The sequence below is a fragment of the Budorcas taxicolor genome, chromosome 25, assembly GCF_023091745.1.
Source record: "Budorcas taxicolor isolate Tak-1 chromosome 25, Takin1.1, whole genome shotgun sequence".
Classification (NCBI taxonomy): Eukaryota; Metazoa; Chordata; class Mammalia; order Artiodactyla; family Bovidae; genus Budorcas; species Budorcas taxicolor.
This window is the reverse complement of record NC_068934.1, coordinates 26808348-26952526: the sequence shown is the minus strand read 5'-3', so window position 1 is coordinate 26952526 and position 144179 is coordinate 26808348. Positions and strand designations below refer to the sequence as shown.

Genomic DNA, 144179 nt, shown 5'->3' with positions numbered 1-144179 from the left:
AATGAGATCCTTGCTGGGTACAGTAATCTGGGCTGTAGGTTATTTTCTTTCATCACTTTAAGTATGTCTTGCCATTCCCTCCTGCTCTGAAGAGTTTCTATTGAAAGATCTGCAGTTATCCTTATGGGAATCCCCTTGTGTGTTATTTGTTGTTTTTCCCTTGCTGCTTTTAATATTTGTTCTTTGTGTTTGATCTTTGTTAATTTGATTAATATGTGTCTTGGGGTGTTTCACTTTGGGTTTATCCTATTTGGAGCTCTCTGGGTCTCTTGGACTTGGGTGATTATTTCCTTTCCCATTTTAGGGATGTTTTCAACTATTATCTCCTCAAGTATTTTCTCATGGTCTTTCTTTTTGTCTTCTTCTTCTGGGACTCCTATAATTTGAATGTTGGATCATTTCATATTATCCTGGAGTCTGAGATTGTCCTCATTTCTTTTAATTCATTTTTCTTTTTTCCTCTCTGATTCATTTATTTCTACCATTCTATCTTCTATTTCACTAATCCTATCTCCTGCCTCCGTTATTCTACTATTTGTTGCCTCCAGAGTGTTTTTGATCTCATTTATTGCATTATTCATTATACATTGACCCTTTTTTATTTCTTCTGGGTCCTTGTTAAACCTTTCTTGCATCTTCTCAATCCTTGTCTCTAGGCTATTTATCTGTGATTCCATTTTGATTTCAAGATTTTGGATCATTTTCACTATCAATATTCGTAATTCTTTCTCAGGTAGATTCCCTATCTCTTCCTCTTTGGTTTGGTTTGGTGGGCATTTCTCTTGTTCCTTTACCTGCTGGGTATTCCTCTGTCTCTTCATCTTGGTTATATTGCTGCATTTGGGGTGGCCTTTCTGTATTCTGGGAATTTGTGGAGTTCTCTTTATTATGGAGTTTCCTCAGTGTGGGTGGGGTTGTATCAGTGGCTTGTCAAGGTTTCTTGATTAAGGAAGCTTGTGTCAGTGTCCTGGTGGGTAGAGCTGGATTTCTTCTCTCTGGAGTTCAATGAAGTGTCCAGTAATGAGTTATGAGATGTCAATGGTTTTGGAGTAACTTTGAGCTGCCTGTATATTGGAGCTCAGGGGTGTGTTCCTGTGTTGCTGGAGAATTTGCATGGTATGTCTTGCTCTGTAACTTGTTGGCCTTTGGGTGGTGCTTGGTTTCAGTGTAGGTATGGAGGCGTTTGATGAGCTCCTATCGATTAATATTCCCTGGAGTCAGGAGTTCTCTGATGTTCTCAGGATTTGGACTTAAGCCTCCTGCTTCTGGTTTTCAGTTTTATTTTTACAGTAGCCTCAAGACTTCTCCATCTATACAGCACTGATGATAAAAACATCTAGGTTAAAGATGAAAAGTTTCTCCACATTGAGGGACACCCAGAGAGGTTCACTGAGTTACATGGAGAAGAGAAGAGGGAGGGGGGAGTTAGAGGTGACTGGAATGATATGAGGTGGGATCAAAAGAGGAGAGAGCAAGCTAGCTAGTAATCACTTCCTTATGTGCGCTCCACAGTCTAGACCGCTCAGAGATGTTCACGGAGTTATACAGGGAAGAGGAGAGGGAGGAAGTAGACAGAGGTGGCCAGGAGGATAAAAGAGGAAAATGAAAAGGAGAGAGACAGATCCAGCCAGTAACCAGTTCCCTAAGTGTTCTCCACCATCTGGAACACACAGAGATTCACAGAGTTGGGTAGAGAAGAGAAGGGGGAGGGAAGAGAGAAAGGCCACCTGGTGGAGAAAAAGGAGAGTCCAAAGGAGGAGAGAGTGGTCAAGCCAGTAATCTCGCTCTCAGGTAAAATTGGGTACTGAAGATTGGGTTTTTAAATGTACAAAATTGACAACAACTACCAAAAAGCAAAGATTAAAAACCTAAAGTAGAGGTTGGATTTTCAAAAAATACAATATTACAGAAAAGAAGAAGAAGAAGAAAAAAAACACAAGAATTATTTAAAAAAAAAAAAAAGAAAACCACAAAAATATATATACAGCATTTGCTTTAAAAATAGGGTCTTTTTTTTGAAAAGTAATAGTAGGTTATAAAAATAAAAATTATAGGAGAAATAGAGGACTTTAAAAGAAATTTAAGTTAAAAAAAAGAAAAGAAGAAAAAGCAATCACACAACAACATCAACAACAACAAAAAAGGAATGATCATAAAAATAGTAAAGATATATCTGGGACTTTCTCTGGTGGTGTGGGCAGTGTGGGGTCACTTCCAAGGTGATACCCTCTCTTTAGCTTCTTCTGTTTGCTGGTCTCTTCAGTGTCTGATTTCTGCCCTGACACAACGGGGGCAGTGGTGGACACTTTTTTTTTTAGGCTCACTTGTTCAGTCGCGCTCTGGGAAGGGAGGGATGCTGCAAACAAATAACACTGGTGTGTGCTTGCAGTGTCTCAGCCATGCTGGGCTTGCCCCTGCTCATGGCGCACACCACTCAGGCTCTATGTTGCTCCACCAGGAACCGTCTGAGACCAGCCCTAGGCTGCATGCACCTCCCCGGTCTAAGCCGCTCAGGCTTGGCACTCAGGTAGCCCTCAGAGGCATTTGGCTGGGCCTGCGTTTTGTGCCCTTCCCAGGTCCGAGTAACTCAGGTGTTTGGTGAGCACGGTCACTGCGACTTATCACCTTTCCCATCCCTGCTGCTCAGTTTTCTGGGTGTACCACTGGCATCTCTTCTCAGGCAGATGATGACTGTCCAGAACCCCAAGAAGTGTTAGTTAGCAAAGAAGCCTGCTTGCAGTTTGGTAGGTAATGTCTTTCTTGGGCTGCAATTGCCCCCATCCAACCCTTACAGCTCTGGCTGCCTGTCACCGGAGGGGGATGGTCTGCAGCCGGCTATTTCTGTTCTGTCCTTTGTTCTGTGCACAGTCCTGGCGGTGCCTTATGTTAGAGCTTTTTGCGTGATAGCTATCCCACAGTCTGGTTTGCTAGCCCAAGTTAGTTCACTCTGGTTATGCTCGGGGCGTTCCGGCCCAATTCTTAAAAGGCACTGCAGCCAGTGCCTCCCTGCCCAGCCCCCACTTGCTAGTGGCGGATGCAGGTGTCTGCACTGCTTCTCCACTGGGGTAGTTACTGTTGGGCTCGTAATCTGTTGGTTTTAATTATTTATATATTTTTCCTCCCTGTTATGTTGCCCTCTGTGCTTCCAAGGCTCACCACAGACTCGGCAGCGAGAGTGTTTCCTGGTTTTGGAAACTTCTCTCTTCTTAAGACTCCCTTCCCAAGATGGAGCTCCCTCCCTACCTCCTTTGTCTCTTTTTTTGTCTTTTATATTTTTTCCTACCTGTTTTTGAAGACAATGTTCTGCTTTTCTGGATGCCTGATGTCCTCTGCCAGCATTCAGAAGTTGTTTTGTGGAATTTACTCAGCGTTGAAATGTTCTTTTGATGAATTTGTGAGGGAGAAAGTGGTCTCCCTATCCTATTCCTCTGCCATCTTAGGACCCCCCCCCCCCCGAAAGAATTTTAAGAAAAAAAAAATGAGCTTCAAATATCTTGGAGTAGAAACAAATTTATGTAATATTTGAATTATTCTTATACCTTTTAAATTTGGGAGAATGGCATTGAAACATGTATATTATCATATGTGAAATGTATCACCAGTCCAGGTTCAACACATGATACAGGATGCTCAGGGCTGGTGCACTGGGATGACCCAGAGGGATAGTACGGGGAGGGAGGAGGGAGGGGGGGTTCAGGATGAGGAACACGTGTATACCTGTGGCGGTTTCATGTTGCTGTATGGCAGAACCAATACAATATTGTAAAGTAATTAGCCTCCAATTAAAATAAATTTTAAAAATAATTTTTAAAAAAAAGAAATTAAAATTTTATCCGTGTCTTTAAAAAATATGACTGGAAATCTATCACTACAGTTTAAAATACTTCTTATGAGAGTATTACATTCTTTTCCTCATACATTCTATTTCTTCATTATGTGCCCTAAATATATTTCTGATTTAGGGCTACACTAATTACAATGAATGGGAAATGTGATATTACACGGCTAGGTTTCCTTATGTAAAAAGAATATGATAGGATATATTCTTACAAATATACCAGCCACCAAACCCCAGAGATCAGAATCCCCTGGGGGATGCTTGCTTTTTATATCTCTAGGCATAAAATAATTGAACTGAGAACAGAAGTCACATTCACTTAAACCTGCTTCTTCTTCATGCCAAGATGAAAAGATACAACTGACTCATTTTTATTCTTAAAGTGATGAGAACAAGGAGGAAGGTGAGTTTCACAATTACAATGCTCATGTTGTATAGGTATTAAAATAAACAGGTTTTAAATTAACTCCTGGTTTTCCCACAAGCGGAAGGTTCAGGCCACCAAGACACAGGAAGGAAGCGAAGAGCCTGTGGACACCTATCTCAGACTCAGATTCCTTATCTGACTAGCCTAGGGTCTAATGTGTGAATTAACCTCTGAAGTCATCAGCCTCTAAAGTAGGATTTACAATACTAGAAATATTTTTACACACAATGGACAATGCAAAAAATGTCTTATTTAATTTGCATGGCCATCTTTATAAGTATTTATTATTTTTTATAGATTAAAACATGAAACTCGGAGATTCTCTGCTGAGTCAAACGTTACACTGTGTTAGAGGTAGTATTGAAACAAAATATATTTGACTCATGATTCATTGTTCTTTCTGCCACTCTGTGTTAATGGTTTCCTTCTTTAAAGGGAGGCAATTTTTAAAAATCAAATCCAATTTTTTTAAATTATATTCTAGACCTGAGCTGTTCAATGCTATAGCCACTAGCTGCATGTGGCCACTGAGCACTTGAAATGTAGTGTGATTTGAGGTGTATTGTTAAGTCAATCAGTGTTAGTCACTCATGGACTTTGCGACCCCATGGACTATAGCCTACCAGGCTCCTCTGTCCAGGCAAGAATGCTGGAGTGAATTGCCATTCCCATCTCCAGGGGATCTTGCCAACTCAGAAATCAAACCCAGGTCTGCTGCATTGCAGGTAGATTCCTTAGCATCTGAGCCACATTATAAATTTCAAAGATTTATACAAAAAATATTAAATACCTCATAAGAATTTTTATATCATTGCATTAAATGTAATTTTCTGTATATATTAAATTAAATATAGTAGTAAATTGACTTTAGCTATTTGTTTTTGCTTTGTAAAAAAAAGGGGGGGGGCTTCTAGGACATTATATTAAGAAGTCACCCTTGTGACTGCATTATCTTTCTATCGAGCAATGCTGATCTAGACTTTACCTTTGAAAAAATACTATCAATTGTCATAGCTTTAATAGCACAGTATGGTACATGGAAATGTTTATAAACTTACCTTTTGATTTGCTAAACTGAAAAAAAAATTGCTAAATTGCTTTGAATCCAAAATTTACATAAGACCTGAATCAGCTGAGTCAGTGTAGATCATTTCAAGGGGGGTCAAACATACAACATAAAAAACTTCAACCCAGGCCTAGTAGAATTTACTGCTTCAGTTCAGTTCAGCCGCTCAGTCGTGTCCGACTCTTTGCGACCCCATGAATCGCAGCACGCCAGGCCTCCCTGTCCATCACCAACTCCCGGAGTTCACTCAGACTCACGTCCATCAAGTCAGTGATGCCATCCAGCCATCTCATCCTTTGTCGTCCCTGTCTCCTCCTCTCCCCAATCCCTCCCAGCATCAGAGTCTTTTCCAATAAGTCAACTCTTCATATGAGTAGTAATGATTAAATAAAGCCAATGCCGGTTAGCATTATTCATTTTTATGTAGATTAAGATGTAATCTGTATAAAAATTCTTCCTACAAACAAAACATCCCAATTCTATGTGTTGTAATAAGCCATTGGAATGCTTATTACACTGCCATGGAATCTCTGAGACTATGTAAAGGTGAAAAAACACTGAAATGTAAAATGGTGCAGCTCTATCCTCCATCCCAAAGGCCCTTCTTGAAAGGATGTTTTCAAGAATGTGCTTTAAATGATCCTATAATGCTTTCTGGCACAGAAGAGAAGCAGAGAGAGGTTTGGAGGAGAAAATATGAACAAAGTGAAATGGTTCCAGCTCTAGGAGACAGGAACCTAGAATAGCACCCCTCCAACTTTAATGTGCTCACACATCATGTGGGGATCTTGCTAAAATGCAGATCCTGACTCAGTTGGTATGACTTAGGACCTGAGACCGTGCAACAGATCCCCAGTGGTATTAGTGATGTTCCATGTTGAGTAATAAGGACCCACAGCACAGAAATGTTTGGGAAGAACAGAGCAAGGAACACGGGCAGAATGGCAGGCATTTCACTGTGATCGAGAGCCCAGTAAAAATCAGAGGGCATGCGGGAGAATTAGACACATGAGAAGAGAGGTTAGTGAGTTTGTGACACTCAGGGCATTCTGAAGGCATGCTTGAAAAGACCTTATAGGCAAAAAGCTGAGCACTGGGTCTTCTTGAACATTCCTTTTCTATTTCTGTTAGGCTACACCTGTGTGTTAGTTGGCAAGAATTGAAGGGAAAGGAGGACTCACGGGTGTTTTAGCATCAGACTCAGGGCAACTGGACAATCTCTCTTCTGCACACAGTTCACCTGTCTCCATCCCTCAGGACAGGAAAAGAAGAGCAGATGCAAAAGTCACGTGTCCTATAAAATCTGGCCACCTTGCTCAGAGGACAGCTGTTCAGTGTTAGGAAGCTCCTTTGTTTTAAACAGATTTGGGGATGCCTGTGACCAAAGGAAGTGTGCTCTGTCCTAATATGGCAGGAATGGATGGAGGTAAGAGACATAAGAGTCTCTTTAAGAGCCAGAGCAGATCTGTGCCTGGCAGGTTGAGAAGATGATAGACCGATGTCTGAGCATTGCACTGTATGACCTCTAGGTGGACAGAAGACTGCTGACTGTAAGCAGCCCAACACCAAAAGGAAACTGGTCTGATTTTTCAGAGATAAGGACTTTGTTGACCCCAGGACAGGCATCTCCAAGTCGAGTGCCCTCTTTGCCTCTTTCTGGGGGAAGTGTGAGTGAAAGACAGGAAGCAAACTGAAATCCCCAAGTGGCAGCACTAGCAGTGGTGTGTTGTCTTATTCAGTAACCTTGGTGATACAGGTAGGCTTAGCTCAGAGGATTGACAGAGGTTCACAAGGCAGAAACATTTGCAAGAGTGCTGCCATTCCACCATCATCAAGCTTTACTGAAGTATTAGAAGAATATGCTTTCTACCTGGAAATCAGCTTGTGATTAGATTACCATAGAATAGCAGGAATGAAAATACAGTTTCCTGAAACATGTTCTGAGCCACACTGGAGCTACAATATGATTGTTTTAAAGTGGAAAGGGGTTCTATTATCAATTTAGTTTGGAAAAAATTGCTTGTTGTAGAGCTATCCCGGAGAATCTGAAGTAGTCTTAGTTACAAAACGTGTTTAACTTTATGTAATTCTGCATGTCTGAAACCATTATGATTCTAACACACTTATTTCATGAACACCCTGGAATTAATACTCTTAAACATCCTTGAAAACCTTGATGTGGACATTATAATTAATTTTAACAATAAATACCTTCTCTATAAGAAATCCTGGAGGGAGTTTCAGCCCTAGGCAACTATATTATTAGCAGAAGTATTTTCTAAGCACATAGCTCTTCTTTATGTGCCTTTTCAACTGATGTGCTTTAGAAAAACTCTCCAATGTTCTTTAGCATTAGACTTATTTTTAATGCTGAAGTTAAGGGTTCTATACTTTGCTAAAAGAATTTGAGACAGTAAGGAGGATGTGAAAATTTATGTATGGTTCCTAAAATCTATGGGGGCTTCCTCAGTGATTCAGCAGGTATAGAACCCGCCTGCAATGCAGAAGACGCAGGTTTGATCCTTGGGTCAGGAACATCCCCCGGAGGAGAGCATGGCAACCCACTCCAGTATTCTTGTTGGCAAAATCATACGGACAGAGGAGCATGGGAGGCTACGGTCCATGGGGTCGCAGAGAGTCAGACACAACTGAAGCTCCTGAGCACACAAAATCTACAGGGAGAGGATACTTACTCTGTTTTATCTGAGACCTGACTTTTGATGGGTCGCTACCCATCAGTGGAAGCACAGGCTTAGTGCCAAAGGGTAAGAAAACTGAGGTTCAGTGTTTTCACAGAGAGAATATCTGGATTGTGAAGAACTGGAGAGGGACTGGGACTGCCTGTCTAATTTGACTCTTATCGCCTCTCTAATTTGACTCTTCTCCTTATCTCCACAGAGTTCTCAGGGGAGAATGGGTGTAAGAAATCAATCCACAGTGACTGAGTTTCTTTTTGCAGGATTAACTGACCAACTAGAGCTTCAGCTGCCTCTCTTCTGCCTCTTCTTAGGGATTTATGTGGTCACAGCAATGGGAAACCTCGGCATGATCTCGATAATCAGGTTGAGTTCTCAACTCCACAAGCCCATGTACTATTTCCTTAGTAGTTTGTCTTTTATAGATTTCTGCTATTCTTCTGTCATTACCCCCAAAATGTTGGCAGGGTTTTTAGGCAGAGATAAAGCTATATCCTATTCTGGATGTATGACCCAGCTGTTTTTCTTCTGTATTTTCATCATTTCTGAGTGCTACATGCTGGCAGCAATGGCCTATGACCGCTATGTCGCCATTTGCAACCCCCTGTTCTACAATGTTATCATGTCCCCCGGGGTCTGTTCTCTGCTGGTGGCTGCTGTCTTCTCAGTAGGTTTTACTGATGCTATGATTCATGGTGGCTTTATGTTAAGGTTGACTTTCTGTGAATCAAACATCATTAAACATTATTTCTGTGACATCGTTCCTCTCATTAAACTCTCCTGTTCCAGCACTTATATTGATGAGCTGTTGATTTTTGTCATTGGAGGATTTAACATGATAGCCACCAGCATGACCATCATCACGTCATATGCTTTTATCCTCTCCAGCATCTTCCGCATCCATTCTAAAGAAGGTCGGTCCAAAGCCTTCAGCACCTGCAGCTCCCACTTGACAGCTGTTCTTGTATTTTATGGATCTCTCATGTCCATGTATCTCAAACCTACTTCCAGCAGTTCACTCACCCAGGAGAAAGTGTCCTCAGTATTTTATACCAATGTGATTCCCATGTTGAATCCCCTGATATATAGTCTGAGGAACAAGGAAGTAAAAAACTCATTGATGAAACTCTTAAGAAGAAAAATATCTTCATAATGAAAATATTTCTAAAAAATTTATTGGGGTATAGTTGTTTTACCATAATGTATTGATTTTGGCTGCACAAAGAGAATGAGCTGTATGTTTACATATATCCCCTCCCTCTCACTCCCCATCCCACCCATATTAAGATTTATTTATGTATTCATAATCATATGTGCTTGCTTGTATTTATGTCCTGAGTCTTTAAAAATAATTTGAAAGGAAGTAAAGTGGTTTTTACAGTAGTCATGTATAGATATGAGATTTGGACCATAAAGAAGTTCAGTTCAGTTCAGTTCAGTCGCTCAGTCATGTCCGACCCTTTGCAACCCCATGAACTGCAGCACACCAGGCCTCCCTGTCCATCACCAACTCCTGGAGTTTACTCAAACTCATGTCCATTGAGTTAGTGGTGCCATTCAACCGTCTCATCCTCTGTCATCCCCTTCTCCTCCCACCTTCAATCTTTCCCAACATCAGGGTCTTTTCAAATGAGTCAGTTCTTCACATCAGGTGGCCAGAGTATCAGAGTTTCAGCTTCAACATCAGTCCTTCCAATGAATATTCAGGACTGATTTCCTTTAGGATGGACTGGTTGGATCTCCTTGCAGTCCAAGGGACTCTCAAGAGTCTTCTCTAACACCACAGTTCAAAAGCATCAATTCTTCAGCAGCTGGAGGGGCCGAGAGGAGATACCCCACATCCACGGTCAAAGAAACCCCAGTAAGATGGTAGGCACTGGAGCAGCTGTGAGGAGATACCCCACGACCAACGGCAAAGGAGAAGCCCCAGCAAGATGGTAGGAGGGGTGAATTCGAGTTTAGAATCAAGCCCCATTCCCGCCAGAGATGCTCAGAGGGCTCAAACAAACCTTGTGTGCACCAGGACCCAGGGACCCCATAGAGACTGAGACAGACTGTGTTTGAGCATCTCCTATGGAGATACAGGTCGGTGGTGGTCTGCTGCAGGGACAGGGGCTCTGGGTGCAGCAAACTTGGGTATGACATAAGCTGTTATGGAGGAGGTCACCATTAATCCCACTATACAGCTGCTAGAATTTACATAGAACTGGGAAATAGACTCTTGGAGGGCACAACAGAACCTTGTGCACCAGGACCCAGGAGAAAAGAGCAGTGACCCCACAGGATACTGTCCCGGACCGTAAAGAAGGCTGAATGCCAAAGAATTGATGCTTTTGAACTGTGGTGTTGGAGAAGACTTTTGAGAAGAGTCCCTTGGACAGCAAGGAGATCAGTCCTAAAAAAAATCAGTCCTGAATATTCATTGGAAGGACTGATGGTGAAGATGAAGCTCCTGGGAAAGATTGCAGGCAGGAGGACAAGGGGATGACAGAGAATGAGATGGTTGGATGGCATCACCAATTCAATTGACATGAGACTGAGCAACCTTTGGGAGACTGTGAAGGACAGGGAAGCCTGGTGTGCTGCAGTTCATGGGGTTGAAAAGAGTCGGTCACAGCTTAGTGACTGAACAACAAAGATTGTATGTATATATTTGGTATTTTATACATTCAGATTACTAAATATATTTACACACAAGACTAATAAAAGGTAAAATCAGTATAAGAGTAAGAAGTAGCAAATATTTTCAACTTAAAGTTTAATATCATTCCTGTGATTTAAACTCAATTCCTATCCTTTAGAAATTCAGTTCCTTGAATCTAAGCAGAAAGAAACAAAATCTTGAAATATTGTATAGTTATATCAGAAACAAAAACACACTCAATTCTTTTAGTATGACAAACTCTTTCCTCTTATTTATTTTATTCAAAAGAGATTTTTTTTAATAGAAATCTGCACAGGAAACATTGAACAGTATGGTACAAATCATTACAACAACTTTGTAATAAATGAGGAAGAACTTTAATTTTAATAACTGGCTTATAAAAGGCCAGTATTAAATCAAAATGCAATTTAATGAAGAAGACTGAGCAAAAGGCAAAACTAATACAGTCCCAGTATTTGGTCTCTGGTGATCAAAGGAGAAAACTTAGGATCTAGATTAGGAGATTATACCTTTACAGACTTACCTAAACATCCTGCTTTTTCCTGTGTGACCAGTACATATGCAATATTTTACAACTTTATTTGAGTTGTTTTTTTCTTTCTAGGCTGTAAACCAGATGCCTCTAATTTCTTCCTTAGAAAATATTTGAATTAAACATAATGAAAAAGTTTATGGTTTTCACTAATAAACTCTTATATAGTAAACCAAGATAATGCACTCTATGGGGGAAAACGTGTAGAATTTCTGATCTTTTAAACTTGTTAAGGTGTGTTTTATGGTCCAGAATGTAGTCTATCTTGAAGAAAGTTCTATGTGAGCCTCAGAAGAATGTGTATTTTTCTGTTTGGGGTTGAAATAGTCTGTAGATGTAAATTATACCTGGTTGATTAGTGGTGCTATTGAGTTCAACTATATACTTTTTCTGGCTTGTTGGATTTCTTCATTTCTCATAGAGGGTTTTTTAATTCTTCAACTAAAATAGTGGACTCATCTATATCTCCTTGCAGTCCTATTGGTTTCTGCCTCACATATTTTGACACTCTGCTGTTGTAGATAGGCCCATACACAATAACAATTGTTATGTATTCTTTAGGTTTGACCCCTTTATCATTATGCAAATCTCCTCTTTATCTTGTCACTCTTGGTTGAAATATCCTGTATATTAGTTGAATCAAACTATTAATTGTATTATTCAAATCTTATTCATTGTTACTATTTGCTTGGTCTGCTTTTTATTGCTTAAGAAGCCATCTTATCTCTTAAGTATTATTAAACTTCCCTCTACAAATATGAATTTGTCAATTTCTCCTACAAGCACTGTCAGCATTTGCTTTGTATATTCTGATGTCATAGTTTTGGTAGGTACAGATTTAGAATTCTTATATTTCAGAATATTCCAGTATAGCTCTTGTCATAAAGTCTAGTTTAACATTAACATAGCTACACTTGCTTTTTTTCTTAGAGTTTGCATTATATATCTTTTTCAGTTCTTTCACTTTCAACAAGCCTGTGCCTCATATTTAAGGTCTCTTGTAGCTGTGTATAGTTGGGATTTGTATCCAATCTGAAAATTTAAATTTTTAATTGGAAAATCAAACATATTTACATGTAATATCATCACATATTGACATATGTATGTCCTTAATTCCATTTCACATTATTATTATGATGAGTTCTTATTATATATTTAAAACTTTATGAAAACACTATAATTATTTTGTAAATTCTAAATTCACATTGTTCATATATTTAATTTCTATGTTGTTCTTAATTTCTTTCTGCATATCTAAACTTCTATTGTTCAATGTTAATAATAATCTTTAGTTTTTTATGCAGATGTGCTGAAAATAAACATGTTCAGGTTACTTTTTATTTGAAAATATTAATATCTCTATTTCATTTTTTTGATGAATTTTTGGGGGGGGCTTGGCCTCTAAGTTGGCAGTTGCTTTTCAATAGCATAGGAGTCAATTTGATTATGTTATGATACATTAATAAACAACCCCCCAGATTTCATTGGCTAACAAAAAATAAGATTTAGAGACTTCCCTCGCCCAGTGGTTAAGGCTCCAAGCTTCCAATTTTGGGGGCATGGGTTCCATTTTCAACTGGGGAGTAAGATCCCACATGCCACACAGTGCAGCCAAAAGATAGACAAAGAAAGAAAGAAGATGTGTTTCTCGACCACACTGCATGTTACTGTCTCCCTATGTGCTTTGTCTCTGCCCCACATATGCCCTTATTCTGGATTCAGGAGAAAGCAGGAGCCCCTTCTTGGGACATGCCAATCTGTGACAGAGGGAACAGAGCAATAGCTCAAACTTTAGCTCAAGCCTTGAGCACTGCAGGTCCATTCATCTGCCATTTTCTAAAGCGTGTCACAAGGCCAGCGTGAGAATGGGATGTGTAAGTGGAGACATGCAATCATTTTATAAAGAAAAGGGGTGCAAAGTGATTGAGAACAATAATGCAATTACCAAAGCTGGTTTGTGTTGCCTTGTGTATCCCTTTTCTTTCCCTTTATTTTTCAATCACAATTTCTATTTTAGATGTGTATCCAGTAATTAAAATGTAGTTGGATATTTTTTTTAACTAATCCAACAATTTCTGACTTTTAATAGGTAGAAATGTCAAAGTGTCTAGGCTTTGACAGAGGGATGAGTCCCAGAAACTAAGCATTTGATGTGAGCTAAATGGAGTAGACAAGAGATACAATACAAAAAATAAAAACACATGCAAGAGTCTACTGGCTGAGAGTAATGCCACATGGACACCTCTCTATTCCAAGTCTGGCCTCTTTGGAGGGTTTCTACCCACTTTTAGAGATTACATTTGATCAATCTAGAAAATGCCTATTCTCACTTAAAGGCACCTAAACTTACTCCAAATCACAACCTAAGGATTTTTAGGCTAATTTAAGGATGAGGTATACACAAAGATGCTTCACAGGTGGCTCAGTGGTAAAGAATCAGCCTGCTAATGCAGGAGATGCAAGAGACACATGTTCAATCCCTGGGTTGGGAAGATCCCCTGGAGTAGGAAATGATAACACACTCAAGCATCCTTGCCTAGAATATTCCATGAACAGGAAAACCTGTAGGGTTACAGTTCATGAGGTCACAAAGAATTAAGCATGACTGAATATGTATGCATAGTCGAAAATGATAAATGAAGACAAAGTCACCCTTTACAGGTCTTGGCAAGAACGAAAAAGTTTTCTTCCATTTTAACAGAGAAAGAAGGGCACACTTATCATTTTCATTTTCAGAGCATTGGAAGTACCATTATCGCCCCATTCCTGGGAAAGGAAAATCTGGCATAATTTTGTCAAGTATTTGAAAACATCACAAATTACTCAGCCTTTAAAGAGAATGAAATAATGCCATTTGCAGCAACATGGATGGACCCAGAAATTGTCGTACTGAGTGAAATAAGCCAGAGAGAGATGGAGAAATACCGTATGTCATCCCTTTTAAGTAGAATCTAAAAAGAAAGGACACAAATGAACTTACCAAACAGAAAGAGACTCACAGACTTAGAGAGGGAGCTTATGGTTGCCAAGGGGAGGGGAAGGAACACTTAGGGAGTTTGGGATGGACATGTACACACTGCTATATTTAAAGTGGACTACCAACAAGGACCTCCTGTATAGCACAAAGAACTCTGCTCAGCAGTTATGTGGCAACCTGGATGGGAGGAGAGTTCGGGGGAGAATGGATACATGTATATGTATGGCTGAGGCCTTTCCCTGTTCGCTTAAAACTATCAAAACATTGTTAATTGGGATTACCCCAATACAAAATGGAAAGTTTAAAAAAAAATTTTTTTAACATCTCTGTGTGGCTTACAGGGTCTCAGTTCCCTGACAAGGGACTGAATCCAGGCCATGGCAGTGAAAATTTGGAATCCTCACCACTAAGCCACTAGGGGACTCCCTCAAAAGTTTTCTGGGTTTCAGTTTCTCTGAAACTCTAAAGCAGGCCACCAAACTTTTATTAACTGAATAAAGCAAAAACATGGTGTAATTCCCCTAGAGTCCTCAACATGTGTATTTGGCATCTCCAACTAAATTTGTAATTGTGATTAATTTTCAGGGTTAAAAGTCTTTGATTATCCTAATAGTAATTAACCTCTTTTACCTCATATTCCCAAGAGTCATTCTCAATTAAATTCTTAAGAGCAAGCAAGAGTTTCAAATATCACAGCTTATTCATGGCCTATTTTCATAGAGAAAAGGACACATCACATCTTAGATGCAAGAAAAAAATTTTCAAAGTTCCATTTATCTTATAAAGGATTCGGAGTTTCAGAATAAACACATGAAAACAACTGGTAAGCACATTTAAAGTCAAAGTAATGATGGATTTTGTGACAGAGCTTAACAAAGCTATAAAAGGCAATCCACAGTAGGTCTCAGGCTAGAAAAATAGTTGAAAAGAATGTTTATATTTAGCCCTTGGTAGAACTGTGTGTGTGTGCTCAGTCATGTCCAACTTTTTGTAACTCCATGGACTACAGCCCACCAGGCTCCCCTCTCCATGGAATTCTCCAGGCAAGAACTGAAGTGGGTAGCCATTCCTTTCTCCAAGGCATCTTCTTGATCCAGGGATCGAACCCAGGTCACCTGCACTGCAGGCAGATTCTTTATCATCTGAGCCACCAGAGGTTGCTTTGGTAGAACTATCTCATCCTAAATATCCCTTCCAATGCTAAGACTTTTCTGAACCTAAAATGTTCCAGTTACTCAATTATTCAAAGTAGTAACGAAAGAGGAAACAGACAAAACTGGCTCCATCCTGAAAGCAGGACTCCATCTTGGGCTAGACTGTGGACTTTGAGCTATAGGCCCAAAATCTATGGAAATGACATACCAACTGGAAAACCAGGTCCCAGGAAGGAAGAGCCCCACGGCTCGTACCTAGACTCTCCATTGCCTAAAAGAATACCCTGATTATCTGTGTAACAGAATAGAATCATCATTCTATAATGCTTATTGGGGTATGACCACAGGCCTATTGATAATTGTCCGGTGTTAACTACCTAGGCTTAAGGCATATGAATCACGGGTTAGCTTTGATTATATCGTCCTTTTCCTTTGTTCAGACTGGTTTCAGGGAATTTGGGAAGGTGGCTTTGGCCACGTACACTTAGGGTATATAAGGTTTTCACAAAAACTGGTTGGGGTCCTTGGCTAAGAGGAGACTCTTCCTTGGACCTACCGGTGTAATAACCTGCACTCCGCTATCTGCATTGTCCATCTGAGTGAGTTTGTTTCCCGGAATGCATGGCTACAACAGTAAGAACAACATTCCCAAATATGGAACATAGCAATGAGAGTAACATTTTTGCATTAACTAAACTAGGGAAGTGAGTCTTGATCCAGGCTTATGTAACATATCATTTCGACCATAACTAGGGCTTCTCTGACTTCTTTTCCCTCTCTACAAAAGTGGGAATAAGAATCCAGATTGTGACTTTTACTAAAGAATGCATCTTTGGATCAGACAGAACTGGAACTGAATCTGGCTTTGTCACACAGTGGCTATGTGACAGGAAAATTATTTAAATTTTGTAAATTTTAAGTTTTTCATGTGCAAAATGTGAATCACAATATCTACTCCCTACTTCAACAGATTGCCAAACATACATGTATAAAATAGCAAAACCTTGAAACAGATTAAAACAAACAAATGCAAGAAAAATATGACACATTCAACATCAATTATAGGGATGATTTAATAGTCACCTATCAGAAATTAATAGATCAAAACAAAAGATGATATGGAAACAAACACTGCAAACCTAAAAATCAGCAAGAAAATTTTGTATCTAAGTAGGCGATACAGTTTTTGTTTTGTTGCTGTTGTGGTTGTTCAGTCAGGTCCAACTCCAGCAGACCCAAGGGTTGCAGCACACAGGCTCCTCTGTCCTCTGCTGTCTCCCAGAGTTTGCTCAAGTTCATGTCTATTGAGTCAAGTGATGCTATCTAACCATCTCATCCCCTGCCACTCCCTTCTCACATTCTTTTTTAATAGTATCTAAATTTTTAAAGCACTTAGCATATAATGACCAGGAACTCAGTGTATGTTAGGTAGTATCACAGCTACCCCTCGTGGCTCAGTGGCAAAGAATCCACCTGCACTGCAGATGAGGGTTCGATCCCTGGATCAGGAAGATCCCCTGGGAAAGGAAATTGCAACCCACTCCAGTATTCTTGCCTGAGAACTCCCTTGGACAGAGGAGTCTGGTGGGCTACAGCCCATGGGATCGCAAAGAGTCAGACACAACCTAGCGACTAAACAACAAAAATCACAGCTATTACCTAAAATTTAAAAATAGAAATGAAGGACTTTTGAGAAGAGTGACTTCATCTCTATAACACTCATTATACAGTACTGAGACCAACTGGTGAAAGTTCCTGGGGAAAAGGTTTTACCTCAAGTTAATAAAGAATTTCTAAGAGTTGGAGATGATCAAATATGAAACAAGATACATGAATAAGCAACTTGCGTGCTTTCCACAAATGAAGGATTCTAAGCATAGATAGTTTGACTTTTTGGAGAGGAAGATATGGCAGGTTTGGACAAGTAGCCCCTGGACTGTGAAGCTTTCCAAGAAACTCAAAGCAAGAAAATAGTGCATCATACAGCACTGAGAAGGAATCAAATAAATACAATTCTGAAAAGTTAAGGTTCTTCCTATGTCTAAATATACAAAACACATACCGAGAATTATGGGGTCAGTTTTGAATTGCCCACAGGGTATATGAATGTGTGTGTTTATCTTCCATTTTATTATGTGGTAGAAGCATATGCTGGAAAAAACATGACTCACAAGGTTAAACAGCTTTAGGGTCTTTACACTATCAAAAATTTTATTATAGACAGAAGTCAGGCAGATGCAGTACAAATCTGAGTTTTCACATCTCCGCTTCATATCAATATTTTCCCATTTTTATTACTCATGGAAGGGCTTCCCTGGTGGCTCAGTCAGTAAAAAAAAAAAAACAAAAACAAAAACATCTGTCAATGCAGGAGACGTGGGTTCGATCCCAGGGTCAGGAAGATCCCCTGGAGAAGGAAATGGCAATCCACTCCAGTATTCTTGTCTGGGAAATTCCATGAACATGAACAGAGGAGCCTGCCAGGCTACAGTTCATGGGGGTCACAAAAGAGTTGGACATGACTTAGCAATTAAACAGCAACAATATATTGTGCCAGGTTTTAGTTGTGATGTGTGGGATTTAGTTCTCTGAACAGAGATGAACCTGGACCCCTTCCAATGGGAGCAAGGGAGTCTCAGCCACTGGACCACCAGGGAAGTCCCTATTTTTTTATTCTTGAATTGTATGATCAAAATAAGTTGAGTGATTTTCAGTTAGTTATATATTTCAGCTAGTTTGAATAAATTTGGGTTTAAGGAAGGAAATAAGGAGAAAAGAAATATATCAAATAAAAATCAAAGAGTTAAAGAATTCACAGAGTTGCTGTTTTGGGGGGCTTTTTTCCCTAGCCCATCAATTACATAGATGAAAACTGAGGCCAAGGGATTTCCCCAGAGCCACATGATAGAGTCACAGACAGGACTAGAACCCACTCCCTCTTGAACATTCTCTTTTACATCTAGCAAAATCATAAAACATTTGAAAGACATCTTAAACTGTTCTAACCTCCTTTGTTTCTTCTCCTTCCACACAGAAATGGCCACAAGAAACCAGACCACCATCACTGAATTTATGCTTATCTCTTTCCCTGCTGTCCAGGGGCTTCAGACATTGCTTTTTGTCATTCTCCTGCTAGTTTATACGCTCACCATAACAGGAAACATTGTCATCATTTCCTTAATATGGACTGATAATCGTCTCCAAACACCAATGTACTTCTTCCTCAGTAATCTGTCATTTTTGGACATTTTATTCACAACTACTATTACCCCAAAGTTGCTAGCTTGCCTCTTAGAGGAGGAGAAAACCATATCTCTTGCAGGCTGCATCAGCCAAACATATTTCTACTTCTTCCTGGGAACCGTGGAGTTCATCCTGCTGGTGGTGATGTCCTTTGACCGCTATGTGGCCATCTGTAACCCGTTGCGCTACACCATCATCATGAACAGCAGGCTGTGTCTCCTGCTGGTTCTGGGCTGCTGGGTGGGGGCCTTCCTGTCGGTGCTCTGCCCAACTATTGTGGTGTCCAGGCTGCCATACTGCACTGCAGAAATTAGTCATTTCTTCTGTGACATCGCCCCTTTGCTGCAGGCAGCCTGCACAGACACTCATTTCATTGAAAAGGTAAGCTTCCTCTTGTCTTCTCTCATCCTCCTGACCTCGCTGGTGCTCACCACTGTGTCCTATACCTACATCATCTCTACCATCCTGCACATCCCCTCGGCCCAAGGATGTCAGAAAGCTTTCTCCACCTGTGCTTCTCACATCACTGTCGTCTCCATTGCCTACGGGAGCAACATCTTTGTGTATGTGAGACCTAATCAGAACCACTCCCTGGAATTTGACAAGATAGCCACTGTCCTCATTACCATAGTGACTCCTCTTCTGAACCCCTTCATTTACAGCTTGAGGAACGAAAAGGTAAAGGAAGTCTTGAGAGAGTCAGTTAGCAGGATAGTTCAACCACATTCCAAAGGAACATGACACCCAGCAGTCTCAGGACATCTAAGACATGCTTCCTCTATATGTCACTTTGCTCTGCGTGAAGAATGACACAGAATCATGACTGAAGTCTCGAATATATAGGCAAGATGAGAAAGCATCGCACATCACCAAGAGTCAAGCGTTATGATCTTGCTATGGAAAATCGGGAATAAATGAGGACTCTTTGGCTCCTTAGTCCTTGGAGTATTTTGCATAAATTAATGTAGAAAGGTAGAAACATTCCAGACTCTGAGTTCTAAGAACTGATGTCTAACATTTGTTCAGGCACTTATTTCAATGGACTTCAGTAAGTTACTTCTTTAAGCTGCCAGTTGCTCATCTGTAAAATGGAGGCAAGAACTTCTGCTCTGTTTATCTTACCAGGCACTTGTGGCTACAAAATGAGATGAGTTCCCTAAAAGTAAAATTGCTTACACATGGAGAGATTGTTGATATAGAAAAGGAAGCTTTCATCAGCCCTGAGATGCTAGAAGTTCTGACCCTGTTGCTGAATATCTTAGAAGATAAGAAGCCCAAGGGGCTCAACAAATACATGTAATCTTATGAATCGAAGTCAGATTTGTCCTAGGGAAGGGAGCCTCACACTGCCACTATAAGGAGGATTATATGAATAATAACATTTAAGAAAAAAAATCAATCCTTGACCCAGAACTCATCTGACGTTCACAAATAGGTCTCAGTGTTACTGCAAACTTATACAATGCTTACATATCATCATGCTTTTCATTTGTTGGACAAAAGTTGACAAAACATCTATTTCGCACAAGGTCACTGTGCAATACAAAATACTAAACATCCTCCTTTGTTGCCAAATGAAATGACTGCTACCTCTTTACCAATTACATCTTTTACATACCAATTACATACCAATTACATCTCACTCTGTCTACCTTCATTGCAGAAAAGATTTACTGAGCTACCCAATCCTAGAATTGCCACATCTTTCTGATAACACCCAATCCAGAACAAGCCCCCACTTCCCTAGGTTCATTGTTTCACTGAGACATTCCACATTCTCCGAAGTGTGAGTTCTCTCTCATACAGTGAATAATAAACCCAAATTTTTCAACTATCGATGGTGCCTGGCAGTCTTTCTTTCATTTTTATTGGAGTAGAGTTGATTTACAACGTGTTAGTTTCAGGTGTACAGCAAAATGACTTCGTTATATGTATGCATATTGTTATTGTTTAGTCACTCAGTTGTGTCCAACTCTCTACAGCCCCACAGACTGTAGCCCACCAGGATCCCTTGTCCATGGGATTTTCCAGGCAAGAATACTAGAGTGGGTTGCCATGCTGTCCTCCAGGGGATCTACCAGACCCAGGAATCAAACCCTCCTCTCCTGCATTGGCAGGGGGATTCTTTACCACTGAGCCACAAGGGAAGTCACATATATACATATCCACTCTTTTTTAGATTCTTTCTCCGTATAGGCCATCACAGACTATTGGCTATAGGCCATTTAAGGCATCATAATATGCAGATTGTACTAATTATGTTTTTGTATACCTCAATAAAAGGAATATAAAACTGGGTTTTGTTTACACATAAAATTAGTTTTATTCTCTGTTATCAATAATACCTATGTTATTAAATCCCTGGCTTAAAGAATCCATTTAGGTACTGTTCACTCAGAGCGTGTAAACAGAAGTGAGCAGAGTCATTATCTGCTTATGAGTTTGATGCCAAAGGTCTGTGAGAGCACCAGTTACCAGAACACTTTTAACCCATCTGGTATGAAAAGATAATAGATCTAATAGGAAACTGCAGATAAATTTGTGCAATATACTGAATACTGAATACTCTATCATCAGAAAAGCCCTATTTTTATTTTTATTACTTCTTCCTCAAATCCTATTTAGATTTTTATTTCTGCTTTGGAGCTGCCCACTTTTTAAATCCTATTATATTTTGCTGGTACTCTACACCCAAAGAGATCTGGTGGAATTCATTACGAATTTACTAAACAGCTCCTATTTACTAGATTTTCTCATGCAATTTTGTGATAATTGGAAATATAAAGTTATCTAAGGCCTTGCCAGTTATAAAAGCAATCATTTTTAAATATCCTTTCTTTCTATGTTTCCCTCTATATTTTCAACATTTCATCATTGTTCTAAGAGAGCTATTAGACAATTACCCCATATCTCTTAGAGATCACTTCTCGAAACACAAGCTTTTATCCTGTACACTAAAAGTCTGAGTTGAAATTATTTAGTTGTTGCTGTTGTTGTTGTTCAGTAGCTAAGTCATGTCCAACTCTTTACGTCCCCATGGACTGCAGCACACCAGGCTTCCCTGTCCTTCACCATCTCCCAGAGTTTGCTCAAACTCATGTCCATTGAGTCAGTGACAACAACCAACCATCTCATCCTCTGTCATCCCCTTCTCCTCCTGCCCTCAATCTTTCCCAGCATCAGGGTCTTTTCCAATGAGTCAGCTCTTCACATCAGGTTGCCAAAATATTGGAGCTTCAGCTTCAGCATTAGTCCTTCCAGTGAATATGCAGGGTAGATTTCCTTTAGGATTGACTGGTTTAATCTCCTTGCAGACCAAGGGACTCTCAAGAGTCTTCCCAAGCACCACAGTTCAAAAGCATCAATTTTTTGGCTCTCAGCCTTCTTTATGGTCCGACTCTCACATCCATATATGACTACTGAAAAAAAAAAAAAAAATAGCTTTGACTACATGGATTTTGTCAGCAAAGTAATGTCTCTGCTTTGTAATACACTGTCTAGGTCTGTCATACCTTTTCTTCCAAGGAGCTAACATCTTTTCGTTTGGTGGTTGCAGACACCATCCACAATGATTTTGGAGCCCAAGAAAATAAAATACTGCCACTGCTTCCACTTCTTCCCCATCTATTTGCCATAAAGTGATAGGACCAGTTGTCATGATCTTTGCTTTTTGAGTGTTGAGTTTTAAGCCAGCTTTTTCACTCTCCTCTTTCACCCTCATCAAGAGGCTCTTTATTTATGGTGACAGGTTTTTTTTCCTATTTACGGTTTTGACATCCTGGTAATAATTGGATTCATGTAGCAGTATCTAGTTTCACTCATGCATTTAAAAATGTCCAGGATGGTCTTCCTTACTTTAAGAAGACTTACACCCCATTTAGTTTATACAGTGGAAGCCTGGAGGAGGGGCTATGTTCAAATGGAAAGAGGAAGCTGCTTACACTTTCACTAGAGAAAGCCTATGAGTAAATATGAAACTAAATAGAATAGGAAGTTTCAAAACTCTTTTATTCATTCATAGTTATCTCACACATGAAAATTTCTTAAAGACTGAAAGAAAATATTCCAAATAATCAATGCTGATTAATTTGAGTGATGCTTTTGGTGACATTTTTTAACACTCTAATGTTTTACATTTTCTATGCCTGGAATGCATATGTTTTAATTTTTAAATATTGGAATGGGAATTTTTCTGAAGAGACTGAAGTTATCTCTATACTAATGCACTGGAACCTAAGAAGTGAATCCCATATTTGGTATTTGGTATATAAATAGGAAATTATTTTATTCAATCTGTTAAACTCAGGTCATATTCTTAAAATTGATGTCCATTTTAGAAGAAGGAGCAAAAATACCTAAAACTTTCTCTTAAAATCCCAATTATTTTCTGTCTTATTATTTTAGTTAAACACTCTAAGGAATTCCTTTTTTTTCCCTTAAATTTGAAAATGAATCCTGAGGGAAATGTATTAAGACAAACCAAACTCATTGCAACATTTACTATTTTCAGACTATCTCCAACTGAAGTTAGCAATGAAGTTCTGAAACGACCATAGTAACTAAAAATGAAGCTTGCTCAATTGTGTCCAATCCTTTGGGACCCCATGGATTATACAGTCCATGGAATTCTCCAGGCCAGAATACTGGAGTGGGTAGCTGTTCCCTTCTCCAGGGGATCTTCCCAACCCAGGGATCGAACACAGATGTCACAGATTGCAGGCAGATTCTTTACCAGCTGAGCCATCAGGGAAGCCCAAGAATACTGGAGTGGGTAGCCTATCCCTTCTCCAGCAGATCTTCCTGACCCAGGAATCAAACCAGAGCCTCCTGCATTGCAGGCAGATTCTTTACCAGCTGAGCTACTAAAGAATACAGTAATTAATCCAGTACTCTAGACCTCACATCTAATATTAATAAATTGTAGGTACAAAGTAGAATTGAAATTAATATAAAAGCCATCAACAAAGAATGATTATCATGATATGCAGAGTTCTACCTCAAGTGGCAATTCTGTAAACTTTTGAAAGTATGGTATTTTTTGTGATTATTTATGAAGCACAATCTGATATACTGGAGTTCAATGTGCAAAGCAGCACACCAAGAGAGAATCTAAAGGGACTTCCCTGGTGGTTCAGTGGTTAAGAATCCACCTGCCAATGCAGGAGACATGAGTTCAATCCCTTGTCTGGGAAGATGGAGTAACTAAGCCCATGCGCCACATCTACTGAGCCCGTGCACCCTAGAGCACATGCTCTGCAACAAGAGAAGCCACTGCAACCAGACGTCTGGCACACAGCAACTGGAAAGCAGCCCCTGCTTGCTGCAACTGAGAAAACCCAAGCACAGCAGCAGAGACCCAGCACAGCCAAAAATAAAAATAAATGAAAGAATACACCTGAAGATAGCCTCCGGTGATTTCATGGTCCAAATTATCTCTATGTGATGTCACAGGACTTTATAAACATTTAGTCTGCCTAAGTGTGCCCTGCTGAAGTCACTAATATCATTTGAGAATCAGAGCATACAGTGCCTTGACAAGGATGTGGAAAAAAGGGAAGATTTGTGCATTGGTGGTGGGAATGTAAATGGATACACGTACTATAGAAAACAATGTGAAGTTTCCTGAAAAAAATTAAAAATAGAACAATCATAAGATCAGCAATTTCACTCCTGGGTATATACACTATGGAAATAAATCAGCATCTCGAAGAGATATCTGGACTCCCATATCCATGGTATCAATATTCAAAATAGTAAAGATATGGAAACAGCTAAGAGTCCAATGATGAATGAACAGAGAAAGAAGATTAAACATATGTGTATGCAATGGTATATTATTTATTCACCCTTAAAAAAGAAAATCCTGACATTTGCTACAACATAGATGAAACTAGAGGACATGCTAAGTACTAAGTGAAATTTGCCAGAAAGAGAAAAATTTTTAAACTGCATGATCTCAGTTTTATACAGAATTTTAAAAAATCTAGCTCATGTAAACAAACAGTAGAATGGTGGTGAACAGTACCTGAGGGAAACAGGTAGATGGAGAGACACTGGTCAAAGGCTAGAAACCTTCAGTTACAAGACAAATAAGCTCCAGTTATCTAATGCACAGCATGGTGACTATAGTTAATAACACTGTATTGCATGCTTGAAATTTACTAAGGGAGATCTTAAGCACTCTCACCAAAAAAATAATAATAGTAATAACGGTAACTATGTAAGGTGAAGGAGGTATCTTTCCAGGTGGCACTAGTGGTAAAGAACCCGCCTGCCAACGCAGGAGACTTAAGAGACATGATTCGATCCCTGGGTCAGAAGATCCCCTGAAGGAGGGCATGGCAACCCACTCCAGTATTCTTGCCTGGAGAATCCCATGGGCAGAGGAGCCTGGTGGGCTATGGTCCTTGGGGTCACACGGAGTCAGACAAGAGTGAAGCAATAACGCACACACTCAAGGTGAAGGATGTGTTAATACTTAACCTCTTTGATGGTCTTTTCACAAATACACATATGTCATACCATCACATAGCACACTTTACATACAATTTTGTCAAGTATTCTTCAATAAAGCTAAAGCAAAAATTAATTGGATGATTCCACTATATATGATCTAATGGCTAAAAATAAAGATTTACAACACCAAGTATTAGCAAGGATGTGGAACTATGGTACTCACACACATGGCTAGTAGAAAGGAAAATAGTACATCAACTCTGGAAAATACTTTGTCAGCTTCTGGTACAGTTAAACATATGCTTACCAAACAATAGAGTAATTCTACTCCTAGGAACATGTCCAAGAGAAATGAAAACAAATATTCACCAAAAGCATGAACTCAAATGTTCAGAGAAGCTTAATTCATAATAGCAAATAATTGAAGACAATTCAGGTGTCTATCACATGGTGAATATATAAGCTCATATAGCTACACAATCTGTAGAGTAGATAAATCTTCAAATACCACAAAGGAAGAAACTACTCATGCCTAAAACACTCAAATTAATTTCAAAGCATCAGATTAAGTGGAACAAATCAAAGCTATATGTTGTAATATAGAATTTATACATTAGCCTAGAAAGTCAAACTTTACACTGACAAAAAGCAAATCCATGATTGTCAGGGGATAAGCAGGGGAGAGGACAGCAGTTTACTTCAAAAAGACATAAACGTTTAAGGTAATGGCAAATACCTCACACCATTGATCCACTGGTGGTGGTGGCTACATGAATGCATACATTTGTCAAAACTCAAAAAGTTATATGTTTAAGTTTATCCATTGTCTATAAATAATAGCTCAATAAAATATTTTCCCCAATGGATATTGTTTTTTATTGAAGTATAGTCAATCTACAGGTTTTTTAAAATATGTACATAGACATGTAAATAGTTTCAGTTTGAAAAACAGTTTAATATATGATGAACTTTTTTTTAATTTAATTTATCCAAATTTTTAGTTTCCAGAGTCTTTAAGCAGAGCTATAAGTTTTTCTTTAAATAAAATAAACACCCAGGAGAGTCTTCCAGGGGACCTTAACTTTCTGTGACTAGTTACTTCACTTCTAACATCCTGGGACTGCACTACTTATAATTAAACTTTTTTATGCTAGAATCCCTAGAGCCATTCTAAAGCAAACTTTCAAAAGTGAATTAAAGAATCATTAAATATCACATTCATCCAGTCATAACAACATTAATATGCACAAGGAGAAAGTAAATTAAGTAGATATATCTGAAGTCAAGTTACAATACAGGTAAAGAATGAACAGGAGGGACAAAAATAAAAGATGAAAGTTCAGAGAGATAGTTAAGTCAATACAATTATGAAATTTTCTAACAATCAGGACCAGTAAAGTAGAATGAGATCCTTTAAGAAACAGTAAGTTTCACTTAATTAGACAACAGAGACATTACAGATTATTTTAGCACCAGACTATCTCATATGCCCTTTAGTTTTCATCTAATCTGATAGTCTATGATTCTGAATAGCTCCAAGTTTCTGAATGGATGCACAGAAGACATAGAAATTATCAGAACAAACATAAACTTACATGTCTATAAGTGAAAAAAAGGACCTGAAACTTGGAAAGATTTCAGTCAGAAAGTCTTTCAGTCTTCTTGCCAGAGATCTAAACTAGAAGTTGGAGGACCTGCTCTTAATTCATTGGGTTTGATTTCTTGAGTCATCACCAAACTCACCATTCTGACTTTTTTTTTTTTTGGAAAATGTGATCCAAAATATATACTACTTAAAACCTAGGGGAAAATTCTAAGATTAAGATTATTGAATGTATAAAATATAAGATTAAATGATAATATAACACTTGGAATTAATCTTAGTGTAAGTTGAGACAGATTTTTTTCTGCATGAATAAGAAAAAGAATTGGGAAAAGTAATCGGAGTTTATAAAAAGACAGGTTATGTTTTCTTGGTTCGTTTCTATTTTTCATTCAAGTGAAGAAGATGAAGTACTTCAGCAAAAACTGAAAAACCATTTGATGTAGTTTCGTAAAAGGGGATGTGTTATCACACAGGAAAGAGTCTCAGACTAAAACTAAGAGTTACATGGAATTCAAATAGAAGCAGTAAGAGAATTTAAAGAAAATGGACAGAAAGCAGTAGGAATAGCCAAAGTTCATGGTTCTTAACGTATTTGAGTGAAGAAAATACCAACTGTTCTACAATCAATATGATGTAAGTAAATCTATTGCACAGTCATCTATGCGTGAGTGCATGCTCCGTAACTTCAGTCGTGTCGGGCTTATTGCAGCCTCCTGGACTGTAGCCCATCAGGCCCATCTGTCCATAGATTTCCCAGGCAAGAATACTGGAGTGGGTTGCCATTTCCTCCTCCAGAGGATCTTCCCGACCCAGAGATCAAATCCATGTCTCTCGTGTTTCCTTCATTGGCAGGCGGATTCTTTTACCACTGAGCCACTATAAAGTACCCAGGGCTGGTTTATATTTGCTTTGCTTTAACTTAAAACTAAAGGATTAGCCACTAAATTATACACCAAAGGAATGAGTCAACTGTATTTTATAGACATGCTATAAATGCTCAGCAAAGCTGAACAGTATCCAAAGATTAAGTTGAGGGCTTCAAACACCATCTATCTGCATCCACTTTTTCCACTACTATTAATAACCTGATCTTCAAATGGCTGAGAAGAATATATGGTATCAGAGTCCTCTCTGAGAGAACCTACAAGAATTAGTTGGGAAATGGGAGGTGGAAGTTACTCTACTGGATGCTGCCATAGATGTAGAATTGCAAAGATAAAAAGACACACATTGATCATGTTCAAGAAAACATGCTTCAAAATATATAAAATGTTTTGCAAATAATGGAATATGTATAACTGACCTCCTTGTTCTATAAGAGTGTAGACATAAAACTTTCTATCATTATAGAAAAAACAAAGAAAAATTATACACCTTGATGGAGAACTCAGCTACTATTATATCAAAAAAACTTGGGTACCATCAGATAGTCAATATCAATAACAAAAGTGAAAACAGACGTTGCAGATTTCCTTTCATTTGACTGTCCTGGTTAGTTTCGATTTTTCTGCTCTTTGATTTAGATAACACCTGAAAATTTGAAATAACTTTGAGAAAAATAACTCAACTTTTATTAACATTCTCTCCATTTTCCAAACTGACTGAAATCTCAGTGAGGTAGATTTCTCTTTAAAGGCACAGAACTTAGCTAAGAAAATAGAAGTTTAGGAGGAGGAAATAGAAAAGGGAAGGACTGTCGTATAAAAAACAACAAAAGCATTAAGACTAGAGTTTTATGGAACCATGGAGACAACTTAATACAAAGAAAAAATTTAAATGCAAGAATACTGAGCTTAGAAGAAGTCATGTAATTTATCTAAGATGCTACACTTACAAGGGTAAGAGGCAGAATGAAAATAAATCACTCAATTCTATTCAGATGTTTTTCTACTGCATTTTATGAATGGTATTTCGTGCGTGCTAAGTCACTTCAGCTGTGTCTGACTCTTTGTGACCCCATGGACTGTAGCCCGCCAGGCTCCTCTGTTCACGGGATTCTCCAGGCAAGAATGCCAGTGTGTTGCCACACCCTTCTCCAGAGGATCTTCCCGACCCAGGGATCAAACCACGTCTTCTGTGGCTCTTACACCACTGGGCCACCAGGGAAGTCTTATCAATGATATTGACAGTTGAAAGTTTAAGTTGAATTTGATCTTTATATTTTATTATTTTCTCAGAGACATGCTGCCCAGCTTGCACTGCACTCAATGGATGTGCAGAATCAGACCACAGTGACTGAATTTATCCTGACTGCCTTTCCTGCTCTCCAGAAACTTCAGATTTTCCTCTTCGTGATCCTCTTGTTTACTTACTTGCTCACTCTAACTGGAAATGGCGTCATCATTTCCCTAATATGGGCTGATTATCGCCTCCAAACCCCAATGTACTTCTTCCTTAGTAACTTAGCCTTTTTGGACATTTTATATACTACATCGGTTACCCCAAAACTGTTAGCCTGTCTCCTAGAAAACAGGAAAATCATATCTTTTGCAGGCTGCATCAGCCAAACATACTTCTTCTTCTTCCTGGGGACCGCGGAGTTCATCCTGCTCGTGGTGATGTCCTTTGACCGCTATGTGGCCATCTGTAACCCCTTGCGCTACACCATCATCATGAACAGTAGGCTGTGTCTCCTGCTGGTTCTGGGCTGCTGGGTGGGGGCCTTCCTGTCGGTGCTCTGCCCAACTATTGTGGTGTCCAGGCTGCCCTTCTGCCATAAGGAGATTAATCACTTCTTCTGTGACATCGCCCCTCTGCTGCAGGTGGCCTGCATAGACACTCATTTTATTGAGATGATAAACTTCCTCTTGTCTTCTCTCATCCTCCTCACCTCGCTGGTGATCACCACCGTGTCCTACACCTACATCATCTCGACCATCCTGCGCATCCCCTCGGCCCAAGGGCGTCAGAAAGCCTTTTCCACCTGCGCTTCTCACATCACTGTCGTTTCTATTGCCTACGGGAGCAACATCTTCATGTATGTGAGACCCAGCCAGAGTCATTCCCTGGAATTTGACAAAGTGACTGCTGTCCTCACCACAATGATGATCCCTCTTCTGAACCCCTTCATTTATAGTCTAAGGAATGAAAAGGTAAAGGACGTTTTGAGAGATGCAGTCAACAAAATTATATCCTTATTGCCCAGGAAAGCTTGAAACATAATCCCACAGGAATCCTTGAAAGTTTGTTTGCTAAGAATGGCATTTTCACATCTTAGACACAATGTGGAGTAAAGCATGCTTGAAGACCATAAAATCAAAGGTGTGTGCAAAGAGATGGAAGAACTATGTGCCACACCAGCTACAAAGTATTATGGCCAGAGTCCAGAGGAGACAGAGAAAATAACATGCTCTGAACTCTATTACTGGACCTTCCCACACACAGAATTTCATGGATTAATGAAAAACACTGAAGTCAGAGATTTTAAGCCCTCTCTATCACTTTTTTATTGGGTGACACTTAGCCTATCTGAACCTAACATATTATCTGTAAAGTGGGGAATATAGTCTGTGGTTCTTCTTTTTCTTTCTGTTAATGTAGGCTCAACCACGATGGTCTAAGAAATGAAACCACATGTAATTAAAAATAAGTACTTTTTATGGGTCTTTGCAAACTATTCAAGATGATTAGCTCCATTCCTGACAGCCAGATACTGTAGATAATAATAATATCCCAGTGTTTGTACAGTATATTCTAATATGTACATATATATATCATTTAGCCCTCTTAACCTTGAGAATGTGATATTTTTCCCATTTTACAGATGAGAAAACTCAGATTCATTGAGTATATATATACGCAGATACATGTGAACTCTAGCCTACTCAAGCATGTCACTGTATCATGAAGTGTGGAATGAGAAGAAACTTAGGGAAACAGAGTTAACATGAAAAGTTATCCATGTTTTCTGAGATAAGAGCATTGCCTGCCAGTTCTAATTATCCAGAAAACCTACAGACCAAGGCGTATCAGATGAGTGAGAACAGACTGTGAGAGGCAATGTGTCGAAAGGAAAACAAGTTATTCAGAGGCAGTAACTGACAATGAGTCCAGACTGATCCTCTGTGGCAACTGGCCAAAGTGATCATCATCTACAGAAGAATAAATGTCCTAGGAGGCATTTGGTTGGGGAAAATAAAAGCCTGTTACTAATCAAGCTAGCTTAAGTAACATTGGTATTTATCATAATAATAATCAAGAATACCACATAAAACCTCAGAAGGTAAAAAACTGCAAGACCTGCTAAGGACAAATATTAGTAGCTAGAACTCCTTAAAAATCCAAGGCAGACACCCACTTCCCTCAGAATCTCTGATCTCTCTCTAGCTTTCTCAGGAGTCATTTGGTCTCTATGTTACTGTTTTTTTCCAAATATCTTGTAGCAGGCTGAATGATGGCCCTGAAAGATATCCAGACCTAATCGCTGATCCTGTGAATCTAAGTAACATATAAAATTTATATGGCAAAGGGATTCTGCAGGGCGGATTCAAATTAAAGATCTTGAGATAGGGCAACGATCTTGAATTACACAGGTGGGTACTAACTGTCATCACAAGTGTCATTATATGAGAGGGGAGAGGGGAGATTTTATCACACAGAAAGAGGTAATGTGATCATAGAAGCAGAGATTTGAAGTTGCTGTGCTGCTAGCTTTGAAGATGGGGGAAGGAGCCACAGGCCAAGGAATGTACATCTCAAAGCTGAAAAAGCAAAACAAAGGATTCTTTCTTCCATAGGGCCCTTGGCATGGCCCAGCCAACACCCAGGTTTAGGCCCAGTGAAACTGACTTTGGGTTTCTGTCTCCAGAGCTGTAACAGAACACATTAGCGTTGTTGAAGCCACCATGTAGTAACTGGCTGAAGCATCACAGCAAACCAGTACATACCAGTTTCATGTTTCTCTCTCTGCAGACTATTTATTTCCATTTCTCTGTGCATATGGAAGATTATGGCCGCTTCAGTCATTTGCAAATACATATTTCAGGGAATTCCCTGGTAGTCCAGTGGCGAGGACTCCATACTTCCACTGCAAGTGGGCACGGGTTTGATCCCTAGTCAGGGAACTAAGATCCCACATGCTGTTTGGCAGGGCCAAAAAAAAAAATCCATCGTAGGTATATTCAATATATATGCATGTATACCGAATACATTGAAATATATTGAGAGATACATACAATTTACATGCATTTTTTTGACTGTGCTGCACAACCTGCAGGATCTTAGTTTCTGGATCGGGGATTGAACCTGGGCCTACGACAATGAAAGTGCCAAATCTTAACAACTGGACGGCCAAGGAATTCTCTATTCTATTTTAGGATATGTATTTTTAATTACCTGTATTCTAAATCCAAATTCCTTGAAAGGTTCATTGAAGTGAATGGTCTGATTGGTCTCACTGAAGTGAGATGATGCCTTCCCCAATTCTCTTTTGTAAGAGGAAGGGTATGGCAAGAGGTAAATTGCCTTCTGTCCACACAGCCACTGAGCAAGTGCAATGGGGACAAGCATCTAAAAAGGGAGCTTGGGAACAGGGAGAAAACAAGAGGCATCTCAAAGATCAAAATAGGTCACTGCCAGTTTGGGTCATCTAGCTTCATAGACAAAGATGAAGACCTTAAGAATTGGCAGGAAACCCTCATGGGAGAGCAAGCGGAGAAAGTGCTATCTTCAGAATGGATTCAAATACTATAATATATTATAAAATAACATAGGCCATCAAAAAATAAAGCAGTAGACAAATGTTTAAAGATCAAAAGAAAGTAAAATAATATCACCAGGAATGAAGCATCCATATAATTTTCTGCTCTGTACTCATAATCAGACATTCATTAAGAAGAATTTTGAAAGTTACTTCGTGTCCAAATACTTCCATAACAAAATTAGCAGTTCAAAAGAATGCAAATTTATTTTCTTATAGTTCTGAAGTCAGAAGCCCAACACAAGTCATTACCATGGCTATCATCCCAGAATTATACACCTGATCCTTCCCTCAAGTGGAAACCAGCTATTCTTATCTAAATTTCAGGAGGAAGCTACAAAGAGAAAAACAATAGAACTAACTGGGCCCAAGCTGGTGGAAATTTTGATCTTGAGCCTCATCATATGGCCATTATAATTCATTAGCATGCTAAATAACACTCCCACCAACACAATGACAGTTAACAATTGCTAAGACAACAACCGGAAAAGCTCATGGGAGGACCAACAATCAACAAAATGAAAGGCAATCTCTGCAACAGGAGAAATATTTATGAACCATGTATCTTAATAAGATGTTAACATCCAAAACTCATGAGGAACTTATAGCAAATATATATATAGTTATTTATTTAGCAAATAATATATATAAATAATATATTATTTATTTAGCAAATAATACATATATATAAATAATATTTATTAACAAATATATATATATTTGCTGTTGCAATATATAAGTTCCTCATGTGTTTGGGGTATTAACATCTTATCAAGATATATGGTTCATAAACAATATAAGATTGCATTTATATAATATTCTAGAAAATTCAAATTATGCTGACAGAAAACATCAGTGGTTGTCATGTCCTGAGGTATGGAGGTAAAGCATTTACTTGCAAAAGGTCACGAAAAATGTTTAAGGTAATGTTAAACCAATGTTGTACTGGTAATGGTAGCTACATAACTGTGCACATTTGCCAAAGTTCAACAAATTATATACTTAAACATGTTTACTGTCTATAAATCTTATCTCAATAAATTGTTTAAATATGTACATATACCTTCATCTATATAAGTAATCTCATTTTGACAAGCATCTTAAAACTTAATAAACACATTATAAATATTTTTTAAGTTTTCCAAGTGTCTAGTTCACTGAAACTTTAAATCAGATGTCTAAGTTTTTCTTTAGATCAATAAAATAAGCACCCAAGAGAGTCTCTCAAGAGACTTTAACTTTCTGTGATTAGTAACTTCAGTTATAATATCCCAAGATTGCAATAATAATAATTAACTTTTTTAATGCCAGAATCCCAAGAGCCATTCTAAGCCAAACTTCTAATGGTAAATTTTTAAAAAATCTTTAAATATCACAGTTCTTCTAGTTGTAATCACTTCAAATCACAAGACATCATTTCCTAAAGAAAGCAAATAAGGTGGATATGTCTAAAATCAAGTCTCAATATGCCAGCTGAATGAACAGGAGTGACTAAACAAAGTGATGAAAATTTAGAAAGATAGTTCAGTGAATGCAATTATAAGTTTTTTCTAACAACCAAAACCAGTAAAGCAGAATGAGATGCCTCCGGAAATAGAGAGCTTCACATCACTAGACAACAGAAGCAGGGAGGGATGTTTTAGCCCCAGACTATCTCATATGCCCTTTAGTTCTCTTCTAACCTGACAGTCTGTGGTTTTTAATAATTCCAAATTTCTGAATAGATCCACAGAAGATACAGAAATTAACCAAATTGCCAGGTTATTACCTTTCTATATTGAAAAATAAGATCTGAAATTTGGGAGATTTGGGAAGAAAGTCTTTCAATCTTTTTGTCAGAAGTATAAACCAGAAGTCAGAAGACCTGCTCTTAATTCACTGGGTCTAACTTTCTGAGTCATCATCAAAGTCATCGTTTTGCCATTTTGGCAAAAATGTGATACCAAATATGTGAATTAAAAAGAGATTAAGTGAAAAGATAATGCTTGGACTTAGTACAAGTCAAAACTTAGACTTTTCTGTAAGAATAAAAAAAACTGAAGAAAGTAATCAGAGCTTATAAAAAGACACTTTTTCATTCAAATGAAGCAAATGATGTAGTTTAGCAAAAACTGAATAACCATTTGGTGTGTTTTTGAGAAAAGGGATGTGTATTATATGGGGAAGCATTTCCAAGTAAGACAGAGAGATTTATATGGAATTCAAAATCAAAGCAATAAAAAAATTTAAAGAATAATGGATGGAAGGCATAAGAAGAAAGACAAAATTTTTGATAATTGAATGAAGAAAATGCCACAAGTTCTACACTCAAGAAGATGTAAGTATATTTTATTATGCATTTATCCATATTTGTATTTTAAGCATCTAGGTCTTAGTAAATTTGTTTATATATATATTTTTATGAGTTAAATTCCAAGTACTACTTTGCCAAAAAAATTACTTATGACAGAAGTCAAAGGTGATAGCTTTCCCATGATTATGTAAATTCATGTGTTTAATGTCCCTCAGCTACAAATAAACTTTTTCATGTTTTCCTGAGCAGCACAGATCTCCCCATCCCCCCCCCCCCCCCACATCTTAGTCCTTTTCTGTTCATGCTTCCCCAACACTGTCTTCTTAAATATCTGTTGAACACAATGTATGTATAAATCGCTGCTATATATCCTGTGTTAGGACTATCAATCTGCCATTAGGACTATAACTCATTCTAGAGAGGAGGAAAATAAGACTAGGGTTGCTTATGAAAGAGTCTTATGAAATATCTCGAAGCTCTCCATGGCCAAATAAAAAATATAACACAGGTTCTCCAATTTTGATACCTACTAGGCTTTTTCTGTCATTCCACAAGTTTCTGACTGAATTGGATTCTTGAAATGTGCAATTCTATGCAGTTTTGCAACAATCCACAGAAATGGTAATGACAAAAATGGTTCCCCCCAAAAAATCTTCATTTGGCAAGGTTGTAACTAAATTGTTATACACAGGTTGTCATGGTCCAGAATCTTTCCTCCTGGACATGATGGGATCCTAAGGGCAGAGAGATCATCAAGACAAAGCTAACACAAACCCGGGTTTTCTTCACTATCATGAACTTGAGAGATTCCAAAAATGAGAGCAATGCTATATCTTTAGTTTTTCTCACAGAAGTTTATTTGACCAAAATACAACAGAATATAAAGATCTATTTTTCCATAGTTATGTAATCCTATGGCAATCATGGCAAATATCAACTCTGTGTTTGAACGTCTCATATTTTTATTGTTGAAGAATGGCATAATGCTTTAAAGATACCAAGTTATTCACATTTTACAATAAAAGGGAATTCAAGCCCATATCAGGGTCATCAAAGACTATATAGGCAATTGGAAAACATTATGGCAGTGGTGAAATAGACAAATGGAAGAAACAGTAGAATAGATGACAGGCAACTTCATGAGAACCCACAGTATTCTGCTATGAGGCTTATCAATATCCAGTGTTGTTGGTGATAAAGATGGTGACCTAGAAATGAAAGGTACTATCAAAGCATGTCTACTTCTCTACAAAGTGTGCTCAATTCTACTACTGTACTAAACCTCAATAACATTAACACTGATTCAGTTCAGTTCAGTTCAGTTCAGTTCAGTCGCTCAGTCGTATCCGACTCTTTGCGACCCCATGAATCACAGCACGCCAGGCCTCCCTGTCCATCACCAACTCCCGGAGTTCACTCAAACTCACATCCATTGATTCGGTGATGCCATCCAGCCATCTCATCTTCTGTTGTCCCCTTCTCCTCCTGCCCTCCATCCCTCCCAGCATCAGGGTCTTTGAGTCAACTCTTCACATGAGGTGGCCAAACTATTGGAGTTTCAGCTTCAGCATCAGTCCTTCCAATGAACACCCAGGACTGATCTCCTTTAGGATGGACTGGTTGGATCTCCTTGCAGTCCAAGGGACTCTCAAGAGTCTTCTCCAACACCACAGTTCAAAAGCATCAATTCTTTGACACTCAGCTTTCTTCACAGTCCAACTCTCACATCCATACATGACCACTGGAAAAACCATAGCCTTGACTAGACGGACCTTTGTTGGCAAAGTAATGTCTCTGCTTTTCAATATGCCATCTAGGTTGGTCATAACTTTCCTTCCAAGGGGTAAGTGTCTTTTAATTTCATGGCTGCAATCACCATCTGCAGTGATTTTGGAGACCAAAAAAATTAAGTCTGACACTGTTTCCACTGTTTCCCCATCTATTTCCCATGAAGTGATGGGACACTGGTTCACCCAGAAACTATTTCTCGCTTTAGTAAATAGTTCGGAAACTTATCATCTGGATGCAGGAGCAGTAGGGGAGGAGTGAATATTAGAATATTTTGCGGTAGAAAGAGTTCCTTCTGGTACCAAGACCCTGTTTCAATGGGTGAGACCCTTTGAAGACTTCTGATAGCCTAAAAGAAGGTGAAACAAACTGCCTTATAACAATTTGGAAGGTTATTCGAAGAAATGGAATAACGGACTTTGCAATTGTAAACTGCTCTCTTTTATCCTAGGCTGTTACCTACTCGCGATGCTCCCTGCCTCTAAACCCTGAAAGATCAGATCTATCAGACTCATTGATTTTGGGTCCCTTCCCCACATCCAGCATTAATGTGGCAGCAATCAGTTTTCTAGAACTACAAGGATCCCACACTTACAACTAGAGAAAAGGTGATACACATCAGGAAGGTATGCCACTGCTGCTAAGTCACCTCAGCCGTGTCCGACTCTGTGCGACCCCACAGACGGCAGCCCACCAAAGGCTCCCCTGTCTCTGGGACTCTCCAGGCAAGAACACTGGAGTGGGCTGCCATTTCCTTCCCCAGTGCATGAAAGTGAAACGTGAAAGTGAAGTCGCTCAGTAGTGTCCGACCCTTATCAACCCCATGGACTGCAGCCTTCCAGGCTCCTCCATCCATGGGATTTTCCAGGCAAGAGTACTGGAGTGGGGTGCCATTGCCTTCTCCGTCAGAAAAGTATAGATTATGGTAAAATCTGTATTTGGTACATGAAAATGCAGACTCCTGAGTTTAATCTCAAACAGCTGCACTCTCGTGCTTAAGCAGGGAGCTCCACCAAGCTTTTTTATTTATTTAATAAATAAATGAATGGGGCTTGTACCCAAAGAACGGGGGCTTAAATAGAGACTGTGACTGCCTTTATGGAAAACAAAAGTTGTTATTTAGACTGGAAGGAAAATGTAGATGATCAATATTCTTTTTTATAGATGTGGAAATTGGAGCCCAGGATTAAGAGAAAGTAAATGAGCTCTCCTATTAGTTCAACAGCAAGTCAAGTTGTTCAAATCCTATTACGTCCAAAAATTAATCTGAGATTAACAGAAACAAGTATGCATTTGTAAAGGAGTTTATTCACCAACCTAGAAAAGATAAAAATTCTAAGAAACCAATATTTCCTAGCTAGAACAGAGACGGTGAAGACAAAACACTTGCTATTAAAATAAGAAGGATGCATAGAAGGGAGGGATAAAGGAGAGGTGAATAGAATAGTTTCCTACAGGACCACAGAGTCACAGCCAACTTTTCAAATGGAAATTTGTCCACCAAAAAAAAAAAAAAAAAAACTGTCTTTAAGTCAAAAGGCAGTTACTAGAAGTTACTTACCCCAGATAGAGTCCGAGGAAAGTGACCTCCTTTAAAGAGGAACCAGGTGGGTTCCAAACCCAGAAAGAATCCAGCCCAGGGTTCATGAGTATCTTGTTTTAACTTGATACTTAAGGAATATTCACAAAATAATACAACAAATGACAGTAGGTAACTGCATTCTATACAGTAGATATTCAACAAAGTTGAGCAGTCTCCAGAGATAAAAGTGAGTGATTCAAATACCATCTGTATTCGTACTTGAACTACTATTAATAACAAACATGATCTTCAAATGGCTGAAAAGAATATGAGATGAGTGAGAGAACCTATAACATAAAACAGAAGAAAAAATTTTAAATCTCAAAAAAAAAAGTTATATTGAGAAACCTTGTAAAAAAAAAAAAAAAGTATCAGTTGGAGGCAAGGGGGCTTCCCTGGTGGCTCAGTGGTAAAGAATCCACCTGCCAACGCAGGACACGTGGATTCAATCCCTGGGATTGAACTGCAGATCAACACAGATCTCGCTGCAGAGCAATGAGCCCCTGCAGCACAATTGCTGAAGCCCACACACCCCAGAGCCTGTGCTCCACAACAAGAGAAGTCACCACACACCACACTAGAGAGCAGCCCCCACTCGCTGCAAGTAGGGAAAAACCCACACACCAACGAGGACCCCGCACAGCCAAAGAACGAATAAATAAATATTAATTTTAAAAAATGAATCAGTTGGGAAATGGGAGGGGAAATTTTGTTATTCTTCTGGATGTTCTCATGGATATAACATTGCAGGGAACAAAAAAGAACCACATTGACCATTTTCCCAAAAACAATTTTTCAAAATATATGAAATCACTTGCAAGTTATGAAACACAGACCATTGACCTACTTGTTGTATAACAGCGTAAACATAAAAATTTATATTATTATAGCAAATAAAAATGAAGAAAACCTATGCAGCCTGATGGAGAGATCAACTAGTATCACAGCAAAGTAACTTGGGTACAACTTGATACCCAACAAAATATTGATAATGAAAAAAAGGAGAGACAGAAATAAGTCCGCTTTCATTTGACTGTCTAGTTTTCACTGTCTCTGCTCTGATTTAAACAATGCCTGAAACATTGAAATAACTTTGAAAAAAGCAACTCAGTTTTATTAACACTTCTTTTTTCCATTTTTCAAGTTGATTCATTGGATTCTCAGCTAAGGAGTCACAGAATTTAGCTGGGAAAATAGCATTAGGAAAAATGAAAATGAAAAATGGAAGATTTGTATAAAACAAGAATAAAGTCATGAAGACTAAATTTTTATGGAATCACAAAGAAAATTCTATTCAACAAAAATTTTTACTATGAGAATACTGAGTTTAGGGAACTCAAGGCATTGATCCAAGGTCCTCCCTTTAATGGGGTTACAAAGAGAAGGAAAACAAATCACCCTCAACTCTTCGTTCAGATCTTCTTCTACTGCATCTTAGCAATGATATTGACAGTTGACAGTTTAAGTTGAATTTCATCTTTGTATTTTATTATTTTTTCAGAGACATGCTGCCCATCTTGCTCTGCACTCAATGGATGTGCAGAATCAGACCACAGTGACCGAGTTCATCCTGACTGCCTTCCCTGCTCTCCAGAAGCTTCAGATCTTCCTCTTCGTGGTCCTGTTGTTTACGTACATGCTCATTCTAACTGGAAATGGTGTCATCATTTCCCTAATATGGGCTGATAGTCGCCTCCAAACCCCAATGTACTTCTTCCTCAGTAATTTGTCACTGCTAGACATCTCATACACTAGCTCAGTTACCCCAAAACTGTTATCTTTTCTCCTCAAGGACAGGAAGACCATATCTCTTGCAGGTTGCATCAGCCAAACATACTTCTTCTTCTTCCTGGGGACCGTGGAGTTCATCCTGCTCGTGGTGATGTCCTTTGACCGCTATGTGGCCATCTGTAACCCCCTGCGCTACACCATCGTCATGAACAGCAGGCTGTGTCTCCTGCTGGTTCTGGGCTGCTGGGTGGGGGCCTTCCTGTCGGTGCTCTGCCCGGTCATTCTGCTGTCCAGGCTGCCCTTCTGCCATGAGGAGATTAATCACTTCTTCTGTGACATCGCCCCTCTCCTGCAGGTGGCCTGCATAGACACTCATTTCCTTGAGATGATAAACTTCCTCTTGTCTTCTCTCATCCTCCTCACCTCGCTGGTGATCACCACCGTGTCCTATACCTACATCATCTCGACCATCCTGCGCATCCCCTCGGCCCAAGGGCGTCAGAAAGCCTTTTCCACCTGCGCTTCTCACATCACTGTCGTTTCTATTGCCTACGGGAGCAACATCTTCATGTATGTGAGACCCAGCCAGAGTCATTCCCTGGAATTTGATAAAGTGACTGCTGTCTTCACTATAATGGTGACCCCTCTTCTGAACCCCTTCATTTATAGTCTAAGGAATGAAACTGTAAAAGATGTTTTCAGAGATGCAGTCAACAAAATTATATCCTCATTGCAAAGGAAACCTTGAAAGTTTGTTTCCTAAAAATGACACTTTCAGGACTTGCCTGGTGGTCCAGTGGCTAAGACTCTGTGCTCCCAATGCAGGGGGCCTGGTTGGATCTCTGGTCAGAGAACTAGATCCCACATGCTGTAACTAAAGATCCTACATGCCTAATGCCTAATAAATAAATAAATATTTTTTAAAAAAAGGCAAAATGACACTTTTAAAATCTTGGACACAATGTGGAGTAAAGTATTCTTGAAGACCGTAAAATCAAAGGTGTGTAAGAAGAAATGAAAAACGTCCAGCCACATCGGATGCAAAGTCAAGGTCTAAAGGAGGTAATTCAGCCACAGAGAAAAATAAACATGCTCTGAACTCTATTACTGGACTGTCTCATACACAGAATATCATTGATTAAAGAAAAATACTAACCAGGGTCAGAAAACCTGAATTTTAAGCCTGATCCTAACATGTTTTTTTTAAGCAGGTGACACAGCTTCTCTGAGCTTCATTTCCTTCTGTAAAGTGGGGAATACAGTTTGTGCTTTTCCTTTTTGTTAAAATAAGCTTAACTGAAATAGTCTAAGACATGAAACCACATGTAATTAAAAGTGAACTCTTATAACTGGGCATTTCATCATTTGCAAGACTACTGGCTTCATCCCTCTCAGCCAAATACTGCAGATAATTGTGAAAAACAATAACAAAACAAGGAAGAAGAATAACATATCTCAGTGTTGTACAGTGTACTTAAATGTGTGTGTGTGTATATATATATATCATTTAATCCTTTTAACCTTGAAAATCAGATATTCTTATCTCCATTTTACGGATGAGAAAACTGAAATTCACTGAGCATCTTGCCCCAAACTACATCACAGGTTTTGACTATGTGTGTGCAGATATTTGTGAACTCCAGCCTACTTCAGCACTTCCTTACATCATGAAATATTAAATGGGAAGACAGTTAAGATGGGAAACAAGTTAACATGGAGGTTATCCACTTTTCTGAAATAAGAGCATTCCCTGCCAGTCCTTATTATCTAGAAAACCTGCAGACCAAGAAGCATCAGGATGAGTGAGAACAGATTTTGAGAAGCGACGGACTGAAAGGAAAACCAATTATTCAGGGGCAGTAACTGACACTCTAGACTGATCGTCTGTGGCAACTGTCCAATGTGGTCATCATCTACAGAAGAATTAATATCCTAGAATTCACCTGGTTGGGGGAAAACAAATGGGGAAAAGTGACCAAGTGAGCTTAAGTAAAATGGGTATTTATTATAATAAGAATACCTAATAAAACCCTAGGAGGTAAAAAATAGCAAGGTCTGCAAAGCAGCTAGAATCAGGATCTAGAAATCCTTTAAAAAACACAAGGCGGATACTCTCTTCCGTTTAAATATCTCTCCAGCTTGGGGGCAGGGAGGGGGGGCTTAATTGATCTCTGTATTATCAGATTTTTTTCCAAATATCTTGTGGTAGGCTAAATGAATGATGAACCCCAAAGAACCCCTAATACCTGATACCTGCAAATGTAACACACAGAGCACATAAGTAAAAGGGATTTTGCACTTTGTAAAAGTGAATAAAGAACTTGAAATAGGGAGAGGATGCCGGATTGCCCAGATGGGTACTAACTGGAATCACAAGCATCATTATATGAGAGAGCAGAGAGGAGATTTTACCACACAAAAGAAGGTTATGTGATCGTGAAAGCAGAGATTTGAAGATGCTGTGCTGATGGCTTTGAAGATGGAGGAAAGAGCCATAAGTCAAGGAATGCACCTTCAAAAGCTGGAAAAAAGCCAGGAAATGAATTCTTTCTCCCCTAAAGCCTCTGGTATGGCATAACTGACAACCAGGTTTAGGTCCAGTGGAACTGACTTTGGATTTCTGTCCTCCAGAACTGTAGCAGAACACATTAGTGCTGTTTTAAGCCACCAAGTCTGTGGTAATTTGTTATGGCATCACAGCATACTAGTACATACCTGATTCGTGCTTCCTTCTCTGCAGACTATTTACTTCCATTTCTCTCTGCACAGAGAAAGTAATGGCTGCTTCAACTGTTCACAAATATATGTATATTTCAATCATAAATATATTCAACAAATATATAACTATATATATATATATATAGGGTACATTCAAACATTTGAGATACACATTATTTATTTGTTGTTGCTGTTGTTTTTTACTCACTAAGTCGTGTCAGACTCTGTGCAACCCCATAGACTGTAGCCCACAGGCTCCTCTGTCCGTGGGATTTTCCAGGCCAGAAAACTGGAGTGGGTTGCCATTTCCTTCTCCAGGGGATTTTCCCCACCCAGGGATCAAACCTGCATCTGCTCCATTGGCAGGCGGATTCTTTACCACTGAGCCACCTGGGAAGCCCCATACATTATTTATTTTGACATTTACTTTAAATTACCTGAGTTCTAAATCAAAAGTTCTGAAAAAAGGATCATATTGGTCTAATTGAGGTTCACGATGTCCTCACCTGATTCACTTATTTGTAAGAGGAAGGGGTTGGCAAGAGGTAAACTGTCCTCTGTCCACACAGTCACTGAGCAGGTGCAATGGGTACAAGCATCCAAAAGACAGCTTAGGAACAGGGAGAAAGCAAGAGGCATCAGAAGACAAAATAGGTCACTACCAGTGTGGTCCTGGGTCATCTAGCTTCATAGACAAAGATGAAGACCTCAAGAATTAGCAGGAAATCTGTCATGGGAGAGCAGGTAGAGAAAGTGCTGTCTTCAGAACGGATTCAGAATATTATAAAAGAACATTGTCCATCAAAAGGTGGAGCAGTGGACAAATCTGTAAAAATCAAGAGAAGGTAAAAAGGATCACCAGGAATGAAGCATTCAGATAATTTTCTGATCCATACTCATAATCAAACACTAATTAAGATGGAATTTTGAACAATATTATCTTAATGTCCTAAGCTACCATAACAAAATTAGTAGCTTAAAACAATACAGATTCATTATCTTATATTCTGTAGGTCAAGAGTCTAATACAGATCTCACCCAGCTAACATCCACAGGCTGTATTCCTTTCTAGGGGCTTTAGGGGAAAATCCATTTTCTTCTCATTTTGGTTGTTGACAGAATTCATTTTCTGGAAGTTTAGGAGCAAGGCCCTATTATGTTGCTGGCTATCAGCCAAGGACCAGTCCCAGCTTCTAGAAGGTGCTGCCGTCCTTGGCTCATTCCCCCACCTTCCTCCGCCTTCAAAGTGGCAAGGCTCTCTCTGGTGTGTCAGATCTCTGCTCCTTCTTCTTCCATCTCCTCTCTAACTCAGCTGGAAAAAGTTCTTCCTTTTTAAGGATTCATTTAATTGGACTGAGCCCACACAAATAATCCACAGTAACATCACCAACTCAAGGTCCACATTCTGAGTTACTTCTGTAGAGTCCCTTTTGCAACTAAAGTAGTATAGAGCTGACCCTCCATATCCTTGAGTTCCATAGGAACTGATTCAATCAACTGTCAATCAAAAGCATTGGGAAAATTAAATTCCAGAAATTCCCAGAAAGCAAAATTTAAATTTGCCTCACGCTGACAACTATTTGCATTACATTTACATTATTAGGTTTTATAGGTAATTTAGAAATGATGCAAAGTTTCAAGAGTATTGTGCACAGGTTTAGAAGCAAATTTAAAAAAAAAAAAAACTGAAAGCTGCTCAGCCATGTCCCACTCTGTGAATTTTCAGGCCAGGATACTGGAGTGGGTAGCTGTTTCCTTCTTTAGGGGATCTTTCCAACCCAGGTATCAAACCCAGGTCTTCTGCTTTGCAGGGGGATTTCTTTACCAGCTGAGCCACAAGGGAAGCCCAAGAATACTAGAGTGGGTAGCCTATCCCTTCTCCAGCAGATATTCCCAATCCAGGAATCAAACCAGGGCCTCCTGCATTGCAGGGAGATTGTTTACCAACTGAGCTATCAGGGAAGCCCTTACTATGCCATTTTATATGAGGGTCTAGAGCATCAAGAAATTTTAGTATGGGGATCCTGGACCTAATCCCCTTCGGATACCAAAGGGCTGAGTGTATTCACAGTTCATGGGTATATTATATTCACAGGACAAGGATAACTTTAGGTGCCATTATTCTGCTTACCAGCATTAAGTTGCTAGTAGTAATGATGCAGGATGTAAGAGAAAACAGAGGACGCAGTATGTTGGTTTTTTTTTTTTTAAGCAAATACTGAACCTTAAACTGTCTTTCATCACTTGCAACCAGAAGAATTTACAAGCCCCAGAGGATGAAGAAAGACTGAAAAGCAGCAAAATTATTGGGAAGTTCCTATTTTAATGAAGTGTTTGCTTTTACTTAAATTATTGTCAAGTAAAGATAACTATAGTTGGCTGTTTGTGCTATTTTAACTTTTCATTCATTCCATTAATTCCAAAAACCCATTCTGGTATCATTTAAACAAAAAAAGAAAATCCTGACCAAATGAGGTCATTTAAATATGATGTAGGTACCCAAATAGAGCGAGTCTCCGGTTGGACCAGTCTTGAAACTGAAAGCACAAGAAGACTTCATAAGCTCTGAGAAATCATATAAATATACTGTTTTTTATGTTGTTTGATATTATTCTTAAGATCAATACTTATAATACCAGGTAATGATATTTATTTCTACAGTGATTCTAATTAGATTAACTTGGGAAATGAAACTGCTTGTCCCAAATTTTAAGACAACTAGAAAATTCTTCCCTCTTTCTATACTCACCTGTGGCTAAATGCTTCAAACTATTGTTTTTCAATATGGGAAATGGAGGCAGAAAATATACCAAACTAACTTGTAGACATTTTAGACAGTATCCACCTGCTAGAAAATGTATATCCCTTTAACTATGGAGAGGGGCTTCCCAGGTGGCATTAGTGGTAACGAACCCGCCTGCCAACACAGGAGATGCAAGAGAGGCTAGTTCCATCCCTGGATCGGGAAGATTCCCTGGAGAAGGAATTGACAATCCACTCCAGTATTCTTGCCTGGAGAATTCCATGGACCAGACGTCAGAGGAGCCTGGAAGGCTAGTCCATGGGGTCTCAAAGTGTCCGATAGGACCAAGTGTGCAAACACAGGCAACTATGGATAAAGGCCATCTTAACCAGAGAACCACTGTGTTATGTAAGGAACTCATCTATCCATTTATCAGCTAATTCTTACGCATTCTTTCCTCCAGACTCAGCTGTGACAGATTTCTCAGTAAGAAGAACTGTGAACATGCATCCCAATCAAATCACAAAATTTCTCAAAGGAGTCAGTGAACTATACCAAGGCACTTATTTGGGGTGTGTCCAAAGTTTAGCTAAGCAGCAGGCCCTCTGGGCATGCATGACTCTGACTTCTACAGACCTGCCCTGCAGACCCGTGCCCCAGAAGATGCGCTGCGCAGGGAGCCCCACCTAATCCGCCTGCCTCCCTGGAGCAACTGGGCTCCTCCCTGCCGGCCACCCATCCTCTTCCTCAGAGACCTGCTCCTGTACCTGGATGAGCAGTTACCAGGCCGCATGATGCTGAAGCTGAAGGCAGCCATCCTCCCAGAGATAGAGAACTTCAGAGCCATGTTTACTGGGCAGAAGAGCTTCAGTTACAAATGCTCAGCCTTCCCAAGAGCAATTCCATCCTTCCTGCACCAGGCTGGCGACCTCATCCACAACAAGGGCACAGGCAAGAGACATCCATGCTTGGAAGCCACTTTTCTGCAGAAAGCTGCAAACTGAAGCACCTGGGTTCAGGTGTCCTGTCCACGGTGCCTGGAGGCCCCACCACCAGTGGGCTCCCAGGTCTTCATTTGTACCCTAAAGGTAAACTGACTGGAAGGCAAACTTTGTGTTGTCAAAGAGGACGTGAAGAAGATAGAATCTCAGCTCCAACAATGGGAATGAGGTAGGAGACAGACGGGCTTCTGGGCCAGACACTTGGTGTTTGTCAAGTGGAGTAAAATTCAAACTTTGTTCTCACCCAGACAGTCCAAGGACAAGCTAGTGGCAAAAGCTGAGCTCAGTTAAGGTAAAGAGATAAGATATCTGCCCCCAGAGGTCAAGGAAGACTTCCCTGTCTGCACATGCGCAGGAAGACTTCTGGTGCATCAAAAAGGGAAGGGGCCCCACCCCATAATAAGTGTGGACAGGAACCCACAGGCCTCTGCAGTGGGATCCATCTTAGAGAAAAGTTGCTCACATATATTGAGGAGGGTTCACTGATCAGTCAGGTGATGAAAGAAACAAGATAATTGGTCAAATGTAAACGAAGACCCAGAAGGACTGTCGTATGTAGGTGATTTAAGTCACCTTACTTGGATTCTCATTCAGGTTCCCCACACTCCATCACAGACTGCAGCCACTTGAGCTAATCCACCACCTCTGGAAAGGGCTCTCAGAATCACTGGACCTCACAAGACATGTTATAGCCAAGAAGAAAATCTGACTGCAGGTAGGATTTTTTGTTGTTGTTGTTTTACTTTAACATTTGCTTCCCGTTGGTTTTGTTTATCAAAAGGATACTGTCCATATGTAATGGCCTGCCCGGAGAAACCCTATCTCTCTGCCTGAAGGTTAAACCAAAGTGCCTTTGTTCAGGACCCTGTCCACCTGTAGGTGGCTGCAAGAGAGAAGAAATTAACCACTCACCCCCAACCCTAGCCTCAAAGCTGACCATTCCAGGAGATATTTGCAAGATTAATAGTCCTTTTACTTGACTTCCTCACCTCCTCCTGCTCTGTGTTCAATAAAAGAAACTGGCATCCAGACCCCAGTAAGGTGGCTAATTTGAGACACTAGTCAACTATCTTCTAGGTCAGCTGGCTTTCCAAACAAAGTCTCATTCCTTTCCTCAACACCTCATCTCCTGACTTACTGGACTGTTGTGCCACCAGCTGACAGAGTGAGCTTGGACTCAGTAACAGACCTACCAGGCTGCTTTCCCAGGACCCCACTTCTGGACACCCTTCTTGGACACTGTCACCACTCTTGTCAGGCACCACCTATGATCACCTGGCCCAAGTTTATCTGTGCCTTGGATGCCGGGTGGTGGTGGGTTAACTTAGAAGGCAATTTCTAACTTTTCTTTGGAGGGGGGAAGGCCAGTTGCTGCAAAGGACTGTAATATCTGTTTAGTGTTGTCTTCCTAAATTAGAGTAATTTAACAAGACTGCCAGGAGGACTTCCCTGGTGGTCCAATGGTTAACACTGTGCTTCTCAGTTCAGTTCAGTTGCTCAGACGTGTCTGACTCTTTGCAACCCCATGAATCACAGCACTCCAGGCTTCCCTGTCCATTGCCAACTCCCGGAGTTCACTCAGACTCACGTCCATCGAGTCAGTGATGCCTTCCAGCCATCTCATCCTCTGTCATCCCCTTCTCCTCCTGCCCACAATCCCTCCCAGCATCAGAGTCTTTTCCAATGAGTCAACTCTTTGCATGAGGTGGCCAAAGTACTGGAGTTTCAGCTTCAGCATCATTCCTTCCAAAGAAATCCCAGGGCTGATCTCCTTCAGAATGGACTGGTTGGATCTCCTTGCAGTCCAAGGGACTCTCAAGAGTCTTCTCCAACACCACAGTTCAAAAGCATCAATTCTTCAGCTACTGCAGGACATATGAATTCTACCCCTGCTCTAGGAACTAAGATCCTACATGCCATGCAATATGGCAAAAAAAAAAAAAAAAAAAAAGTTAACTGAAGATGTGGCATTAACTGCTCCATGCTTTGGTCTGACCTGAGTTGATGAAATAGAACAGATGCCCAAAACTTGGCCTTCAGAGCACAATTCAGGCTGTTTAATCACATAGAAAGTGAAGTCACTCAGTCGTGTCTGACTCTTTGCAACCCCATAGACTGTAGCCTACCAGGCTCCTCTGTCCATGGAATTTTCCAGGCAAGAGTACTGGAGTGGGTTGCCATTTCCTTCCCCAGGGGATTCTCCCAACCCAGGGATTGAACCCAGGACTCCCGCATTGCAGGCAGATGCTTTACTGTTTGAACCCCAGGGAAGCCCTTTGGGTCACATGGCTGAATCCTTTTATCCCACCACCATGAATCCTGGTGTTTTGGAGTGAGTCCTTGGCGGTAGAAGTAGCTGGAACCTGGGAACAGACCCACTGCAAGCTGTGCATGGTCAACATGAGTTCCCAAGTTGAGAACAGAAATGGCCTGTAAGTGCCTGGTACTTCGGAAGACAGTAAAGAACCTGCCTGCAATGCAGGCGACCTGGATTCAATCCCTGGATTGGGACGATCCCCTGGGGAAAGGAATGGCTACCCACTTCAGTATTCTTGTCTGGAGAATCCCCATGGACAGAGGAGCCTGACAGGCTACAATCCATGGGATCACAGAGAGTCAGACACAACTCAGCGGCTTTCACTTTTCACTTTCACTCTGGAAGGAACTCAGTGTATATTTTCTGGTGGGCTTTGATTTTGTGTGTGTGTGTTTAACACATTAAATCTACTGATTATATACATAATATACTTAATTTAGTTTTTCTCTGAACACCTCTCTCAGGTTCCATTTTCAAATTCATAACTAAGTTAAGTATTCTTTGACTTTTTAAAATTTTATTGAAGTACACTTGATGTACAATATGAGTTCCACATATACAACATAGTGATTCACAATTTTTACAGCTTATAGTTAACTTATATTTTTATAAAATGTTGGCTATATTTCTTGTGTTGTACAATACATTCTCATAGCTTATTCATTTTGCATATAATAATTTGTACTTCTGAATTCTCTACCCCAATATTCCTTCTCTCCCAATCCCTCTCCCCACTGATAACCACTAGGTTGATTTCTGTATCTATGAGTACATTGCTTTTTTCTTAAATTCACTTTGTTATATTTTTTAGATTTCACACATAAGTGAAATCATACAATGTTTGTCTCTGTCTGACTTATCTCACTTAGCATAATGTCCTCCAGGTTCTTCCATGGTGTTGCAAATGGTAAAATTCTCTTTCTTTTTTAAGGCTGAGTAGTATTCCAGTGTGTGTGTGTGTGTGTGTGTGTGTGTGTGTGTGTGTGTGTGTGTGTGCATGTGTGCATATCACATCTCCCACCTGTTGATGGACACTTAGGGTGATTCCATATCTTGGCAACTGTAAATAAGGCTACTATGAACTGTGAACATGGAGTGCATGAGGTTTCCTCAAACATCACAGTGAGAGCTATTCACTCTTATAAGGAAGGCTGAGAGTGACCTAGGGATTCAAGATTGTCAGTTTCATCTAGATTCACCAGATGTTTCCACATCAAATTGCCATAAAGGAAAAATTCTTTACGATCCTGATCCACTATCACAGATCAGATGATAACAGGTAGAGATGGAGCCCAGTTCAGTTCAGCCGCTCAGTCGGGTCCAACTCTTTGCGACCCCATGGACTACAGCACGCCAGGCTTCCCTGTCCGTCACCAACTTCCAGAGCTTACTCAAACGCATGTCCATCAAGTTGGTGATGCCATCCAACCACCTTATCCTCTGTCATCCCCTTCTCCTTCCATCTTCAATCTTTCCAACATCAAGGTCTTCTCCATGAAGTCAGTTCTTTGCATCAGATGGCCAAAGTATTGGAGTTTCAGTTTCAGCATCAGTCCTTCCAATGAATATTCAGGATTGATTTCCTTTAGAAGTGACTGGTTGGATCTCCTTGCAGTCCAAGGGACACTCAAGAGTTTTCTCCAACACCACAGTTCAAAAGCATCAGTTCTTTGGTGCTCAGCTTCCTTTATAGTCCAACTCTCACATCCATACATGACCACTGGAAAAACCGTAGCTTTGACTAGACAGACCTCTGTTGGCAAAGTAATGTCTCTGCTTTTTAATATGCTGTCTAGGTTGGTCATAGCTTTTCTTCCAAGGAGCAAGTGTCTTTTAATTTCATGGCTGCAATCACCATCTGCAGTGATTCTGGAGCCCAAGAAAATAGCTGAGAAGTATAAATAGATAACTAGCAGACATGTAATTAGAAATTCACAAAGAGAGGTGATGGAAGGGAAAAAAAAAAAAAAGGTAAGTGCAATACTTTAAAGTGATAATGGCAAAGAACTGAAACTGCTCCAAAGAGGTAGGGGTAGAGTCCAGTATGTACATGATTTTGGCTACATACAATCCAGCATATATTATAGCAGAAGGTGGCTAGTGACTTAATCCTTGTAGAACTGGATGAAAAGTGACACTTCTTGCTTTACTTAAATAGCCAAGGAAGGCATACAAACAATCAACAAGTACATGAGAAGGTGCTTGACATCACTAACCAACAGGGAAAGCAAGTCAAAGCCACAGTGAAATAACACCTAATACCTCTTCAGATGGCTATTATCAAGAAAGACAACAGATAACAAATACTGACAAGCATGAGGAAAAAAGGGAACCCTTGTTTATCGTTGGTGGGAATGTAAATTGGAGTACGTCAAGGCTGTATATTGTCACCCTGCTTATTTAACTTATATTTTGAGTAAATCATGAGAAATGCTGGGCTGAAAGAAGCACCAGCTGGAATCAAGATTGCTGGGAAAAATATCAATAACCTCATATATGCAGATGACACCACCCTTATGGCAGAAAGTGAAGAGGAAAAAAAAAGCCTCTTGATGAAAGTGAAAGAGGAGACTGAAAAAGTTGGCTTAAAGCTCAACATTCAGAAAACTAAGATCATGGCATCTGGTCCTAACACTTCATGGGAAATAGATGGGGAAACAGTGGAAACAGTGTGAGACTTTATTTTTGGGGGCTCCAAAATTGCTGCAGGTGGTGATTGCAGCCATGAAATTAAAAGACACTTACTCCTTGGAAGAAAAATTATGACCAACCTAGATAGCATATTCAAAAACAGAGACATTACTTTGCCAACAGAGGTCCGTCTAGTCAAGGCTATGGTTTTCTCCAGTGGTCATGAATGGTTGTGAGAGTTGGACTGTGAAGAAAGCAGAGCGCTGAAAAATTGGTGCTTTTGAACTGTGGTGTTGGAGAAGACTCTTGAGAGTCCCTTGGACTGCAAGGAGATCTAACCAGTCCATTCTAAAGGAGATCAGTCCTGGGTGTTCATTGGAAGGACTGACGCTAAAGCTGAAACTCCAGTACTTTGGGCACCTCATGCAAAGAGTTGACTCATTGGAAAAGACCCTGATGCTGGGAGGGACTGGGGGCTGGAGGAGAAGGGGACGACAGAGGATGAGATGGCTGGAAGGCATCACCAACTTGATGGACATGAGTTTGAGTGAACTCCGGGAGTTGGTGATGGACAGGGAGGCCTGGCGTGCTGTGAGTCATGGGGTCGCAAAGAGTCGGACACGACTGAGTGACTGAAATGAACTGAACTGAACTGAACTATAGAAAATAATACGGAGGGTCCTCAAATTTTTTAATAGAATAATCATAAGATCCAGTAATTCAATTCCTGAGTATATATTCAGAGGACAAAATCAGTATTTCAAAGAGATAGCTGTAATTTCATATTCACTGGCCAAGATATGTAAACAACATAAGAGTCCACTTATGGATGAATGGATAAAGAAGATGAAATAGATGATATATAGATAGATAATATTATTTATTATTTATTCAAAATTTCAAAGAAGAAAATCCTGACTTTTGCCATGCAGGGATGAAACTAGAGGACATTATGCTAAATGAAATTAGCCAGAAAGAGGGATGAAACTAGAGGATATTATGCTAAGTGAAATTAGCCAGAAAAAGAAAGAGAAAAACTGTATGATCTCACTTCCTACATGAAATAAAAATAAATCAAGTTCATAAAAACAAGAGAGTAGAATAGTGGTTACTAGTGCCTGGGAGATGGGGAGATAAGAAGATGCTGGTCAAAAGGCATAAACTTTCCATTATACGATGAAGAACCTCCGGGCATTCATAGATCATAGTGACAGTAGTTAATAATACTGTATTGTGTGCTTGATACATGGAAAGATGGTAGACTTTAAGATCTCACACACAAAACAGTCATAACTATGTGAGGGGAAGGATCTGTTCAATAACCCGACTGTGATATTCATTTCACAGAAAATGTGTATGTTAAATCATCACATTGTACACTGTAAACATGTACAATTTACTGCCAAATATACCTCAACAAAGATGAAAAATGAAGATAAATTAGGTGATCCCACCGTCTATGCACTTAAATAGAACTAACTGAAAAGACCAACTATTTGCAATGGTGTGGAACTATGGGACTCACACGGTGGCTGATACAAAGAAAAATAACAGAACGACTCTGGAAAACACCTTGACAGTTTCTTACAGTGTTAAACATATTTACCATGTGAGTCGGTAATTAAACTCCTAGGAATGAGTCCAAAAGAAAGGAAAGCAAATATTCATATAGAAGCAAGAACTCAAATGTTCACAGAAGCTAAATTCATAATAAACAAAAATTGAAAATAACTCAGGTGCCCATGTTCTGGTGAACAAATAAGAAAACTTATTTGTGTGATGAAGAAGCTACTGACGCCTGAAATGCTCAGATTAATCCCAAAGCCCCAGATTAAATGAAAACTATATTCTGCAGGTTGGATTTATGTTCAAAGAGCTGGAAGAATCAAAATTACACGTACAGCAAACACATCAGTGGTTGTCAGGTGCTGAGGTAGGGACGTGACCGCATTGACCTACGAAAGGCCACATGAAATATTGGAGGTAAAACAGATATTTTAAACCATTCCTGTAATGGTGGCAGTGGCTATGTGACTATAAATTTGTCAAAAATCCACAAATTATATCCTTAAATGTGCCTGTTGTGTATAGATCACATCTCAATAAAATACTTTCTAAAAATATGTATATAGACATATAGCATATAAAAAATCTCAGTTTGAAAAGCATCTTAATATGTTTTCAATACATTGTGAACATTTCTTATGTAAGTGTTCTAAGTTTTTAGCTCATTAAGGCTTTAAGCATATCTCTAAGTTTTACTTTAAATAAACACCCAAGAGAGTCACTCAGGAGACCTTAACTTTCTAACTGTGATTAGTAACTTCAGTTCTAACATCCCAGGATTACAATAATAATAATTACCTTTTTTTTAATCCCAGAATCCCAAGAGCCATTCTAGACCAAATCTCTAAATATGACTGTAAAATCTTTAATACTGGAATCACTTCAATATCCAGAAACTAATATTATTTCCAGGGGAAAGAAAATAAAGTAGATATGTCTAAAATCAAGTCATAATACGCCTGATGAATGAACAGGAGTGACTAAACAAAATGAAGGAAGTTTTTAGATATTTTAAATGCAAATATGAGTTTTTTGACAAGTGAAATGATGTGCTTTTAAAACTAGTTTCACCTCACTAGACACCAGAGACAGTACAGAATATTTTAGCACCAGACTATCTCATATGCCCTTTGGTTCCCTTCTAACCTAAGAGTCTGTAGTTTTGAAGAGTTCCAAGTTTCTGGATGGAGCCACAGAAGATATAAAATTAACTGAGTAGACAGGTAATTACACCCATACAAGTGAGAGAAAAGAAATCTAAGATTTAGGAAGATTTCAGTCAGAAAGCCTTTCAGTCTTTTTGCCAGAGATAGAAACTGGACGTCAGGGAACCTACTCTCAATGCACTGGGTCTGACTTTATGACTAAACTCACCATTCTGCTTTGTTGGCAAAAATGTGATCCAGACAGCATACTGCTTGAAACTCAGGAAAATATTCTGGATTAAGATTCACCGAATGTGTAAAATAGATGATTAAATGATAAAAGAACACTTGGAATTTAGCATTAGTCAAAACTTAGACTGTTTTCCTGGGAATAAGAAAAAACTGAGAAAAATCATCAGAGGTTATAGAAGGACAGCTTTTCATTCAATGGAGGTGGATGAAGTACTTCAGCAAAAACTGAATAACCGTTGGGTGGGATTTTGAAGAAAGAGATGTATATTATATGGGGAAGAGTCTCAGAGTAAGACTGAGAGAAATCTATACGGAATTCAAAGTTGAAGCAATAAAAGAATGTAAAGAATAATGGATGGAAGGCTTGAGAAGAAAATACCACAGCTTTGAGGTTCTTACATATTTGAATGAAGACAATATGAGCTGTTCTACAATCAGTATAATGTAAGTACATTTTAGTTTGCATGTGTCCATACTCATATTTTACACAGTCTGAGTCTTCATACGTGGGTTTGCATGTGCATTTTGTAAGTTAAAGTCCAGTTACTGCCCTGACAAAAAAATGAGTGAGGGCAAAGTCAAATGTAATGCCTTTACTATAACTATGTCAATTCATGTGTTTAATGTACCTCAATTACAGTTGGCCTTTTTCACATTTTCCTGATAGCATCTCAGATCTACCCATCTCCACATCTTAGTCCTTCTCTCTTCATCCTTCTTCAACCCTATGTTTTTAAAGACATGTTGAACATCAAGGTTAGGACCATCAATCTGACATGACAGCCATCCTCATTTTAGAGATGAGGAAGACAAGACCCAGGCTGCTTTCGAGTCTTATTAAAGATCCTGAACTTCTAAACGGCCAAACAAGAAATACAACACAGGTTCTCTGATTCCAGGACCTGCTATATGCTCCGTCTTTTTCCTGAGGCCAAATTCTTGAAATGTGCAATTTTACGCAAATTTTCAGGATCCACAAAAAAAATGGTAGTGAGGAAAATGACCAGAAAAAGAAAGCCTACGTTTGTCAAGGTTATAATTAAATTGTGATACACAGGTTGTCATGATCCAGAACCTTTCCTCCTGGACATGATGGGATCCTGAGATCTAATACAGACCATTTGTAATAGAAAAGGCTAACACAAACTTGGGGTGTTTTTTTTTTCACTATCACGAATTTGAGAGACTCTACAGAGGAGAGCATTTTTAATGTTTCTCAAAGAAGTGTATTTTACCTAAATAAAGCAAAATAGAAAGTTCCCAATGCCATTTTTTCCCAACGGTATATGATCGTGTGACCATGGCAAAGAGCAACTCTGAGTTCAAACAGCCCATGTTTTTATTGTTAAAAAATGGCATAATGCTTTGAAGATATCAAATTATTCAAATTTTACAATATCAGAGGGAAATTAGGTTCCTATCAGGGCCATCAAACACTATATAGGCAAGAAGAAGAATAGAGGATATTATAGAGGAGGTGGGATGGTTTACTAGGTAAATGGAAGAATAAATAGAATAGATGAGATGTAAATTCATGAATATCTACAGTATTCTGTTAAGATACCTGTCAGTCTCCAGTTCAGCGATGAAGGTGTGGAGGGCTAAAGAAAGGGAAGGTTAAAATATTTCTACCTCTCTATAAAGTATGCTCTATGTTATTATTAGACTAAACCTCAATACAAACGACTTCCCTATAGCTCAAATGGTAAAGAATCTACCTGCAATGAAGGGTTTGATCCCTGGGTCAGGAAGATCCTCTGGAGAAGGGAACGGCAATCCACTCCAGTATTCTTGCCTGGAGAATCCCGTGGACAGAGAAGCCTGGCGGGCTACAGTCCGCGGAGTCACAAACAGTCAGACTCAACTGAGTGACTAACATACACACACACACACACACAAACCTCAATAACATTAATATTTTTTCACCGATACGATTATGACTTTCTTGCAGTAGTAAACAGCTGAGAGGTCTATTATCTGGGTGCAGGAGCAGTAGGGGAGGAGTGAATATTAGAATATTTGTGTTGGAAAGAGTTCCTACTGGTATCAAGACCTTATTTCAGTAGGTGAGACTCTTCGGAGAACTTTGATAACATGAAAATGAAACAAATTGCCTTAAAACAATTTGGAAGATTATGAGAGAAATGGAATAATGCATCTTGCAATTGTAAACTATTCTCTTTCATACTAGAGTTTTTCCTTCCTGAGACCCTATCTCTAAACCCTGAAAGATCAGATCTATTAGGCACCTTGGTGTTTGGGTTCCTTTCTCATGCCTAGCTTTAACATATTAGCAATCAGTTACTTATTAATAGAACTAGATGGATGCCACATTAACAGCAAAAGAAAAGATGACACTCACCAGGAGGGTACAGTTATAATATAATCTGTATTTGATACATGAAAATGCAGGCTCCTGAGTTTACCTTTGCTGAGCAGCTGCAACTTTTTGCATGGGGGGAGTGCATCAATTCTGATCTATTTATTTAATAAAATATGAGTGCTGTTTTTGCCCAAAGAAATAGTCGCTTGAGTCTAAATTCAATTACTACTACTTTCACTGGAAGTAAAAGATATATTCAGACTGGAAAGAAATATGTAGGTGATCAATATTCATTTACAGATGTAGGGGCAAGGATTAAAAAGAACATAAAAAGAGCTCGTCTACAAATTCACCAGCAAGTCAAGTTGTTCAGATCCAATTATATTCAAAATTTATTCTTTTTTTTACATTTATTGTGCACTTTATTTCTTTTTTTAAATGTGTACTAATTTTACTTATTTTTTTTTTACTCTTAAATGGATGGAAGCTATTATGCATTTTGTAAAAGAATTTACTTAGAAATGTCAAATAATTCTACAAAACCAATATTTCCTAATTTAAAACAGGGAAGGTGAGTACTGAACTCTTACTATTAAAAAAATACAGATTGTTTGATTTGTACAATAAATAAGTATTGAACAGAAATGAAGAAGCAAATGAAGGAGCAGAAAAAGTCAAAAAGCCAAATTTTCAGATGGAAATTTGCTCAAAAGAGCATGTCTTTAAAGATTTTAAAATTAAAAAAAAAAAAGAGAGAGAGAGGAAAAAAAAAATTTCCAATTTAACCTTTCAAAATTAAAATTTTATGAACTTGTAAAATTAAAAAAAATAAAAAGAGAAAAAAATAAATAAATAAATAAAGCAAAAACAGCAGCTAGGAGTTACATATCCCAACTAGAGCCTGAGGAAAATGCTTTTCTTTAAAGAGGAACCAGGTGGGCTCTAAGCTTAGAAAGAACCCAGCTCAGGGTTCATAATTTTCTTCTTTTAACTTGAAACTGAAAGATTACTCACAAAATATTACAACAAAGGACAGTGGGTCGACTGCATTCTGTAGGCATGCAGTAGATATTCAGCACACTTGAGCAGTGTCCAGAGATTAAGCTGAATGTATCTAGCACACTTGAGCAGTGTCCAGAGATTAAGCTGAATGTATTCAGCACACTTGAGCAGTGCCCAGAGATTAAGCTGAATGTATTCAGCACACTTGAGCAGTGCCCAGAGATTAAGCTGAATGCTTCAGACACTATTTGCATCCTTTTTACTTATTTTTTATTTTCTGGCTGCAACGTGAAGCCATGTGGGATCTTAGTTCCCAGGCCACTAGACCATCAGGGAAGGCTCTCTCTGCCCATTTTTGAACTGCTATTAGTAATGTGATCATCCAGTGGCTGAAAAGAATATATAGTATAGAAGTCTTATGTGCAGAAACCTGTTAAGAGTCATTTGGAGAACGGGAGGGTAGAGTCTATTTTGTAGCCATAGACATAACATTGCAAAGAGCAAAAGAGAAGAACATGGACCATTTGCCCAAATATGTTTTTCAAAATATATAAAATTGGTTTCAAAAATTATGATACATATTATTGACCTTGTATATTATATTATACAATTGTATAATATAATATATTATAATTGTATAATATAATATTATATATATTATAATATACAATATTATTGTATTATTATTATATTATATTATCATACATATGATACATATATTATTAGTTCCATAACAGTGTAGAAATTTTAAAACATATATGATTATAGCAAATTTTTTAAAAATAAAAACCATGGGGAATTCCCCAGCAGTCCAGTGGTTAGGACCCGGCGCTCTCACTGCCAAGGTTCAGTCCCTGGTTGGGGAACTAAGATATTGCAACGCTCGAAGCAAGGCCCCCCAAAAATTAAATATATAAATACCACAGGACTTTATGGAGAATTAAATTACTACTAAATTAAAATAATATATGTCCAACCTGATATTATATTAACTCAACACATAATACCAATAACAAATGTAAGTATCAATAGAAACAAATACACGTTCCCTCTCATTTGACTGTACAATTTTCATTTCTCTGCTCTTTGATTTAAGCAATACTTGAAAACATGAAAAAGATACCTCAAGGAAACTAACTCGGCTTTATTAGCTTTCCATTTTCTCTGTTTTCCAAGTTGATTGACTGGATTCTCAGGTAGGTTTCTCCTCTTATACTCAGAACTCAGCTTGGAAAACAGAAGTCAGAAAGAGGGAAGTAGAAAAGAAGCATTGTATAAAAAAAAATTTTCAAAGTCACCAAGCTTTATGGAACTATGAAGATAGTTTCCATCAACCAAAAATTTTAAATATGGGAAGACTGGAGAACGGGTGTCATTTATCCAAGATCCTACATTTATTAGGGTCAGAGACAGGATGGAAACAATTCACTCGACTCTCCATTCAGAGCTCTTTCTACTATATCTTCTCGATGCTACTGGAAGTTTAAAGCCTATTTATTCTGACTTTCATCTTTATTTTCAGGTTTTTTTTTTTTGTTTTTAGAGACATGCTGCCCATCTTGCTCTGCACTCAATGGATGTGCAGAATCAGACCACGGTGACCGAGTTCACCCTGACTGCCTTCCCTGCTCTCCAGAAGCTTCAGATCTTCCTCTTCGTGGTCCTGTTGTTTACGTACATGCTCACTCTAACTGGAAATGGTGTCATCATTTCCCTAATATGGGCTGATAGTCGCCTCCAAACCCCAATGTACTTCTTCCTCAGTAATTTGTCGTTTTTGGACATTTTATTCACTAGCTCAGTCACCCCAAAACTATTATCCTTTCTCCTCAAGGACAGGAAGACCATATCTCTTGCAGGTTGCATCAGCCAAACATACTTCTTCTTCTTCCTGGGCACCGTGGAGTTCATCCTGCTCGTGGTGATGTCCTTTGACCGCTATGTGGCCATCTGTAACCCCCTGCGCTACACCATCGTCATGAACAGCAGGCTGTGTCTCCTGCTGGTTCTGGGCTGCTGGGTGGGGGCCTTCCTGTCGGTGCTCTGCCCGGTCATTCTGCTGTCCAGGCTGCCCTTCTGCCATGAGGAGATTAATCACTTCTTCTGTGACATCGCCCCTCTGCTGCAGGTGGCCTGCACAGACACTCATTTCCTGGAGATGATAAGCTTCCTCTTGTCTTCTCTCATCCTCCTCACCTCGCTGGTGATCACCACCGTGTCCTACACCTACATCATCTCGACCATCCTGCGCATCCCCTCGGCCCAAGGGCGTCAGAAAGCCTTTTCCACCTGCGCTTCTCACATCACTGTCGTTTCTATTGCCTACGGGAGCAACATCTTCATGTATGTGAGACCCAGCCAGAGTCATTCCCTGGAATTTGATAAAGTGACTGCTGTCCTCACCATAATGGGGACCCCTCTCCTGAACCCCTTCATTTATAGTCTAAGGAATGAAAAGGTAAAGGACGTTTTGAGAGATGCAATCAACAAAATTGTGTTCTTATTGCACAGGAAACCTTGAAAGGTTGCTTGCTAAGAATGGCTTTTCCAACTCTTGGACACAATATGGAGTAAGGCATGCTTGAAGACCATAAAATCAAAATATGTAAGAAGAAATGAAAAAGTTTTGCACCTAATCTGATGCCAAGTATTATAGTCAAGGTCCAGAGCAGACAAGTCAGACATCAACAAAATAACATGAACCTTAATTAGACCATCTCATTCACAGAACTGAATGAATTAAAGAAAAATACTGAACTGGAGTCAGAAAACCTGAATTTTAAGCCTGACTCTATCACTTTTTTATCGGGTAACAAGTAACCTCTCTGATCTTAGTTTCTCATCTGTGGAATGGGGAATATGGTTTGTGCTTTTCCTTTTTTTTTTTTTTTTAGTTAAAGTAGGATTAACAGAGATAATCTAAGTCATGCAACTACATGTAACTTAAAGTGAATCTTCTGAGTGTTTTAAGAATTTACAGGATGATGGGAATCATCCCTAACAGCCAAATACTGTAAATAATAATAACACAAAAACAGGGAAGAGGAGTAACATACACTCGTGTTTGTACATGTAATTAAGTATGCACATTTAACCCTCTTAACAACCTTGAGAAGCAGGTTTGTTTTTTTTTTTCGGCCACGCACCACCTCAGCTTGAGGGCTCTTGGTTCCACAACCAGGGACTGAACTCTTGACAGTGAAAGCACCAAGTCCCAACTACTGCACTGCCAGGGAATTCCTAAGAAGCTGATGTTTTTATCTCCATTTTACAGAGGAGAAAACTGAGGTTCACTGAGATTAAGTGTCTTTCCCCAACTACATCACTAGTTGTTAAAATATATATACTTATATGTATATATACAGGTACAGTGGGGACAAGCATCTAAAAAGAGAGCCTAACATTCTATCATGCATACTATCATGTAAGAATCGAATCGCCAGTCTATGTCTGACGCAGGATACAGCATGCTTGGGGCTGGTGCGTGGGGATGACCCAGAGAGATGTTATGGGGAGGGAGGTGGGAGGGGGGTTCATGTCTGGGAATGCATGTAAGAATTAAAGATTTTAAAATTAAAAATATATATATATATATTCCAGTTCAGTTAAAAAAAAAAAAAGAAAGAAAAGAGCAGGGAGATTTCTCTAAAGAGCTGTGACCTCAAGAGGAAAAAAAATAAAAAATAAAAATAAAAAGAGAGCCTAAGGGACTTTCTGAGCAGTCCAGTGGTTAAAACTCTGTGCTCCCAAAGCAGGGGACAAGGGTTCAATCCCTGGTCAGGGAACTAAGATCCTACATCCTGCATGGGATGGCCAAAAAGATAAAAAAATAAATTTAAAAAGAGAGAGAGTTTAGGAAGAGGGAGACGACAAGAGGCATCTCAGAGATCCAAATTAAGTCATTACCAGTGTGGTCGTGAATCTTCCAGCTACATAGACAGAGATAAAGACCTTAAGAATTGGCAGAGAATCTGTCATGGTAGAGCAGGAAGAGAAAGTACTGTCTTCAAAATGGATTCAGAATATTATAAAAGAACAATATCCAAAAAGAAAGAATATTGTCTGTCAAAAGGTAGAGCAGTGGACAAATGTTTACAGATCACAAGAAGATAGAAGGGGACATTTCCTGGTGGTCCAGTGGTTAGGACTCTGCACTTTCACTGCCAAGAGTCTGGGTTCAGTCCCGCAAAAGTAGAACAGAATCATCAGGAATGAAGCATTCACACAATTTTCTGCTCTGTATTCATACTCAGACATTAATTAAGATGGGGTTTTGAAAGCTACTACATTTGTGTCCTATTGATGCCATAACAAAATTAGCAGCTAAAAAAGTACAAATTGACTATCTCAGAGTTCTACAGTTCAGAAGTCCAATACAGGTCTCACCAAACTAACATCTGCAGACTGCATTCCTATCTAGGAAAGGAAAATCCATTTCCTTCTTAGTTTTGGTTGGTCTTGAAGTTTGGGACCAAGGTCTTAGTATGCTGCTGCTGCCAGCTATCAGCCAAGGACCAGTCCCAGTTTCTAGAAGGTACTACAGTCCTTGACTCATGGTCCCCTCTTCCTCCAGCTTCAAAGCTAACAACAGGAGGGGCAAGCCTCTCTCTGATGGGTCAGGTCTCTGCTCCTTCCTCTTCCATCTCCTCTCTGACTCAGCTGGAAAAGGTTCTTCCTTTTTAAGGACTCATTTGACTGGACTGAGCCCGGGCAAATGATCCACAATAATGTCACCAACACAAAGTCCACATGCTGAGTTACTTCTGTAAAGTAGTAACTTTTGCAACTAAAGTAGCATACAGGTGACCCTCCACATCCATGGGTTCCACATCTACTGATTCAACCCACCATCAATCAAAAGTATTCTAAAGAAAATTAAATTCCAGAAATTACCAAAAAGCGAAATTTAAACTTACCACGTCCTAGCAACTATTCGAATACCATTTACATTATTAGATTTTATAGGTAATCTAGAGATGATGGAAAGCTTCAGGAGGACGTGCACAGGTTTTTTTAGGCAAATACTAAACCGTTTTCTATATGGTGGCTTCCCTGTAGGCTCAGCAGTAGAGAATCTGCCTGCCAATGCAGGAGACAAAAGAGACACAGGTTCGATTCCTGGGTGGGGAAGATCCCCTGGAGAGGAAAATGGCAACCCGCTCCAGTATTCTTGACTGAGACACCCCATGGACAGAGAGCCTGGCGGGCTACAGTCAATGAGGGTCACAAAAGAGTCAGAAGACAATAAAAACAACTATGCTATTTTATACGAGGGTCCTGGACCCGACCCCCTTCGACTACCAAGGGACAAGTGTACTCATAGATTCTGGAGATTGAACAAGGATTACCTTTAGGTGCCAATATTCTACTTACCAGGGCTCCCCTGGTGGCTCAGATGGTAAAGAATCTGCCTGCAACGCAGTAGACACCGATTCAGTCCCTTGATCGGGAAGATTCCCTGGAGAACGGAATGGCCACCCACTCCACCAAAGTTAAATTGCTAGTGCTAATAATGCAAGGATGTAAAAGTAAAGAATAGGATGCTTTTTTAAAGCCAATACTAACTTCTAAACTCTGTCTTTCATCACTCGAAACCAGAAGAATTTACAAGCCCCAGGATATGAAAGATTAGTGAAAAGCAGCAAAATATCTGGAAAATTCTTATTGTAATGGTCATGTTGTTTCTACTTTAATCATGGTTAGGTAAAATTTTATAAATTCATATTTACTAATATTTGAGAGAAACTTTATCTGTAAATTTTTGATCACCCTCTAATTGATTCATCATTTCCAATGGCCTATATTTATGCTTTTGAAAAAATTAATTTATATGCAAAATGAAAATTAATTCTATATAATGCTATTTTAACTGAAGTGTTAAATCAGAAAAACCAAAGGTAAATACAGGTAAAAGATAGCTGAATGAAGGTTGGAGACCAATTCTTGTAACTCTGCTTATATCCTAATTCACTAGTAAATCCATTGCCATTATTAACCTGAGTTGTTATTAAAATGCAATGATTTTGCAACAACAAAAAAAATCATTGTTAAGTGACAATAAATATAGTTGGCACTTCTCGCTGTTTTAACTTTTTAATGAATTCCCATGTTACTCAAAAGTCCCATACTGAGCTCATTAACATAGCAAAGAAAGTCTTCAACAAATAAGGTAATTTAAACCTAATTCAGTGGGGCTGGCCCGAGTTGGACCAGCCTTGAAACTGAAAGTACAAAGACTTCATAAACTCTTAAAAATACTGAAAATATACTGTTGCACTTTTATGTTGATTATGATCATTACCAACACTGTTATAATTGCAGTAATGATATTTGTTTAATCAGTGTGATGATACATTGATTCTAATTAGTTAAGTTACTTGGAAAATGGGAACTACTTGTCACAAATTTGGGGATAGCTAGAAAATTCTTCACTCTTCTTATACTCGCTTGTAAATAGATGTTTCAAATTATTGTTTTTCAGTATCAGAGATGGAAGGGAAAAATATACCAAAATAACCTGACCTGTAGAGATTTTAAACAGTATTCACTTGCTAGATAAATTATATCCCTCCGACTATGGATGAAGAGCATTCGACCAGAGAACCACTGTGTTATGTAATGAATTCATAGATCCTTCCACTTACCAGCTAATTCCCACATATTCCTTCCTCCTAACTCAGTTGTGAAAAATATGATCATCTGTCCCATAAGATCACAAGGATTCTCAAGGACTGTAGCCAAATGTGCCAAATAATTTATGTGGGGTTTGTCAAGAGTAACACAGTCTTCTCCATCAGTCTTCTCGTGCCCTTGGAATGGGATTTATGCTATTGGCTCTCAGATCCTCAGGTCTTCAGACTTGGTCTAGAATTACAGCACCAACTTTCCTGGGTCTCCAGCTTGCAAATGGCAGAATTGAAACTTAACCTCCATAATCATATGAGCCAATTCTTCATAACAAATATATGTGTGTGTATAACAAATCTCTCTATATATAAAACAAATCATCATATAATAAATATATACATAAACACACATGTGCACACCCCATTGGTTCTGCTACTCTGAAGAACATTGTCTAATACAGTAATTTTCCTATTTTTAGAGCTTTTAAATTTTTGGAGCTTTCAAAATTTTGGAATCTTGTGTTAATTAATAGTATAGAAAAAATAATAAACATAATTTTCACACAACATAAAATATATATTAGAAGGACAATCAAATTCAGGTATTCCCTGGAACAGGAGTTACATTTAATAACTTTTATTTACAATTCAAGAGAAAAAATTATGAAAAAAAAATTATTATTGAGACCCCTTCATAATTACCGATTACAAATCCTTGAAGATTTCTGCATCTTAGGAGCCCAGTTATTTTAAAATTATTAATGTGATTAAATGTTCAAGGAATTGCATGTTTTTATTCTTGAAATTATGAATAAGAAAACAGAACTTGAGGAAGGTGTTCTGAAAAAACCTAAGTGGAATATTCTTTAGTGGCCATTTCCCCTTTCTTGCATTGCAGAAAATATGTGACAGTTATTGTGTTGATACCTAGTTCAAACTTTTTACAGTAATCTAGGACTGCATTATTTCCAATAATATTTCCAATAATACAGCCTGCAAAAGTATCACCATTGGGAAGAAGTTAGCCTCACAAATGAAAGGCTGAAATTAGACATCCATCATGAGAAGACTGTCTAGGTCTTGGTTACTTTAAAATGTACCACCCTGGAGGTACAGTGGTTGGAAGTCCACCTGCCAAAGCAGGCAACCCAGGTTGATCCCTTGTCCAGAAAGATTCCACATGCCTTGGGGCAACTAAGCCCTTGCACCACAACTACTGAAGTCTGAGAGCCTAAAGCCTGTGCTCTGCAGCAAGAGAAGCCACTGCAATGAGAAGCCCAAGCGTGGCAAAGAAGAGGAGCCCCCACCTGCGGCAACTAGAGAAAGCCTGAGAGCAGCCTTGGAGACCCCGCAGAGTCAAAAATAAATAAACTTTGTAAATGGCATGAAAAGGGTGACAATAGATGGAATGTTTACTATTTATCACTGTAAGATGTTAGGTAACCACGATGTTCTACCAACTCCTCAAACTTGTAAAAGAACCACGATAGATTCACTCAATTTATATTAACGTCGGTAAGATTTTACAAGGGAGGAAATGTATAATACCTTCAGTACTGCTGCTGCTAAGTCGCTTCAGTCGTGTCCGACTCTGTGCAACCCCATAGACGGCAGCCCACCAGGCTCCACCGTCCCTGGGATTCTCCAGGCAAGAACACTGAAGTGGGTTGCCATTGCCTTCTCCAATGCATGAAAGTGAAAAGTGAAAGGGAAGCCGCTCAGTCGTATCCAACTCTCAGCGACCCCATGAACTGCAGCCCACCAGGCTCCTCCGTCCATGGGATTTTCCAGGCAAGAGGACTGGAGTGGGGTGCCATTGCCTTCTCCAGCCTTCAGTACTAGTGCTGATTAACACGGTATGAGGCAAAGGGAAAGGGAAGTCACTCAGTCGTGTCCGACTCTGTGCGACCCCGTAGACGGAAGCCCACCAGGCTCCTCCATCCATGGGATTCTCCAGGCAAGAGTACTGGAGTGGGGTGCCATTGCCTTCTCCCGAGGCAAAGGAGATGATACAAATCTGAGTGACAGGAGAACCAAGGTCTCTTGGCACAAAATCCAGCAGAAGGCTGGAGTCAGTTTGCACCAGCCCAAGTGAAACAGCCTGGTGAGGATTTGCTGGGACTGTGAACACTGATACAATGTGCTGTCAGACTTTGATCTAATGCTGCAAAGGGAAAGGATAGTCCCATTCTGACCAATGGAACTTAACAGAGAGCACGGAGTTAGGGCCACATGTGCAGGATGCTAGTGTGGGATTAAGGAGACATCACAAACCATTGAAGACAGGATGGTTTGTTTATTAGCTTTGGAAAGAGAAAAACTGGATCTTTACCTAATTTACATATAAATATCAACTCTATTATAGAAGTGTTAAATATGTAAATGTGAGGGTAAAACTGTAAAGTTCGTAGAAAAGGGTATCCACGTATATATTTGTGATCCAGAGATGGGGGAAAATTCTTAAGTAAAACTTCAAAAGCACAAAACATAAAGCAGAAAATGGCGAATTTTGTGAAAATTAGGAATTTATTTTCAGATAGAGAACGGCAAAAGACAATGTCTAAAATATAGTAAGGAATTAATATCTCAAATATACAAGGAGTACATGAGTCATTAAGGAAAAGACAATAACTGCAATAGAAAAATGGGTGGAGGGATAAAAAAAAATTGGTTTACAGACAGCACACAACAAGTAACAAGCTTACGAAGAAATGCACAAATCATTAGCAACCAGAAAAATGCAAATAAGCAGTTACGTTGTATGCATTCGACCAGAAAAATATGATGCCTGCATCATGCCGTGTCTATAAAGGAGGGACAGTGCTGGTGTGGCCTCTCTGAGTTTCCCAGTGAAGCATCACTCTACTGTGCAGGAGCGCCGCCCAGCCCACTTCCGTGCCCTTGCCTTGGCATGACCCCGCTCTCTGTTTTTCCAGTCTACTGTCCTTGCTGTTGTTGCCATTTAGTCGCTCAGTTGTGCCTGACTCTTTCACAATCCCATGGACTGTAGCTCGCCAGGCTCCTCTGTCCACCAGATTTCCCAGGTAAGAATCCTAGAGCGGGTTGCCATTTCCTTCTCAAGGGGATCTTCCTGACCCAGGGATCGAACCCATGTCTCCTGCATTGGCAGGCGGGTTCTTTACCACTGAGTTACTTAGGAACCCTTTTCCAGTCTAATAACTTTCATCAAAAAATAATTTTGCTTCAAGTACACAGATTAACGTCTTAAGAAAATGAAATATTTTATTGCAGGGTTGCTCTCACAGGACATAGTGACAATCTCTGATATCTCTTTTGTTGGTGTTGTTATAAAAAAAGAAACCTCCCTACTTAGAAATAGCTTTTGTAGATACAGTTTTTGTTCTATCTGCTATTCTTGCAGCTGCAGGAGAGATGGGATATTTCTATTTCTTATTTTGAGGAAACTTCTTTCTCCAGAGATTAGTAGGGCCTATAGTCTTCAAGGCTAAGTGCTAGGAACACACTGTTCAACCCTGAAAGAGGTGCAGTCCTGAGAGAAAAAGAAATCATATGGAACAGAAAAGGTCAGAATAAGATTATTAACCGATGGAATATGGAACACTTACAGACGGAAAATGGAATGTCCTTAGGACAGCAGATCAAACTCCTTTAATCAATCCTTTGATCAAAGGAGATCAAACCATTCAATCCTAAAGGAAATCAACCCTGAATATTCATTGGAAAGACTGATGCTGAAGCTCCATACTTTAGCCCCCTGCTGCGAACAGCTGACTCACTGGAAAAGACCCTGACACTGCGAAAGACTGAGGGCAGGAGGACAAGGGGGCCACAGAGGATGAGATGGTTGAATGGCATCACAGACTCAATGGACACGAGTTTGAGCAAACTCCAGGTGATCGTGAAGGACAGTGCAACTTGGCGTGCTGCAGCCCATGGGGTCCCTACGAGTCGACAAGACTGAGTGACTGAACAACGCAACGACAGATGGAATACGGAACACGAAGATTACTGACATCCATTGTGACTGTATTCATAATACACCCTTTTATTCTCCATTATGAATTTCTGCTTGTGATTCTGATGCATTTACCAATTTTATTTTATCATAATCTCTATTATTCATGTGCATCATTTATGTGTATGTATGTGTTTACATATTTAGCATTGTTATGATTCACAGAGTCACTCATAAATTCCTGTGCTCTAACAGACCCAACTCCCTTTCGTTAGAGACACTGTTTTCCTCAGTAAGAGGTAACTGCTGCTGGCTTCCCCAGGTTGAGAAAGGACCAGGAGGGGAAAAAGACTTCCTCTCAAGGACATGAATCATATCCAACGCAAACAAAGGCGCCTGGCTCTGAATTTTGATGTTGTCACTATTCCTCCACTTCTTGACACGTTTGTTGCTGGGAACGTGTAGAAGGCAAGGAAATAGAGGGAAGGGAGCAGCCCTGGAGGCGGTTCCGGAGGCACAGATAGAGAGTGGCTCGTGGTTGGACTTGTAGGTGCTGCTGAGAAATGAACAGGGATCAAGGTGGCAGTCTCTGGAGCAGGATTCCACCCTCCGTCCTCCTGGGCCGTGTCCACGCCCCACACAGAGAGCTCCGAGGACAGGCTAGGGGACTAGACCCCGCGACAGCGGGGGGACAAGACACGACTGCAGGGAGTGAGAAGGCCTGACAGCGAAGGGCCTGGAAAGGGCCCCAGTGTCCCCAGAGGGGCCAGGAGAGGGAGCGGGTCTGATTAGGGGAGGCTGGAGAGGGGTCTGTCCTGAATGATGCTGAGATTGTGTCCAGAACCAAACACACAGGCACAGGCTCAGCCTTCACGTTGGTGTCCAGCCATCACTCCTGGAACTAACAGGCTGTCCTTATACCAAGAATGACACACAGTCTCAGGATTCCATCTCTTAAGCATTTATTAGATCTGCTGCTTTCTGAGGACACAGAACTCTCTAGGTCAGTGTCCCTGCCCCTGGGGACTCACAGCCCTGTCTCCTGAGCAGAGAGAGAGGCAGCTCAGTACTTGCCAGGCAGGCCAGCAGGTCTGAAGTGGTTGGGGTCTTTGCCGCTCCGGCCCCATTCGTTGGCAAACTGGTCGGCCTTCGAATCCTTCCGTACCTCGTCTCTGGTCATACCCTTGAGCAGAGGGTCTGTGATCCCCTGAATAGTCTCTCTGGCATTACTGCAAAGGAGGGCAGGGAGGGGATTAATCCAGGACTATGAGCCACAGCCCCACCCTCCCCAACTTCCCTCTTTCCAAGAGATCAATGCCTCTGAGAGGAGCCAAGGAAAGAGGGGCTACAACCCTGAGGCTCCCTGGGCTCTGCCCACCTCAGCCCTGTGCTGGGTGAACAGCACCCATAGGGGGAGGGTGGAGAGTCGCCTGTCCCACCAAGTTGCTCTGCTCTTCAGCCACTCAGACCTCACACTGGGCACAGAGCAGGAGGGTGCGTAAGAGGAGGAGGGCCCACAGCCTACAGGAAAGTTCTTCAGGGCTTGGCCCCTCCAGGTTGTCCTAGGCAGCCAAGCTCTGCTCACGCATCCCTGCATCCCCAGGGGCCCTGGTACCTGATCACTTTAGCAGCCCAGACACCCCCCGGTCCCCTCTGGGCAGCATCATAGTTTCCGCGGGCGTGGAAGTATTTGTCTGCACCCTTGTAGTTGGCTTCTTTCATGTCTCTGTAGGCTCTCCACATGTCTTTAGCCCCTGGGAGGAAAAGAAAATGATGAGATGCATGTGATCATGTTTTGGTGAAAGAGAGAAATAAATCATTTCCTCCCACTGATTCTAGGTTTCAGCCTTCGACTAAGCCCTTGGAGATTATTATATTGGCTTGAAATGAATACTTCTTTACTTCTCACTTACTTCCCTGATCTGAAGTTGTGAGTATCACACTTGGTGCAAGGTTTATTCTGTTTAATTTCATTCTAAGTCTGTTGGAACTTTGTTTCTGGAGGTGTGTGATGTGTTTGAAGAAGAGGTCAATGCTCTTTCTTTAAAGGATATTTGCTTATACAATGAACCTCCACCTGGAAAGAAGCAGGAAAGGCTCTGACCAGAGCTTGAGAAGGACGATACTGAGAAAGGCTGTGGATATAGGATACTCCCAGCCTGGTCAAGGGGAGAAATCCAGCCCTGGAGACTAACTCAGGCCTGAGTACATCTGAATACTCAGGGCATGTTTGCACATGGGCAACTGTCAGAATTAAATCAGCAGGTGATAAAGGTGAGCTCCCTAAGAGGGCTTTGAAGAAACAGGGTAATCAGATGCAGAAAAAGGGCAACTGAACCACCAGCTCTAAAGTTCAGTGTCCCTCCAGTAAAATGGAGGAGTAATGCCTCCCTCAGGGTGGTTATGCAGAAGAACTGAGGAAATACAGGTTGAATTTATAGAACATTGTAGGTGCTCACTATAATATCACCTCTCTGGTCCGCAGAAGAGTAGGGCAAAAATAAATAAATAAATAAAGGAACTAAAGTAGGATGAAGATCAGGGAGGATGGGCAGAAAATCCAACCTAGATAGAATAAAATGGCAAAGGTTTAAAAGATTAGCTTATTAGGGAAAAGGGGAAAATATAATATGGATTATAACCATAGTTTATGTAATATCTCTGTGAGATAACTTATCTTTATTTTAGGTATTAGCTATTTCAGGTGTTCATAAAAATAGTTTTGTTGAAAGAAAGTGAAGTCGCTCAGTCGTGTCCGATTCTTTGCGATCCCATGGACTGTAGCCCACCAGGCTCCTCCATTCATGGGATTTTCCAGGTATAAGTACTGGAGTGGGTTGCCATTTCCTTCTCCAGGGGATCTTCCCAACCCAGGGATCAAACCTGGGTCTCCCAGATTGTAGGCAGATGCTTTACCGTCTGAGCCACCAGGGAAGTTTGTAGTTTTGTTGAGGGCTATGATATTCTTACTATAGCTATTCACCCTGAGTTGCAGATTTAAATAGTTCCCTGGAGTCTAGAGTTGCTTAATAAGTGCTTCCAAATGCACAACATATTTGTCCCTTGGGTGCAAAACCAGGTAGTGTTCTTAGTATTTCCTGTGCACAAAATCAAGTGGGGTGCTCAATAATGGACAGATTTACAGAGAGCCCCAGGGACTGTGGTTCAGGGAAGGGGCCATGTGTGGATCCAGCCACCTGCATTCCACAAAGCCCCCCAGACCATGGGTTATTCTCATGCAAGTCATCCTTGAACAACACTGACCTAAGAGATGGAAGATACTTTTATCTGCGTCTGTGTGAATTTAGATGGAATTAAGAACAAACTCTTAAAACAATTATTCAGTAATTATCACAGAAAAATAATAACAACAAGTAGTTTTGGGAAATAAATAATGGCCAGTTTGCTCTGGCTAGTGAGGTCTACGTCTCTTGCTGTAGGATTCTCACCAGGTCTCTGCCTCAGCAGAACTGTCATTGTGGAAACTCATGCTGCCATTTACTCTGGGGAGGGGAACTCTGTAGGGTTTCCTTCCAAAGGCAGCAACCCCCACTCTCTGCCATCTCCTCAGATAAAGAGCAGGACGCATGTTCACAGACCCCTCACCCTCCACGTGTACTCTTATCTGGGAGGCAGTAGAAGGGCCGAAGTTAACAGCAAGGTCTCAGGATACTGGGTTCAATCCTGCTCTACTGGAGGACGTTGGAAGCTATCTTAATGTCTTGGGGCAGCAGGTTCTCTGATAAAGGGTAATGGTCCCTACATTGCAGGACTCAATGATTAAACCCTGAGGGAGAAAACGAGTCGATTCCTGCACATATAGCTCTTAGTCCTGAGCAGCTACTAAAAAATCAGGTATTTTAGTTATAAGTATCAGTGGTTGCATCCACTTCTTTGCTACAGACTTGGAAATGAGCCATCTCTAGTTGCCCACGAGGGGGCAGCAGAGCCTTACTGGCATTTTGGGAACATGTACCCCGCCCTCCAGATATCTTCCTCACTCCAGCTGAAGGTACAGACTCAAACTTTATATGACCTCGGGCTTGGGGATGCCCAGAAAGAGTGCAAATCTGGCCAGAAAAGCTTCGGGAAGTGCTACCATGAAAACTAAACTCCTTTTCTGCCCACCTGTGGCCTTTGCCCTGTGGGGATGTGTCCTCTGCTCAGGTGAATCCTGAGGAAGCAGACACAGCCTCCCCTGGCCCATCCTTTGGTCCTTACCTTGACCAGCTTCCCTAAGGAATGTCCCCAATCCCTGGCTGCTGACACCCAGGATCAGGAAGCAGAAAATGATGCCCGTGGAAAGGTTCATCCTGCAACAGAGAGATGAGTGGACTCAACCAAGAATGACAGGGCTTGGGGCTGAGTTGTAATGTGGATACACTCTTACATTCCAAACATAAACCCCTCTGAATTTTATCTCGATAGATAGATAGAGGATAGGTTGTAACACAGAGGATCCAGCTCTCATTTCCACTGAATCCTGGGAATCCTAGTTATTTCCTGCATGAAGGATTGCAACGTGATTTTAGCATAAGCCACTTTCCAGTCCAGTCATCCTCTATCAGCCAGAAACCCAGCTGCACTGCAAGTTTCCCAAAGGCAAGAGGAGTCTGTTCATGCCGCCTCTCTGTGATACGAGACGAGGTGAACGAGGCACAGGTGTCTGTGGCCCACGTGCCCACCCCATCACTGCCTGTACAGGAGACGCAGACAAGGAGAGCCCTACTCCCTGAAGTGCTCGATCTGCTGGATACTAATGGTCAGAACAGTGGATTCAGGAAGGAAGCAGAGAGCTGGGCTGCAGCACAAGAATGCTGCTGAAGAGAAAGTCTCCGAAGAGGAAAAGTGTTGGAGAGTTCTAGCTCCTCACCTTTGGCTGTGACCTGCTGCTGAGGCTCCTGGTGAAGCTGAGCTGCCTGTGCTGCCTGCCTGGGAGACGGGGCCGGTGCTTTATATACTGACACTTGGCCAGTGGAGCAAATGAGAAATGGGGTGGAAGCAAAAAAAAAAAAAGAGAAGGAAAGAAAATTTGGGAAATCCCTCCTGACCAGAACACAGCATTCAAAACAGCAGTGTTATTCTTCACTCAAGTCTAATTTTCCTAGATTGTGCAATCTGGCAACTTTCAGAATGTAGCATGTTGGACCTTTTCTTTCCATTTCAAGTCTCACTCCAGTGGCAAATGTGTTTTAATCCCCCACAGTAGTGTATTGATATTTGCTGTGAAGGGTGTGTGTGCTTAGGTAGTCAGTTGTATCCCACTCTTTTGGACCCCATGGACTGTAACCCACCAGGCTCCTCTCTCCATGGGACTCTCCAGGCAAGAATATTGGAATGGGAAGCCATTGCCTTCTCCAGAGGAGCTTCCTGTCCCAGGGATCGAACCAACCTGGGTATGTTGTACTGCAAGTGGATTCTTTACCATCTGAGTCACCTGGAAATTTGAAAGATTAACATTAAATAAAGAGAGTTGAGTAAAGAATGTGAGCCACAGGGCAAATGAAACAGCAGAACGGGTCCCTTATAAGGGACAGCTCAGGATGAAGCTGGGACCTCAAGCTATAGCAGCAGGAAAGGAAGGAGATAGAAACTCAGGAATATCAAACTTCTAGTGCCCACACGGTGTAGATTCAGCCCTGGAAAAGGGAGTCTTCCAGCTTCAAGTGTATTCATGATCAGATGCTGTTGATGGTCATAACAGTAGGTCTTATTGAGAGGTTATTATAATCCCGGGAAGGATGAACTATAGTGTAGAAATCTGCTGTGATACTGCATAGAAATGACACCATAAAAATGAACAGGAAAAGTCCAGATGTCTGTTAAATTATCAGGATAGAATATTCAGGAAGGATACAGAGAAAGCTGATTTATCACAAGAATGCTGGAGTGTATGATGTCAGAAAATAGCTGTATCAATCAGAAAAGCAGGACTGGGCTTTATTCTGTGAGTTCAGGAGGATAATCTTGGGAGGAAATTTCATGCAGGTGCTCTCTTGGGGATGGCGTCTCTGATGAACTCCATGCCCCATCTCTGCCTCTTCATCCTAAAGGGAAATTTCAAAGATCACTGGATTTCCCAGAGGAGGAGGGAAGATGCATGTGTAATATGTCAGAGATGGTGGGGACCCAGAGGACATGGAACTGCTCTTCCTCCCTGGGCTGGAAGCCTGAGGACGGCAGGAGGGCAAGTAAGGCCCAGCCCAGGAGCACCACCTCAGGATTCTTGCCTGGAGTGTTCACAGGAGAGAAGGAACATGAGCCGTGCATTGGAGACACAGGGACGCCATCTCCAAGACAGATGCAAGTAAATCATGGAGACCTGTGAACTGAGACAAGGGGAGATGGTAAATTAGAGTCTGGAAGGATGTGGGACTTGTGCTCAAGTAGTAATCCCGAGAAGAAGGAGGGTGAAGCATTTCCAATTTGTTACAAGACTCGGGGAAATGTGAGCAGGACGTTAGAAAGAAGAGCACTGCCCCAGGAGGAAGCACGCCGGCTGAGGATGACACTGTGGCCCAGGAACCGCGGTCTTGGATTTGTTGTTGTTTAGTCACCAAGTTCACATCCGACTCTTCAGTGACTCCATGGGCTGTAGCCCCTCAGGCTCCTCTGTGGGACTCTCCAGGGAACAGTACTGGAGTGCGTGGACATTTCCTTCTCCAGGGGATCTTCCTGACCCAGGGATAGAACCCACGTCTCCTGCACTGCAGGCGGATTCTTTACCACGGAGCCACCTGAGAAGCCCTGTCTTAGAGTATGAACCTCTCAGAAATAGGATGATGCCTCTTTCTGGGTCTGGGACATATTTATTTCCTGTAGGTGTAATGAGATGAACACATAGGGCGGATAACTGTCTAAAGGATTGCTCTGTTTGCTTTTTATCCAAGGCAAAGCTAAGCAGTATTTAAATATTCTCAACATTCTCAACCCCTTGGGAAAGCTGGGGTTCCCTGAGGTTGGTGTAGTGTAGGTCCCTGAGGTGGCTTAGCTGACTTGGTCCCAGGAGTAGACATGGTGGGGAGAGGGGATGTTGTCACCATCTAGTCATCGGCCCTGAACATGCCCTGGGGCAGCTCCTCAGAGTGGGGCTGTGATGTCCACATCTCTTCTTCTGCCTTCCTTGGGGCAGAAATCAGGGGCCAGTGATCACATTCTTTTGCAACTCTTTGACTGTTTGGAGCCATTCGATACTGGAATTCCACTTCCCACTTTCTTGCATCATTCCAGTCATTTCTTGTTTGATAGAATCATTAGAGACAAAGCAAACAATTTCTAGACACCAAGTCAAGCATTGCAAGTTCTCTTCCTTGTTACTTACGGCACTCAGTCTTACTGGAAGGAACACCCAGGTCCTTGCAGGGCCATGCTTAGAACAATAGAAGACAGTAGTAGTCAGCTCTTTTTACTTGTTTGTCCTGCAAAAGAAAACCATCCTGTCATGGCGATTTCAGGATCTTCAGGCCTTAAAGGGATTTCCCAGGAGTCTCCATATGAAGTTGTGTCCTGGTTTGCAAGATGGTCTCTGTTAGTGTCTGTTGTCTCTGATTAATAGTTAATAGTGAGTGACAATTAGCAAATTGTTTTATTTTTGAAAGAGACCTGGTTTATATAATAAATTAGAAGGTACCCATCCCCTAATAGCCATATGTAATAAGACTACTGAGGGGTTTAAGAGACCTTCATTTTCTGTTATAATTAAGAGAAGAGAAGGACACCAAAGCTTTGCTACAAAAAACAAAACCCCACAGGATACACTCTGACTATTAATAACACTTAGGGCCTAGGTCCCAAAGTTTATAATATAGAAAAAACACCTGTATTTGTTGCAGCTGCAGAAGAGAGAATAGTCTCTCCTCACACTGGCAGTTGGGAGGACGTGTAGCTTCTCTGAAGCCAAACCCTGGAATTCTACTAGATAGCACCCAGAGAGAGAGAGAGAGAGAGAGACACCTGTGAAGTTCACAGTTTACCAAAGGAAAAGAACCACAGCTTTAGCACCAGAAAGGCTGGCTTCCCTGCTCTTCATCCTACAGTACACAGGGGAGATTAAAAGAAAATAGCACTGAAGAAATTATTAATGTCGTGTACATTGTTGAATATGTGGCTGCATTTTTTTTTCTCAAAAACAGAAAAGACATGTGTGGGTTGGAATTGACACATCAGAAAAGGAAACACTGCACAGCTGCTCTGAGCTTCCTGAGGATCTCTGTTTATCTGGTAGAGGGCAGCAGCCCCCTGATTCTGAGGTGACCTGCTAGGAGGGGGTCATCTCTGCTCAAGGAGGCTCCTCACTCTGCCCCTGGTCCAAGAGTGTAGGAAAACAGCCTCCACAGACTGCTGGTGTCATAAGGAAAGACCGACTTCCTAGCATCGCACACAAATCTGACGCCAGTCACTCCAAACCTGGAAACAACCACCTAAGAGACCAGATCCACCGCGTTTCTCCTCTCAGCAAACTGCTGGCAACTCGCAGGTAAGACAACACCTACAGTTCATGCGTGTACACCCAGTGACTTCTGGTAGAAGCCACAACAGTCAACGCCAACAACAGCTACAACACAGCACAACATGACACCCTCTGCAATGACTGTAGCGTCTCTCAGCATAAAAGGTCTTCAGCAGCACTATTCTGAGCTGGTTAGACCCAGTTCACAGAGGTAGACTCTCCACACAGACCCAAGTGAGTGAGATTAATCTGAATTCCTCTTTCCTGGTTCAAAGTTAAACTTAACATGGAGCCTCAGATCTCCATTTAATCAACTCACGGTGGCACATCATTTGCTAATTTAGATGAAGGAACAGCCTCAAACTTTGTAAGTAAGCACCTTTTTGTTGTTGTTATTGCAAAGAGACATAGATGTCTTTAGGAATTTAGTTAAGTATTAAATAAGCAAAAGTGGCTATCACAGCTCTCTTCTTTCCAGTATCCCCTACTAAGGCCAGTGGCTTTCCAGGAGAGTCTGCTAAAATCTCAGGGGACAGTTAATAGTATGTTACACAGGTTGGTGTAGAAAACTAATCAAGATAGAGATGTACAGCTCATTTTAAAGAAGCAGAGTAATTGATTCCAAAGTAAGACATGGGCAATACAAGAAAACAACAGTCCCATTTCACCTCTAAAGGTGCAAACAATTCAAACAGAGACCATAGTGTTACCAAACCAAATATGAGCATTAAAAATCCCTCATAAGCGAGTGAGGTTTCCTCTTGGAATGCAAGAATTGGTCAACATTATGACTACAATTAATGTAATTCCTCACATTATTAGCTAAAGGAGAAAAATAATATTATCTTGATTGATCAAAAAAGGAGGGTTTGATAAAGCTGAAGTTATGTTTCTTTTAAAAAATCCTTTAAGATAGAATCACAGATGTAGAGAAAAAACCTTGTAGTATCCAGGGGATAAAGCAGGGGGTGAGGAGAAATAAATTAGGAGACTGAGATTGACAAACACATAATACAATATATAGAATAGATAACTATGGACCTACCGTATAGCAGAAGGAACACTTCTTAATACTCTGCAATGACCTATATGGGGAAAGAATGTAAAAAATAGTGGACATATATCTAATTGATATACTTTGCTGTATACAGAAACTAACATGACATAATAAATCAACAATAAGAAGGATGTTTTAAAAGAAAGTGAAAAATCCTTTAGAAAATTACATTTTAAAGGAAATCTTAATTTTATAAAATTAAGATGAAATAAAGTTAAATTAATTTCATAACATTAACAGATTTTATAATGGAAAAACTTTTAGCCCATCATTTGAAGAATTAGGAATGAGCAAAGAATGCCCACTATCACCACTATTGTCTAACACAGTTCTGAAAGCCCTGGCCAAGGCACAGAAAATAAAAAGAAAGAGATATAAGGATTGGAAAGGCAGAGATTAAAAACTGTCATCATTTCCATCACTATAATCATCAACACCTGAACCTCAAAATCAACAAATTACTCCAATTAATAGGTAAGTTTAATAAGATGGCCCACACTTGATCCAAAAACCAACAGGTTTTTCCATAGTAGAAATACCCAAATAGAAAACATGACCAAAACAATAAACTATTCATAGTAACAGCAAAACTATAAAACTCCTAGCAATTACTTCCACCAGTAATTCACAGAACTGCAATGAAGAAGGTGTCAAACCGCTAACACCTTAAAAGATGATTCAAACATGGAGAGAAGTTTCTAGCTCACTGATGGGATGACTTAACATTAAGGATGTTAATTCGACCCCAGATTAATCCACACATGTAATACTGAAAATTTCAGTAGGATTTTTCTGGAACAGAAGATGATTACTCCAAAATTCACATACAGAAATAAAAGTCGATGCATTAAAAAGTCAGCCTCAAAAAAGGAAGGTATTAAGAAGACGAACTTACCATACCAGGCGTTAAGATAAACAGCAAAATACAGGAATAAAAATAGTATTTGCTCAACTAAAGACACATTGACCAATGGGACAGAACAGAGAGTGAGAGCTAGGGTCACATGTATAATATATGTTCAAGAAGACATCACAAATCATTGAAAATAGGATGGCTTGATAGTTTTGGAAAGAGAAAAATAAAGCTGGGCCCTTACCTAATAGGGCTTCCCTGATGGCTCAGACAGTAAAGAATCTGCCTGCAACGCAGGAAACCCAGATTTGATCCCTGGGTTGGGAAGATCCCCAGGAGCAGGGAATGGCAACCCACTCCAGTATTCTTGCCTAGAAAATTAGACCCTTACCTAATACACATACATAAGTTGACTTCAGAATGTTAAATATGTAAATATAAGATAAACTGTAAAGTTAATAAAAAATAATATCAAAGAATATATTTGTGATCTAGAGATGGTGTAGAAATTCTTAAATTTCAAAGGCACAAACCCCAAATCAGGAAGGGGTGAATTTGATTACATCAAAAATAAGAACATAATTATAGATAGAGAATGGGAAAAGATGATATTTAAAATATGGCAAGGGATTAATATTTCAAAAATACAAGGAACTTCTATGAGTCAGTAAGGAAAAGATGGCAGCCCCAATAGAAAAATGGATGAAGTGTTAGGAAAAAAATAGTTTACAGACAACATGCAATAAGAAATAAGCTCACAAAGAGATGTAAAAATCATTAGTAACCAGAAAAATAAACTGACAAGCAGTCGTATTTTAAGTGTCAGATCAATACAAATGATACCTGCGTTGTGCCATGTGTATCAAAATAGGGACAGAGCTGGTGTGCATACCCTTAGTTTCACAGTGAAGTGTCACTCTGCTGTCCAGGGGGGCAGCCCAGCTCACACACCCTACAGCAATGGGGAGGATGTCTATAGCTCTGCGCTCTTGCCTTGGCATGAACCAGCTATCCGCTTTTCCAGTCTAACAGCTTCCATCAGAAAAGAATTCTGATTCAAAGACATAAATTAATATCTAAAGTATAAATAAAATATTAGAGGGTTGCTGTCACAGTGACTATCTCTGACGTCTCTTTTGTTGTCATTAAAAAAAAAAACTCCTTTGTTAGAAATAACCTTTGTAGATACAGGTTTTGTTCTTCTATTTGCTATTCTTGCAGTTTCAGAAGAAATGGAACATTTTCTATTTCTTATCTTGGGGAAAATTCTTTCTCCAGAGATTAGTAGGGCCTGTAGTTTCCCAGGCCAACTGCTAAAACCACAGTGTTTAACCCTAAAAGAAGTACAGTCCTGAGAGAAAAAGAAATGATATGGAAAACAAAAAGTCACAATAGGATTATTAACAGATAGAATATGGAACATGAAATTACTGACGTCCTTTCCCTATTATTTTCCATTATGAATTTTTACTTGTACTCTGACACATTTATCCACTTTTATCTTATCATAATCTTTATGAATTCATGTGCATTATTTCTGTGTGTTTACACATTTAGTGACGTTGTGGGTGTGTGTGTGTGTGTGTGTAGACAGAGAAGCATATATATGTAAACTACAGTGTAAATGGACACTTGCTGTTTTTCCTTATCTCACCCCCATGAGGACAGGTAGTAAGTTGCTGGTTTTCTTCACCACCATACTCAGTGCCTAGGAAAAGCCTCAACACAGCCAGGCTTAATGAATCTCACTGAATGAACATCTTCAGCGAGGAAACTTCAACAGTATAAATTAAGCATAAAGACAAAAATAAAAGCCATACTAATTTCCTGAGTCTGGACAAGACGGGGAGGGGCAGGAAGAACCTCTGTAGAAAATGTTTCCAGTCTATTATCTAAGTGTATGTAGACATATGAACACGTAAACGAAACAGGGTGGTACAATACTATCATTTTATGCTCTGCTTTTTCGTTGCACAACTTACTATGATAATGTTTGCATGTTACTACCCTTCCCTGTCACAGTGGCAAAGCTGAAATTCAGATCTAGTCTGTGAGGATGGAGCCTTGGGATTCTTAGCCTCAGGTCATAGAGCTCACACTGCGTGTTGTGGCACATAAATAAATGTACGATATATTTTAATTCAGTTCTCTTAAATGCTGATTCGCTTAGTCATAACTCTCCAGTGGAATGTTCCTCACGTGGGAGCACTGGCCTGGTCTGTCTCAGGTCCCCCGGGCCTGGCCCAGCCCCTGCCGCGTGCCGGGGGAGCATGAAGAGGGAGTTGGAGAGTGAACAGAAGGATTAAGGAGCTCTGGAGGCGTCTTTACTAAAGGGTGACGTGAGGTTTTGCAGACGCCACGTGAGACTGTTCTGGATGGTCTAAGTCCACCCTGCAGAGAGTAAAGGGAGGTCTCAGTGCACTGGCTCCTCCCAGGTCGGATGGTTCAGGAGCGAGGCACCCTGGCCAGCCTGAGTTCTTGTCCATTTGCCCAATTCTTTCAGGAAACATACGAGTGAGTCACTCACAGGAGATTTTGTAAATATGTTTTACACAGTGTGGTTTGACAGGACTCCATAGGTAATAAATGTGTGTGTAAACCGAACACACCGTTCTTGGAGAGGACCTGGCTCTTCTTTCCCATAATTAGAGATTTCGAAAAGTGACCCCGGGAAACTAGAGGATTGTGCAAGAGCTCCCTTGGCAGCTGGGTGTGAAAACAGGCTGCTGAGTGCTGCTGCTTTTCCATCACCCACAGCTGAGGACAGGGCTCCGAGGACCCCACCCCTAGAGAGGGCATCCGGCAAGCAGCGCCAGACCTCGTGAGCTCCCAAAGCCGGGGAAGAGGCAGCAGCGCTGGCTCCACAGTCAACACCGCCCCCTCCCCCAGCCCACCCCTGGTCCGCGGAGGAGATGCCCGAGGAGGGGAGGGAAGACCGCAGGGCGGTCAGTCTCCCGGGGAGTGCAGCATTTGTGGAGGCAGGCGATTTCTGGCAATTGATTCAGGGTGCCAAGAAGGCAATGGCACCCTACTCCAGTACTCTTGCCTGGAAAATCCCATGGATGGAGGAGTCTGGTAGGCTGCAGTCCATGAGGTCGCTAAGAGTCGGACACGACTGAGCGACTTCACTTTCACTTTTCACTTTCATGCATTGGAGAAGGAGATGGCAACCCACTCCAGTGTTCTTGCCTGGAGAATCCCAGGGACGGGGAGCCTGGTGGGCTGCCGTCTATGGGGTCGCACAGAGTTGGACACGACTGAAGCGACTCAGCAGCAGCAGCAGCAGCCAAGAAGAAAACAAAAATGCCTGTTCATCTCTCAGCCGGGTGCATGCTTGCTGCAGACACTGCCAGCTCATTTGATGCCCCTATCCAAGCAGAGGGCAGTGTGGTGAGTTCTTGAGAGAGTTTACATGTGTAGGAGCTGTGAATATTCTGGAAGTTTCTAAAGATAGAGCACCCGTGCCAGTAAAATTGTGGTGGAGTGTAACTAGGAAGGAGATGGGGTGAGTCTTTTCCCATCTGCCATCTCTGCAGGAAGAGAAGAGGCTCCCAGTCATTCTGGGGGGTCCACTGGAACCCACTGGCAAGACCAGTGAGGTTAGAGAAAAGGCAGTGCTGGGCCAGGTGAGGTGACACCTCAGCTAGGGAGGGGCCTTGGACTGTGCAGCATCGTCAGAGCCCTTTGTGGATAACCTGCTCCTCTCTGGGAAGGTCCTCCATGGCTGAGAAGTGGTATGAAGCTGGACTTCACCTCAGGAGCACCACCATGCCCACCACCTCCTGGAGACCCTCACCTGGACAGAGAATATCAGCATCAGAAGCACACCTAACCAGAATGAGGCCAAATGGCTCTTCCCACCCTTACGAATCTCCCAATGCAAGATCTGGGAGGTGTGGTAGGAAGACACCTCAGAACTGGCCTTCTCTGCACGCCTCCACATTGCTGGAACAGGAGGAATAGGGAAAGAGCTGTCTATACCCTCACCCTCCAAGTGCCTCCAGCTACCAATCTAGCCAACAACGAGGTTGGTAGTAGGGGAGGGATGGAAAACATTAAAGCAGATAGAATACTGAAGCTTGAAACTGTGCCGCAGTGACTTATAATAAAAATGACCCAGATGATAAGGATCAAGATGAACGTTTGAAAAATCACAGTGGAAAGCAGAGTTTGGAAAATAAATCCACTTGTTGTTGAAAGTCCCCTAAATTGAGAATCCTCTATAAACTGGGTATATTAAGATAATATGTACTCTTGAAGAACCAGAGTGTTTTGAATCTGTACATAGTAAGAGTTAGTCTTAGTGGCAATGCTGTCCAGACAGCAGCCACTCTTTTCCATGTCCTCCCACCTTGCCCTCTGACTGCACTGCAACTCTGGGAACATTTGTCAGCATTGGACTTTGAACCTAGGAGGGGAGGCTAGGCAGGCAGTCCTCACATCACTATGACACTGCAAGAGAGTCTTGGACACAAGTTCATTACCCTAAATCCTCCAGTTATGAGATTAGCTTTTTCAGCTGTGTGGGTATTTCTTGTTTGCCCCACCAGTCACTCACTCACCATTCCGCTTTCTACCCTGGCCTGTCCAGGCTATATCAACTGAGCCCGTTGCTCTGGCCCTGGCTGGATTTGGACAATAGGGAACCTAGCCAGGAGCTGGGGAGAGAGGGGAGGGTGTTTTTTTGATTCAGTTCTACAGCTTCTTCAGGGAGGGATCGCCACAGACTGGCTGCGCCCCTCAATCAAAGGCACAACTCCTGTCAAGCGCCCCTCTCCACACACTTCTCTGTGTCCCTGTCTCTGCCTCTCTCCTCCTACTCCCCCCTACCCACAGAATCTGTAATCACTCCCTCGTCTAGCCCTTCAGGACTAAGGGAGATTCCACCAACCCCACCCCACTCCCGCAGGTAATTTCTGTGCTGTGCTTAGTCGCTCAGCCGTGTCCTACTCTTTGCAACCCCATGGACTGTAGCCCGCCAGGGTCCTCTGTCCATAGAATTCTCCAGGCAGGAATACTGGAGTGGGTAGCCTTTCCCTTCTCCAGGGGATCTTCCCAGCCCAGAGACTGAACCCAGGTCTCCCCCATTGCAGGCAGGTTCTGTACCAGCTGAGCCACAAGGGAAGCCCCAGTTACCAGGAAGCACTCATGAAAAGCTTGTCATTGCTTTAGGATTATTTTTTGTGTATTCTTTCCTTTCTGCTTATACACAAGAGTGAAGTAACATTAAAATCTAAGTCCAAAAGAACCCTTTCAAAAAGTAGAGTATAAATTCACAGTGATAGGAAAACATTATGTCTGAATTTAAATGGTAGCATTTTTCTTGGTGGTATGTAGATAGTAACACATCTTTCAGTCTAAGGGTCTCAGTATCAGAGAACCAGTGTGTGCTTTTGCCTTTCTTGAGTCTCACAGTGTTCTCTGCTAACTTGCCCCTCGATAGTCGGCACAGAACTTCAGACATTCGAAATATTTATTCCTTCTTCAAGACTTCTCATCAGCTACCACAATGACTAATAATTTCTTGCACATAGGATTCCTAATTTTCATATCTGTGAGGGATTATGCAAAGTATCACTAGAGAAAAATATTTTTCAGTTCAGTTCAGTTCAGTTGCTCAGTCATGTCCAACTCTTTGCAACCCCATGGACTGCAGCACACCAGGCTTCCCTGCCCATCACCAACTCCCAGAGTTTATTCGAACTCATGTCCATTGAGTCGGTGATGCCATCCAACCATCTCATCCTCTGTCGTCCCCTTCCCCTCCCACCTTCAATCTTTCCAGGCATCAAGGTCTTTTCAAATGAGTCAGTTCTTTGCATCAGGTGGCCAAAGTATTGGAGTTTCAGCTTCAGCATCAGTCTTTCCAATGAATATTCAGGACTGATTTCCTTTAGTATGGACTGGTTGGATCTCCTTGCAGTCCAAGGGACTCTCAAGAGTCTTCTCCAACACCACAGTACAAAAGCATCAATTCTTCAGCGCTCAGCTTTCTTCACAGTCCAACTCTCACATCCATACATGACTATTTTTATGATGAAGTAAAATTATATCATTTTGGCTGATATTTAGTATGTTATCAGTACAGATTTAACTGTCACTTCTAAGTGACTCATTACCACGTTCTGCACATCCAAATTTGTATCCAACATCCATACTTTCTACAACTCTCAAACCCCTCCACCAGTTCTGACCTCTTTTGAACATTACCTTTTCTCAGACTTCATTCATTCAACATATATTCATAAAGCAACTACTATCTGTGAGGCACTGTGACAGGCACTATGGATGCAAGGATGGCACACAATAGGAGACATGTGCCTTTAGCCTTGAGTTTTCTACTTACTTGCTTTAGAGACAGACAAAAAACAGGCAAATACCCTGGAGTGTGACGAATCTCGGGGACAGTCACCTACATCGAGAGGAGCTACAATCGAATTCCCGCAGGTCCCATGTCCTGCAATCTCAAATATGCTGCTTCCCCAGCCCTACACTCCACCTTCCTTCCTTCCGCAGAGCAAGAGAGGTTTCTGCTCCCTTCGGGTCCACCATCCCTTGTGGCTTGACCCCCTGCCTCCTGTTTCCCCTGATTCTACTGTCTCTTCTTTAGTTTCTCCCTCTTTCTTAGTTCCTTCCTGTTTCTTAAAGCCAGTCTGACCTCCTTTGAAAGAAAATTTTTTACTAATAAAACAATACATGGATTCAAGTATTCATTTATTAATTTCCAATAAGCACTTGTTGAAATTCCATTATATGCAAGGACTGGATATTCAGATATAAACAAGAAAGAAATGGTCACTTCTCTCACTGATAATAAAAGGGATGAATATGGACCAAAACAAAGTCCAAAAGAAGTCAGGAGAATAAACCAAAAAATTAGTAAAAGAATTTCACATATTGAAATTGGCAAAAAGTACAGAATAACCAGAGTAGATCAGCCGGGATGATCAGGAAGTTCTCTCTCAAGAAAGGGTGATCTCAGGAGAGCTCCACAGGTGAGAAACACACAGGCATATGGAGAACAAGCAGAAGAGCATTCTGAACAGAGAAAATGTCATATGCAAAGGTCCTGTGCCAAATAAAAGCGTGGCTTGTTGGTGAGATGAAGGGACAGGGAGCCTGGGAGGGTGTGGCCTGAGATGATGCTGGAGGGTGGCCTGGGACAGTGCACAACGGATTACATTCTGAGGGAAATGGGAACCCATCGAAGAATTTAAGCAGGGAAGAGACATGACCTGAATATAATTTGTACGCTAGACTAAGAAGTAGGGTAAATACATGCTCTCTTTTACCCAGGATGATTTCAGTTTATTCCTGCCATCCATGTATAATCATCAATAAGGCCCTTTTCCTCAGTGGAAAGTGACTTGGTTTAGATGAAAAATTATACAGTCACCTTAAGCAGAGGGGAAAGCCATGAAGATGGGGAGACTGGTTAGACAGCTGTTGCAAGAACCCAGGTGAGAAACGGTGTGGCCAGGAGCATGGAGATCCATATGAGAGCAGGCTGACAGACTAGAGATGAATTTTGGAAGTTGAATCACAGGACTTGTTAGTGGACTGGATATGGGGTAAAGAGAAGGGAAGCGTCAAGGACATGCCTGAATTTCTGGGCTGAGCAACAGAGGGAACAATGATGTCAGCTGCTGAAATGGAGAGGCCTGTGGGTGAAGAGTTCTGGAGGCAGATGAGAGTTCCCTTTGGGACATACCGAGTATGAGATCTCTGGAAGCCATCCAAGCAGAGGCATTTAGAGGCCAATCGAATGTATAAACACAGATCTGGGAAATAAGGTTCTGAGCTGGGAGGTATAGTTTTCAGAGCCATCAGCATATAATACTATTTGCTATACTTGTTGGGGAGAATATAGACATAAAAAGTGAAAAAAAAAAAAGAAAGAACCCAGAACCAAGTCTGAAGCACCCTTAGGGTTCAGGAGATGAAAAGACCCAGCTAACGAGATAAAGGAGATTAAAGGGAAACAAAAGGAGGGTAAACAAAAGCCAAGAGAGAACCTACCAGAAAGGAGGGAGAAGACAACTGTGCTGAGCGTGTCTCAGAGCCTTCCTGGTACGAAACAGGAACTTGTCAGCACCATGGAGGGCAGCGGTGACCAGAGCTATTTTGCTGAGCGGTGGGGACAGAGGTCAGGCTGGTGTGGGTTCTGGTGTGAGTCAGAAGTGAGGAATCAGAACATGCAGGTGAGCAGACATTCAAGTTTGAAGACAAAAGGAAGAGAAAAACGTTCAAAAGTGAGAAGTGATGTGGACTGAAGTCTCGGTTTTCAATGAGGGAATTTATTAAGGAAGCAGATACCGAGGGCAAGGACCCTGCAAGGCACTGTTCACATGAGAACAAGCTGTGGTGTGTCTGTAACCAGTCAGGCATCTCTTGGGCATAAGGGCGCTCACGCTGGAGATCCGTGGAGTAGAGAGTCCCCGCCTCTGAACCTCTCCGTCTTGACACCACATCCCTGCTCTCCTGGAGTCAGACACACCAGCCTGCAGTCCTGGCTGCTCACCTACTACAGGTGTGACCTGGAGCAAGGTCCAGATCCCTTACCTCCAAGCCTCATTTCTTCAACTGAGACCTGCAAAGCCTTTGTGGTAAATCAAATGATGCATGCAGAGTTAGAACATTTACAATGAAAGGAAATGATGGCCTCTATGATTACTATGCCTCAGCTTCCCACACCCCAGCAGAGTTTGGATAGCCATCGGTCTGTGCTTCTGAGGAGGCTTCTCTTAAAGTGCCCTGGAAGTGTGTATCCACATAGCTGACATTCACTCTAGAAGTGAAAATAGTATTTTGTTTGACCCAAAGATAGTGAGGATAAAAGTAAGGGAAACTCATCTGAGAATGATTTCTTAGGTTAAATGAGCTGAGACCAGTTAACAGTTGAGTCAGGGGTTGGCTCTGGTGTTGATGAGAAACAACTGGAGTCAAAGATGCAGTTTCCAGGACAGGTGTCATGAGACTGGTCTTCCCAAAGCAAATGTGCCTTCTTGGTTTGGAAAGAGATCCCTGGGGATAAGGCCTGGAGTGAGGTGGGTCAGGATGCAACTGGCTGGGCAGTGGTGAGTCGGGACACAGAGAGGCCTGAAGTAGCAACACAGTGACTGGGGAGGAAGAAGTGGGGATGGGGCTGCCCGGGCTTGTGCCAGAGTCAGGCCCCCAGCCACTGAGGAGCCCAGCGTGATGGCTAGTGCTCTCCCAGCTCAGGCTTCCTTAGGAGGAGAAATGGGGTCCTGAGAGTCCTGGGGCTCAACGGGCTCATGTGGGCACAGGGCAGGGTCCAGGTCGTCAGGGATTCCTGGGGCCCTGCAGTCACAGGCTCGTCCTCCACAGAGCTTTAACCGTCCATATGGTGCCAGCAGGCCTTTCTCCCCAGAGTCTGACTTGAAGACTCCAGCTTCCATCAACATGTTCAGTTCCACAAACATTTATTGGGCACCTCTGGGTACCTGTCTCAGTTCCTGGGAAGGCAGAGCTCAGTGACACTATTTCCCTGTTTTTGGAGAAGTGTTGTGTGGCTCATAGCCTAGTCCCTTGAGAACAGAGGGAGCAGGACTCAGTATTTATTCGGCAGGCCTGCAGGTCTGAAGCGATCTGGGTCTTGGCCACTCCGGCCCCATTCCTCAGCTCTCCGGTTGGACACCTGGTCCTCCAACCCATAGCTGTCTCTTCCAAGGTAAATCTTGTGTAAGAATCCTTGAAGGTACTCCCCGACATTGCTGGAAGGAAGGGAGACAGGAGAATTTCAGCTGGGTCACTTGAGACAGCTTTGTCCTCTGATTCCTTTCTCCTCTTTCAGACATAGCAGTGTCTTTGAGAGGAGGCTAGAAAAGCCCATCCTCAGGAAGGAGGGCTAAAATATACACCCTCTTGGGCGAAGCCATGGTTATTGGTTCTTCAAATGCCCTGAATCAGGCTTCTTTAATGACCCCTCGCTTTCTCCCGGCAATGAGGAGGGACACATCCGCACCCATATCCTGCCCTGGCTCTGCTGGCCATGTGGGTGCCAGGAGCAGGGGCAGGAGGAAGATGGGCCACAGAGCCCCCTGACTCTCTGGAAACAGACAAGCTCCGCTCAGCGCCCTCAGGAGCCTCTGTTACCTGATGATTTTTGCAGCCCAGACGCCCCCAGGGCCCCTTTGAGCAGCGTCATAGTTCCCTCGGGCGCGGAAGTATCTGCCTGAATTCTGGATATTGGCTTCTCTCATGTCCCAGTAGGCTCTCCACAAGTCCGAAGCCCCTGTCAGGAGACAAAACAACAGTAACATGGGGACATATTGGAGAAGTGGGGGGAGGAGAATTCTCCCCTACTTTTCAGATTTTGACTCTTGACAAAGTGATCCTTTGAAATCCTAGATTGAGATGCATACTCCTTACTGTGGATCGGATCCCGGTGTAACTGTAAGGAGAACCCTTTACAGTTTGATTGAATTGGGTGGGAATGTGGTGCTCTGAGCTGTCTGATTCGGGGTTGGTGTGCTATGTACAAAGAAGAGGTGACGGTCATATAAGGCATGTGATGATGGAGAATGAGGCTTCAGATGTATGATCAGGGACTATGTGAGGGAGGAGGTGAGGGGAGAGGGTTCTCCACTTTTTTTTACAGTTACCACAGTCCATAAGAAAAGCGCAAACTCTGAAATGCACTGACCTAAGGGATGAAATATTCTTTACTATGTGCAGAGAAACTTTGCAATGGCCCACCAAAACTCTTTTTAAAAACTGATATTCAGGGTTTCCCTGGTGGCCCAGGGATCGGAGTCCACCTGCCAGTACAGGGGACACGGGTCTGGGAGGATCCACCTGCCGCGGAGCAGCTACACCCGCCACATGCCTGAACTACTGAGCCCAGGCTCTAGAGCCCACACGCCACAGCTCCCGAGTCTGAGCGCCTGCAGCCGGTGCTCAGCAGCAAGAGAAGCCGAGCAATGAGAAGCCTGTGCTCTGCAATGAAGAGTAGCCCCTGCTCGCTGTAGAGAAAGCCCTCGTGCAGCAGTGAAGGCCCAGCACAACCAAAATAAATAATTTTTAAAAACTGATATTCAAATAAAATAGGTGAACAACAAGGACCTGCCGTGCAGTACCTGCATGTGTGCTCAGTCGTGTCCGACTCTTTGCGACCCCATGGACTGTAGCCCATCAGGCTCCTCTGTCCATGGGATTTCCCAGGCAAGAATACTGGAGAGGGTTGCCACTTCCTCCTCCAGGGGATCTTCCCGAGCCAGGGATAGAACCTGCGTCTCTTGTGTTCCCTGCATTGGCAGGTGGATTCTTTACCACTGAGCCACCTGGGAAGTCCCACTATATAGCACAGGGGACTATATTCAATATACTGTAAAACCTATAATGGAAAAGAATCTGAAAAGAAATGTGTATATATATATACACACACACACTAGTGAATCACTTTGCTGTATACCTGAAACACTACAAATCGACTATACTTCAATAAAAATGAACAAAAATTTTTAAATGGAAATCTTTAAAAAAAAAAAAACAACCCGGTATTCAGAGAATACAATGAAAAAGAGAATAGCACATGAGTTCAAAATCAGAAAGATTGAATTTGTCAAATATCAACACAAAAATTACAAAGAATTCAATTGCAAAATTAATAGCATCACCTCTAGTCCTGCATAAGGATCTTAAATGTCAGCACTCCATCGTAACAATTAAAAACCTGAACAGACTGAAAACGCAGCAACTCTTCTTGGATCCATAAGAGGGGGAAGACACAGGGCATGGCATTGCTTCCAAGGCTGAGGAGATGAACAGGTGGACATAGAGAGGGGAGGCCTTTTGGACCAGAAACTCAGGAGCAGAAACCGGTGAGGGAGCCTGTGCTGCAGGCAGAAAGACCCAAACCAGAGCTGACAAGTTGCAGGAGGTTCAGTGGAGACAACTCTGAGAGTAAAACCTCCTGGGGGGCCCAGCCATTATTGGGCCCCATAATACTGTGAGAGTTACCTTCAAGATCTCAACCATATTCTCACAGAAAATATTGTTTAAAAATTTCCAACCATTTCACGCCAGTCAGAATGGCTGCTGTCCAAAAGTCTACAAGAAATAAATGCTGGAGAGGGTGTGGAGAAAAGGGAACCCTCTTACACTGTTGGTGAGAATGCAAACTAGTACAGCCACTATGGAGAACAGTGTGGAGATTCCTTAACAAACTGGAAATAGAACTGCCTTATGACCCAGCAATCCCACTGCTGGGCATACACACTGAGGAAACCAGAATTGAAAGAGACACGTGTACTCCAATATTCATCGCAGCACTGTTTATAATAGCCAGGACATGGAAGCAACCTAGATGTCCATCAGCAGATGAATGGATAAGAAAGCGATGGTACATATACACAATGGAGTATTACTCAGCCATTAAAAAGAATACATGTGAATCAGTTCTAATGAGGTGGATGAAACTGGAGCCGATTATACAGAGTGAAGTAAGCCAGAAAGAAAAACACCAATACAGTATACTAACACATATATATGGAATCTAGAAAGATGGTAACGATAACCCTGTATGCAAGACAGCAAAAGAGACACAGATGTATAGAACAGTCTTTTGGACTCTGTGGGAGAGGATGAGGGTGGGATGATTTGGGAGAATAGCATTGAAACATGTATATTACCATATGTGAAATAGATCGCCAGTCCAGTTTCAATGCATGAGACAGGGTGCTCAGGGCTGGTGCACTGGGATGACCCAAAGGGATGCGCTGGGGAGGGAGGTGGGAAAGGGGTTCAGGATGGGGAACAAATGTACACCCATAGTGGATCCATGTCAATGTATGGCAAAACCACTACAATATTGTAAAGTAATTAGCCTCCAATTAAAATAAATAAATTTATATTTAAAAAATGTTCCCCAAAAAAATTTCCCTTGGGCTTCTCGCAGGAAGAGAGGAAAAGGAACCATTTTGAAACATGCCAGAGTTCTCTGTTCTCAATAGGCCTCCCTCAGAAAACTCTGTATTATCAGAATCTAAGTGACCTGGGGAAAGGAAATAACCAGCTCCAGCCCACTCCTGCCATCCTGCCCCAGTTGAAGGGTAGAAAAAGACAGAAACACCTATGAAGTTCACAGTCTAGGGCTCATCAAAAAAAACTGAGACCTAGTCATAGGACTGGGCTTCCCAGGTAATGCTGGTGGTAAAGAACCCATCTGACCATGCAGGGGACATAAGAGACAGGGGTTCCATCCCTGGGTCGGGAAGATCCCCTGGAGGAGGGCATGGCAACCCACTCCAGTTTTCTTGCCTATTATAATCCCACAGACAGAGGAGCCTGCGGGCTACAGTCTATGGGGTCGCAAAAAATCAGACACGACTGAAGCAACTTAGCACACAGCACACAGTAATGCTTCCCCAATCTCCAGTTGACTAAAGGTGGCCTATTTAGAGCAGTTCCTTCTATCATGTACATGAAGTCTGGCTCTTAAGAAAAAATTACAAAGCATGCCAAAAGGCAAACAACACAGTTAAAAGGACATGGAAGGCATCGGAACCAGGCCTGGTAGGGATGTTGGAATTACCAGACTGGGAATTTAAAACACCTATGATTAATATTAATATTAATATGATCAAAAGACAAAGTGGTCAACCTGCAAGAATGGATGGTTAATGTAAGCAGAGAGACAGAATTGCTAAGAAAGAAAAAACTAATGCTAGAGATGAAAACAACACCATAACAGAAATAAGGAATGCATTCTGTTGGCTTATTGGCAGAATAGACACAGTTGAGAAAAGAATCTCCATGACAGAAGATATCTCAATAGAATCCTCAAAAATCAAAGGGCAGAAAATGAAGATTGCCAAAACTAGGACAGAATACACAAGCACCATGCGACAACTACAAAAGGTATAAAATGCGTGCGTGGGATAACCAGAAGGAAAGAAACAGAGAAAGGAAGCCTTAATATCATTTAAATATTTGAAATGATAATGACCAAGAAGTCCCCAAATTAATGTCAGACATGAACCACAGACCCAGGAAGCTCAGAAAACTTACCAAGCAGAATAAAAAAAGAAACCCTCTAAACCTCCCCTGCAAAAAATCTACACTTGGGCATATACAGAAAATCAATGATTTTTTTTAATTCTGAAAGAAGTTAAAACAAAAGTTACCTATAGAAGAACAAAGACAAGAATTACATGACTTATCCTTAGAACTCATGCAAACAAAAGAGAATAGAGTGAAATATTTAGTGCTGAGAAAAAAACCACCAACCTAAAATTCTGTACCCTGTGAAGTTACACTTTAAAAGTGAAGGAGAAAGACTCTCAAAAAAATTAAGGAAATTTGTTGGCAATAGACCCTTGCAAGAAATGCTAAAAGAAGTTCTTTAGAGAGAAGGAAAATAGTACAAGTCAGAAACTCAGATGTACATAAAAAAAGGAAGAGCATTGAAGAAGAAATACTGAAAATAAAATTAAGAACAATACATGCAGATCAAAGTATTGCAACAATTAACTACATAAATTTCCTGTTTTAACAAGTAGCCAATAAGCTTCATTTCCCATCAAGAATGGCAGGTTCGGGGCTTCCCTGGTGGTCCAGTGGTGAGGAATCTGCCTGCCAATGCAGAGGACACACTGTCCCCACAAGTGTCCCTGATCCGGGAAGATCCCACATACCTCAGAGCAACTAAGCCCCTGTGCCACAATTACCAAAGCATGTGCACCCACAGCCTGCACTCTGCAGCAAAAGAAGCCACCGCAATGAAATATCCTGCACACTGCAGCAGAGAGGCACCCCCGCCCCTCACCACAGCTAGAGAAAGCCCGTACAGCAACAAAGACCCATCACAACCACAATAAGTAAATCAATGAATCTTTGATAATAGTTAAAAAAGAATGGCAGATTAGGTTTGTTTCCTGGCTCTCTCTCAGTCCTAGTGTGGCAGATCAGTGGGAATTTTCTCTTTTTATTGTGTGGATTAGGGCTTGATTTCCATGAGCTCTGCCTTGCAACCATTGGCCGTTTGCTTGGGTACAGGATGAGATCTTCCTTCCAAGCACAGGTCTTCTCTTTCCCAGGCACCCTCTCTCCCCGGAGTAGGGCATGACGTTTATTCAGCTCACCCTTTCCCTGGACATTCCACCCTTGGGGATGTACCAAGTTCACAGGTAAACTTCAAGACTGAAAAATTTGAGTTATGAGTCCTCACAAGTATCCGTGCCCAGGAAATCCCATGGACAGAAGAACCTGGTAGGCTGCAGTCCATGGGGTTGCAAAAGAGTTGGACATGACTTAGCAACTAAACAGCAACAACAAGGAGCTCACCCCTTGGAAGTCCTGGCTGCCTTGGAAGTCCTACTCGCTGCCCGCTACCAGCAAGGATAGGCTAGGTTCAAAGCATCTTTGACCTGGGGTCTGGAGAAGCCCATGGTGGGTGCTGAGTCAGACCAGCATGGAAGCAGAAACCCTCCAGCTCTCACCCATTTGTTTTTCAAAGGAGTATCCACATCTGACAGGTGTGTGGTGTGTGGCCTCTGCTCAGAGTAAATCCTAGGGTCAGCTGGGTGTGCCCTTCATCCTCTGGGGCTCTTACCTTGCACAGCCTCCTTGAAGAATGAATACCAGCCTTCGCCAGTGACTCCCATGATCAAGGAACAGAAAAGAATGCCTATGAAAAGCTTCATTGTGCTGACATGAAAGAAAGAGAAGGTCAGAGATGCACAACTATGATATATAAGATAGATGTTTTGCGATTTTGAATTTCAAAGATAGCTTAGTTCCCAATTCCCATTTACTCTTCTTTAGAATTATTAGTATAGGACAACTTGAAATGGATTTTAGGAAGAAGCATAAACCCTTAATTCTCAGTCCAGATCTCTAGAAAGACTAAGAGGGTTCTACGAGTGTTTTATTTGTTCGTGACCAATCTGTCTTCCAGTAAAGAAGAATAAAGTAGATTCATAGCCTTTCCTGAGGTCCTGCTCTGCCCAGCAGACCCAATAATGAGTAGAAAACACTTCTCCCCAACTGAAATTTATCAATTATGGGAGAAAAGGCTCTCCAAAGAGAAAAACAACAGAATTACTCCCCAGAAGAGAGTCTCACCTGTGCTTTTTCTCCAGCTGAAATTCAGTAGTTGGTATCTCTCCTGGCTTTGGTGTTATAGTGGGAAGAGAGGTCTTAAATCCAATGGGCATCGGTGATGTCCATCTTGCTCAATTCTTCTGTGTAAACAAATTAGCATATTGAATAATAGTATTTTCCTTATTCTCAAGCAGCTTGTTTTGAATGAGTCATTCAAGATATTTGTGTTCCAACAGTTTTTCCTAATTGACTTCTTCTCTTCTTAGTCATATTTGAACAGAAGAGAGTTGTATTTGAAGAATCAAGTGTGGGAGGACACGGGTCCTTCTCCACTCTACTCCCTTCTCATCCCTGTTTGGAAAAGGGATCTCCCTCCTCCCCAGGTTACGCATAGATATTATGTAATACCAGATTGCACATAGGTATCATGCTGTTAAGAGGTGATCAATATGATTAGCAAAGGAAATGTTTACTTCTCTCTTGGGGTTTCTGTCTAAGGTACGTGAGGACACAGGACAAGCAAGATTTGTCAACCCCACCAGCAATGATATGAGGTAATGATTAATGATTCTGGGAGAACAGAAGGAACGGCATGAAGTAGGGTTTCTAGGCAGTACCCTTGATACAGATTAAAACAAAAACAAAAAAAACAAAAAAATCTGTATGTGTGTGTGTATATATATATATATATATATATATCCCTTTCAGACAAATATACATTGTTTTGTACTCTTTTAACTAAATATATATTGGAGGTCCTCCCTGGGTTTTTTGCTTATTTTAAAAAATAGCTACATAGCATTCCATTGTATGGATGGACCACAATTTATACAATACTGATGGCCATTTCAGATGTTTCTAGTCTTCTGTTAATGCAAATAACCAAGAATTTTTAACTCTGTGTGTGTGTGTATATATATATATATACATATATACATGTATATATGATAAATTTCTAGGAAAGGATTTATAGGGGGAAAGTGTGGCTCTTTACATTTATTTATATATGTTGCAAATTGCCTTCTGTCAGAAGCTCTATAAATCTTCACTCCCACCAGAAATGTCCCACAGCATCTCCCAAACAACCCTCTATCAAACTTTTTGGTCTTTGAAATTTTGGTAAATAAAACATAATTCCGTGTAATTTAATTTGCATTTCTACTGTTATGAGTTTGCTTTCACAGTTTTTCCTCTGTATAAGAACCATTTGTATTTTTTAGCAAATGTGAATTCATTTCTTGTATTTTAATATTTGTATTGGTTTGTTGGATTTTTTATCAATTTGTAAGAACTTTATTATATAGACAAAAATAGAACTTATGAGTTATAAACACTTTCCCAGCTTATTATTTACCCTTTGATCATGGTTGCTCATGTTTACCAAAATGTTCTTTATGTTCTTGTCCTTTTTTTAGTCTCTTCTGAATTTTGTCCTGTAGCTGGAGAGGCTTTCCTTGCTTTGATTTATAAATTAATTTCCCCATGTGTTCTCTATGTATTATATATTTTATTATTTATTTAAAAATATTTAGTACATTTGAAACTTGACATAACATCATTTGGAAAGTATATTTTCAGTTTTATTTTAAGATGGCCACCCAGTTTCTTAATCCCATCCATTGACTTGTCCCTGTTTTACCCATTAGTTTGACAGGCAACCTTTAAAGCTAAATTACCATATACACTTGTGTCTAATTCTGAGTTGCAAGAATCAATTTTTCTATGTTTAGGTCAGTACTATCTCGTTCTGTTTATTGAGGCTTTATTCAATGCACTAAATGCCTGTATCATTCTTCCTTTTCAGAGGAAGTAGTTGGGATTTACTTTCTATAATTTTTTTAACTTATTTTTGTATCCAGAAGCACAGCTGATTGATTAAACAATGTTTGTGGCTCATGCTCCTGTCCCAATACTCTCCCTGACTGTGGCGATGTTTCAACCAGTGTCTGGGATATCCAGGAGTCCCATTCCACAGCTATATTCTCTCTTAAACCCACTCCACTTAGTCCTTCGGGCCACTCTTCACTGCAGCCACCTTGGTGAGATGGGCAAGGATTCCATTCTGCTAATCCAAAGGTCATTCTCTCCACTACTTGGCAGCATCTGACACGGCTGATCAATAACTGTGTCCACTGGGATTCGGGAATGCCACACTCTCCTGGTTTCCTTCCGTTCACAAAAGCTGCTTCTCCTCAGTGTCTCTGTTGGCTCCTCCTCCTGCAGGCTTCTAACAGATGAAAACCCTCTGCTGCACCTTCACCTCTTCTCTCTTCAGCCTTTATTCGCATTCTGAGGGAGCTCAGCCAGGCCTTTGAGTGTACGCTCCCAAAGGCCAGGATCTTATCTGTGATTGCTCTTCACACCAAAAATCCACTGCTCCAAACAATGCCTGGGCCACAACAAGTACTTATTAAATATTTGCTGAATGAATACATGGAAAAACTTTTTTGAATGTTTGAAATAGTTCCTAATTCAAATCACATGTTTAAAAATGATAAGTAGTTCAATATGGCTATAGGATGAACTGAAGTCATGGGACATAAGACTGAAAAGATTGGATACACAGACTATCTTGTCTAAAAAATAGCAAATATTGTGAATTGCTGCTAAGTCACTTCAGTTGTGTCCGACTCTGTGCAACCCCATAGACGGCAGCCTACCAGGCTCCACCATCCCCGGGATTCTCCAGGCAAGAACACTGGAGTGGGTTGCCATTGCCTTCTCCAAGATATTGTGAATTGGAGGAAGAAAAGAGACGTGTTATGTATGCTGCATTCTTCACATTTCATAAAGGGAGCCTCATTGTCCAGTTGTTAATATTGGTAAATTAAAAAATAGCAATATAATTCTACTATTCAAAGTTAATAATATTTGAAAGAAGTAAGAATGGAAAGTATAACAAATGGTGGCCTCTAGAGAGTGGGGTTTGGGAAAACTCCCCTTTGCATACATTTCTCAATCATTCTGAAACAATGCATTACTGCTATGATAAAGAAAACAAACAAAAAAATGGAGTCAGGCCATGGTGAACTTTCAATCATCCTACAATAGACTGTATCCTCTAGTGATAAATCCTCACCGTGCATGTTCACACTGACTGACATTGCTACCCAGGCTCATAGTTGTCAATGACAAGTTCCAGAACAGCAATGACTCACTGGAAAGTGGACCAGGTAGGGCAAGATGAGGTGAGTGGAAGCGGGGCAAATGCAGAGAAATGTCTCAATGAGGGCTCACATCTCAAACAGCTCTGGTCTCTGAATGGCTCACAAGCCCTCTACAGGAAATCACAAGTCTGTCCAGCATCTTGATAAATCTTGCTTGGTCTCCACTCAACCTCCTGAACACATCTTCCAGTTTAGAGGACAAAGATGCGTCCTCTGGCATCGCTCAATCCCTGAGAGGCTCTCCCCCTTCAGCACAGGTGGAAGTCAGCTCTCCCCCTCGGGCCAGAAGAATAGAAGAAAGATAAGGATGTATCCCAAGAACTGTCTCATTTCCAAAGCCAGTCATGGGTTTTGCTCTAAGTTTCCATGTCTGTTTCACATTGCAATGCTACATGCTGAGGGTCACGGTGTTTCCTTCGTCTAAACACAGGAGACATGGAGCTCTCTACTAGCATCTCTGTGTTCTGGCAGCTCCCACGGTGGGAGACCCAAATGGGGTCAACCAGGGACCTTTCTCCCTTCTGATCCATCTCCCCACTCTCCCCTTCATTCCAACCATCAGATCTGCTGTCTTGGAGAGAATGCTTCCTCTTATGTTAATTTAGGGAACAAGGTCACAACCAGGCATTGCTTCCTGGAGCCAGACTGCTGGTACCCAGATTCCATTGTTTCCTGGCTTTTCAAAGTTTTCTTCTGTTGTGGATCTGGCAGAGTCCCAGAAGGAAACAGCCCAAACTGGAATAATTGAGGAGTGTTGCATGAGGGGGCTAATTGCAGAGAGAGGCAGGGGTTAGGGAAAGTGACAATGCATGGAGAAGCCCCCTAAGGCAAGCAGTCGTGAAACATTTCCACCTCGAGGTTTAAAGGGACCAAGGAAGGAGCAGTTGGCCAGAGAGTGTGTGACAAAGGAGGAGAACAGGTATTGGGGGCATATTTGAAGAAAATCCTTACGTGAAGATTTTTCTCGGGCATTCCTCACAAGTAATGAATGACGGAGCGGGGAACAGTAGGAAAGCCCAGGACAGGGCAGCAGGAGATGGGGTGGTGTGGGCCTGCTCTTCACAGTGACATCCCAGGAACATCCTTTGATCCCTTAGGTCTCAGCTTCTTCCTCTATGAAATGAGGCTATCACAACAGACGATCTTTAAGGAATATGCTAGATGCCAGGGATAAAATACTGAACAACAACGGGCAAGACTTAGTCCTTATGGAGCTTCCGGTCTGGACTATATACACATATATATCTCACACCAAAGAAAATAGATTCACAAACCGTTAAGTGCCCTACGCAGGGATGGCAGAGGTTCTGGCTTCCCCCCAACATCCTTCCATTGTCAATCAGGGCTGTGGGATCTTGCTTCTCTAAGAGAGGGAAACACGGATGATTCTGCCCTTGATTTCTCTCTGGGCCATAGCAGAGGACATGTCCTCTTCCTGCTTGGAGGTCTCCTGCCCCCGTGAGTCCTCTGGATTCCAGAGCCTTTGTGAAGTGAGAAAGGGCTTCTGCATTCTGCTGTCTGTTCCTAAATGAGTTCCACTCACGTCTGTGTTTTCTGTTTGACTGGCTTCTCTACCTCTATGTTTTGGAGTTTGCTTATATGAGTCATTTTTAGTTTGGCTTTGGTTTTTTTAGGCCACAATACTGAGTGCCATCTTGGATTTACTTTGGGAGTCACTTCTCTGCTTTTCCCCATATCCACATGTAACCAGCACCACAGCAGTGGTGGGTCTGGAGGGCTGATCAAAAGTGTAGACCTAAGGAGATCTATTGGGTTCAGATTCACCCTGTGTGAGACCAGGAGCAAAACACTCGTCTTTATTGTGCTCCATTCCAGCCTCTGTAAAATGGGAGCGATACTAGTTCTTACCTCAATAAGGCTCTTCAGAGGAGTAAAGGACACCATACCTGATAAACTCTCAATCAGCTCTCCCACCCCCAGAGGTGAGCTAGTGCTCTTTCTCGGGGTGAATTCTGCAGCAGCGTCTCTATATTCCAAGCCCTGCAGCTTTTTTACTTCCCCTCATAGACTCACAGACTCATCCTGCACAAAAGCTCACTCAGCAAACCAAACTCTCTCAGTGATCCCGCAGGAGAGAAAATGAAGTGGGTTTCTGCTGCTCACACCCTGCACCCCACTTCACAGTGCCCCCAGACATCCCCACACTTCACATTCCTCTTTTCAGTGGCCCTCTGACCTCACCTCGTCTACTCTTCCTCCACTGTATGCAGCTCAGCCCTAAATCCTACCCCTAAATTATGCACTGAATGATTCTAGGTGCTCAGCAAAGCCTTGTGGAGTCCTCACTTCAAAGGCACCTCAGTGATCCATGTAGGTTATTTGGGCAGAATGTCATTCTAAACACACACAGCTCTCCACAAGAATGAGATCTTCATCGTGTTACAAATATGTGTCCTAAGGCCTTTAATTGTACATCTATACTAACTTATATTCCAAATCCTCAACTTCACTGGGCTCCATTCATTCATTCACACACAGAATGAACACTTATTGAGAACACACTGTGGGGATATAAAAAGCTCTCCTGTCTTCATGGAGCTGACACACTGAGCCACTGCTAACCCAGCTCCCTGGCCGCCCTCGCACCTCTCCTAGCAAGAGATCACATGCGTCTCATATCCCTAAAGCACAGTCTTCTTTCTTCCCAGTGGATGGGCTGCTCTTAGTCATGATGGTGGCCTGCAGTCATTTCTATGTCCTCCTGACTTCATGCACCTGGGAGGAAATTTCTGGCCCAGTTCAGAAGTAATGATCTGGCCCAATGCCTCTCCTGGGCTCTCAGATTCTATCCCAGACATTTATTTTTCCCCTTTAGGAAATTCTGGGGTCTTGGCATAACCTCTGGGCAGTGAGTTCTGGTGGGGGTGGGCCTCCATAACACCCCCATGTCAGTAGAGGATTTGTGTTATAATAGAGAGAGCCCCCGCATTTGACTCAGAGAGAACTGGGTTTGAATCCAGGTTCCAGGTTTCCATGGCTATCCAGATTTCAGTAAGTACCTTAATCTCTGCAAACCTCTGGTTCTCTCCTCTGTGACACAGGGGTGGTCACTCCCACCTAGCAGGGTGGCCTTGAGAGCAAATGATCACACAGCAGGTGCTCACATCTTGTTTGTATTCCCAGGGGCACAGTGGAGGGTTTCTGAGCTTAGATCTAGTCATCCCAGCCTAGGGGACCAAAACCACACCAAAGAATGGAAGTGACCAGGCCCTTCATCAAACCCTAGACATGCAGATCCCAACCCTGACCTTGCTGCCCTCATATCTGCCCTGGTCCTGGCATGAAACACCATTTGCCCTGGCTCCTGGGCTTCTCTGTGCACAGGAAAGCCTTCTCCTCTACATCCTCAACCAGGCGGGGCTGGTTTCCTCTCCCTCACCTTCCAGACTACACATTTCCTGGAGGCACTCCTCACTTCCTTCCACTCTGTCTCCAGCTCCATCACCAACTGCTTCACCGCTGTGCTGACCTTTGCCTACCTCGAGGGCCTGACCTTGCTCAGCACCGTTAGCCCCAAGTGCTGCCTGTCCATCCTGGGCCCCATCTGGTACCACTGCTGGTGCCCAAGACATACATCAGCTCTCAAATGTGCCAGCCCTGGTCCCTGTGTCTGCTGCTGAATCTTCTGGAAGAGAAATATTATGGCTTCCTTTCAGGGATTTTGACTGTGATTGGTGTCCAGTATTTTATTTCATCATTGCTGGGTGACTGATGTTCTTATTGGTGGTTCTTGCTAGTTCCAACCTGGCCCTGCTGGTCACGATCCTCTGTGAGTCCCAGCAGGTGCAGCTGACCAGGCTCTGCGTGGTCATCCTGCTCACGGTGCTGGTCTTCCTCCTCGGCAGCCTGCATTTTGGGCATCCAAAATTTTCTGCTGTACCAGTTTCAGGAGGATTTCAACATGTCCTTACATTATTTTAAGACAGGGGTGGTCCTGTTAACAGCAATGCCAACCCCATCATTTGCTTTTTTGTTGGCTCCTTTAAGCATCAGAGGCAAGGGCGGCTGGCCCTCAAGTTGGCTCTTCTGAGAGCTTTGGACGACACAGCTGAGGTGAAAAAAAGTGGAGGAAGCCTTCCTCGGGAAACCAGGGAGGTGTCAGTAGTTTCATGCAGTGATCCTGTATTAACCAGGGTTCAGTCAGAGAAGTAGCGCTTACAGAAGATTCTCTATATCACTGTGTAAATATGTTCATATATTTGATCGGGCACAGTTATAGGTTCTGGTTAGACTGTCTCTGCAAGGCTGTTGCCTGCTTGTCTGATGCTAGAGCTTGAAGCCCACAGGACAAGCTGGGACTCAGGAGCATGAGATAAAGCCCATGAGAACCAACCAAAATTTATGTCAGTCTCTCTCAGCACCTGCAGTTTTGCTGAAGTCTGCAGAGCTTGGCTCCCTTCCTATGGAGCTAACCACATACCTGGTCCAGGAGTCAGAGAAGCCGCAGGAGTGTCAGGGGAAGGTGGAGCAGCTGTAGGCCCAGCAGCTGCCTTGTGCCAAAGAGATGAACCAAGAGAGAAGCCACACACACATGAACGTCCTGGTCCCCCAGCACCAACCTTCCACACATAGACACAGTAGGACTGCGGCTTCCTTTCCAACCACCGCATCTTGTGCCAACTGGCTCTTGATGCCCACTTTAAGTAGAAGCATTAAGAGAAAGGAGTTGTGGGAAACATTGTTCAGCCTAACCAAACTGACACGTCAGCTTCAGACTCATCACAGGCCACTCCCTGTCAACTTAGCACCAGTTGCTGCTGCTGCTGCTAAGTCACTTCAGTTGTATCCAACTCTGTGCGACCCCATAGACGGCAGCCCATGAGGCTCCCCTGTCCCTGGGATTCTCCAGGCAAGAACACTGGAGTGGGTTGCCATTTCTTTCTCCAATACATGAAAGTGAAAAGTGAAAGTGAAGTTGCTCAGTCATGTCCGACTCTTAGCGACCCCATGGACTGCGGCCCACCAGGCTCCTCCGTCCATGGGATTTTCCAGGCAAGAGTGCTGGAGTGGGGTGCCATTGCCTTCTCTGCTTAGCACCAGTAACCACCCATAGCTAATTCTGAATAAAGACAATAGCAAAGTCAAGCTTCCCACGCATGATGTACTTATTCCATATACACCTGAAACATACCAACCTTTTTCCACAAAGAGGATAAAATCTCTTTTTGCTTTTCTAATATATTAAGCTTATTCTTTTTCTAGTGAGTTATACTCCCTTTTTTAAATCTTATAACTTAAACACTGAGCGATACAGTTAACTGCTGTTAGTACATATTCTGTATGATGATAAAGGAATAGAAGAAGAAAAATATTTGTGATATATATATATATACAAACATTCACATTACAGAAATACTCACAATAGACAATCCTTTCCAGTTGGTCACATGGCTGCTGTTGCTGTGAACATATACCTTCTCCTACCAACTATTCCATTCACCTTTGCACCTCACCTTTGCCTACAGGGGTAACTGCAATCTGTATTTCGGAATGGTTTGGGTCATCACAGTCTTCTTACATGGGTGTTGTCCCCTTCCATGACTTTTGCTCACACGGCCTTTTGGCGATATAATCTCAGGGCAGAGGATAGCGTCTGCTTTGAGGTCATAGAGATGTGGTTTTGTATACCTACGTGTATATACGTGTTTTGGCCCTATCGGTATGGTCAATTTTCTTAAGACAGCAATCATCCTGATAATGATTAAGTGAGACAATGCCTGTTAAACAAAGTGCAGTGTCTGAAGGATTACCTGATTCAGGGGACTTCACCCCATCCCCAGGGGAACTTTGCCAATCCTGGGGTCCAGGACTGCTTCCACTTTTGAAGAAATCCACTTCGAGCAGAAGGTTGAAAGCAGTACAGGGAAAGCGTAAATATGTTTGGTCACTGCATTCAACCAAGAAGACAAATTAAATGTTTCTGATAACTCTTTCCCTAAATGTTCTACAATTTCCATCTCAAAGCAACTAAAAGAATTAAAATTCAGTCTACCCCTCCAAAAAGGGAGTCATCCCTAATTTTGACAAGAAATATTCTAGCTTCACCCAGGGCCTGTCATAGAGTAAGCACAGCAAATATTTGTTAGATAATTATTGAATAAAGGATTTAGTAAATAAATAAGTCAGTGAATTTTTAGTTCAAGCCTGTGATAAATCTCTAACAGATTTAGACCACTTAACTTTAAGTTTATTACTTTACCAATTTCATCAGAAAAATCAACTACAAAATGTATGCTTCATGAAAGAGTTCTCCTTGCAGTTTCCTCTCCTTGCCCTCTTAAAGCCACAAGTACAAGACTTCTGCCTGCTCTGTGCCTTTAACCTGATTTGACGGGATGCTCCCTCTCCTCCCTCATTGCAATTTTCCACTGATTATAGATAGACAACATGTCCCTTTAGGGCAAGGCCATATAAGATTTATATTCCTAAATGCTTCAAAATATATATTTTACTAATTTAGTTATACATCCATACTTTTAATTATTAAAATATATGATATACTTATTTATTGGGGATGCATTTTCTATTTAATAATTGTTATGTTTAAGTTGTTGTTATAGACTGAATGTTTCTGTCCCCCTAAAACCCACAGGTTTAACCCTAATTCCGAATGTGATGGTATTTGAAGGTGGAGTCTTTAGGCGGTAATTAGGTCATGAGAATGGAGCCCTAATGAGTGGGATTAGTGCCCTCATAATACAGACCCTAGAGAGCTCCCTTGCCTTCCTGCCATGTGAGAAGACAGGAATAAGACAACCATCTATGAACAAGGAAGTAGAATCTCACCAGACACAATCTTCTAGCACCTTGATCTTAGACTTCACATCCTCATGAACTGTGAGGAATAAATTTCTGTTGATTATAAGGCACTCAATTAATGATATTTCAGATTGAATGGACTAAGAGAAAAGTATAACTTCCATACAATGAATTTCACACATCTTAATTTACCTGTCAATGAGTTTAGCAAATCAATACACCTGTGTAACCCACATCCTCAAGAGATTTTGAAGGTTTCCATCATTTCGGAAATTCCCTCTCAGCCCCTCCCAGGCCATTCCCTCTGCCTCCAGAGGCAACTACTGTTCTTTATCATTAAATATCAGGATTTTTTACCTGTTCATGAACTTCGTATAAAGTATACACTCTTGTGTTAAGTCTTCTTCTCAATATAATAATTTGAGAAACAGTCGTGTTTATTCCGTCCCCTTTATTGCTGAATAGAAGTCCGTTGTCCAGATATGTCCCAGTTTGTTTACCCACTCTTCACCTGATGGGCATTTGGGTTGTTTCCAGTGTGAGGCAGCATTTCTCTCATGCCAACTGGGCCTGATGTTAAGCTGTCAGTGGAGGGCTCTGGAGGGACAAGCAGGATGTACCGCCATCTCTTCCAGCTCCCGTGTCCTTCCTTCCATCCAGCTCCCAGGGTGCTCTTCTCACGCACACGACACCCACTGGCACTCTGGAGTTTTTATGTTATTCCCAGCCGCTGAAGTTTCCTGGCAATTGCTGTGGCCTCACAGCTGGATTCCCAAGGTGTTCAGCAACATTCTGTCTCCCTAACAATACATGAATACTACAGACTAGCTGGCTTCAACCAGAGAACTTCATTCCTCACACGTCTGCAGGCTGGAAAGTCCGGGACCAAATTGCAAACCAACTTGGTCCCTGGTGGGAGCTCTCTTCTTGGCCAGTGGATGGACACCATCTTGTTGTGTCTTTACAGGAGAAAGAGAAAGCTAGCTCTCTGATGTCTCTAACATTATAAGGACTCTAATCCTTCCAGCCCAGGCTTCCACACTTATGACCTCATTTAACCTTATTTACTTCTTTCATCTGAACAGCTCCATTAGGAGTTGGCTTCAGCATAGAAATTGGGGAGGGGGGACACATTCAGTCCGTAGCACTGGCCTTTCCACGGCTGGCTTCCAGGGAACTCAGAGGCCTTCTACCCCTGCCCCATGTGCGCTGCCTTCAGGTGAGTTCGCAGGAAACCCCAGCTGCATGCCCAGTCAGTTCAACTGCACCCCTGAGCGGTTCCATACCAAGCGTCATGGGTACAGGGGGGACGTCTTGCTTGTCAGCTTTGGATTGGGACACCCAGCAATCTTTATCAGCCTTCCCATGGGCTACAGGCTTCCCAAAAAGATCAAAACCTCAGCTTTCTATATTTCTTTATCTCTTAGTAGTTAATCCAATACCAGTTAATAACACCTCGTATGAAAATTTCCCTTTATAAATCACTAACTGCTTTCTTAACACTCACATACGCAAGTAGACTCTCTGTCCTGCTCTCTGCCCACTAATATTTCTGCAAGTGAGCTGGTTAAAATAAGAGGCTATGAAGAAACATTCATAAGCAAGGAGGCTCTATGTCTACATTTAGGCTTCAAATAAGACCAAAAAAGATAGACCATCAGGAAATAGTGGTGGAGGCAATTCTGGATGGCACAGAAAGAAACTGGTTCATAGATGGATTTCTAAGAGCTGCTGAGAAATGAACAGGGATCAAGGTGGCAGTCTCTGGAGCAGGATTCCACCCTCCAGTCCTCCTGGGCCGTGTCCATGCCCCACAAAGAGAGCTCCAAGGACAGGCTAGGGGACTAGACCCCGCGACAGTGGGGGAACAGGACACGACTGCAGGGAGTGAGAAAGCCTGACAGCAAAGGGCCTAGAAAGGGCCCCAGTGTCCCCAGAGGGGCCTGGAGAGGGAGCGGGTCTGATTAGGGGAGGCTGGAGAGGGGTCTGTCCTGAATGATGCTGAGATTGTGTCCAGAACCAAACACACAGGCACAGGCTCAGCCTTCACGTCGGTGTCCAGCCATCAGTCCTGGAACTAACAGGCTGTCCTTATACCAAAGAATGACACACAGTCTCAGGATTCCATCTCTTAAGCATTTATTCGATCTGCTGCTTTCTGAGGACACAGAACTCTCTAGGTCATTGTCCCTCACTTGGGGACTCACAGCCCCGTCTCCTGAGCAGAGAGAGAGGCAGCTCAGTACTTGCCAGGCAGGCCAGCAGGTCTGAAGTGGTTGGGGTCTTTGCCACTCCGGCCCCATTCGTTGGCAAACTGATCGGCCCTTGAGTCCTCCCGACCCTGGCCACTGGTCGTACCCTTAAACAGAGGGTCTGTGAGTCTCTGAATATTTTCTCTGGCATCACTGGAAAGGAGGAGGGCAGGGAGGGGATTAATACAGAACTATGAGCCACAGCCCCACCCTCCCCATCTCTCCTCTCTCCAAGGGATCAATGCCTCTGAGAGGAGCCAAGGAAAGAGGGGCTACAACCCTGAGGCTCCCTGGGCTCAGCCCACCTCAGCCCTGTGCTGGGTGAACAGCACCCATAGGGGGAGGGTGGAGAGTCACCTGTCTCACCAGCCTTGCTCTGGTCTTCAGCCACTCAGACCTCACACTGGGCACAGAGCAGGAGGGTGCTTAATAGTAGGACGGCCCACAGCCCTACTGGAAAGTACTCCAGGGCTTGGCCCCTCCAGGTTGTCCTAGGCAGCCAAGCTCTGCTCACCCATCCCTGCATCCCCAGGGGCCCTGGTACCTGATCACTTTAGCAGCCCAGACACCCCCTGGTCCCCTTTGGGCAGCATCATAGTTTCCGCGGGCGTGGAAGTATTTGTCTGCACCCTTGTAGTTGGCTTCTCTCATGTCAGAGTAGGCTCTCCACATGTCTTTAGCCCCTGGAAAGCAAAGCACATGGAGTAAGGATTATCAGGGGAGAGAAAACTGACACAGCTTACAGAAGAATCAAGGAATGAGAAATCTTCCACTGACTCGGTTTCAGCCTGTGGTCATAGCACCGCAGATGCCGAAGGGTGAGAAGAGCACTCCTTATGCCCAGTTGCCTGCTCCTGGTACTGGAATGAGAGTCACTGGGGTGGGGCGGGGGAGGGGCCGCAGCTGTGGGAGCTGTTGGTCTGACCCCTGTGGTGCTGTCTCTGTGCTGCATCTCAGTGAGGGCTCTACCTGATATGTTTAAGGACAGAGGGAGTTATTATAGGACAGGATTGCTCAGCAGCATTCTATTGAAACTTGAGACCAGGTACATTGTTGCTGTTCAGGGCTGTCCTGGATATCATAACATGTCTAGCGGCATCCTAGACCTCTCAAACTGTTCCCCAGTATGACAACCGAAAATGCCCCCAAACATCACCAAACGTCCCCAGGACACAGTTGCCCTGGGTCCAGAACCGCTGTTGTAGAGGAAGCTGCACATGATAAGCTCCGGGGGAAGTGGGTGAGTGAGGAGGTGACACGCGGGACAGGTTCTGAGAAAGGGGCAGACATACAGCTGCTCTGCTCTGACGCCTAAGAAATGTATTCCTGCCTCATAAAACGATCACTTGGGACTTGATTCCCCTGCCTGTTAGGTGAGTGAACAGAATCCTGAGAACTCTCTAGTGGACGGTACCGATGATGTGGGCTGCTTGAGGCAGTGGGTCTTTTCCTCAGCCCTGGCTGCACTTTCCAATAATCTGGGGAGACACTGAAAGGCCCCTGAGCCCTCACAGCCCAAGCCAATCAGCTCCCCATCTCTGGGCTGGGCTCAGGCAGCAATAGTTTTCATGGCCCCCCAGGTGACTCCAAACTGCAGCCAAGGTTCCTCAGCCCCCGGCTTGAGGAAGTGGTGCTGGGAGAAGTCTACTCGGTGAGAGCCTTGGCCTCAAGCTCAGCTGGGTTCCTACCTCTGTCCTGCCACCTGCTGACGGGCGCTCAGTCCCTGGGCGATGAACTCGCTGCTCTAAGCCTCGGCTTTCTCCCCTTCATGCCCCCTCACAGAGGTTTTCTGCAGGTAGATAGGTGACCAACTGTCCCAGCTTGACCAGACTGCCCCTGTCTTCATGGAACTGCCCCAGCTAGTGCTACTAGTATCCTGGAAAACTCCCCAGCCCTGGGCAGAGCAAGACAGTGGGTCCCTCTAAATTGCAAGTAAGAGCCGAGTTCATTGCGGAGGCTTGAAATTTGTTATTAGGTTTACACACACACACACCTTTTTTTTTTCATTAGTACAAAAAGGATCTTCACGACCCGGATAATCACGATGGTGTGATCACTCATCTAGAGCCAGACATCTTGGAATGTGAAGTCAAGTGGGCCTTGGAAAGCATCACTACGAACAAAGCTAGTGGACGTGATAGAATTCCAGTTGAGCTGTTTCAAATCCTGAAAGATGATGCTGTGAAAGTGCTGCACTCAATATGCCAAAAAATTTGGAAAACTCAGCAGTGGCCACAGGACTGGAAAAGGTCAGTTTTCATTCCAATCCCAAAGAAAGCCAATGCCAAAGAATGCTCAAACTACCGCACAATTGCACTCATCTCACATGCTAGTAAAGTAATGCTCAAAATTCTCCAAGCCAGGCTTCAGCAATACGTGAATCATGAACTTCCTGATGTTCAAGCTGCTTTTAGAAAAGGCAGAGGAACCAGAGATCAAATTGACAACATCCGCTGGATCATGGAAAAAGCAAGAGAGTTCCAGAAAAACATCTATTTCTGCTTTATTGACTATGCCAAAGCCTTTGACTGTGTGGATCACAATCAACTGTGGAAAATTCTGAAAGAGATGGGAATACCAGACCACCTAACCTGCCTCTTGAGAAATCTGTATACAGGTCAGTAAGCAACAGTTAGAACTGGACATGGAACAACAGACCGATTCCAAATAGGAAAAGTACGTCAAGGCTGTATATTGTCACTCTGCTTATTTAACTTATATGCAGAGTACATCATGAGAAACGCTGGACTGGAAGAAACACAAGCTGGAATCAAGATTGCCGGGAGAAATATCAAGAACCTCAGATATGCAGATGACACCACCCTTATGGCAGAAAGTGAAGAGGAACTAAAAAGCCTCTTGATGAAAGTAAAAGAGGAGAGTGGAAAAGTTGGCTTAAAGCTCAACATTCAGAAAAACGAAGATCATGGCATCCGGTCCCATCACTCCATGGGAAATAGATGGAGAAACAGTGGAAACAGTGTCAGACTTTATTTTTGGGGGCTCCATAATCACTGCAGATGGTGATTGCAGCCATGAAATTAAAAGACACCTACTCCTTTGAAGAGAAGTTATGACCAACCTAGATAGTATATTCAAAAGCAGAGACATTACTTTGCTGACTAAGGTCCATCTAGTCAAGGGTATGGTTTTTCCTGTGGTCATGTATGGATGTGAGAGTTGGACTGTGAAGAAAGCTGAGTGCCAAAGAATTGATGCTTTTGAACTGTGGTGTTGGAGAAGACTCTTGAGAGTCGCTTGGACTGCAAGGAGATCCAACCAGTCCATTCTGAAGGAGATCAGCCCTGGGATTTCTTTGGAAGGAATGATGCTAAAGCTGAAACTCCAGTACTTTGGCCACCTCATGCTAAGAGTTGACTCATTGGAAAAGACTTTGATGCTGGGAGTGATTGGGGGCAGGATGAAAAGGGGATGACAGAGGATGAGATGGCTGGATGGCATCACTGACTCAATGGACGCGAGTCTGGGTGAACTCCAGTTCATAATGGACAGGGAGGCCTGGCGTGCTGCGATTCATGGGGTCGCAAAGAGTCGGACACGACTAAGTGACTGACCGAACCGAACCAAACCAAAAAGGCTAGAAAAAGATAGGAAACAGACTAAAGCAGGGAGAGCATCACTGAGTACAGGAAGGACCAACAAGGTGCTCTGAAGGTCTCTGAATTATCCAACCAGGAAATGGAAGGTAGGAAGAGAGGAAGGGAGGGAGGGAGGAACAGGGCTGGAAAGATGGGAGAGGAGAACAGATGGACCGCTTTCCCCCTACTTCATGCAATTGGTCTGATGGAAAGTTCGTTCCGTTTCAGACTTGTTTTCTGTCTTCCATTCAAACTGCTATTTCAGCTGGGAATGATGCTTGTTCTTTCTCTAGTACCTGATGGACATAAATCCTGTGCTTTTCAAACTGTCTGGAAAAAGCTCCCCCAACACCTGTCATATTCTACCACATAGGGGAACACCTCCTAGGATGGCAGCTCCAACCCTCAGGGGTGTTTAGGGTGAAGCCTAGAGGCCCAAGGATGCCATCGCCCCTCCATCGGCCTTACCTTCATATGCCTCACCAAGGAAGGACAGCCACTGGCTGTGGACTCCCAGCACCAAGGAGCAGAGAATGAGGCCTGTGAAGAGCTTCATTGTGCTGAAAGGAAAGGAGAGGGTCAGGGAGACACGGACGAGCCTTGCACCCCTCTCCGCCTGGGGTTTGTATGTCGAGGAGAGCCTGGCTGTTCATCTCCACTAGACTCTCAGTGATCCTGCTAGGACACACTGCAGTCAGACCTTACTCGCAGCCTCAAGCCCTCAATTCTGAACCCACCAGCCCTGAACCCAAGACTGTCTAAGCGATCACCCAGATGTCTTTGATGGAAGAAGAGGGCAGTTGGTTCCAAGCTGTGTCTTACTACAGCAGCCTGTCGTTAATCAAAGAGCATTTCCCATGCACCACTCTGTCAGCACTAACCACATATAGGAGAAAGAGAAATCAGAAAAAAAATGTTTTAAAGCAAATGTTTTCAAAGAAATGGCTCCTTGAAGTGGTTCCTCACCTGATCCCCAGTGGAGGAGAGCTGCTGGCCCCTGCCTGCTGCGGACAGGTGGCTGTATTTATACTGAGCCATCCCTGGGAGGGTCAGGGGTGAGGAGAACAGCTGGTCTGGTGCCCGGGGAGAGTCCCTGCAGGTCATTTCTCCTACATATCTGCAAAGGGTGACTTACCGGACAGCAATGGCTGTCCTCATCCACAGGTCATTTCGCTGGTTGTGCAAGCCTGAGGAGATGAGGGAGGCCTGATCTGCCTGGTGGCCACTATCGGGAAGACGGCTGTCCTGTCAGCAGTGGAGGGACTGGGGCGGGTCCCTGGGCTGTGGCGCTCCAAGATGGCAGCCTCCAGGCTGCTGGAAGGTGTGTAGTTAGGGATGATGCCTCCAGCCTGGACCTTGCTTTCCTGGTCATTTCCACAGGATGGTCCCTGCTAGAAACTAAATCCTTAGAGTTCATGTCCAAAGCCCTTGAGCTTCAAAACCGACAGACCAGCCCCAGGGAACCTCATGGGTGCCCTGAGCTCCTTCCACTGCTCCCTGAGCCAGTGCTGAGCTGTCAGTTCCAGGGCACAGAAAGCCCTCTCAGTCTCTTAGCCATGAACGGTCAACACTTACTAATTATTTTTTTTTTAAGTATAATAAAATAAGAGAACCTTTTCGACTTGATAGAGGTTAAGTCAATAATCTATAGCAGTAGTTGTCACAGTGTATTCTCTGCAAACCTGAGGATCTCTTATGACCCTTTCAGGAGGAGTCTATGATATCAGAACTATTTTCACAATAATATTCAACAGTAATATTCTTTTCCTTTTTCATTCTCATCTTTCATGAATGTACTGGGTGTGAAAGGTTTATTGATACACTTTTAGATTTCTGCATTCAACTGACCTTTAAGAAACTACCATTTGTCAAGTTTTGGTATCATATCAAAGAATAGTCTGAATTATCTTAAAACTCGGTTAAAATGCTCTGCCCTTTTCCATCTATGTTTCTGTGTAAGGCTGAATTTTTTTCACCTTACTTGGGTTCATTCTTCAACCCAAATAATGTATTATGACAGATCGAGCGCAGGGTCAGATGTGAGAACCCAGCTATCTTTGATTATGTCAGATATTTTTTTAAAATTTTGAATGTAAACTTACTATATTTGTTATTATTATTTTTTTGTTTTGGAAAGAGATTATTTTCTTTAAAATATATTATTTACGTTAACATAATGAATTTATTATTATCTTTATTTATTCGACCATTTATTAGACACTCTGCAAATAGTTTTTCATAAATTAACTCAGTCATCATAAAACTTAATAATATCATGAATGATATATTATTGTGTTTCAATATTCTTTAACATTTTTTCATTCTAGTGTGATAAATCCTGATAGAGTCTCCATAAATAAAAGTTCTCTGAGGTCTTCAATAATTTTTAAGAGTATGATGGGACCCTGAGGCCAAACAGTTTGAGAATCATTGCTCTACAGCAAATATTATGTGTAAAAAAAAAACTTCAGGTACATTCTCAAGAAGGCCAAGGATAAGACATGGATTCCTGTTCAAATCAACTAGTTTCACATTCTCCTGGAGGACCTACCCAGTGCTAAGACAAGAAACAGGAGGAAGGTAAGAAATGGAAGAGAAGAAATGAAACCATCATTATTTCAAGATGATACAACCTTTTACATAAAAAATCCATCAGCATAAAGTGGACAGAGGAGGCTGGTGGGCTACAGTCCACAGGGTTGCCAAGACTCGAACATGACTGAACACGTGTGCACAACAAAGCCTTTCAGAGAATTCAGTGAGATTGCCATGTTTCACATTAAAAAAATCAACTGTATTTCTCTACACTAATTTTTTTTTATTTTACTTTACTTTACAATACTGTACTGGTTTTGCCATACATCAACATGAATCCGCCACAGGTGTACATGTGTTCCCAACCCTGAACCCCCTTCCCACCTCCCTCCCCATACCATCTCTCTGGGTCATCTCAGTGCACCAGCCCCAAGCATCCTGTATCCTGCATCAAACCTAGACAGGTGATTTGTTTCTTATATGATATTATACATGTTTCAATGTCATTCTCCCAAATCATCCCACCCTCTCCCTTTTGGACTCCCACAGAGTCCAAAAGACTGTTCTATACATCTGTCTACACTATTTTTTAACAGCTAAAAAATACAACACAAAATAGCATCAAAGCATTAACTACCTAGGGAAAAAGCTTTAAAAATACACGAATATTTACAGAACAATTTTAGTTTGTTAAGGGATAAAAAGTGGGGATGTGGGAATGCCATGTTCATGGAGAAGATGTCAGTAAAGATGTCAGTTCTCCTTGGATTAATTTATAAATTCAGTTCAGTGCTAATCAAAAATTCCCAGTGGAATTTTTTTAGGAACCCAACAGATTTATTCTTTATGGATGAATGAAGGGCCATGAATAATGATATCAATTAAAAAATAAGAGCCAAGAGGGAACATGCCCTAGTCTCTGAGTTGCATGAGCTTGAGATTTACCCCAAGTGGGGAGACAATTCTGAATGGTGTGTCTGTGTCTTTAGGTCAGAGGGCATCCCTGGGGCCGTGAGAACTGAGAGCTGTTTGCAGTACCAGTTATATTCAAAACAGGCATCAGGGAAGGGGATCCGCACAGCTTTAAAGATCCTTCTCACTCCGGGTCTGGATGAAATAATTTCACATCAAGTAATGGATGCCCACGGAGAAGTGTGTGTACCATCCCCTGCCTCACCATCCTATGGGGAATGTTAAAATGGTGTTGGGCCACCCGAGGATGATTCACAAGAGATGGGATGGAGAAGGTGAGGATCCAGCAGGCATCCTCTTTCATGCTCCCTGCACCAGTGGGAGCAGTGTGGCCAGCGCTCTGTGGTGTCCAGGAACAGGTTTGTTACTTGAGGTGGGGAGCAGGCCAGGGAAAGAGGAGTGTGAATAGGGAATGGAACACACTGGGGAGTGAAAGTTTCCCTGGGATGGATACAAGCAGGTGGTGGAGGAGTTGGAGAGTGTACTGTCTGGGTTGTGATTGTGGAGTAGCAGGCTGGGGGCAAAAATGTGCAAAAGTTGAGAAAAAAGGAGGCACTTGTACTTAACTGCAGAGAAGGCAATGGCACCCCACTCCAGTACTCTTGCCTGGAAAATCCCATGCGTAGAGGAGCCTGGTGGGCTGCAGTCCATGGGGTTGCTAAGAGTCGGACACGACTGAGCAACTTCACTTTCACTCTTCACTTTCATGCATTGGAGAAGGACATGGCAACCCACTCCAGTGTTCTTGCCTGGAGAATCCCAGGGACGGAGGAGCCTGGTGGGCTGCCGTCTATGGGGTTGCTGCCATCCATGGGGTCGCACAGAGGCAGAAGCTCACGTCATCGTTACCCCTAGTCTTTCTCTGAGTGACACCTGTCCCAGCTTCTCTTCTGACCTGGAGTCTCCTTGCTGCAAGCTCCCCATTCCTGGGAGTAACTGTTGGCTAGTTTGAACACTTTCACCTGACTCTTGGCATAGAGGCTGATTCTTGGCATAGGAGCCTGGAGCTCCTGAATCAGGCTGGGGGCTTCAGAAAAATGGGGGCTCTACTTTGGGCAGTGTGCCCATCTAGCAAGTCTACCAAGCATGCACTACTGGGGGTATGGAAAGAAGACACTTTGTGCAAGAGAGATGTGAGTCTCTGTTTAGGCTGAGAATCAACTTGGTTCAAAGTAAATTGGATGGCCAATCACTTGGAACTGGATGTACTTTTTTGTTTATTGAACCACTGTGTCGTAAGTCACGCTTCTCAGAAGAAAGACTAAGGGAAAGCAGCGAGTTCCAGGATGTTTAGGACACAGGGAGCTAAACAAGGGTTTTGCTAATTAATCAGATTGAGGCAGATTCTTCCAGTAAATGTAAAAGTTCGACTTTGTTCAATCATAAGCAGTATATGTCTCGTTAGATTTTCCTGCCAATGACTATAGAAGGGAAAGGAGTCTCTTTTTGAAATAACATTTATTGTTCATCTAGAATTAAAACCTTTTCTATTTTATAAAATTGAAAAATATGCTTAATAATCTAGATATTTGAAGAGACTAGCAAGTACAGAAGGTTTAATATGATTCATAAGATGTACTTAGTGTTAAACACTTGAAATTTAAACTAAAAATAAGATGAATTATTGGGACTTTAAAAATTTCCCCTCTCATCACTTATGTGTGAAATCTAAAATATGACACAAATGAATTTATTTACAAAAATATATTCACAGATATATTTATTTACAAAATATATTCACAGATATAGAAAAGAAACCTGGTTACCAAAGGAGAAAGAGGGGTGGGGGGAAGGGATAAATTAGGAGTTTGGGATTAGTAGATACACACAACTATATTTGGGGTTTCCCTGTTGGCTCAGTGTTAAGGAATTTGCCTGCCAATGCAGGAGACGCGGGTTCGATCCCTGGGTCAAGAAGATCCCCTGAAGAAGGAAATGGCAACCCACTCCAGAATAATTGCTTGGGGAGTCCCATGGACAGAGGAACCTGGCGGTGTATAGTCCACGAGGTAGCAGAATTGGACATAACTTGGTGAATAAACAACAATAACAACTACTATATATAAAATAAACAACAAGGTCCTACTGTATAGCACAGGGAACCATATTCAATATCCCATAATAAACCATAATGGAAAAGAATACAAAAAAGAATGTATATATATATGCACACAAATATATATATGTATATAACTGAATCACGTTGCTGTATACCAGAAATTAATGCAATGTTGTAAATCAACTCTACTTCAATAAAAACAACAACAACAAAATTTCCCCTCCTCATGAGTTCTTCATTTCACCAATACTGCACAATTCCATGAGAGATTTGGGGTTTTGAATTGTCAGTAACTCAGTACTCCCTTTTGCAAGTGTTTAAAAGGAAAGAAAATAAAGCATCTTAAAACACAATCAGAGCCTTTTTTGTACGTTGTATGTTGAGAGACAGCACCAGTTGCAGACTCTCAGTGTGGCCTGTTGCTGACGGTGGGCTGGTGACATAATCCCAGCATGCTCCTCAATACTTGTCCTTTATCTTGACCCATTCCATCAGTTAGAGTCCAGAAGGCTTCAGAAGAGCAATAGCCTCAGCCAGCAGCAGCCTTTGGGGGAAGAGACTCAGAATTATGTACAGACAGTTCCGAATGGGAAGTTCCTGGTGCCTAGAAAAAGCAGATTCTATACTAGTAGGAACGCGTACTGTCTTCATGAGAGTTTGTGGGCTTGGCAAGAAGGGACGCACACCAAACAGAATTAGGAGTTCATATCTTTAATTAAATCGGTGATCTTTTTACATGTGTAATGGTAAGCTTGCTAAGTAGAAGAAACAGGAAGAAAATAATTTCCCCCATCTTCCCTACTGCAGTAATGGATAGTCCACTGGCTGGAGGAAATAAATGAGCAGGAAACCTCTGACAGCTGAGTTATTTCTCATTTTATGAATTTTAAGGCAGACAGGATGGGAATGAGTAATGAAGTTAGCATCTGTTGTTCCTTGGGAGGAGATAATCTTATGGGAATTAGTGACACCTTGCCTTCCCTTTTCTTTCACTATACTTTTTGTACATAGTCTTTCCCTTTTATTCATTGGCATCTAACTGATTTTATCATCAAATAAATAAGAGCTTTCTCTCTACACATGTATAATCATTTCCCCCAATTACAAGTCTCATTTTTATGAAGCCATAGCCTGGATCTGGTTATTTCTTGTCCCCTCTCCCTGCCACATGTGCCCAACATCTAGGATAGTGGCTGTTGCATTGAAGGTTGGATGAATGAATAAAAGAATGAACATGTCATTGTAGAAATTCTAAAAACCCAGAATAAGATAAACACCACTACCTAGAAGCACAGATATTGTTTGATGTGCAAATTCCTAGCTTCTGTTTCACGCTGAGAGAATGTCTTTTAACAAACATGGAATCATATTCTATTTCGCTTTTTTCCCCTTGGATGTTAATTATGCTTCTCCGGGTCAGTAAACACTCTTCCACAGTATGAGTATCTGACAGAGTAGAAGTCATTCTAGGAGTGCCCCAATCCAGGGCTTGGCTCTCGATGCTGCTTCCAAGCTCAGGTGGCTGAGTTTTAGTGTCTGTGATGGGAACTCGGTGTCACAATCTCTACTGGGAAGGTATACTGGTGTTTTGTAATGAGACTTTCTATCAGTGATAAGCATGGGAAATGGAAGGGGCAAAGTTCTGGTTTCTGCTCTCTGAAGCTGAGGTTGCTGTGTCCAGTAGTGTTCTCCCAAACCAAGTCATCCAGCCTGGAATTACTGTAACCTATCCTTCATATTTTTAAGAGGTACACCACTTCTCAGAAGAGAGCATTGCTCAGGTATGGAGGCAAGAGCCTGGAGAAGAAAGAGCACTGACCAAGGCATTGTGTGCGTCCTTGGTTTTGGTACTTGAGTGAGCCATTTATAGTCTCTAAAGCTTCTCCATAGAAAGAAGTTTGGGAGTGGACTGTTTCTTTTTTAAAAAATTTATTGGAGGATAGTTGATTTACAATGTTGTGTTAGTTCCAGGTGTACAGTAAAGTGAATCAGTTATACATACATCAACTGTTTAAAAGATTCTTTCCCCATATAGGTCATTACAAAATTTTTTCCCCATATAGGTTATTACCAAATTCAGACTTAAATTGAAGAAAGTAGGGAAAACTGCTAGACCATTCAGGTATGACTTAAATCAAATCCCTTATGATTATACAGTGGAAGTGAGAAATAGATTTAAGGGCCTAGATCTGATAGATAGAGTGCCTGATGAACTATGGAATGAGGTTTGTGACACTGTACAGGAGACAGGGATCAAGACAATCGCCATGGGAAAGAAATGCAAAAAAGGAAAATGGCTGTCTGGGGAGGCCTTACAAATAGCTGTGTAAATAAGAGAGATGAAAAGCAAAGGAGAAAAGGAAAGATAGAAGCATCTGAATGCAGAGTTCCAAAGAATAGCAAGAAGAGATGAGAAAGCCTTCTTCAGTGATCAATGCAAAGAAATAGAGGAAAACAACAGAATGGGAAAGACTAGAGATCTCTTCAAGAAAATTAGAGATACCAATGGAATATTTCATGCAAAGATGGGCTCGATAAAGGACAGAAATGGTCTGGACCTAACAGAAGCAGAAGATATTAAGAAGAGGTGGCAAGAATACACAGAAGAACTGTACAAAAAGATCTTCACGACCCAGATAATCATGATGATGTGATCACTAATCTAGAGCCAGACATCTTGGAATGTGAAGTCAAGTGGGCCTTGGAAAGCATCACTACGAACAAAGCTAGTGGAGGTGATGGAATTCCAGTTGAGCTGTTTCAAACCCTGAAAGATGATGCTGTGAAAGTGCTGCACTCAATATGCCAGCAAATGTGGAAAACTCAGCAGTGGCCACAGGACTGGAAAAGGTCAGTTTTCATTCCAATTCCAAAGAAAGCCAATGCCAAAGAATGCTCAAACTACCGCACAGTTGCACTCATCTCACATGCTAGTAAAGTAATGCTCAAAATTCTCCAAGCCAGGCTTCAGCAATACGTGAACCATGAACTCCCTGATGTTCAAGCTGGTTTTAGAAAAGGCAGAGGAACCAGAGATCAAATTGACAACATCCACTGGATCATGGAAAAAGCAAGAGAGTTCCAGAAAAACATCTATTTCTGCTTTATTGACTATGCCAAAGCTTTTGACTGTGTGGATCACAATCAACTGTGGAAAATTCTGAAAGAGATGGGAATACCAGACCACCTAACCTGCCTCTTGAGAAATCTGTATGCAGGTCAGGAAGCAACAGTTAGAACTGCACTTGGAAAAACAGATTAGTTCCAAATAGGAAAAGGAGTACATCAAGGCTGTATATTGTCACCCTGCTTATTTAACTTCTATGCAGAGTACATCATGAGAAACACTGGACTGGAAGAAACACAAGCTGGAATCAAGATTGCCGGGAGAAATATCAAGAACCTCAGATATGCAGATGATACCACCGTTATGGCAGAAAGTGAAGAGGAACTAAAAAGCCTCTTGATGAAAGTGAAAGAGGAGAGTGAAAAAGTTGGCTTAAAGCTCAACATTCAGAAAATGAAGATCATGGCATCTGGTCCCATCACTTCATGGGAAATAGATGGGGAAACAGTGGAAACAGTGTCAGACTTTTTTTGGGGGGGGTCCAAAATCACTGCAGATGGTGACTGCAGCCATGCAATTAAAAGACGCTTACTCCTTGGAAGAAAAGTTATGACCAACCTAGATAGTATATTCAAAAGCAGAGACATTACTTTGCCGACTAAGGTCCGTCTAGTCAAGGCTATGGTTTTTCCTGTGGTCATGTATGGATGTGAGAGTTGAACTGTGAAGAAGGCTGATGGGCAAAGAATTGATGCTTTTGAACTGTGGTGTTGGAGAAGACTCTTGAGAGTCGCTTGGACTGCAAGGAGATCCAACCAGTCCATTCTGAAGGAGATCAGCCCTGGGATTTCTTTGGAAGGAATGGTGCTAAAGCTGAAACTCCAGTACTTTAGCCACCTCATGAGAAGAGTTGACTCACTGGAAATGACTCTGATGCTGGGAGGGATTGGGGGCAGGAGGAGAAGGGGTCGACAGAGGATGAGATGGCTGGATGGCATCACTGACTCGATGGACGTGGGTCTGAGTGAACTCCAGGAGATGGTGATGAACAGGGAGGCCTGGCATGCTGTGATTCATGGGGTCTCAAAGAGTCGGACATGACTGAGCGACTGAACTGAACTGAACTGAGGCTGAAAGAGCATCCTCTAATCAGACACCTTCCAACCACCAGGGGGCCTCCATCCTGGAGCTCCACACTCTTCATCTCCTGATGACCCTGCCTCAGCCCTTCTACCCCTGACAGCAGACACCAGGCAGATCAGAACTGCCTATTTCCTCAAGCTTGCACAACCAGGGAAATGACCTGTGGATGAGGAAACCATCGGTGTCCAGTAAGTCACCATTTGCAGATATGTAGGAGAAATCACCTGCAGGGACTCTCCCCGGGCACCAGTCCAGCTGTTCTCCTCACCCCTGACCCTCCCAGGGATGGCTCAGTATAAATACAGCCATCTGTCCACAGCAGGCAGGGGCCAGCAGCTCTCCTCCACTGGGGATCAGGTGAGAAACCACTTCAAGGAGCCATTTCTTTGAGAACATTTGCTTTAAAACATAACTCTTCTGATTTCTCTTTCTCCTATATGCGGTCAGTGCTGGCAGTGTGGTGCATGGGAAATGCTCTTTGATTAACGACAGGCTGCTGTAGTAAGACACAGCTTGGAACCAACTGTCCTCTTCTTCCATCAAAACCATCTAGGTGATCGCTTAGACAGTCTTGGGTTCAGGGCTGGTGGGTTCAGAATTGAGGGCTTGAGGCTGCGAGTAAGGTCTGACTGCAGTGTGTCCTAGCAGGATCACTGAGAGTCTAGTGGAGATGAACAGCCAGGCTCTCCTCGACATACAAACCCCAGGCGGAGAGGGGTGCAGGGCTCGTCCGTGTCTCCCTGACTCTCTCCTTTCCTTTCAGCACAATGAAGCTCTTCACAGGCCTCATTCTCTGCTCCTTGGTGCTGGGAGTCCACAGCCAGTGGCTGTCCTTCCTTGGTGAGGCATATGAAGGTAAGGCCGATGGAGGGGCAATAGCATCCTTGGGCCTCTAGGCTTCACCCTAAACACCCCTGAGGGTCGGAGCTGCCATCCTAGGAGGTGTTCCTGTAAGTGATAGAATATGACAGGTGTTAGGGGAGTATTTTCAGACAGATTGGAAAGCACAGGATTTATGTCCATCAGGTACTAGAGAAAGAACAAGCATCATTCCCAGCTGAAATAGCAGTTTGAATGGAAGACACAAAACAAGTCTGAAATGGAACGAACTTTCCCTCAGACCAATTGCATGAAGTAGGGGGAAAGCGGTCCATGTGTTCTCCTCTCCCGTCTTTCCAGCCCTGCTCCTCCCTCCCTCCCTTCCTCTCTTCCTTCCTTCCATTTCCTGGTTGGATAATTCAGAGACCTTCAGAGCACCTTGTTTGCCCTTCCTGTACTCAGTGATGCTCTCCCTGCTTTAGTCTGTTTCCTATCTTTTCCTAGCTGTTAAACTTACAAAAAATAAAGGTATGTATGTGTGGCGTTGGGGGGGAACCTAATATCATATGAAAGCCTCCACCAGGAACTCAGCCCTTTCACACAAATCAAGTGACCCACTGTCTTGCTCTGCCCAGGGCTGGGGAGTTTTCCAGGACACTAGTAGCACTAGCTGGGGCTGTTCCACAAAGACAGGGGCAGTTCTGGTCAAGCTGGGACAGTTGGTCACCTATCTACCTGCAGAAATCCTCCGTGAGGGGGCATCCTCCTCCACCTGAAGGGGAGAAAGTCGAGGCTTAGAGCAGCGAGTCCGTCGCCCAGGGACTGAGCGCCCGTCAGCAGGTGGCAGGACCAAGGTGGGAACCCAGCTGAGCTTGAGGCCCAGGCTCTCACCGAGTAGACTTCTCCCAGCACCACTTCCTCAAGCCAGGGGCTGAGCAATCTTGGCTGCAGTTTGGAGTCACCTGGGGGGCCATGAAAACTATTGCTGCCTGAGCCCAGCCCAGAGATGGGGAGCTGATTGGCTTGGGCTGTGAGGGCTCAGGGGCCTTTCAGTGTCTCCCCAGATTATTGGAAAGTGCAGCCAGGGCTGAGGAAAAGACCCACTGCCTCAAGCAGCCCACATCATCGGTACCGTCCACTAGAGAGTTCTCAGGATTCTGTTCACTCACCTAACAGGCAGGGGAATCAAGTCCCAAGTGATCGTTTTATGAGGCAGGAATACATTTCTTAGGCGTCAGAGCAGAGCAGCTGTATGTCTGCCCCTTTCTCAGAACCTGTCCCGCGTGTCACCTCCTCACTCACCCACTTCCCCCGGAGCTTATCATGTGCAGCTTCCTCTACAACAGCGGTTCTGGACCCAGGGCAACTGTGTCCTGGGGACGTTTGGTGATGTTTGGGGGCATTTTCGGTTGTCATACTGGGGAACAGTTTGAGAGGTCTAGGATGCCGCTAGACATGTTATGATATCCAGGACAGCCCTGAACAGCAACAATGTACCTGGTCTCAAGTTTCAATAGAATGCTGCTGAGCAATCCTGTCCTATAATAACTCCCTCTGTCCTTAAACATATCAGGTAGAGCCCTCACTGAGATGCAGCACAGAGACAGCACCACAGGGGTCAGACCAACAGCTCCCACAGCTGCGGCCCCTCCCCCGCCCCACCCCAGTGACTCTCATTCCAGTACCAGGAGCAGGCAACTGGGCATAAGGAGTGCTCTTCTCACCCTACGGCATCTGTGGTGCTATGACCACAGGCTGAAACCGAGTCAGTGGAAGATTTCTCATTCCTTGATTCTTCTGTAAGCTGTGTCACAGTTTTCTCTCCCCTGATAATCCTTACTCCATGTGCTTTGCTTTCCAGGGGCTAAAGACATGTGGAGAGCCTACTCTGACATGAGAGAGGCTGAATACAAAGATGCAGACAAATACTTCCACGCCCGCGGAAACTATGACGCTGCCCAAAGGGGACCGGGGGGTGTCTGGGCTGCTAAAGTGATCAGGTACCAGGGCCCCTGGGGATGCAGGGATGCGTGAGCAGACTTGGCTGCCTAGGACAACGTGGAGGGGCCAAGCCCTGGAGAACTTTCCAGTAGGGCCGTGGGTTCTCCTACTATTAAGCACCCTCCTGCTCTGTGCCCAGTGTGAGGTCTGAGTGGCCGAAGACCAGAGCAAGGCTGGTGAGACAGGTGACTCTCCACCCTCCCTCTATGGGTGCTATTCACCCAGCACAGGGCTGAGGTGGGCTGAGTCCAGGAAGCCTCAGGGTTATAGCCTCCCTTTCCTTGGCTCCTCTCAGAGTCATTGATCCCTTGGAAAGACGAGAGATGGGGAGGGTGGGGCTGTGGCTCATAGTCCTGAATTAATCCCCTCCCTGCCCTCCTCCTTTCCAGTAACGGCAGAGAGGCTCTTCAGGGAATCACAGACCCTCTGTTCAAGGGTATGACCAGGGACCAGGTACGAGAGGACACGAAGGCTGACCAGTTTGCTAACGAATGGGGCCGGAGTGGCAAAGACCCCAACCACTTCAGACCTCCTGGCCTGCCTGACAAGTACTGAGCTGCCTCTCTCTCTGCTCAGGGGACGGGGCTGTGAGTCCCCAAGTGAGGGACAATGACCTAGAGAGTTCTCTGTCCTCAGAAGGCAGCAGATTTAATAAATGCTTAAGAGATGGAATCCTGAGACTGTGTGTCATTCTTTAGTTTAAAGACAGCCTGTCACTTCCCAGGAGTGATGGCAGGACCCCGACGTGAAGGCTGAGCCTGTGCCTGTGTGTTTGGTTCTGGACACAATCTCAGCATCATTCAGGACAGACCCCTCTCCAGCCTCCCCTAATCAGACCCGCTCCCTCTCCAGGCCCCTCTGGGGACCCTAGGGCCCTTTCCAGGCCCTTTGCTGTCAGGCCTTCTCACTCCCTGCAGTCGTGTCCTGTCCCCCCGCTGTTGTGGGATCCAGTCCCCTAGCCTGTCCTCAGAGCTCTCTGTGTGGGGTCAAGAGACACTGTCCTAGAAGGTAGAACTGTAGAATTCTCCTGGGACTAAGCTATGAGTCACACATCACTTCCCTCCATACAGGGAAAGAGTGTGACAGAACTCTGCCTTCCCAGGAACTGAGACAGGTACCCAGAGGTGCCCAATAAATGTTTGTGGAACTGAACATGTTGATGGAAGCTGGAGTCTTCGAGTCAGACTCTGGGGAGAAAGGCCTGCTGGCACCATATGGATGGTTAAAGCTCTGTGGAGGACGAGCCTGTGACTGCAGGGCCCCAGGAATCCCTGGCGACCTGGACCCTGCCCTGTGCCCACATGAGCCCGTTGAGCCCCAGGACTCTCAGGACCCCATTTCTCCTCCTAAGGAAGCCTGAGCTGGGAGAGCACTGGCCATCACGCTGGGCTCCTCAGTGGCTGGGGGCCTGACTCTGGCACAAGCCCGGGCAGCCCCATCCCCACTTCTTCCTCCCCAGTCACTGTGTTGCTACTTCAAGCCTCTCTGTGTCCTGACTCTCCACTGCCCAGCCAGGTGCATCCTGACCCACCTCACTCCAGGCCTTATCCCCAGGGATCTCTTCCCAAACCAAGAAGGCACATTTGCTTTGGGAAGACCAGTCTCACGACACCTGTCCTGGAAACTGCATCTTTGACTCCAGTTGTTTCTCATCAACACCAGAGCCAACCCCTGACTCAACTGTTAACTGGTCTCAGCTCATTTAACCTAAGAAATCATTCTCAGATGAGTTTCCCTTACCTTCATCCTCACTATCTTTGGGTCAAACAAAATACTATTTTCACTTCTAGAGTGAATGTCAGCTATGTGGATACACACTTCCAGGGCACTTTAAGAGAAGCCTCCTCAGAAGCACAGACCAATGGCTATCCAAACTCTGCTGGGGTGTGGGAAGCTGAGGCATAGTAATCATAGAGGCCATCATTTCCTTTCATTGTAAATGTTCTAACTCTGCATGCATCATTTGATTTACCACAAAGGCTTTGCAGGTCTCAGTTGAAGAAATGAGGCTTGGAGGTAAGGGATCTGGACCTTGCTCCAGGTCACACCTGTAGTAGGTGAGCAGCCAGGACTGCAGGCTGGTGTGTCTGACTCCAGGAGAGCAGGGATGTGGTGTCAAGACGGAGAGGTTCAGAGGCGGGGACTCTCTACTCCACGGATCTCCAGCGTGAGCGCCCTTATGCCCAAGAGATGCCTGACTGGTTACAGACACACCACAGCTTGTTCTCCTCATGTGAACAGTGCCTTGCAGGGTCCTTGCCCTCGGTATCTGCTTCCTTAATAAATTCCCACATTGAAAACCCAGACTTCAGTCCATGTCACTCTTCACTCTGGCTCCTTTTCCTCTTCCTCTTTATCGTCAAATCTGAGAGTCTGCCCACCTGCATGTTCTGCTTCCTCACTTCTGACTCACACTAGAACCCACACCAGCCTGACCTCTGTCCCCACCACTCAACAAAACAGCTCTGGTCACCAGTGACCTCCCAGGTGCCAAGACAATTGACATGTTTCTCTTCCTGTATCAGGAGGACTCTGAGCCACACTCAGCACAGTTGTCCTCTCCCTCCTTTTTGGAAGAAAACAGTATCTATATGTTGATGGCTCTGAAAATTCTCTCTCCTTCTGAGAATCTCATTTCCGAGCTCCATGCTTATATATCTGATTTCCCTCTAGACATCTCTGATTTGATGACTTCCAGAGATTTCACACTCAATGTGTCCCAAAGGGAGCTCCCATCTCCCCCACGGGAATTCATACTCAGGCCCCTCCATTTAAGTAAATGATCCGATTATTCCCTCTGTTGCTCAGCCCAGAAATTCGGGCATGTCCTTGAGGCTTCCTTTCCCTTTACCCCACATCCAGTCCACTAACAAGTCCTGTGATTCAACTTCCAAAATTCATCTCTAGTCCGTCAGCCTGCTCTCATATGCATCTCCATGCTCCTGGCCACAACATTTCTCACCTGGGTTCTTGCAACAGCTGTCTAACCAGTCTCCCCATCTTCATGGCTTTCCCCTCTGCTTAAGGTGACTGTATAATTTTTCATCTAAACCAAGTCACTTTCCACTGAGGAAAAGGACCTTATTGATGATTATACATGGATGGCAGGAATAAACTGAAATTGTCCTGGGTAAAAGAGAGCACGTATTTACCCCACCTCTCAGTCTAGCGTACAAATTATATTCAGGTCATGTCTCTTCCCCACTTAAATTCTTCCATGGGTTCCCATTTCCCTAGAATGTAATCCGTTGTGCACTGTCCCTGGCAATCCTCCAGCATCATCTCAGGCCACACCCTCCCACATCATCTCAGGCCACACTCTCCCAGGCTCCCTGTCCCTTCATCTCACCAACAAGCCAGGCTTTTATTTGGCACAGGACCTTTGCATATGACATTTTCTCTGTTCAGAATGCTCTTCTGCTTGTTCTCCATATGACTGTGTGTTTCTCACCTGTGGAGCTCTCCTGAGATCACCCTTTCTTGAGAGAGGCCTTCCTGGTCATCCCGGCTGATCTACTCTGGTTATTCTGTACTTTTTGCCAATTTTAATATGTGACTCTTGTACTAAATTTTTGGTTTATTCCTCTGAATTTTTTTTTTGATTTGGTTTTGATCCATCTTCCTCCCTTCTATTATAGAATCAGTGAGAGAAGTGACCATTTCTTTCTTGCTTATATCTGAATACCCAGTCCTGGCACATAATGGAATTTCAACGAGTGCTTATTGGAAATTAAAAAATGAATAATTGAATTCATGTATTGTTTATTAGTAAAAAGTTTCCTTTCAAAGAAGGTCGGGCTAGCTTAAGAAACAGAAAGGAGCTAAGGAAGAGGGAGACACTGAAGATAAAGAAGTTACAGTAAAGTCAGGAAAAGCAGGAGGCAGGGGATCAAGCCCACAAGGGATGGTGGGCCAGCAGGGGAGCAGAAACCTCTCTGGCTCTGAGGAAGGAAGGAAGGTGAAGATACTGGGGTTGGGGAAGCTGCACATGGGAGAGGAGGACATGGAACTTATAAGAAGCCGTTTGTAGCTGCTGTTATTGTAGGCGACTATCCCTGGGACTCATTACACCCCAGGATGTCTGCCCATTTTCTTGTCTGTCTTTAGAGCAAGCAGGTAGGAAACCCAAAGGTATGTCTCTCCTCCTGTGTGTCATCCTCGTGTCCACAGTGCCTGTCATAGTGCCTCACAGATAGCAGTTGCTTTTTGAATATCTGGCGAAATGAATGACTGTAGTCTGAAAAGAGGTACCGTTCAGAAGTGGTCAGAACTGTGAGGAGGGTTGGGAGTTGCACAAAGTATAGCCGTGGTTTGGATCTGCAAAATGTGGTGATGGCTCACACTGAGGCGACTGCTAAATCTGTACCAATATCATACTAAGAGACCAGTCAAAATGATATAATTTTACTTCATCATGGAAAATATTTAATTTTCTCTAGCAATGTTTTTCACACTCATAGAAATAAAAATTAGAAACCCCATATGCAAATAAACTATTAGTCACTGTAGTAGCTGAAGAAAAGCCTTGAGAGAAAGGAAAGAATATTTTGAATTTCCAAAGTATTTTGTTGACTATCAGAGGGGCAAGTTAGCAGAGAATATTCTGTGAGACTGCTGCTGCTAGTGCTAAGTCACTTTAGTCGTGTCCGACTCTGTGCAACCCCATAGACGGCAGCCTACCAGGCTCCTTCGTCCCTGGGATTCTCCAGGCAAGAACACTGGAGTGGGTTGCCATTTCCTTCTCCAATACATGAAAGTGAAAAGTGAAAGTGAAGTCACTCAGTCGTATCCGACTCTTAGCCACCCCATAGACGGCAGCCCACCAGGCTCCCTTGTCCCTGAGATTCTCCAGGCAAGAACACTGGAGTGGGTTGCCATTTCCTTCTCCAATGCATGAAAGTGAAAAGTGAAAGTGAAGTCACTCAGTCGTATCTGACTCTTAGCCACCCCACTGACTGCAGCCCACCAGGTTCCTCCATCCATGGGATTTTCCAGGCAAGAGTACTGGAGTGGGGTGCCATTGCCTTCTCCTACTCTGTAAGAACAGAGGAAGGGAAAAGGGTCACACTGCATGTCTCTGAGTCTAGGACCTCTAGATTGAAAGATGCATTACTGTTTATACACCACCAAGAAAAAAGATGTTACCATTTAGATTCAGGCATAATGTTCAGACACACGTTTCCTTATCACTTTGTATGTTTATTTTACACTTACTAGGAGAGTTCTTTTAAACTTAGACATAGATTTTAATCTTATGTCACTCCTGTGTGTGAACAAAAAGAAAAGTATACACAAAATTAACCCTAGTACAATGACAACCTTTTCATGAGTGCTTCCTAATTATTAGGGAATGTAAGACATGTACTAATTTCAGAATTATATAACCAAGAGATGTGCATCGTAGAAGTGATGTAATATGAGGTTTAAATTTAAACCTACACAAGTTCTCTCTCTCCTCTCTTTATATAAATATATACATATATAAGTAGGTAGGTAGATAGAAAAAGGGAGCACTCATTCTCGCTCTTGCTCTCTCTCTATATATATATACATATATATATACACACAGGGGATCATCCTGACCCAGGGATCAAACTCATGTCTCCTGTATCTCTTGCATTGCAGGCAGATACCTTACCCTCTGAGCCATCAGGGAAGCCCTGTATATATAAAGTGTGTGTGCGTGTGTGTGTGTGTGTGTGCATGCACATGTGTGTGTGTATATATATATATATATATGTGTATATATATATATATATATGGGTTTCCAGGTGATGCACTGGTAAAGAATCTGCCTACTAATGCAGAAGACACCTGAAGGAGGAAATAGCAACCTATTCCAGTATTCCTGCCTGGGGAATTCCATGGACAGAGGAGCATGGCAGGTTATAGTCCATGGAGTCACAAAAAGCCAGACAAGTGAGCACGCACATAGTTATATGCACATATATGTAAACATATACATACATAAATATATTAATTATTGAGCTATTATTAATCACCAAGTGCAATGGTGGTGCTCCTGAGGTGAAGTCCACCTTCACACCGCCCCTCAGCCATGGAGGACCTTCCCAGAGAGGAGCAGGTTATCCACAATGGATTCTGACGACGCTGCACAGTCCAAGGCCCCTCCCTAGCTGAGGTGTCACCTCACCTGGCCCAGCACTGCCTTTTCTCTAACCTCACTGGTCTTGCCAGCAGGTTCCAGTGGACCTCCCAGAATGACCGGGAGCCTCTTCTCTTCCTGCAGAGATGGCAGATCGGAAAAGGCTCACCCCATCTCCTTCCTAGTCACACTCCACCGCTGCCTTTTCAACTTTACTGGCATGGGTGCTCCATTCACAGCTCCTACACATGTAAACTCTCTCAAGAACTCACCACACTGCCCTCTATTTGGATAGGGGCATCAGAATGAGCTGGCAGTGTCCGCAGTGAGCGTGCACCCAGCTGAGAGATGAACAGACATTTTTGTTTTTTTCTTGGCACCCTGAATCAATTGCCAGAAATCGCCTGCCTCCACAAATGCTGCACTCCCCGGGAGACTGACCGCCCTGCGGTCTTCCCTCCCCTCCTCGGGCATCTCCTCCGCGGACCAGGGGTGGGCTGGGGGAGGGGGCGGTGTTGACTGTGGAGCCAGCGCTGCTGCCTCTTCCCCGGCTTTGGGAGCTCACGAGGTCTGGCGCTGCTTGCTGGATGCCCTCTCTAGGGGTGGGGTCCTCGGAGCCCTGTCCTCAGCTGTGGGTGATGGAAAAGCAGCAGCACTCAGCAGCCTGTTTTCACACCCAGCTGCCAAGGGAGCTCTTGCACAATCCTCTAATTTCCCAGGGTCACTTTTTGAAATCTCTAATTATGGGAAAGAAGAGCCAGGTCCTCTCCAAGAACGGTGTGTTCGGTTTACACACACATTTATTACCTATGGAGTCCTGTCAAACCACACTGTGTAAAACATATTTACAAAATCTCCTGTGAGTGACTCACTCGTATGTTTCCTGAAAGAATTGGGCAAATGGACAAGAACTCAGGCTGGCCAGGGTGCCTCGCTCCTGAACCATCCGACCTGGGAGGAGCCAGTGCACTGAGACCTCCCTTTACTCTCTGCAGGGTGGACTTAGACCATCCAGAACAGTCTCACGTGGCGTCTGCAAAACCTCACGTCACCCTTTAGTAAAGACGCCTCCAGAGCTCCTTAATCCTTCTGTTCACTCTCCAACTCCCTCTTCATGCTCCCCCGGCACGCGGCAGGGGCTGGGCCAGGCCCGGGGGACCTGAGACAGACCAGGCCAGTGCTCCCACGTGAGGAACATTCCACTGGAGAGTTATGACTAAGCAAATCAGCATTTAAGAGAACTGAATTAAAATATATCGTACATTTATTTATGTGCCACAACACGCAGTGTGAGCTCTATGACCTGAGGCTAAGAATCCCAAGGCTCCATCCTCACAGACTAGATGTGAATTTCAGCTTTGCCACTGTGACAGGGAAGGGTAGTAACATGCAAACATTATCACGGTAAGTTGTGCAGCAAAAAAGCAGAATATAAAATAATAGCTCATATACCACCCTGTTTTGTTTATGTGTTCATATGTCTACATACACTTAGATAATAGACTGGAAACAAAGTTTCTACAGAGGTTCTTCCTGCCCCTCTCTGTCTTGTCCAGGCTCAGGAAATTAGTATTGCTCTTATTTTTGTCTTTATACTTATTTTATATTGCTCAAGTTTCCTTGCTGAAGATGTTCATTCAGTGAGATTAATCAAGCCTGGCTGTGTCGAGTGCTTTCCTAGGCACTGAATATTGTTGTAGAGAAAATCAACTTACTTCCTGTCCTCATGAGGATGAGATAAGGAAAAACAGCAAGTGTCCACTTACAATGTAGTTGACCTATATATTCCTTTCTCTCTACACGCACACCCCACAACAGCACTAAATGTGCAAACACATATATGTACATAAATAATGCACATGAATTCATAAAGATTATGATAAGATAAAAATTGATAAATGTGTCAGAGTCACAAGTAAAAATTCATAATGGAAAATAATAGGGAAAGGACATCAGTAATTTTCATATTCCATATTCTATTATTAATCCTGTTCTTTTCTTCTCCATATAATTTCTTTTTCTCTCAGGACTGAATCTCTTTCAGGGTTAAAGTGTGGTTCCAGCACTTGGCCTGGTAAACTATACAACCTACTAATCTCTGGAGAAAGAATTTTTGTAAGAAATAGAAAATGTTCCATCTCTCCTGCAGCTACAAGAATAGCAAATAGAAGAATAAAACCTGTATCGACAAAGGTTATTTTTAACAAAGGAGTTTTTTTTAATGACAACAAAAGATACATCAGAGATAGTCACTATGTCCTATGACAGCAACCCTCTAATATTTTATTTATACTTTAGATATTAATTTATGTCTTTGAAGCAAAATTCTTTTCTGATAGAAGCTGTTAGACTGGAAAAGCGGATAGCGGGTTCATTCCAAGGCAAGAGCACAGAGCTATAGAAATCCTCCCCATTGCTGTAGGGTGTGTGAGCTGGGCTGCCCCTCTGGACTTCAGAGTGACACTTTACTGTGAAACTGAGGGTATGCACACCAGCTCTGTCCCTCCTGTGATACACAAGTCATGGTGCAGGTATCGTTTGTATTGATCTGACACTTAAAACATGACTGCTTGTCGGTTTTAGTTTTCTGATTATTAATGATTTGTGTATCTCTTTGTGAGTTTATTTATTATTGCATGTTGTCTGTAAACTGTTTTTTTTCCTAACACTTCACCCATTTTTCTATTGGGGCTGCCTTCTTGTCTTTATTGACTCACAGAAGTTCCTTGTATTTTTGAAATATTAATCCCTTGCCATATTTTAGATATCTTTTCCCTTTCTTCATCTACAACTATATTCTTATTGTTGATGTAGTCAAATTTACCACTTCCTGATTTGGGGTTTGTGCCTTTGAAATCTAAGAAATTCTACAACATCTCTAGATCATAAATATATTCTTTCATATTATTATTAACTTTATAGTTATCTCACATTTATGTATTTAATACTTCTAGAGTTGACTTATGTATGTGTATTAGGTAAGGGTCTAATTTTCCAGGCAAGAATTCTGGAGTGGGTTGCCATTCCCTTCTGCAGAGAATCTTCCCAAGCCAGGGATCGAACCTGTGTCTCCTGCATTACAAGCAGAATCTTTACCATCTGAGCCATCAGGAAAGCCCTGTTAGGTGAGGGCCCAGCTTTATTTTTCTCTTTCCAAAACTATTAAATCATCCTATCTTCAGTGATTTGTGATGTCTTCTCGATCATATACTAACGTCCTATACATGGGACCCTAGCTCTGCACTCTCTATTCTGTCCCATTGGTCAATATGTCTGTAGTTGAGCAAATACTATTTTTATTACTGCATTTTGCTGTTTATCTTAACACCTGGTAAAGTAAGTCCCTCTTGTTAATACTCTCCTTTTTTGAGGCTGACTTTTCTGTGTATGGACTTTTATTTATCTATATGAATTTTGAAGTAATCATCTTATGTTCCAGAAAAATTCAGCTGAGATTTTCAGGGTTAAATGTCTGAATTAATCTGGGGTTGAATCAACATCCTTAATGTTAAGTCATCCCATCAGTGAGCTAGAAACTTCTCTCCATGTTTGAATCATACTTTAAGGTGTTTGCTAGAGGTCTGACACACCTTCTCCATTGGACTTCTATGAATTACTGGTGAAAGTAATTGCGAGGAATTTTATAGTTTTGCTGTTACTATGAATAGTTTATTGTTTTGGTCATGTTTTCTATTTGGGTATTTCTACTATGGAAAAACCTGTTGGTTTTTGGATCAAATGTGAGCCATCTTATTAAATTTCCTAATTAATTGTAATAATCTGCTGATTTTGTGGCTTGGGCAGTTTATAATTATACCAATGAAAAAATTTTTTACTTTTTTTTAAATTTTATTTTTTAATTGAAAGACGATTGCTTTACAGAATTTTGTTGCTTTCTATCAAACCTCAACATGAATCAGCCATAGGAATACATGTGATGACAATTTTATCTCTGCTTTTCTAATCCTTATATCTCTTCTTTCTATTTACTATGGCATTGGTCAGGGCTCCCAGAACCGTGTTAGACAATAGTGGTGACAGTGAGCATTCTTCGCTCATTCCTGATCCTTCAAGCAATGGGCTAAAAGTTTTTCCATTATAAAATATGTTAATTTTATGAAATTAATTTTATTTCATCTTAATTTTATAAAATTAAGAATGTTCCATTTGAAATGTAATTTACTAAAGCATTTTTTCTCTCTCTCTTGAAAAATTCTTCTTATCATTGATTTATAATGCTTGTTAGTTTCTGCTATACAGCAAAGTGTATTGACAAGATATATTCCACTATTTTTTACATTCTTTCCCCATATAGGTCACTGCAGAGTATTAAGAAGAGTTCCCGCTGCTATATGGTAGGTCCTTATTAATTATTTATTTTATATATAGTATTACGTGTTTGTCAATCCCAGGCTCCCAATTTATTCCTCATCACCCCCTGCGTAATACCCTGGACACTACAAGGTTTTTTCCCTACATCTGTGAATCTATCTTAAAGGATTTTTTAAAAGAAACATAACTTTAGCTTTATCACACTCTTTTCTGATCAATTAAGATAATATTATTTTTCTCCTTTAGGCTAATAATGTGATGAATTACATTAATTGTAGTCATAATACTGACCAATTCTTGCATTCCAAGAGGAAACCTCACTCGGTTATGAGGGATTTTTAATGCTCATATTCGGTTTGGTAACACTATGCTCTGTTTGAATTGTTTGCACCTTTAGAGGTGAAATGAGACTGTTCTTTTCTTGTACTGCCCATCTCTTACTTTGGAATCAATTAGTCTACTTCTTTAAAACGAGCTATACATCTCTACTCTTGATTAATTTTCTACACCAACCTGTGTAACATACTATTAACTATCCCCTGAGATTTTAGCAGACTCTCCTGGAAAACCACTGGCCTTAGTAGGGGATACTGGGAAGAAGAAAGCTGTGATAGCCACTTTTGCTTATTTAATACTTAACTAACTTCCTAAAGACATCTATGTTTCTTTGCACTAAAAAAAAAGGCTATTCCTTCATCTAAATTAGCAAATGATGTGCCACCGTGAGTTGATTAAATGGAGATCTGAGGCTCCATGTTAAGTTTAACTTTGAACCAGGAAAGAGGAATTCAGATTAATCTCACTCACTTGGGTCTGTGTGGAGAGTCTACCTCTGTGAACTGGGTCTAACCAGCTCAGAATAGTGCTGCTGAAGACCTTTTATGCTGAGAGACGCTACAGTCATTGCAAAGAGTTTCATGTTGTGCTGTGTTGTAGCTGTTGTTGGCGTTGACTGTTGTGGCTTCTACCAGAAGTCACTGGGTGTACACACCTGACTGTGGGTGTAGTCTCACCTGTAAGTTGCCAGCAGTTTGCTGAGAGGAGAAACGCGGTGGATCTGGTCTCTTAGATGGTTGTTTCTAGGTTTGGAGTGACTGGCGTCAGATTTGTGTGCAATGCTAGGAAGTCGGTCTTTCCTTATGACACCAGCAGTCTGTGGAGGCTGTTTTCCTACACTCTTGGACCAGGGGCAGAGTGAGGAGCCCCCTCGAGCAGAGATGATCCCCTCCTAGCAGGTCACCTCAGAATCAGGGGGCTGCTGCCCTCTACCAGATAAACAGAGATCCTCAGGAAGCTCAGAGCAGCTGTGCAGTATATTTCCTTTTCTGATGTGTCAATTCCAGCCCTCATGTGTCTTTTTTTTCCCTTGAGAAAAAAAAAGTGCAACCAAATAATCAACAATATACACGGCATTAATAATTTCTTCAGTGCTATTTTCTTTCAATCTCCCTGGTGAACTGAAGGATGAAGAGGAGGGAAGCCAGCCTTTCTGGTCCTAAAGCTGTGTTTCCTTTCCTTTGGGTAAACTGTGAACCTCACAGTCCTGTCTGTCTGTCTCTCTCTCTCTCTGCCGTGTAGTAGAATTACAGGGTTTGGCTTTAGAGAAACTACACATCCTCCCAACTGCTAGTGAAAGAAGCGCTGTCAGTGTGAGGAGAGAATATCCCCCCTTCTCCTGCAGCTGCAAAAAATACAGATTTCTCTATATCAAACACTTTGGGACCTAGGCCACAAGTGTTATTAATAGTCAGAGTGTATCCTGTGGGTTTTGTTTTTTGGTTGCACAGCTTTGGTGTTCTTCTCTTCTCTTAATTATAACAGAAAATGAAGGTCTCTTAAACCTCTCAGTAGTCTTATCACACATGGCTATTAAGGAAGCAGTACCTCCTAATATATTAACCAGGTCTCTTTCAAAAATAAAACAATTTGCTAATTGTCACTCACTATTAACTATTAATCTGAAACAAGAGGCACCAACAGACACCATCTCTGCAAACCAGGACACAGCTTTTCATGGAAGACTCCTGGGAAATCCCTTTAAGGCCTGAAGACTCTGAAATCATCATGACAGGATGGTTTTCTTTTGCAGGACAAACAAGTAAAAAGAGCTGACCACTACTGTCTTCTATTGTTCCAAGCATGGCCCTGCAAGGAACTGGGTGTTCCTTCCAAAGACAGAGTGCCGTAAGTAACAAGGAAGAGAATTTGCAATGCTTGACTTGGTGTCTAGAAATCGTACTTACTTTGTCTCTAATGATTCTATCAAACAAGAAATGACTGGAATGATGCAAGAAAGTGGGAAGTGGAATTCCAGTATCAAATGGCTCCAAAAAGAGTCAAAGAGTTGCAAAAGAATGTGATCACTGACCCCTGATTTCTGCCCCAAGGAAGGCAGAAGAAGAGATGTGTACATCACAGCCCCCCTCTGAGGAGCTGCCCCAAGGCATGTTCAGGGCCGATGACTAGATGGTGACAACATCCCCTCTCCCCACCATGTCTACTCCTGGGACCAAGTCAGCTAAGCCACCTCAGGGACCTACACTACCCTGACCTCAGGGAACCCCAACTTTCCCAAGGAGTGTAAGTTCTGTTGAGAACATTTAAATACTGCTTAGCTTTGCCTTGGATAAAAAGCAAACAGAGCAATCCTTTAGACAGTTATCTGCCCTACGTGTTCATCTCATTACACCTACAGGAAATAAAATATGTCCCAGACCCAGAAAGAGGCATCATCCTATTTCTGAGAGGTTCTACTCTAAGACAGGGCTTCTCAGGTGGCTCCGTGGTAAAGAATCCGCCTGCAGTGCAGGAGACGTGGGTTCTATCCCTGGGTCAGGAAGATCCCCTGGAGAAGGAAATGTCCACGCACTCCAGTACTGTTCCCTGGAGAGTCCCACAGAGGAGCCTGAGGGGCTACAGCCCATGGAGTCACTGAAGAGTTGGATGTGAACTTGGTGACTAAACAACAACAAATCCAAGACCGCGGTTCCCGGGCCACAGCGTCATCCTCAGCCGGCGTGCTTCCTCCTGGGACAGTGCTCTTCTTTCTAACATCCTGCTCACATTTCCCCGAGCCTTGTAACAAATTGGAAATGCTTCGCCCTCCTTCTTCTCGGGATTACTACTTGAGCACAAGTCCCACATCCTTCCAGACTCTAGTTTGCCATCTCCCCTTGTCTCAGTTCACAGGTCTCCATGATTTGCTTGCATCTGTCTTGGAGATGGCGTCCCTGTGTCTCCAATGCACGGCTCACGTTCCTTCTCTCCTGTGAACACTCCAGGCAAGAATCCTGAGGTGGTGCTCCTGGGCTGGGCCTTACTTGCCCTCCTGCTGTCCTCAGGCTTCCAGCCCAGGGACCCACTGTCAGGAAGAGCAGTTCCATGTCCTCTGGGTCCCCACCATCTCTGACATATTACACATGCATCTTCCCTCCTCCTCTGGGAAATCCAGTGACCTTTGAAATTTCCCTTTAGGATGAAGAGGCAGAGATGGCGCACGGAGTTCATCAGAGACGCCATCCCCAAGAGAGCACCCACATGAAATTTCCTCCCAAGATTATCTTCCTGAACTCACAGAATAAAGCCCAGTCCTGCTTTTCTGATTGATACACCTTTTCTTTGACATCATACACGCCAGCATTTTTGTGATAAATCAGCTTTCTCTGTATCCTTCCTGAACCTTTATCCTGATAATTTAACAGACATCTGGACTTTTCCTGTTCATTTCTATGGTGTCATTTCTACACGATATCATAGCAAATTCCTCACCGTAGTTCAACCTTCCTGGGACTGCAATGACCTCTCAATATGACCTACTGTTATGACCATCAACAGCATCTGACCATGAATACACTTGAAGCTGGAAGACTGCCTTTTCCAGGGCTGAATCCACCCCGTGTGTGCACTGGAAGTTTGATTTTCCTGAGTTTTATCTCCTTCCTTTCCTGCTGCTATAGCCTGAGGTCCCAGCTTCATCCTGAGCTGTCCCTTATAAGGGACCCGTTCTGCTGTTTCATTTGCCCTGTTGCTCACATTCTTTACTCAACTCTTTTTCTAATGTTAATCTTTGGAATTCCCAGGTGGCTCAGGTGGTAAAGAATCCACTTGCCATGCAAGAGACCCAGATTCAACCCCTGGGTCAGGAAGCTCCGCTGGAGAAGGCAATGGAGTATTCTTGCCTGCCACTCCAGTATTCTTGCCTGGAGAATTCCATGGAGAGAGGAGCCTCGTGGGTTACAGTCCATGGGGTCCAAAAGAGTTGGACAAAACTGAGCAACTAAGCCCACACACGCTTCACAGCAAAAGTCAGTAGATTACGGTGGGGGATGAAAAACACATTTGTCTCCTGAAGTGAGACTAGAAACAGGCAGGAAAAAGCCCAACATGCTACATTCTGAAAGTTGCCAGATTGCACAATCTAGGAAAATTAGATGTGAGTGGAGAATAACACTGCTGTTTTGAATGCTGGGTTCTGGTCAGGAGGGATTTCCCAAATTTTCTTTCCTTCTCTCTTTTTTTTGCTTCCACCCCATTTCTCATTTGCTCCACTGGCCAAGTGTCAGTATATAAAGCACCGGCCCCGTCTCCCAGGCAGGCAGCACAGGCAGCTCAGCTTCACCAGGAGCCTCAGCAGCAGGTCACAGCCAAAGGTGAGGAGCTAGAACTCCCCAACACTTTTCCTCTTTGGAGACTTTCTCTTCAGCAGCATTCTTGTGCTGCAGCCCAGCTCTCTGCTTCCTTCCTGAATCCACTGTTCTGACCATTAGACTCCACCAGATGTGAGCACTTCAGGGAGTAGGGCTCTCCTTGTCTGCGTCTCCTGCGCAGGCAGTGATGGGGTGGGCACGCGGGCCACAGACACCTGTGCCTCGTTCACCTCGTCTCGTATCACAGAAAGGCGGCATGAACAGACTCCTCTTGCCTTTGGGAAACTTGCAGTGCAGCTGGGTTTCTGGCTGATAGAGGATGACTGGACTGGAAAGTGGCTTATGCTAAAATCACGTTGCAATCCTTCATGCAGGAAATAACTAGGATTCCCAGGATTCAGTGGAAATGAGAGCTGGATCCTCCGTGTTACAACCTATCCTCTATCTATCTATCGAGATAAAATTCAGAGGGGTTTATGTTTGGAATGTAAGAGTGTATCCACATTACAACTCAGCCCCAAGCCCTGTCATTCTTGGCTGAGTCCACTCATCTCTCTGTTGCAGGATGAACCTTTCCACGGGCATCATTTTCTGCTTCCTGATCCTGGGCGTCAGCAGCCAGGGATGGGGGACATTCCTCAGGGAAGCTGGTCAAGGTAAGGACCAAAGGATGGGCCAGGGGAGGCTGTCTGCTTCCAGGCTGGGAGTATTCTATATCCACAGCCTTTCTCAGTATCGTCCTTCTCAAGCTGTGGTCAGAGCCTTTCCTGCTATTTCCAGGTGGAGGTTCATTGTATAAGCAAACATCCTTTAAATAAAGAGCAATGACCTCTTCTTCAAACACATCACACACCTCCAGAAACAAAGTTCCAACAGACTTAGAATGAAATCAAACAGAATAAACCTTGTACCAAGCGTTATACTCACAACTTCAGATCAGGAAAGTAAGTGAGAAGTAAAGAAGTATTCATTTCAAGCCAATATAATAATCTCCAAGGGCTTAGTCGAAGGCTGAAACCTAGAATCAGTGGGAGGAAATGATTTATTTCTCTCTTTCACCAAAACATGATCACATGCATCTCATCATTTTCTTTTCCTCCCAGGGGCTAAAGACATGTGGAGAGCCTACAGAGACATGAAAGAAGCCAACTACAAGGGTGCAGACAAATACTTCCACGCCCGCGGAAACTATGACGCTGCCCAGAGGGGACCGGGGGGCGCCTGGGCTGCTAAAGTGATCAGGTACCAGGGCCCCTGGGGATGCAGGGATGGGTGAGCAGAGCTTGGCTGCCTAGGACAACCTGGAGGGGCCAAGCCCTGGTAAACTTTCCTGTAGGCTGTGGGCCCTCCTCCTCTTACGCACCCTCCTGCTCTGTGCCCAGTGTGAGGTCTGAGTGGCTGAAGAGCAGAGCAACTTGGTGGGACAGGCGACTCTCCACCCTCCCCCTATGGGTGCTGTTCACCCAGCACAGGGCTGAGGTGGGCAGAGCCCAGGGAGCCTCAGGGTTGTAGCCCCCCTTTCCTTGGCTCCTCTCAGAGGCATTGATCCCTTGGAAAGAGGGAAGGTGGGGAGGGTGGGGCTGTGGCTCATAGTCCTGGATTAATCCCCTCCCTGCCTTCCTTTCCAGTAACGGCAGAGAGACTATTCAGGGGATCACAGACCCTCTGCTCAAGGGTATGACCAGGGACCAGGTACGGAAGGATTCGAAGGCCGACCAGTTTGCCAACGAATGGGGCCGGAGCGGCAAAGACCCCAACCACTTCAGACCTGCTGGCCTGCCTGACAAGTACTGAGCTGCCTCTCTCTGCTCAGAAGACGGGGCTGTGAGTCCCCAGGGGCAGGGACACTGACCTAGAGTTCTGTGTCCTCAGAAAGCAGCAGATCTAATAAATGCTTAAGAGATGGAATCCTGAGACTGTGTGTCATTCTTGGTATAAGGACAGCCTGTTAGTTCCAGGAGTGATGGCTGGACACCGACGTGAAGGCTGAGCCTGTGCCTGTGTGTTTGGTTCTGGACACAATCTCAGCATCATTCAGGACAGACCCCTCTCCAGCCTCCCCTAATCAGACCCGCTCCCTCTCCTGGCCCCTCTGGGGACACTGGGGCCCTTTCCAGGCCCTTCGCTGTCAGGCCTTCTCACTCCCTGCAGTCGTGTCCTATCCCCTCGCTGTCGTGGGGTCTAGTCCCCTAGCTTGTCCTCGGAGCTCTCTGTGTGGGGCGTGGACACGGCCCAGGAGGACGGAGGGTGGAATCCTGCTCCAGAGACTGCCACCTTGATCCCTGTTCATTTCTCAGCAGCACCTACAAGTCCAACCACGAGCCACTCTCTGTCTGTGCCTCCGGAACCGCCTCCAGGGCTGCTCCCTTCCCTCTATTTCCTTGCCTTCTACACGTTCCCAGCAACAAACGTGTCAAGAAGTGGAGGAATAGTGACAACATCAAAATTCAGAGCCAGGCGGCTTTTGCGTTGGATATGATTCATGTCCTTGAGAGGAAGTCTTTTTCCCCTCCTGGTTCTTTTCAACCTGGGGAAGCCAGCAGCAGTTACCTCTTACTGAGGAAAACAGTGTCTCTAATGGGAGGGGTTTGGGTCTGTGGTTGTTGTTTAGTCGCTAAGTCATGTCCGACTCTTTGTGACCCCGTGGACTGTAGCCCTCCAGGCTCCTCTGTCCATGGGATTCTCTAGGCAAGAATCCTGGAGTGGGTTGCATGGGTCTGTTGGAGTACAGGAATTATGAGTGATTCTGTAAATCATATATTCCTACAAAACCAAGAAACTTCTTTCTCAGATAAAAACGTTGGTTTCGGTGTTCAGTTTGTTTTGTTTTCAGATTTGATGTTTAGGAATTCTTCAGATTCCAAGAAGTAAAATGATCTAAAATCTTAAAGAATGGTGAATAGACTTCTGTATCCAACTTTCATCTCAAGTAATAATACACGTCTTTTTCCCTTTTACAAAAATTTGGAAAGCTTGTTTATCCAACCTTGCCAATCATCCTTTCTCTAATGTTTCCATTCTTTCCCCTCATTTTGCAAAATTTTAGACCTTCAGCACCTGGGATAGAAATCTAACAGTGAACAATCTCATAAAAGGCTGCTTACAACCTGGGGTCCATTCAGACTCTACCATCGAAACCCTAAACTCAGCAGAGCTTTGAGCCTGTTCTCAGCAGCTGATGGGCAGCCACATTCTCCTTAATCCCAGTTAACTTTTGCCTGCTTTGTCTAGTCAGAGACTCACTTTTCTGAGATACAGCCATAATCCTCCTTAAACTTCACCTACCTACATCTCTGACAAGGCCTTCTGATGGGACCTGTATGAGAGAGCGCTCTTGTGACTACCTTATATCCACACTTTTTCTTCCTCCTTGACAGGGAAATACAACATGTCTTTCCTCTCTAGAGATCATTTTCTCATTAATCTTCTCCCCTCGGGAATACTCCTCCGTCCCACGTTCAGAGTAGAAGTGTGTGTTCATTTACTCTGAGCTCCACCCTACCCTTCTTTGCCTGGCTTGTCATTCTGGAGCTGGACCCTATGAACACACCCCCGGTGCCAGCTGGCTACGGTGCTAATCTCTGCAGTTTGGGGTGCTGGAGGAACTTTGCTGGAGAAAGCACTTCCTGGTTAGTGCGTCCCTTCCGCCCAGCTCCTGGGCGCTCTTGTCCTGCGCAGGACACCTGGGGACATTCAGCTCAGTGAGGAAAACGTGCTTGCTCCTCATGATACATGCCACACCTGAGTCCAGACCCTCTCTATCTGCTTCCTTGATAAATTCCCACATTGAAAACCCAGACTTCAGTCCATGTCACTCTTCACTCTGGCACCTTTTCCTTTTCCTCTTTATTGTCAAACTTGAGTCTGTCCATCTGCACTTCTTGCTTCCTCACTTCTGACTCACACTAGAACCCACACCAGCCTGATCTCTGTCCCCACCACTCAGCAAAAAAGCTCTGGTCACCACTGACCTCCGTGGTGCCAAGACAGTTGACAAGTTCCTGTCTCATATCAGGAAGGCTCTGAGCCACACTCAGCACAGTTGTCCTCTTCCTCCTTTCTGGAAGGTTCTCTCTTGGCTTCATAATACCATACCCTCCTTTTGTTTTCCCTTTAATTTTCCTTTATCCCCTTAGCTGGGTCTTTTCATCTCCCTAAACTCTAAGGGTCCCTCAGACTTGGTTCTGGGTTCTCATTTTTTTTAAGGTTTTTTTCTCTCTCTCTCTTTTTTTCCCCCAAACTTATTTAATTGAAGGAAAATTGCTCCACAATATTGTGTTGGCCTCCGCAATTCATCAACATGAGTCAGCCACAGGTATACATGTGTCCCCTCCCTCTTTAATCTCCCTCCCACCTCCTACCCTTTCCCACCCCAGGACTCCCACCTTTTATGTCTCTAAATTTTCTCCAAGTGCAGGAAATCGCACCTATACACTGATGGTTCTGAAAATTACACCTCCCCAACTCAGAAACCTGGTTTCCCAGCTCCGTGCTTGAATATCCGACTGACCTCTAGACACCTCTGCTTGGATGGCTTCCAGAGATCTCACACTCAGCATGTCCCAAAGGGAACTCTCATCTGCCTCCAGAACTTTTCACCTGCAGGCCCCTCCATTTCAGCAGATGACATCACTGTTCCCTCTGTTACTCAGCCCAGAAGTTGAGATATATGCCTGATGCTTCCCTTCCCTTTACCCCACATCCGATCCACTAGCAAGTCCTGTGATTCTATTTCCAGATTTCCTCTGTAATCCATCAGTCTGCTCTCATGTGCACCTCCAGCACCATTTCTCACCTGGGTTCCTGCAGCCGCTGCCTGACTAGTCTCCCCATCTTCATGGTTTCCCCTTCTGCTTGAGTTGGCTGAATAACTTATCATCTAATCCAAGTCACTTTCCAGAAGGAAAAGGGACATTAGTAATAATTATGCCAGGATGACAGGAATAAACTGAGACTGTCACAGGCAAAAGAGGCCTGTTTCTCTAGCACACAGACTGATGGTCGCAAACCATAATCCGATCATGTGTCCCTTCTACTTAAAACTCTTCAGCAGACCTGGTCCCTGGTCATGTTCTGGTCTCATCTCATGCCACACCCTCCCAGCTCTCTGCTCTCCAGCCACATTGGTCTTCCCTCAGTCCCACCAATGAGTCAAACTCTAGTCTTTAGGTATGTGGTATTGCCTTTGCCCAGAACATGCTTCCCACCCATGCTGCTTCCGTCTTTCCTGCGCCTCTCACTTGAAATTCCTCTTCAGGATGGCCTTCTCTGACTACTCTGGGTGGCCTACCATGGCTATTACTTCTTTGCTAAATGGCACCCCACTCCAGTACTCTTGCCTAGAAAATTCCATGGATGGAGGAGCCTGGTGGGCTACAGTTCATGGGGTCGCAAAGAGTCGGACATGACTGAGCAACTTCACTTTCACATTTACATCAATATATGAGATGATTTAATTCATTTATCGGTTTACTTTTTCTGTTATTTGGTTTTGGGGGGGTGTTTTGATTGTTTTCTTGGTCTGTCTTCAACCCTAGATTGTAACAATTTCTGTCTCATTTGACTTTAAACATCTAGCACTAAGCAAGGTATCTGGCATGTAACAGGACTTCAGTGCTTATTGAAAAAGTGAATGAATGAAATAATTAATTTTTTTAACTAACTAGTAAAAAGAGAATTTTTTAGGGTAATACATTACAAAATGTATTTCCATTATTCCACATCATCTTTATCCATTCACTCACTGATGGACTTTTAGGTGCTTTAGATGCTGTCCATATCTTGGCTGTTGCAAATATGCTACAGTTAACACAGGGGTGAATGGATATTTTCTTTTTATATTTTTAAATTGAGGTATAATTGATGTACAATATTTCATAAGTTTCAGATGTCCAACACAGAGATTCACAATTTTTAAAAAGTATATGGCATTTATAGTCATTATAAAATACTGGCTATATTTCCTGTGCATCCTTATAGCTTATTTCCTCCAGAGTAGTTTGTACCTCTCAATCCTCTACCGCTATCATGCCCTTTCCTCCCTTCTCTCTCCCTACTGGTAATCACTAATTTGTCCTCTTTAACTGTGAGTCTTTTTTGTTATACTCAGGTTTATTTTATTTCTTAGATTCCACATGTAAGTACGTCAAAGTTGTCATCACACACAAAAAAATTGTCATTGTGTATGGTGATGGGTGGTAACTAGACTTATCTTGATGATCATTGCACAATATATACAAATATCAAATCATTGCACTGTACACC

At 42.4% G+C, this 144179-nt stretch overlaps 8 protein-coding genes across 8 annotated transcripts; 6 read left to right on the top strand and 2 right to left on the bottom strand.

The window, feature by feature from the left end:
* Positions 1–8244: 8244 nt before the first annotated feature.
* LOC128068987 (olfactory receptor 8D4) lies at positions 8245–9180 on the top strand. Its single transcript, XM_052662272.1, has one exon. The coding sequence runs from the start codon at positions 8245–8247 to the stop codon at positions 9178–9180; it is 936 nt and encodes a 311-aa protein (XP_052518232.1).
* A 9211-nt stretch (positions 9181–18391) lies between these two features.
* On the top strand, positions 18392–19339 carry LOC128069111 (olfactory receptor 6M1-like). The gene has a single exon (XM_052662396.1). It carries the CDS (start codon positions 18392–18394, stop codon positions 19337–19339), a length of 948 nt encoding a protein of 315 aa, XP_052518356.1.
* A 9528-nt stretch (positions 19340–28867) lies between these two features.
* LOC128069167 (olfactory receptor 6M1-like) lies at positions 28868–29815 on the top strand. Its single transcript, XM_052662446.1, has one exon. The coding sequence runs from the start codon at positions 28868–28870 to the stop codon at positions 29813–29815; it is 948 nt and encodes a 315-aa protein (XP_052518406.1).
* A 9737-nt stretch (positions 29816–39552) lies between these two features.
* LOC128069174 (olfactory receptor 6M1-like) lies at positions 39553–40500 on the top strand. Its single transcript, XM_052662455.1, has one exon. The coding sequence runs from the start codon at positions 39553–39555 to the stop codon at positions 40498–40500; it is 948 nt and encodes a 315-aa protein (XP_052518415.1).
* An 18523-nt stretch (positions 40501–59023) lies between these two features.
* Positions 59024–59971, top strand: LOC128069168 (olfactory receptor 6M1-like). The gene has a single exon (XM_052662447.1). It carries the CDS (start codon positions 59024–59026, stop codon positions 59969–59971), a length of 948 nt encoding a protein of 315 aa, XP_052518407.1.
* Positions 59972–68958: 8987 nt separating this feature from the next.
* On the bottom strand, positions 68959–72948 carry LOC128069229 (serum amyloid A-3 protein). Its single transcript, XM_052662526.1, has 4 exons — positions 72887–72948; positions 72235–72326; positions 69629–69767; positions 68959–69242 (listed from the first exon to the last, which is right to left on the bottom strand). Exons 2-4 carry the CDS (start codon positions 72323–72325, stop codon positions 69077–69079), a joined length of 396 nt encoding a protein of 131 aa, XP_052518486.1. The 5' UTR covers position 72326; positions 72887–72948; the 3' UTR covers positions 68959–69076.
* Positions 72949–87943: 14995 nt separating this feature from the next.
* Positions 87944–110791, bottom strand: LOC128069228 (serum amyloid A-4 protein). Its single transcript, XM_052662525.1, has 5 exons — positions 110704–110791; positions 107181–107319; positions 93947–94041; positions 88489–88627; positions 87944–88106 (listed from the first exon to the last, which is right to left on the bottom strand). The coding sequence occupies exons 1-5, from the start codon at positions 110789–110791 to the stop codon at positions 87944–87946; spliced, it is 624 nt and encodes a 207-aa protein (XP_052518485.1).
* Positions 110792–120778: 9987 nt separating this feature from the next.
* On the top strand, positions 120779–139815 carry LOC128068516 (serum amyloid A-3 protein-like). Its single transcript, XM_052661639.1, has 6 exons — positions 120779–120866; positions 122692–122830; positions 125973–125975; positions 138480–138571; positions 139019–139157; positions 139544–139815. The coding sequence occupies exons 1-6, from the start codon at positions 120779–120781 to the stop codon at positions 139707–139709; spliced, it is 627 nt and encodes a 208-aa protein (XP_052517599.1). The 3' UTR covers positions 139710–139815.
* The last annotated feature ends 4364 nt before the right edge of the window (positions 139816–144179 follow it).

What these genes read in the sequence shown, in the direction of transcription:
- LOC128069167 (XM_052662446.1), top strand. Translation starts at nt 28,868, where the DNA reads ATGGATGTGCAGAATCAGACCACAGTGACTGAATTTATCCTGACTGCC.
- LOC128069229 (XM_052662526.1), bottom strand. Translation starts at nt 72,325, where the DNA reads ATGAACCTTTCCACGGGCATCATTTTCTGCTTCCTGATCCTGGGTGTC. An exon ending in CCTTAGGGAAGCTGGTCAAG is followed by an intron (nt 69,768 to 72,234) that starts GTAAGGACCAAA and finishes TTTTCCTCCCAG; the next exon opens with GGGCTAAAGACATGTGGAGA. An exon ending in TGGGCTGCTAAAGTGATCAG is followed by an intron (nt 69,243 to 69,628) that starts GTACCAGGGCCC and finishes CCTCCTTTGCAG; the next exon opens with TAATGCCAGAGAGACTATTC.
- LOC128069168 (XM_052662447.1), top strand. Translation starts at nt 59,024, where the DNA reads ATGGATGTGCAGAATCAGACCACGGTGACCGAGTTCACCCTGACTGCC.
- LOC128069228 (XM_052662525.1), bottom strand. Translation starts at nt 110,791, where the DNA reads ATGAAGCTCTTCACAGGCCTCATTCTCTGCTCCTTGGTGCTGGGAGTC. An exon ending in CCTTGGTGAGGCATATGAAG is followed by an intron (nt 107,320 to 110,703) that starts GTAAGGCCGATG and finishes TTTGCTTTCCAG; the next exon opens with GGGCTAAAGACATGTGGAGA. An exon ending in TGGGCTGCAAAAATCATCAG is followed by an intron (nt 88,107 to 88,488) that starts GTAACAGAGGCT and finishes CCTTCCTTCCAG; the next exon opens with CAATGTCGGGGAGTACCTTC.
- LOC128069174 (XM_052662455.1), top strand. Translation starts at nt 39,553, where the DNA reads ATGGATGTGCAGAATCAGACCACAGTGACCGAGTTCATCCTGACTGCC.
- LOC128068987 (XM_052662272.1), top strand. Translation starts at nt 8,245, where the DNA reads ATGGGTGTAAGAAATCAATCCACAGTGACTGAGTTTCTTTTTGCAGGA.
- LOC128068516 (XM_052661639.1), top strand. Translation starts at nt 120,779, where the DNA reads ATGAAGCTCTTCACAGGCCTCATTCTCTGCTCCTTGGTGCTGGGAGTC. An exon ending in CCTTGGTGAGGCATATGAAG is followed by an intron (nt 120,867 to 122,691) that starts GTAAGGCCGATG and finishes TTTGCTTTCCAG; the next exon opens with GGGCTAAAGACATGTGGAGA. An exon ending in CCTCAGGGAAGCTGGTCAAG is followed by an intron (nt 138,572 to 139,018) that starts GTAAGGACCAAA and finishes TTTTCCTCCCAG; the next exon opens with GGGCTAAAGACATGTGGAGA.
- LOC128069111 (XM_052662396.1), top strand. Translation starts at nt 18,392, where the DNA reads ATGGCCACAAGAAACCAGACCACCATCACTGAATTTATGCTTATCTCT.